The sequence below is a fragment of the Agelaius tricolor genome, unplaced genomic scaffold (genome assembly GCF_023055355.1).
Source record: "Agelaius tricolor isolate 1412-34295 unplaced genomic scaffold, bAgeTri1.0.p SCAF_2, whole genome shotgun sequence".
Classification (NCBI taxonomy): Eukaryota; Metazoa; Chordata; class Aves; order Passeriformes; family Icteridae; genus Agelaius; species Agelaius tricolor.
Window position 1 is genome coordinate 47,602,086 of NW_027269262.1, and position 128,581 is coordinate 47,730,666.

Sequence of the window (128,581 nt, forward strand, 5' to 3'; positions counted from 1 at the left end):
TTAAGTTTCAAGGAGCTTCTAAATATAAATGAGTATATTATAGGCTCCACACTAAGGAGATGGCATCCTGGGAAAAATATTAATGGGACCCACAGAAAAGAACTTTAATGTATTATGAGTAGACAATTTGAATTTTGAAAGGAAATACAAAAAACTAATGAGTAACATTAAAAAGCAAGCCTCTGTCATCAAGCATTATAATGGCCACAGGGTTATCAGAAGTTTCAGAAGTTACAACTTTATCACAAAACTCTATCCCAGTTCCAAGTGTTCCAAATTACAATCTTTTCCATCCTTTCTAAAAATTTTGACCTCATATCTCTCTCTTTCCAGCTGCTCACCAATGCTCCATATCTTGGAGTACTGTGTTGATAGTACACCTAATTCCTTTTGCCATAAATCATCTTTGCATTTCCATTTGATTTGCTGGCCAGCTTTGAAGATTTATCTCTCTGACTTGACAAATTACTATTAAACATGTCTCCTCAGTTTACCTTGTTCCTATGTCCAGATCACAAGCACAGATACCCCTTTCTTCTGCTCTTCAATGTCTCCTGCTCTCTCTTTCTCTCTCCTCTCTTATCACATGCTCATGAAGTACTCCAGACCTTGTGTATCCACACTCACACTTATTTTTTCCCACCTTCCCACTGCAAGGTATGTCCCCCTCCTGTTTCCTCCCTTCCTTCTCTCCCCAGCCTGGCAAACACCCCCCACTCTGAATTCTCTTCCCCTCTTCTCTTTCCCCTCTTCTCCCTTTCTCCTTCAGTTCTTTAGTTCTGCTGCATTCCTACTAAAAAAACCCTCTATGCTTCTATACTTAACTGAATCCCATATTTTTGAGGTGACATCTTAACCACGACCCTGTATTAGTCCTTTGGTCATCTTTTCCTTTTCCTTTTCCTTTTCCTTTTCCTTTTCCTTTTCCTTTTCCTTTTCCTTTTCCTTTTCCTTTTCCTTTTCCTTTTCCTTTTCCCCGCTTCCCAACCATACATTTCTCCTTGTCAAGAGAATTGTCAGGTTTTTCAAAACTCTTTCCCTTCTGCAGAGCATGCAGGACACGTATACTGCAATATTCATTCTAGGCAGACAAGCATCTATCTTATCTTCTTTCAAGCTTGTCTTTTAATCTCACTGGCATTCTTCCACTCCCTCTTTAGTATCTCTATTTCTCAATTTGCTCAAGATGCTCCACCTCACAATATAAATATCCTTTTAAAAATAAACCATGTTTGACTCCACTCTCCTCTCTACCAACCATCCCACTCACCTTTTTTGTCTGCAAATGCATTCTGGAGTTCTTCCAATTAAGCTCAGTCTTAAGCTTTCTTTTTTTTTTTTTTTTTCATTTTTCCCTTTGCCCTCCAGTGAAGAAGACACATTTTCAAAGTGCCTCACAAATCATTCTTCCCAAAACCCAGAACTGACACCCCTTGTCACCCCCTTCAATCTGCCTGCAAGACTCTTGTTCTTCTAAAGCTGTTCTCCATGGACTTTGACTCATCTGTTTCTTGATTCTCCCCTTTTCCCTCTAACCACACTCAAATGTACATTTCAAAAGATTTTTCTCATTCTTCCCTCCAGTTTTCCACAGAAGCCTTCTACACCTGGACTCTGTCTCTGTTTCTTTTCATGTTGTCTCCAGATAATTCATTTACAGATAATTATGCAAATAATCAAATTCCGGATAATCTCATCTTCAAAATAAATAAATAATGTACCTGCTCCATGTTTCAGCCATCTGCTTAAGAGTGGCACAGTCAGAGCAGGTCTCTTTATCTTTCCCTCTGTCATGTTCCCTTTTTTTTTGTCACTATGGAAATTCCATTATCTTGCCTCTTCTGCAGCTCCTCAGGTCCATGGCCTTGGCACAGCCTTTAGCTGAATTCCCAATTGGTTCCTACTCCATCTTTTTACTTTACAGTTACACGTTATACACTTTTAATCTCATTCATAACGTAAAACCCTCCTCCAGGCTCTCACCATCTTCCATCTCAACGAACATCCTCTTCTACAAATTTGTCAAATATAACATAGCTACCTATTTCCATTCATAACATTACAGGGAAGAAAAGTTTCCTAGCCTTTTGCTCTGAGCATGTGATTTCACTTTTCACAGCCTTCCCCCTCTTCATTCACACCAAACATCAGCTTCTTGTCTTCATTCTTCACAGCTTGTCTCCACAGTATTTATCATCTTTCATATACTAAAAGTGACAGTAACATTTAACACAGGTTCCCACAGCACACTTGGCAGGAACAGGCATTCAGGGCCAAAAGTAGAGGAGAGGTGAATTAACATCCTTTGCATGAAGCCAGGGGGATGTGCCCAAGTACCAACAGAGCCACTTATCCTATCTTTTCTGGTAACGAAGGGAATTTACTCATCTGTAGCCTGGGGAGCAAAAGAAAGTTTAATCCATGCAGGATAAAGCAGGAAGAGGCAACCCTCCTGAATCAGCCTCTCATAAGGGAGTAGTGAATGGTGAAGACTGAGTTCAGGAGCAGAGGTAAAGAGCCCCTAGGCTGACTTTGGCAGCCTTGTTCTGTGCCCAGTCATAAAATATCCATTAGACCAGTACCTAAAAAGCTAAAGGTGGATATGACAGCAGCTCAAAGATGTGCTGGTAGCAGACAGCTCAGATGCAGAGCTCTATGGCGATCTATGCCAAACAATCTCCAAATATTTGAACACATCACCTCTGTACAGCTAGCAGGCAATTTTTGTCCAGAGTCAGAGCTGAGTCAATGTCTACAACAGAAAAAGTTTTGCAAAAAATATTCTCCAAAGCAGCTAGTATATGAACCTCCTAGTCTTTCTTTCAAACTGTCCTCTTAAAAGTATTCACAACAGGCAGCCACCATGCATGAGGCAGCTGAAAGGAAAAGGCTCTTTACATCCCAACCCATTAGAGCCAAACTGGGCTGTATGCACAGCCTATCCATTCACTCATCCCTCCTTTTCAGATCAATGCTGTTCACTTGCCTGGGCTTCAATCTCTGCTGCACAACTGGGGAAGCGTCAGGGTCCAGTTTTGAGAGCACCTTTACCTCATCCGAACATGAACCTTTTATACCAACAAATGACAGCATTTGGGACTTAAGCTACTTAATCTGTAGATGCATGCAGATACAAAAAATTGTGAAAGCTAAATACTCTCATTTGACCTTGAAAATTTTCTAGCATCAATTCTGAATTGGTTTCCCATTCATTTGCCCATTAATAGCAAATTGTCTAGGCATTTGGCTTAAAAAACCTCACACTCAGAAACAGGCATTTTGTCCAAATAGGGACTGAGCACACCTCAGAGGTTTGCCCTGCTTCAGTTGTGATGGAAATGGTTTTCATTGAATTTATTTCTTTCTGCTATGTATAATTTTTCCATATGAGAGAATAGACAAGGACTAGGATTGTCCTTATGATATCCAAAAGACCATGCTTTTCAAACCACTCTGCTCCTGTAAGCCCTACATCAAATCAGACAGTCAGATCAAGATGCTTATAAATTCATACTTGTTGATAAGAAGAGAATAAATACCCCTGCCTATGCCTTCACAGAAAGCTTGGTCCCCTTTCCAGCTTCCAAAGGTGCACCCTCTTGGCAGCTCCCAAAGCCTGGGGTGCAGCCTGTGGCTCTGGCTGGCTGTGCCCATGAACAAAGCCAGGCTCCAGGCACCACGGCTCCCACAGCGGGGACCAGACCACAGCCAGACTCCTCGCTCCTGCCGGGTGATGAGTGAGGCTGCCTGCAAACAGCAGGGCTTCCCACCAGCTGAATCCCCTTCTGCAACAATATCACACACACTCCTGCTTTCCAAAGTCTTGCTGGCTGGAAACACTGCAGGTTTTAGTTCTCTCTTCTAATCTACAGGATGACCAGGAAGATTTATCAGCAGTTTAAAACAGAGAGGGAAAAGGGCAGGGGCAGTGGACTGTCAATGTTAGACAAGAGCACATCCCCCCCACCAGCACAGTGCCTTCAGAAACAAAAGGGAGAGCCTCCCTGCAAAGATCCCTACAGCAATTTAGTCTGAAGGAATATGTCTCCATCAGGACTCTCCTCATGGCTGCCAGAGTTATGAGAGCCACGTGCTACCTCATCATTAATATGGCGTGCTTAATTAGCACGTACATGTTTGTGCTCCTTCTTTTGAAATAAACCAAAACTACACGCATCGCACAAGCTCCCTTCATTAAAATGACATAGTAAATCATGTCTTCTTTCAGGCAGAAATTTGTGAGAGTAACATGTTGCAGAAAAAAAGGTCAAGACCAAGAAAGAGAGAAAAATAAATAGGAAACTAAAATAAAAAGATACTGGATGAGGGAAGGAGTTAATGGAAGTCTTTATAGGGCACAAAAGATTAAAGGAAGATTTCAAGGCGTTTACAGGGCTAGCATTTCTGGAATGTAAAATAACATTTGAATTACACACCTGAATACCATGCCAGGAATCAATATGCTCTGAAGTGTAGTAGGATTTAAGAAGGTCATTGTTTTGTGTAATCATGGTCCTTTCGGTGGTGTCCCCACTGAGATTCACAGGGTGATAATTTCTTATGGAGTGTTGACAACTTTTTTTCTTAACAAACAAGAAGGTTTCCTCAGGTCAGTGGCAGGATAATGGGAAAGGAATATTTCCAGGTCCCAGGTTCATTAAAGCCCGAATTCTGTACCGAAGAGTTTTGAGTCGCTTTCCTTATGTGAGGAGATCGTGCTCAGATGGATCAGCAGAGATGTTCCCACTAGCCATCCACACAGTAAATGTGGAGATGCTGCAGCATGAGGTCTTTAGTTGGCCCTCCCTTCCTGGCTTGATAGAGCCTGAATTTATTTCCTTAAGGGCATGGTTCAGGGTCTGCTGATAATGCCAGCATTTCTCTGAGGAGTTTTAGCAGACAGGCAAGTTATCACTGAGGGTCTGATTGTGGTTTTATTTATCCTTTATATTGAAACTTGCTTTACATCTTTTGTCTGCAGCTGCATATGTGACCTCAGAGACCTTTTAAAATTAAGAACACCTTATTAATGCAAGTGTGAGCTTCTCATCTGTTTTTCCTGTTTGTGCAGCTCCTAGCAAAGTGGGGGGTTTGACTGTGGCTGAGCTCCTAGTTGCTATGGCAATACAAGTAATAAATAAATAGTAAAAATAATACATTGGAATAAAATATTCTGATTTTGTAAGCAGGATCTCCAGAATTATAATTACTTCCCTTACTTGCAATTTAGCATTTCTGAGCAACATTTCTGAGTGACTAGGGTGCCCCAAAACACTTATTAGTTATCATGCCTTGTACACACCAGAAAATGGTAATGTGGCTCTATCATGTAATGCTGCAGCAATTTGGCAGTGCTGGTCATGACTGCATGTTGCCAGAGGCATGCCTGGGAGGAGATGCGTGTGTGTGGACATGCAAGTCACATGCCAAAGCCAGGCATGTCCAAACCCATGAGTTTGCACATATGAAGGACACCAGTAACTTCATGGGCTTCTCTTTCCCTACAATACCATGACATGTCCACTCTCATTCAGATGATAACTTTTTACACTTCTGCAGCTGTGAAAAAAAAGCCACAAATACCTGTAATTTATATTTATACTCCCATTAAAGAATATTTTTATTTATTATATAACAACTATTAAGCTCATGTGGCCAAGATGCAACATGAAGCTGTAGATCATGGGTTATATTTGAAAGAACTGCAGAATTTATTTTCCTGAATAATCTCAAATTATAAGATTCTTCAATGTCTTTTTTTTTTTGAATGTTTAATAACATGCATTTCCATTGTAGATGGACACCAGTTTTAAAAATCAAAGATGTGCAGAAAATTAGCTGCTTTTCCTCCTCTTTTGCAGGGGAAAATATTAAATATTGGTAAAATCTGAAGCGCCTACAGATTTTTTTTATTGAAACAAAATTATATTTAATCCTATAAGAATGATACATGAAGTTCATACAGAGATGAATAGCTATGTTCATATGCATGTGTATTGATTACATACAAACTGCAGCTAGGTGTATTTAGAAAATAAGGAAGTATAAACCTTCATTATTGCAGTGACAGGTATATCTTATAATATCCAGTAGCTCCAGTGGTCATTGAAATGTTTAAGTACATTTCTGCCTGTTGACATGTTTCTAAAATAGATGAAAAATTAAATGTTAAAAATAGAAAGAGTAAACCTTGCTGGCTAGCAAAGAGACCAGAAAGTTAAATCTACAGTGCTCAGAGATAGTATAAGGACCTGATGAGGTTGTGCAGATATAAAAGAAGCTCATGTTTCTAAAGACAAACCTTGAAAAATTAGGTTGATAATTAATTGCATCTTCCTTGCAACATATTGCACTACAAAGACTAAGGACTAGCAGTAACACAGACATATGGGAATTGCAGCTGCTTACTACTGCAAGTTTTTTAAAAAGTGACTTACTCTGAAGTAGTCAATAGTTAAAGAAAACATTCCTGAAGCATTAAAGTACAACAGTAACAAATTCTTTGATTTTTTTCATAGCAGGCCTCAGCAGGGAAGAATGGCAAATTTAAAAAAAATCCTACCTTTTCCCAAATCCTCTGGTTACAGAAGACACTCCTCCAACTCACAGCTTCTCAACAGCAGCACAGCAGAGAGTAATATGACTTTATATCATAACAAGGATTATTTGAAAGAGCACATCACTTGTGAGAAAAGTTAACTTGCAGTTCAACCACAGCCGAAGAGACACTCTGCTCTTTTGAAGACAGCAGGTTATGAAAGATCACTCTGACTTTGCCATGGGAAAGCAAGTGGCCAAAGATGCAACAGGGGAGAGCAGTGGGATGTGACCCCCATTTCTCCAGCTCACAGCTTAATCACTGGCTTCTGCCTGATTCTGTACCCCACGGGGGTGACATCCCTCACAAGCACACCTAGCAGGCAACACCCTGAACAGCAGGCAGCTCAGGTAACATCTGGTTTATGGATCCTGCCAAACAGCCCAGCATTTGTTCATGTCAGGACATTAGGCAGCCAAGTGGAAATGTCTGCCCACAGAAAATGCCTGCCCACAGAAAACTGATGTGTGTTGCCAGGACAAGGAGATACACCAGGGAACTTCAAACATCTGTACAGCTGGAGGGGAGGTACATGAACACAGGGCTCTCTCAGGCACCAGGCCATCTCTTCCTCCTGATGTCTCCAGCCCTCAATGTCAAACCCTAGGGTGCACCTACCACCAAGGAACAAAGTAAATTTATCATGACAAGCACAATGATCCGGGAGCATCCAGTCCTTGCTTTACCTCAGATCAAAGAACAAGCTGCTTGTTAGCAGCAGTAACCCAATGCACACTTTTACTGAAAACTTTTGCCCAAAATAGTTTTTCTGTGTATTGAAAATCCAAAACCAAGGGGGAAAATGAAGGCATACAGTGTGGCAAAAGAGAAGCCTGATACATCTTTTCCATATTTTTATCCTCCTAAAGCTGCAAAAACACTCAGTGCTAGTTAGGGAGTCAAATTTTGAGAAGGTAAGTAGTGGCAAATTTAATGTTCAAACCTGTGTCATTTAAACATTTAAGCCTAAAAAATCAAGATTTGAAATAGGATTTGCACTGTCTGTTCAGAGTTAGAATAACCAATACAAGTGGGTTCCTGCATCAGTTTTACATAGAGAATAACCCAAATTGTCAGGCTAAGCTGGGTTACTCTTAATCTTTCTGGTTGAGCAGAGCATTGCTTACCAAAGGGCTCTCCACCCTCCCTCTACACTTTTGGCAAAGGCATTGGGACCACCCCTGCAGAACTGGTCCACCAGGAACATTTGTAGGTTTCCCTGTTGAGACTTTATTAAAGGGAACAGCATTTGAGTTCAATATCATTCTACATCAATGTCCACATTAAAGCACTGTCTGCAAGTGCTTATCTGCTGCATTTGCAAGTGGCTGCCAGACCCCTCCAGGCAGCAGCATAAGAGGGAAGCTTCACTGAGCTTCCCCTCTCTTCTACTGACCACCAAGATGAACTTTAAGCTGTGCAAAAATGAGGGTTTGTGAAAAAAATCTTTTGCAACTTTACCACAACTAGAAAGACAGATTTCCTTCACAGATTCTTCCATGTGCAGACTGAGGAAAGCAGAGGGCCTGGCTGCTCCAAGGCTGATGGAGGCATACGAGCAGCTGTGGGCACTGTGGAAAGGTCTCTGACTTGGAGCTCACAGTCATTACCACAATTACTTGTAGCAGAACTGGAACTCATAAGTCTCTTCACTAAAACTCTTGAGAAAATGCTTCTTAAAAAACAATCTGATGACTTTCTGCTGACTTGGAAACATAACAAAACCCCAGAACCCAACCTAACCTCGGTGTATCTGTCACTTTTGAATCATCTGATATTAATTGCACCCTCTTTTCCACCAAGATGAAACACTCACTATAGAATGACAGCCACTCTCTGATCAGCTTGGCTTTTCCCATGTGGTTGGCATAAGTTACTCAACAAAGTGATAGATCTGTCAGCACAAGACAATTTGATATGTGTGCATCCCTATCAGAATGGACCCCAGTGCTGAAGCTCAGCTCCTTGCCAATACAAAGCATTACCTGAAGTTTTCCCTGACCACATGTTGACTCTGTGCTGGCACCAACCAACTTTGCTGGTTGAGTTGAGTCCTCTTTCCTGTAGATATCTTCTTATTCTGCAGCACTATTCCCCTTTTTGAGCTACATGCAGACCTCCTGCTGAATCCATGGACTTGCACTTGCCTTTGCTCATGGCCATGAGAGGCTCTTTGCTGTGCAAGCTGCCCTGGTGGCAGCAGAGGTGGTAGGTTGTGGAAGCATCACCAACATGGAATTATTTCTTGTCATGGGGGTAAAGAACACAGTCTGTTATTTTTTTCTTTATAAACCCATCTGGACATCTTCAGCTCACCAGATTTTATTTTTATTTTCTGATTAAGGCAACCAGACTCTAACAAAGTCCTGCTGGCTTATGTCTTTCACTGTGATGAGAGTATCTTAATTCCAAGTGGTCAGAGAAAGGCAGCCACATTTCCTGCCTCTTTTGTATTCCTACAGAATGAGGCTGGGCAGGTTTCTCTGCATGCAGAAAGTCATTGAAAGCCAGAGGGAATCTGTACTTGAAAGAGTTTCAGCCATGAAATGCAGCAAGCTCCAGCAGCAAGTCTCCTTTGAGACTCAAGGGAATATGTCATTCTGTGGGTATTGTGAATCTTAACAGGTGTTTTAGGGATATCTCTTTTTGCCCACATGGCTACACTATAGTCTCTGTGGTGTGTATATACATATAAAAAAGATAAAATTTCAAAAGAAAAGCAATTCCAGTTTTTGACCAAGCTGGTGAAAGTCTCAGACTGGGTGAAAAATATGTGATTTTGTCAATGTTTCACAATAATCACTACAAGTTGTTGGGCAAGATGTGGAAACACCTGAAGCTGGTGTTCAAATATGTGGCTTTGTATTACAAAAGCATACTGAAGCACTGGTGGGTTTACTTGTGGTTTAGTTGCTAAAATTCACTCCTAGGTTTCAAACTTGGGCTTTGGAGCTGTATGGAAAGCACAACAAAGCTATCATACAGTGCTTTCTCATGGTGCTCATTCTTAAAGGCATTGTTGGAGAAAGAGAAGTCAGAATGGTCCTGAGACACAAAAAGCTGTACCACGTATAAACACAAAGTTTATAAACAGCTTGAAAGTCATAGCAAGAAATTTTAAAGATCCCTAAATTGTAGAGTAGGAAGAATAGATAGGACAGGGTAGGAAGAATGGACAGAAAATAATAATTCAGATAAGATTTGTATTTTAATGAGCTGTGATTTTTTCCATCATCTCCAATAGCCAACGTGTATCCTGTCTTGGAATATACAAGTAATGATACTTTGACTATAGATACTCAGAGGTGTCTTCAGAGGGTGGCTAGACATGTAACAATCTAATTTATCAAAGCACAAGAATTTGTAGTGCCTAATTAGAATGGGATATTCATTGATGAAATAAAGTAAAAATAAAAATGGACTTTAAAATGTAACCACTAAATGAATGGATGTCCCCCTGGTGTGTCAGACACCCGTATAAAGGCAGCTTATGAGTAGTTAGTACTTAATTTACTGATGGCCAGATGCTCATCTTGGCAAAGATGGCCCTTTTGCATGCCCAGATTCGGAGACATTTCTGAAACTGTTGATGACCATCAGACACAGGCTGCTGGGCTAGCCTTTGGCCTGGTCCATATGGGAGCTCTTATGGTCCTGCTAGTAGAGCAGAGCAGGAAAGCAATCCGTTCTTTTTTCTCACAATTCGAAGGTGGTGGAACAAAGCTCTTCTTGTTTGGGCCTCTGCACACAGATGCAGCAGAGCCTTTGGGCACCCCCTCCTCCTGCCTCATACTTGCAGCTCATGCCTGCCTCTCCCGAGCCCAGGCATGGTATTCATTGCCATTTAAAAACCATTTTTCCACCTGTAGTCTACCTATATAGCAGGGGAATCTAACCAACTCCTGCTGACTTCTGTCTTCACTGTGTGTGCATCCTAATTCCAGGCAGAAGCATTTTGCTGAGGAGTCAGAGGATGCATTATCCCTTTTCAACAGTACACAACCCCAGTCATAATGTATGCCCACAGGAAGAAATGTTTCCCATGCAGGGAATGACTCAGACTAGGTCAAAGCAGCGATATAAGGAGTGTGGAGAAAACTGAACAGTAACTGCAGCTTATAAAAGGTAGCATTTATCTTAACAGGGTGACAGCTGCTCACTGTGAAGTTACAAGGGAGTTTTGTGATTTTCTGACTCTGAAGCCCACCCTTTAGGAACCACTGATCTAGAATACAAAAAGGCTGTACATGTTGGAAAAGTCCTTTTTAATGAGACAGGGTCAGACTGTGATGAAACTCACTCAGGTCGAGTGGGCAGGCATTTTCCTTCTTATTTTGGCCCCACTGACATTAATACTATCATTATTACTAAAATAAAGCTGAATACAATGCAAATGCAATTGTGGTCCTGTTGCATACTAATAATTGTTTCAATAGATCCAATAGATTCCAATGTTTTTGTTTTTTCTGACCAGCTCTACTGAGAAGTAACAACAGCATGAGGTTGCCCTGGTAGTACTCTTATAATAAAGTGAGGTGCAACAACTATCAGTCATGAAGTTGACTCTCTGTTTATAAGATTAAACAATGACTAAGCTTTAAAAAAACACATAAACAGTGGTGTAATAAGGCTGTCATTGAAGTATAAGGAATAAAATGAAACTGGTAAAAAACATAACTACATTTTATTATAGCAAGTGGAACACAATCAGAAAACTGCTTCCTTTCAGTCTAATTGTTCCACCTGCCTGCATACAGCATGCTACACAAAGTCCTGGGCGTAATCACCTCTTAGCTGTGCCATGGCTCTTTCCTGATGCAAAACACAGCAATGCACCAAATCAACTAGAGGCACCAGAAATTATTAAACATGCATAACCTTTGAGAGTCAGGCCAGCCTTTCTTAGTTTTTGTGTATTTATCATCCCAAGAAGAAAAAAAAGATAAAATCTACAGAAGTTGTACAAAAGCAGATTAGCCATTCAATTTATATCAGAGATGAGTTGTGCCTTGTAAAATCTATCTGTTGGGCTGTGCTAGGGACAGATGACAAAAGTCTGGAGGGGAACCCATGAAGCCCTAACCCAGGTGGCACAAGAAGTGCATCCTGGGTCTGACACAGAGCAAAAAGACTCATAACCTGGGAACAGCCTGGCTGCAGCTCATTTATGGAGAGAATGCACTGTTCTTCCCTTGTTCTGGCCATGAGTCTGGTTTCAGAGGTGTCTCTCAGAGGAGGAATGAGCTGGATTCCTCAGGCTATGGTGTTCCATAACCTGCATGAAACCCTTGGGCTGGCAGGAAACTCATTGGCCCACAGAAAATCTTGTGAGGAAGGAAGGCTGAAGAGAGTGACTGTGTGTAGTTTTATATCGGGCAGATATGAACAGAGGTTGTGCTGAGTAGGTTGGGTTGGACTGACTTTGCTCAGCATCATCTGTTTGGGTTTTTTTTTGCTTGAGACTGGGGAATGTTGCTTTGCTCAGGTATCGCTTGAACAGACCTCACGTTTTTCATTTATGCTTTTTAATCTCAGCACTCCTGAAACAGAGATGTCTCAAGGTACTATTTGCAAGGTCATCAGCTAACCTGACTATAAAAACTCAGATAGTTCATTAAATTAAACTGTCTGATTTACTATTAAAAAATAGAGAACCAAGTATACATTAAAAAATCAAGTAAGAAAAGAACAGAAATTGGGAAGAAAGTTTCTTTTTTTTTAAGCACTGAGAAGGAGAAAAGCAGAGATGTAAAGGGAAAAACTTAGAGCCAGAAGATCCAAACTTCCCCTTGATTCTAAACTTAGCTCAGCCACTGGCCCACCGTGCAGATGACTCAGTGCACTTCCTTGAACTTAAATCATTCGTCTTACAAAACTTGTTAAAGAAAGACGTCAGTGTAAATTAGATGTTGTGTCTAAGTTTAGCTATGGCCGATACATAAATATCAGAAATTTAATGTGTTCTCATTCTTGTCTGCTTAAGAAAGATGTGTATATACATGCACATATGCATATATGCATATATATATATATATATATATATATATATATACTCATAGCAAGGGAGAGAAAGGCTTCTTTGCACTATTTTTACAGTTTCATTTGCATATATTGTTATTTTGCTGGTGACATAAGAGCTCACAGCTGATTAGAAGTTTAACTGTTTTCAGAGCAGCCTGACTGCCACAACGCCCAAGCACTCTTCATTCTCTCAAACTGTCAGGAAAGTTTCAATCCCATCCAAGCAGTGGGAGCTGAGAGAGTACACATTCAGCATATAACATACATGATGGCTGATTTCTTGTGACACTAATCTTCACTCCTGGGGGAAAGGCAGTCATTTATTCATAACTCTACCACTCAAAAGTAACCATTCTTCTCACCATGGAGATAAATGTCAAAACAGAGACCATCCATAGGCTGAGTCTAATCTAATCTGTCCAAAATGAATATATATTTAGATCTGTTGTCAAATCTTGAATAGCAAACCCTTTAGCCTGGACAACTATTTCTTCAGTCTGCCCTCTCCATCTATAAATATGCATATCAGAATGGATATATGCTATCAGAGAAGCATATTAATCCTGCTAACGTGGACAGGATATGATGTTGACCAATCTATCTGATACGAGCAGAGTCAGAAGACAAAGCACAAGACTTCCAGAAATGTGTACCAGAGAGGGAAAAATATATTAATTTTTGTTAAAATATCTCTATCATTCAACATGCACCTGAAATCAGCAGGCCCTCCACTCCCAAGTAGCTGGTCCAACAAATGAGAAAAACAAGGTGCTATTTGGATGTCTGTGGAAGATGGCAATGGAAATTTCCTTTCTCATAAAACTGTTAATTCTCATTGTCCCTCTCCTTTCTCCAGTTCAAATTTCCATTTTTTGGGATGTCAGCAGGAAGGTGTTTATTTATGCTACATCCTTTCCCATCAAATTGTACCTATGGAGTTCCTCATATCCTCTTGAATAGGGTTGTCACCATTTTTCAGAATGAGAAGGATGACCCCAGAAACTACTACTACTGAGACCTGTCAGTCTCACTTTGGTGCCCAGTAAAATCACGAAAAATGTTATCCTGGAATACCTGGAAGGTATGGAAAAATACCTCAAGGACAACACCGTCATCAGTCACAGCCAGCACAGCTTCACGAGGGAAAAGTCCTGCTTGTCAAATCTGATTTCCCTCTATGACAGGGTAACCCACCGAGATGATCTAGAAAAGCCAGTAGATGGACCTCAGCAAAGATTTTTATATTGTCTGACACAGAATCCTTCTGGATAAAATGTCCAGCACACAGTTGGATAACCATGTTACATGATGGGTGAGTAACTGGCTTACAGGTTGGGCAAAAAGGATTAGAGTGACTGGGGTGATATCAGACTGCCAACCTGTCACTAGTGGAGTTCTGCAGGGCTCCATCCTCGGCCCTTCAACATCTTCATAAATTACTTGGAAGCAGGACTGGAAGGAATACTAAGTTTGCCAGTGATACTGAATTAGGAGGAACTGACTCCATCGAAGGCAGGGAGGCCCTGCAGAGAGAGGTCAACAAATTAGAGACGTGGGCAGTCACCAGCCATGTGGAGTTCAACAAGGGAAAGTGATGGATATTCTGCACCTGGGATGGGCTACCCTGGTGGTGTGTATAGATGGTGAATGAGAGGTTGGGAAGCAGTGCTGCAGAAAGGGACCTGGGGGTCCTGGTCAATGGCAAATTGAATCTGAGTCAGCAGTGCCCTGGCAGCCAGGAAGGCCAAGCGTGTCCTGGGGGCATCAGGGACAGCATCACCAACCAGGCAAGGGAGGGAATTGTCCTGCTCTGCTCTGCACTGGGGCAGCCTCACCTTGCGTGCTGAGGGCAATTTCAGGCACTACAAGATAGAAATAACATTACACTTTTAGAGAGTGTCCAAAGGAGGGCCACAAGGATGGTGATGGATTTGGAGGAAAAGCCATGCAGGGAGTAGCTTAGGTCACTTTGCTTGTCCAGCCTGGAGAGGAGGAGACTGAGGGGAGACCTCATTGCAGTCTTCAACATCCTCATGATGGGAAGCAGAGGGGCAGATACTGATCTCTTCACTCTGGTGACCAGTTTCAGGACACAAGGAAATGTCATGAAGCTGAGTCAAGAGAGATTTAGGTTGGATATCAAGAAAAGGTTCTTTACCTAACGTGGTCAGGCACTGGAACAAGTTTGGCAGGGGAGTGGTCACAGCACCAACCCTGACAGAGTTCAAGAAGTGTATGGAAAATGCTCTCAGGGACATGGTGTGATTTTTGAAGTGTCCTGCACAAGGCCAGGAGTTGGACTCAATGATTCTGATGGGTCCCTTCCAACACAGTTGGACCTATGGGGGACAAGGGACCTACGATTCTATGACTCTATGATACTCTATGATATCCTGATACTGAAACACTGGACAACCATAGAAGAGCCAGAAGTTACTCTCATTTTTCTGTCCCACTCCTCTAATTATACTACCATGAACCTCCATGAAGTTCTTTTTGAAGGAATGTCCGAAACTCTTCTCAGAGCCTGAAGAGAAAGAGGTCTTTTTGCTGTGGTCCTCACAAAGGAATTATGCTGTTTCAGAGAATCATACCTCTATGTCTTGTAGATATTTCATTATTGAAGTTGCACAACAAACACTATTGCATAAATGGTAAACATAAGTAGCAGTGCTTGTAAACTGTCCTATTTCTGGTGCTCAAATATCCTTGCTCAAAACTAAATTCCATTTTTACATTTGGATGAATCTTATCAGTAGCCAATTAACTAATTACTTCAAAAGATGAATTAGGTTTTACACTTATTCTACCTCAGCAGTTCAACCACATTACCATTAATACATCATGGACTACTTTTCTTGTCTGTGTATTCCAGGTGAGTAACTGAGCCATGGTTCTATCAAAAAGTACTTTCAGGTGTCCCACATAGGTTTACAGTGGATGGGACCTCAGCTATGCCAGTATGGGACTGCCTCTAGGAACCCAAGTGCAAAAGGAGATCTGGCCAGCAACCTGCTATGAGTCACTCTGACTTGCTCTGTCACAGGATTTGCACTTACAAGTGGGTCAAATCCCTATCTGGAATAGTTAGACAGATCTGCACTGCAGCAGGATTGAGCCCTTGTATCACAATGCATGAATACACAAGCAGCATTGCTAGAAAGGGTCTGCTTTCCAAAGGTGGCAGAAAGGGGTGCCAGGTGACAGCTGAGATGGCACATTATCGTCTTGGTGCAGGAAAAAAATGAATGTTTTGAGAAGTAATAGCTCAGTAAGGTAAAATAACTGGGGAAAAATGCTTTAACACAACATAAAACAATAGTACAAATTAGGAATCAAGAACCATGGCGTCTCTTCCAGGCCATGGCTTCTGTGCATGTGAAGTAATCATCTGGAAAAGAAGCTAGCTGTGGGAGAGGATTATGAACAGGTCATGATCTCACAGCATGACAAAATGGCCAAGAGAGCAAAAGCAACCCTTGTTAGCAATGAGCAGTGCCTGCAGAAGGAGGGGTTAAAGAAGTTGCTACTTTTTGTCCCATCCTCAAGGTGATCATTGCTAGGTATTGTAACCATTTCAAGTCTCAACACTTTGGCAAGGATGTTAATAAATACAAATGGTTCAGAGATAGTGCCACCTGAGGAAAATCTCCCTCATGGTGATCACTTAAAGATCAAGCTCACTACCTCAAAGAAAGGGCACAGAGAAGAGCAAAACACTGCCTAAGACTACCTGTGTGGAGAGGGAAATCCACAGGCATTAGAGATTCTTCAGCAGGCTACAAATCTCTTGGACTCAAAAATGAGACAAAGAACAGAGTGCTAAACTGCCACATTTGGAACAACTTCTCCAGTAAATTTGCCATCCCTGCTAGCCTTGAAATCAATACTGCTGTCATACAGAATAGCTCATTCAGAAATGAAATGCTGAATGAAATCCTATGCCCTGTATTATCTAAAACAGAGTAGATGATCATAAGAGTCCACTTGGGTCTTAAAAATCCATGAGTGTAGTTCAGAGGACATGTAGTTCTAGAGGCTAAGTGTGAGGCCTTTACATTTTCCAGGTTGAGCTTTCCCTGAAGGTTTTTCCTGAAGACTGAATTATTTATCCTATAACTGAAAACTAAGCTGCAAAGGTATGAAGTAGCAAGCCCCCAAAAGATAAAATTTCTTCCTGTTTTCCTATTTTCCCTAATTCTAGGTGAGAACATGTACAGACAATAGACAAACTTTATGTTTTGAAGAAGACTGAAAGGTTCTGTAGGCACATGGAGAGATCAGCACCCTCACAAGCAAATCTTGTGAAATGCAGATACTGTCTGCATCTGAGTTCACAACACAGCTCTAAAAAAATTGGCTTTTCTGGTTTTGATGACCTATGTAGCTCTGTGACAGATGTGGTGTTGTACCATTTCTGAGGGATGGAATCTACAGCAGCCTTCTTTACTACCTAACTGGATTTTATCACTTTGACTAAATACCAGTCAAAGTTTTTACAATATGAGGCTCCAAAACCATGTCTTGCCTGGCCATTCTTGTTTCCTCAGCCAGTTTTATCCATTTCTGCTCCTATCTCTATAGCAGTATACAGAACACCAGTAATCCCCACAAAACCCATACTATAAGACTCAGTACCATACATTTTCCAAGGCTAACATTTAAGATGGCACTTTCATTCACTGGGAACTGAGCTGAGATTTCCATGACATTGTATTTGATTTGGTAAAGAGGAACTTCAGTGAAGTGAGGCTAGGACTATGTTTATGTGATTTACAGCAGAATTTCCATCTTTTGCCCATCTTCAACAAATACCAGCACTTGATGAAGACCTTACTTTTCAGGTGGACCGATCCTAAGTTTCATCCTTTGGGTACCAATATGAAGAAGGTATCCAGCTTGGTTGTCTTAATGACATTTTCAGTTTTGATGGGCAGGAAATGTAGTGTAGTTATATGTGTGATCCCTAAATGAGGTTAAGAGCAGGTGTTTGCTGCATGCTGGTTTTGGGAAACAGTGGCTGGATTTTGTTATTCTCTAAGCCTGGGGAACCACTCACATCTCCCCCTCCCCTCGACAGGTATGTTCTGGGGGGCATAGGGGGTTGGCATTCTTCTCTGACCTGGTCTGCATTTAATCAATGCTTTTATCTCACTTTGCAGTAACTCCTGACATGTACCACTGGCATCATCAGCTAAGTTCTCTCAGTGTTTTCCAGTTTGTCAGTAAAATACTGTTTAGCAGGTGAATTCATGGCAAAGAGGATATGACCAGCCTGTCTCAAATCCTCGACTTGAAAAATAAATTGCTAAGAAATTGTCATTTAAATTCCTGTGCTTTGTTTTTGAATTGTACAGTCTTAGAAAGAAATAGAGTTTGGTTTAAACCAAATTGCTCTTACTTTTCAACATATTTGAGTGAAGTCCCGGAGATACAATAAAAATAATTAACAGAAGCAGCTCTTGCTAAGCTAAAGTGAAGGTTTGGGTTCTGACCTCCACTTTGTGCCAACAAACTACCCTGTGCTTTTTCACTGTAGCCACGTACTACCCTGAAAAACTCAAGGAATTCTTTGTCGTGTTGCAGTGTAATTTTTTTAGGACACCTAGTACATCTTTAATCCGAAGAAAGATGCTGCCGTTGCCCAAGCCGGGTGGCACTTGGAAGCACATTATCGCATACAGAATGTTCATTAAAAGCGGATTAGGAGAAGATCTCATCAAACATACCAATTCCGCTTGAAATAAACGGCTTCTAAGCACAGGAATTGTTAGAGGAATGGACCATAGGCACCGACTAGTTTGGTTTGCACATTTTAGAGAGCATTTTGAGCTGATGTGTGTGGGACTAGGCTCTTTACTCCAGCAGTTCTGTTTAGTGTACTCGAACAGAGTAGAGGTGATAAAATGTGGAAACTTAATGAGAAAGATATCCCAGGCATGAAACATTGTGGAAGAATTCTGCTTAATAATGAACTAATTAAAAAACAAATTAAATGAAATGCAGCTTTCACTGTTAGGTTCTAGATTTCTCTCCCCCAAACATTAGACGAAATTGCATTGTTTACAAAAATTTATTAATACAAACTTTACACACTTTATATAACAGTTATCAAAGTCCTAGTTATAGATATCATGTGTGTAATAATACTTTGTTTAAGTTTTTTTTATATTCATTTGCACACAAAATAAGTTCTCCAAGACTAACATCTACCTACTATGACTGTATCTCGAATCTGCTCAAATTTTGGTAAGGCTGTTGGCGTTTCTGGAAAAAAAAAAAAGAAATCGTACAAAGGATAATAATCTAAGTGATCACTTCATAATGCTTGCGACTAGCCACTGAACTCTAACTGATAAGGTCATAAACAAAACGTCAAGAGAGCCCTATGTCATTATACCACAGCCGACACAAACACAGCGCACTCTGCCCATAGCCAAAGAACAGAAGGACAACTAAAACGCAAGCCGATGTGTTGCAGCATCGTAGGGCCACTAAATGCCATCCGTGAACTCGTGGCGATTTACAAGGTGAAAAGAAGGCACGAAAGCTGCACACTGCGCCCCGCGTCCCCGCGCCCCGGGAGCGCGCCCTGGCGGGCCGGGAGCGCGGCCGGAGCCCGCGGGGCAGCGCGGGCGGGCGGTGCCGGCAGCGAGCGCGGCCCGGACGGGGCGGGCGGTGCCGGCAGCGCCTGCCCGCCCCCACGGGCTCTGCCCGGCCCGCTCCGCTCCTCCTGGCCGGGGAAGGAAGGTTGTACCCGCGAGGGTTTGCTGGGGGGTTGGGGGGTTGCTTTCCGGCGTCTTGGATGCAGGGCTCGTTTTGTCTTTGGAAAGACTCCTGTAAGGTTTGTGTGGTGAGCTGGAAGGAAGCGGGTACCTACGTGTCCTCCTTCGCTCCCGGCCCGGGCGGGGGACGAGACCAGCCCCCGGGCAGACGGTAAGATAGGAGTCCGTACATAGAGAGATGAGGTGAAAATGGTTTATCTCGTTAGAAACCGGACCACAGGTGAACACTACACATTCTTTTATGACAAAAGTTTGTTTTATGAAATAAATTTTACTAAGCAATAAGCCAGAATGTAGAAAAATACATTTTACCTCCAAACTCAATAAACAAGGAACAAAACTTTCGTAGTAGTGCATAATTATTTAGTGGTAGCTACAACAGGGGTTCCTAAACTTGTACAATAAGAGCTTGCATAAAACAGAACAAAGGAGTGAGAGAGCGTTCACAATCTTTTTTTTTTTTTTCCCAAAAAGAACATAACCCAAAAAGGTGACTCAGGTGGGTTAAACAGAGCTCGGAAAAGTTCGAAGAGAGGATGAGAGGCGGGAGGTCCTACAAGAAAAAGCAATCAAAGAAAAGAGCAACTCCGACCGAAAAATGCAAAGGCGAGAACCCTGCTCATTATTACACATGATGAGAAGCATGGACAGCACTGGAGAGTAACACACTGTACTTTGCATCCAGGTCCAGTACCGAGCTGCCCGGGGCAGTTGGGTAGCGGATCGGAGGTGGGATCGCCTCGTCTTACCTCGACCCTTGCGGCACCGGCTCCGGTACAGGCTCCGGCCCCGGGGCGCCCGGGGGTCGCCCCCGCTCACTTCCCCACTCTTTCCAAACGGGTCCTGTCTCTGCTTTGGCTTTGTTCTGCAACTCTGCCCAGACAGCCAGAAGAGCAGTGCACGGGGCTTAGTACTTACTGCCCTTGCTGCTGGTTCGGGATTTGGGGGTTGGGGTTTTGAGTTTGGCTATTTTTGGTTTTGTTTTGAATTTTTTTTTGTTATTATTATTTTAGTTTTGGGTTTTTTAACTATTTCTCCCTCCAATAGGCAACAGAGATGCACAATTTGGATCGAGCTGTTGTTTTCACAAGATAATTATCCTCTAAGCTCATTGTTTGAGGATTCACTAATAGAGATATAACTGGAATCAAAGAAAGCAGGAGAGAAAAAAATAATAATCGAAATCTAGAAGAAAGGGGACGCTGCCCCTTCAGAGAGGCTAGTGGCAAAGGAGCCTGCCTTGAGACTCACCAGGGGAAGAATCTGCTTCACCAATTCTCCCAAATCAATTTCCTCATAATTCCCCTGGGAGCAGGTCATCCTCCTCTATATACAGTAGCAAATGGTGAAAATTAATGTCTTCGACCCTGTCTCGGATAAAAATACTATCCTTTTAATTTCTGTTACAAAAATAGGAGTAATATTCAAAACAATGATTGTCTCTTTTTTTCTATTTATTTTATATAAAAACATAAACAGCTCAGGCGAATTCTTGTTCTTGTGCAGGCTTTTCATGAAGAATTGTTCTTTACTATTCTTAGTAGTATTTATATATATATATTTATATATTATATATAACTTAATGATTGGTCCACAAAGTAGATCTGTGCGTTTCTCTAGTGCTTTTTGTACAAAAGAAAAACAATATTATTATCAAAATATTCATTTAATGGCTTTACTTCATACATAAATACATGTTTAGATAACACAGGAGCGGTGATTGTTCAGTCAGTTTGGAAATGACTTTTGTTTTTGTTTAGATTTTGTTGTTGTTGTTGTTGGGTTTATCTCTCTCTCTCTCTCTCTCTCTCTCTCTCTCTCTCTCTCTCTTAGGACTTTGTATACACAGGAGTGGCTGGTTACTCACATCGCTACAAATACGCTACTCGGCGTCCTTTGTTTTTAACTCTTTGTTTATACCTTTTCCCCAGGACGGCTGCTAAGTACTTCTTGACAGCCATTTGTTTCCGGTAGCGGCTGTAGCTGTCCGTGAAGATGCCGTCTATGTGCCGCTTGGTCAGCGGTTCCGCGTCGTCCCCCAGGCCGCCGCTGGCACCGCTGCAAGCACCGAGAAGCACAGCTGCATCAGGCGGGGCCGCTCCGCCCCCCTCCGCGCCCCTCCGCACCGCCCCCTGCCCCGCGCAGCCCCGCGCCGGCCGCTGGCCCCGGCGCAACACGTTGCGCGCAAGATGCGCGGGGAGACAAAGGCCGCGCCGAAACCCGCTCCCGACGCCGTGCGCGCAAGTGGCGGCGGTGGCGGCGGGAGAGACAATATCTCCCCGCCATGAATTATTCATTGCGGCCGCCAAAGCTGCTCGCTCTCCCTGGGGCTTCATTAACGTGTTACCTTCTGCCGAGGGGCAGCGGGTGGCACCGGGCTCGCCCGTGCCCCGCCGGCGGCGGAGAGCCCCAGGGAGCCCCGCCCGGCAGCTGGGGGCGCGCAGGGCTTCAACCGAGCCTCGGCTGCTGCAGCTGAGCCCTCGATCATCGCTGTCGATAATAAGCTGCTCCCCCCAGCAAACCGTAAGGGCTGCCCAATTTACTAATTTTAAATCGGCTGACTATAAAAATTTATAGAAACATATAGGTAGATAGACTGATAGGGATAGACATAGATATAGATGTAGATATAGATATAGATACAGATATAGATATAGATGTAGATATAGATATAGATATAGATATAGATATAGATATATAGATAGATAGACATGCATGTGTGTATATATCTATATCTAAACATATATATACACACATATACATCCGTATGCCCGAGCGTAGTAACCCAAACAAGCCTCCGCGAACACCCGCGCTGACAGCCAGGCTCACGCTGCGCCGGGAGCGGCCAGGGGCAGCCGGTGCTCGGGGAGCCGGACTCCACCAGCCTCATCGCGGGCGCAGCGCGATCCCGACCCCGGCCGGGGCAGCTTTGTTCCCCCCCAGCCGCGGCCCTTCCAGCAGCACCAACGCCCATCGCGGAAAAGAACAAGCAGAGAGCCTTACCCGACCCGCTTGGCCATCAGTGAGTGCAGATATTTCCTGGCGGATAACTGGCCCAGGAGTTTCCTGTAGGCTTTGTTGAAGATCCCATCGGCGTGCCTGGGCAGAGGGAAGAGCCCGCGGGTGAGCGGCGAGGCCCGGGAGCGGGCTGCGGCGGGTTGCGGGAGCCCGGGCGGGAGCAGTGACCATCCCTCTCCGCCAGCGAGCGGAGGGCGGCATCTCCCCGCGTCCCCCGGGACCCCTCGTCCCCACCCAGATCCCTCCCCGCCGCGCTCGCTCGGTTCCGCGCCGGCCGGGCATTCCTGCTCCGTTTGCGGGAGCAGCGCTAGCCCTCCGCGGCGCGGGCGGCTCCCCCGCTCCCTCCCCCGCGCTCCTGGAGGTAAGGCGGCTTTTCCACTTCTTCTGAGCTTTACACTGGGCAGTATTGTCGTTCGTTTGGGTTCGGGATTTTTATTTTGATGTTGTTGCTGTTTTCTTGTTAGGTATCATTACTATTTTTTCCCCCAATCGGTTCTGCCAGACCCGTTTTTCTCCCTACTCCAAATTCACGCCTGACACCCCGCGAGTTGCAGTCACCTCTTTTCCGGTGGGTAATACAAGGTGTACATCTCGCCGATCACGGAGGACGGATTCGCTATACCGAGGGGCTCTTGGTCGTAGGCGAAGTCCTGCAGGGTGTTCCCGTCCTCGTCGTAGACTTCATCCTCCAGCCTGGCAACGAGAGCAGCAAGGAAAAGGAGTCAGCCGGGCTCCGCGGGGCGCTCCGCTCGGCTCCCCGCTGCCGGCTTCCGGCTGCCTCGGTGGCCACCCCTCGGCGGAGCCGACCCGGGAGCCCCGTCCGACTGCCCCATCCCCTCCCTGCACCCGCCCGCTCCCCATCCCCGCCCTCTCCTCTGCGGGGCAGGACCGCGGAGGAGGGAACACACCCGCCGTCAGACGCGCTCCAAGAAAGCCCCCAAGCATCCCCCCCTCCCCCCGCCCTCCGCGGCCCACGCCCGGCCCGGGATGCATCCCCTCTCCGCCACCGCCGTGGCTGCTGCTTCCCCAGCGGAGCGCACGCCCAGGCGCGCAGGCTGCCGCGCACACACGCGTTTGTGTGCCAGGGGCTGGGCTGGAGCCGAGCAGCCTCCGCGGCCGAGACGGGGCGGTGAGCGGCAGCCCCACCGGTGGGGACCGCGCCCCGCTCCTCCCCGCAGCGCCCGCCGGGACCGGGGGGGCTTCGCCTGCTGTTTTTCGTTGAATGGTGCCTCTGCCCTTTGAGATCTCGCCAGTTTTGTGCGTGTCCCAGCCCCCCCAGCCCCCGCTCTCTGCCTCCCTCTCTGCAGTACGATGTAGGTCATTGCACGTTACAGGCAGCTATTTTTGTCTGTGAGCTTTAGCGGAGGTATTAATAATAGATGCCGCTAAAGTGTTTCACTCCTGCTAATTCAGGCGCTTGAATGAAGAAAGCCGGCTTGCTGCCGGCTAATGGCCCCTCAGGCCACCGAGCCCGCTGCCCCCTAGCCGCACTGCCCAGGAAGATGACGGGGGCTGCTCCGACGAGCTCCCAGTTACTGCAAGGACAGCTCGGAGCCCCAAAAAGGACACCCACCTCGGACAACCTTGCGCTCCCGGCATCCCCCCCATCCCCCTTCATTTCCGCACACCGCACGGCAGTGACCCCCGCAGGGCACCCCGGAACAGAGCCAAGCGCCGGTGGAGCAGGACGACAGCACCGAGCCCAAAACTCCCCCAAGCCAAGCAGCACCGGTCGCCCGAGCTGGCGACAAGCAGGGTGAGAACAGGCTGCCAGCGGCCGTCCCGGAATAGGCGCCCTGAGCCCCCAGCCGCAGACCAGCGCAGGAAACTCCCTTGTGCTGGTGCCTCTGGGTGTCCTCCACTCCTGCCCCAAACACAGAGGAATTCAAACGCCCAGAGGAATTCAAAGCTCCCAGCTGGAAAGGGACAGCACAGGCATCAGCCTGCGCTGGAGCCCAGCAAGACAACTCCGAGCATAGAAAACCAAACAACCTTGTGCCAGCCCCTTTCCCTCTTAGGAAAGGGAAATACACAGCCAGGTAAACAGGGGAAGACACAGAATCCCCACCAGCTCCAATCCCGCTACACGAACCGTGACAGCTCCCGCACGCTTGCAGACACCGGCGCACCCGACCCCGCGCCCCGCTCCCCCTGAGCCGGACAGGCGACGCTCACCCCGGGCGAGCTGCGGGCAACCAGAGGCTGCCAAAGGCCCCGCAGGACAGGGGGCAGACGGGAGAGGAGCTTTTGGGCCCCGTCGACACGCAGCCGGGACCTCGGCCCGCTCCCGCCGACACGCAGAAGAGCAGGTGCCCCCGCTCTCGGGGACGCCAGCGGGGACAAGAGGCCGTGGGTTACAGTGCCGGGGTCCCGAGGAGCGGACCTGGGGGATGCCAGTGCTGCAGCCGGTGGAGGGGGTGGGCGCACAGCCCAAGTGGAGGGGATGTCCTTTGGTAACTCTACTCTATATCCCCTCTCATTTTCCTCCCCGGTAAGATTCCGCTGCCCTTAGCTAAGCTGGGGCTGAGGGGGGCTGAAATGATCCCGACGGAGCTCCCGGACAGCTGACGGACCTACCTGAGCGCCGGGTACTGAAGTCCGGCCGCAGGTGAGCAGTAGACGCTGCAGTGCATTATTATGCCATAGACCAGAAGTGCTAAGATCGCTTTGCTACACATTGCCACTCTGTGCGGGAGGGAAAAGAAACTGCTGTGAAAAAAAAAAAAAAAAAAAGAAAAAAAGAAAAAAAGAAAAAACCCGAAAACAAACAAACAAACAAAAAAAAAAAACCAAAAAACCCTACCACTAACAAAAACCCAAAGAAACCACCCCACGGCTAACCAACACCCTGGCCTCGCCTGCCGGAAAATGAGGCAGAGCGGCCCCGGGGGACAAGAAGCGCCCTGGGCAGCCGGGTGCCGGCGCGGAGCGGCACGGAGAGGAGCGGAGCGGTGCCCGGCGCAGAGAGCTGCGGCCGCCGCCCGCCCCGTCGGTGCCCGCCCGCCCGCCCGCCCGCCCCGGGACCGCTGCGGGAAGGCCCGGCGAGCCACCTCGTGTCCTTACCATTAAACTCTAGACACCCGGCACTGAGAGCGTTTGGCTGCGAAACTACAACGGCAGGTCTTGGGGGGGAAAAAAAAATAAAGACCCAAAATGGGGAGGGAGAGAGAAATCGAGCTCTCTCCCAAGTTGCGTCCAAAAGGAGTTAAAACCCTCGTGACATCGCCTCTCCTATGGGCGAAGGACCGGCGGGATTCAGAAGATGCAGAAGCGGCAGCAGTTAGTTGTTTGCTGGTTTTAGGGCTATCCACTCCAAAAAGAAAAAGAGAGACAGGAAGGGGGAAAAAAAAGATAAAGGAAAAAAGTTTGCGGGCAGCAGCACAGATCTGGAGTGGAGTCTACAAGGGAATTGAGAAAGAGGGATGGAGCGAGATGTCGCCGGAGAACGGAGCGCTGGGGGAGAGGGAAGAGAGCGAGCGAGTCCGGGAGGGAGCGGAGGCGGGAGCCGCGGGCTGGCTGCGTGCGATGTTGTCTTCCCCAGATCTCTCCCCTCACTGAGCGCCTTCAGCCTTCTCTTCTTCTCCTGCTCGGTGGCTCCAAACTTGACCAGCCTTCCGCAGCCTTCCGTCTGATACGCAATTAGCAAGAAAATCTTTGCAAACACCCCGCTTCGGCAAGAGCCCTCTTCGTAAACATTTGCCTGCTTGTTACCTTAGAGGACGGGCAATATTGTTTGTTGCCCCCGTAGTGGTGTCCGGATTTTTATTCATGAATCAAATGCCTTTTTTTTTTTTTCTCAGTCACGTAATAATCGGGTATCAGAAAAGACGTCACCACCCCAATTCCTCAAGGAACACAGTTCTGTGTCGTCCTCAAAGATGAGCTTATCAGGAGTCATAAAGCTTCTCATAAACACCAACTCACACTTCCTCCCCCCCCCCCCAAAAAAAATAGAAAAAGAAAACCTAACAATCAAACAAACACGCAGAAAAGCCCCACCGCACAAACCTAAAAGGATGTTCGCCACAATAAAGTTTTACCTGACGTGGGAAGGGAAGCGGAGGAGAGCAGCGAGGGGTGGGGTGGGGGTCCCCCGGCGTGTTGGGCGCCCCCACGGCTTTCTCCGGGTCTTTCCGCGGGGCCAGCTCACCCCACACGCAGCCCGGGGCCGCCGCTGGGCGCAGGCCCCCGCGGAGCCGCCCGGGCTGAGCGCGCAGGCGGAGCAGCCCCGGCTCGGAAACCCCCACTTCCGCGGAGATTTAAGAATTTAAGTGCCTAATTTTTTTTCCAGGCGCCCCATTTATTTTTTCCTTTTTTTCTTTTCTCTTTTTCCTTTGTCTTTTGTTTTTTGTTTGGGTTTTTTTTGTGGGTTTTTTTTTAAGGATTATTAATATTGTTCCCATTACACAAGGCATCCCTCCCCGGGAAACCAGCAGCGGGGTGACCGCTCTGCGTGCATTGAAGCCGCGGGGCGTAAAGGACAAGCCCCACGGCCCCGCCGCAGGGAGGGTCCCACGCTCGGCCGGCGCTGCCGGGGGAGGAGGGGGGCGGCTTTTCCCCTCACTCCCGTGGCCCGACCCTTTCGTCTCTCCGCCTTGTGCAGAGACAGATGTGCGGCTCGCAGCACTTGGCAGAGAGGGAGGGAAGAGCATCGCCATGAGGGAAAGAAAAAAAAAAAAAAAAAAAAAAAAAGAGTTGATTTGCCGGAGGGACTGGGAAGGAAATCCCTTCTCTGGGGACTTCCCCGCCACCGGAATAATTTTCCCCCGAAGTGATGCGCCGGGCGCGGGCCACCGGCGGGCTCCCAGCCGCTGCAATTGCTGCTTGTCTCCGCACTCCCCTCCATCTGCGACCGAAAATGTGCCCTTCATTTCCGAGAATTACCCAAAGAAATACAGGCTTCAGGAGCCATTACTAGACATTTTAATTATTGGGATCATAACCAGAGCGTTCAGGAAGCAGCAATAATATAGTTCTCCTGTTTCCTATTTGAATGGGTTTGGTGTAACATGCTTGGATAGGTTATTTGAGCCCAAATCGATTTCTCAAAAACAACAACAACAAAGAACACACCATACAATTACATTCCTATTACGGTCATTTAAGGTTTCAATATTTTCCGGAGATAAAGGAAATTTGACGTGAATGAATGATTCCCGTAGAAATGCCCAACGACGCGATCCCGGGCGGGGATGCGGGACTAGGGACGGAGCGGGACGCTGTCGCCGCTGTCATTCTGTGCCGGGCCTTTCGGGCCGCGAAGGACCGCTGGCAGGAGAGGGAACGGGGCAGGGCAGGGCGCCCGGCCGGGCTGCCGGGGAAGCGGTCACCCCGCCGCTCCCGCTGGGGAAAGGGTCACCGCTCCCGGTAGGAAAAGGGGCATCCCGCCGCTCCCGCTGGAGCAGAGAGCGAGAGGTGACCCGCCGGAGCAGGGGCACCCCACCGCTCCCGCTAGGAAAAGGGTCGCCCCGCGGCTCCCGCAGGTCCCGCACCGCGCCGGGGCTTCCCCGCCGCGCCCGCGGCGCGCACGGTCCGTGAGCGGAGGGCGCCACCGCGCGGGCAGCTGCGCGCCTGCGGCCGACGCCGCCGAGCCGCCGTCGGGCGCGCCGGGGCTGCCCCGTGCCCCGGCCGGGCTGGGCTGGGGAGAACGCCCCGCGCCCGGCCGTGAGAGCAGCCAGCAGGAAAGGCGGCCCGCTGCTCATCTGCACCGGGCCTTGGGGCTGGTGGGGTTTGTGGCGGGGTGGTTTTGGTTTCTTTTGTCACGGCTCGGCGGTAGCACGGGTAAACACGGGCTTTTCTAGAAACCTGTGTGGCCAGGACTGTGTGAATCACGTCAGGATGAAGGCTTGAACGCACACTCCGCCTAAACGACAGGAAAAAACATTCCTTCTCTCCAAAGAGACGAGACACACACAGGTAATACATTTTAAAGCTGTGGCTGTTTTCACTTTAGAAAAGCTACTTTCAGCTACTCTTGATAGATACAGCCGCATTTCCTGTCCTCCATCCCCACTCCCCTAGATCCTTACAGAAAGTATGAGGATGCCTGGAATAGCAGGCATTAGCAGCACAGAGGTAGAGATACCCATAAAACAAACCTGAAGCTACAGACCCCACACAGAGACCCTATGCCACCCTGGCGCCGTGCATGCAGCAGCAATGTCAGGATGGTTTGCAAAAAATGCATCTCCTAAGTTGTCACTTATGGTGAGTAACTCACACACAGTTTGTACCAATAAAAGTTTCATAGCAGCTCAGTCTACGTCACAGGGGTGTGTGTGCAAAGTGAATGTGATTATGACATGACTGCGGTTTAGGCTGAGGAAGTAAAGGTTCTAATCTGGTCTCTGCGTACAAGTAAATTTCTCAATAACTGTCATTTCAAGGCTGAGAGGGATTTAAGGTATATAATTCTTGCCTCTAGGGCAAATTCCTAAGGCAGCATCTAAAGAAAAGCAGGGGGTTTTTTATTGGCAGAATTTCTTTCATCTTCCCTGTACTAGCTTAAATTAGACCTTTTAATTTATCTAAGTATTCTATTTTAAATACCTATTTTATTTAACTAGAGCATTATAAATCTATAGAAGTTTCTAGGGGAGCTTACATTCTGTAAGCCTTGTCAAGCCCAACTGCAGCTGACTGCAACTGACTGCTGGAAACCTTGCTGCTATCATTCTAATTCAAAGGAATATATTTCATCATGTACCATAATGGGCATCTTTTCGACTCCTCAGCAACCCCCTTTTTATATTTATACATATTTTATAAAATATACTATGGGTAATTTATCAAATTGTCAGGAAACTCTATTGGTCCATAAAGCCAGATATCTCATACACAGTGGTTGGATGTCCAGCCGCTATATTCATGTTTTTTCAGTATATCCCAACTTAGCTGCATATTTTTAAAAGAACCTGGAAGAATTTATGTACACGGAATACATAATTTTATCATGAAAGGACACATGTACTTCTGCCAATATAGAAAAGGATGCTTCTCAAAAGCAAGCAATCCTGCCCAACCAGCTGTCTCTCTCTCTCTGACGCACACACATATTATGGGTTTATCATCCATCTTGTACCTATCTCTGCCAGGCCTCCTTTCTTACAGGAGTGGCTTGGGAAACCTATTGCTCACCAGTATGGCAATGAATACTTCTCTGCACCAGTTTCACAAATGTAATGCCAGCCTTCACTTTTTCTTGGCTTTCCCGAATCCTCTTCCTCCCCAAGGGCCAGCTCCTGGGAAGGATGAACTTGTCAGAGGGGAGATTAACCCATCCATTAAATCCTCCAGCTGTAGCTGTGGTCATCTGAAAAAGACTGATTAGAGATAGCCTGGCAGCAGAACAGAGGATATTATAGCTCAAGCACGGCTTGGAGGACACTTCGGCACTTCAAGGCATTGAACTTGCAGCAGAGGTGGGAAAGCCCTACTTTCCTCCTGTAGGCTAGATGTCAGTCCACTCAGGGACAGAAAGAGCTGAAGTATTTCATTCACAGAGTTGTTTTTCTTTTATTAAACCATTCCCTCTCATGCTTTCTTTAGGTAAAAGCAGCAAAATGCTCAGGCACACTGGAGAAAGCACAAACATCCATGTGCTTTCTCATGCCCAAAGGGGCAAAGCTGCAATTCAGACAAGCTTGGTCACCCAGGGATGTTCTGGGCAGAATGTACAAACTACAAAAAAAAATCTGAGAGAACAACAACCAGGGACAGTATTGGGACTACAAATCTCTCAAGAGATGATAGGAGCAAGCCTCACTTGGTGGCCAGGACCCTTGCCAACCTCTTTGCATGAGACCACCAAGCATTAGCAAAGTCTCTGTGATGGGAATCTTTAAGGTAATTCCTTGCTACCTTTTATAACCTTACTTCCAGGCAAACAGTCAAAAAAAAAAAGGCTGGGTTGTTTTTTTTTTCTCCTTCTCTGAAGTGAGGAGGCAGAACAGTACTTGCCAGGGCAGCAGTGTAGGAGCACCAGCAGTGCAGTCACTGTGCTCTTGCTGCTGCTTAGAACTCACGGCGAGACAAGGCCAGTGGGTTGCCTGTGTCTTGCATAATTGCCCACACAGAAGCTCAGTGTTCAGTCTTACCCCGTGGGTGTCCTCCTCCCCCTATCCAGTAAATGAAGGCAGATGACTACAACAATAAAAAAAGAGGCAGAGTCATTCCCATCCAAACACAAAGGCAGGAAAATCACTTTTTAAATAAATGAATGACCAAACAGTGGGCTCAGTTTCATGAGGAGGTACCACCACGCTATGCCTGTGCAGAAAATTTCCTTGGATGACCAATAGATTTATTTATAATCTTTCATCTTTCACCCAAATAAAGTCGTATGCTGCAAGAGAAGAAAAGAATTATGCTTGATGCTTTCTGACAGTGGTTCTTTGATCAATCATTTATGTATGAAAACTAGAAAAAAATTATGAAAGGCAAAAAGAACAACAAATAAAGGACTTATTTTAAGACTTAATATTCCAAAGGCCTATTCTGCTAAAGCCAACAACCTATAAAATGCCACTAAAGACCTCACTAGTCCACAGGGCAGAATAAAAGGCTTTAGCACTGGCAGCAGATCTATCCCCTCTCTCATTTCTATTTGGCCCACTGTTCAGGGGTAGGGTAAACCCTTAAGCAGATCGCACAAAGTTTCACAAGTGCTGCCAAGATACAATAATTTATACTGGACATATAACAGTCTCAATATTTTTTGTGTTCCAGGTTGCTTTAGATGCAGCTGTAGCCCAAGGTGAATGACAAGTTCTGATTTTGTTCCCAAATGTGACAGAATTTTGGGTACACCTTTAGAAACAGTGCGACTGCCATGTGCCTGTGTCCAGAACCAAAAATCCATCCATAGTTCTGAGGTATTGCTAATGGCATAGCTAAAGTTATTCATAGTTTACATTTACCAGAAATAGTTGGAACAAATTAATAATGAATTAGAACATTTCTTATCATCGCAGGGAGTGAGAGGGAATAAATAGAACCATCCATATTTTCTTATTACAAAACAGTGTGCAGCCTATTACCAAACACTAATTTAGTGTTGCTTGTGCTGGAAAACTGTTGAAGGGTCTCTGGCTCCTGACAGTGCAGCTTAATTCAGTCTGACGGGAGCAAGGCTGCACAGAAGCCGTGCGGGGCGGGCAGGTGAGGAGCATCCCAACAGGGGTGAATCCCAGGCTGCCAGAGCCGGGCGCCGCTCAATAATTCCAATTAACCACGCTAAAGATGATAGAGATGGGTCACACAGAGCCCAGTAAATATCAATCAGAACGCCTATTTTGATGAGAGAATGACAAAGCCTTTCTCATTAAGGAAAAAATATATTTGGTTGGGTGTAGAAGCCTGTCCTTGGTGGCTTGTGCACCCTGCAGTGCAGCTTCTGCCTTGTGGGGCTGCAGGCCATGCTGGCCACAGCCAAAATTGCCCTGAGCATGGGAGCCCTTCACATGGCTTAGCTCCCTGTCTTGTGTGTGGTGAGCTCTCAGAATCTCTGCTGGTCAGTGTGACTCTGAGATAGGTACAAGCTTCTTTTTCCCAGCCCGGCAGTCAAAGGAGTCAGGATTCTTCTGTTGTCATTCTCAAGGTTGTTTATTATTTCTTATCTATGGCATTCTTTTTCTCACCTGCTGAGGTCTGTCTGGCAGGTCAGGTTGAGGCACACCTCCTGCCCCCAGGGCGGTGTTACCTTTTTGTACTAAAAACTACATGTACAATATTTACAATAACTTTCCAATACCTATCACATATGTTAGACAGTGAGCTTCTACTCTAAACCAATCTAAAAGTGCCAACATCACCCAGAAGATTGAGGCTAGGAAGAAGAAGAAAAAAGGACAAGGCACGCCCAAATTCCTCCATCTTGGTACCCCAAGCCCCCATTCTAAAAACCTCAAAAATCTATTTTTCACCCTGTGATAAATTCGCTATCATTCTACTTAAACTTTTGTGGCTTGTAAATCCTCATATAAGGTTGGTAATTTTTTCCATGGGTAAAGATCAAAGGCACAGGGGCCTTGGGCTCTGTGCCAAGATCTCTGAACCCCCCCCAGGCAGGGGCTAAAGTCCTCCAGGGCAGCCAGAGGAATTTCCTGGGTTCCGACAGTGAGCAATAGGGAGAGCTCCCACATCCCTTAGCAGCACAGGAGGGCCTGTGCTCCACCAGATGCACAGCTCCAGAAGTGAGGGGTAGGGTGTGGGGTGAGATGGGAGCTCAGTTTTCTGGCCTCTGTGCCACAAGCTGGCTGGACAGCAGACTCTGGGGCCATCAGCCAGACATAGGGGCCTGGAAACAGCACATAATCTTTGTCTTCTGTCATAACTTAAATAAAGTACTCAAGTCTACTTAGCCTAGGGGGAAATGTGTGGTTCTTAGTTTTTATATTTAAAGAGAGCACAAAGAATTTCTTGTGTGTGGCCTTATGGTCCGATCCATCTCTATCTTCTAATAAAATGCATTTCTGTAACAGCCAAGGCAATTAATCACTTAAACAGAATTGGATTACAATCTCCATTACTAGAAAATCTTTAAAGTCAGGCTTGCTATCTTTCTAAAAGATCTCAAGCTATCGAGCCATTCTTTGCCCTGCTTTATGCAAAGGTCAGACTGGATGTTCGTAATGGCCTCTTCTAATGTCAAAAATCAGTCTCTGACCCTTGTAATGCCACTCACTGATTTCAGACAGAACTGCACTGGATTTATTGACCCTTCTCAGTAGGAATGAAGATTGTCTGCAGAAACTCCTATGTGATTTCATTACTCCAGGTACATGTCTATTGAGCTCATTATGTAAATACTGATATCTTTAGTCAGTTTGGAATTTCGTAGGAGTTTGCAGAGTACAGCACAAACCAGAAATTTTTAGGACATTGGAAGACTGAACTCTCTCTTTTGACCCCCAAATGTGAGTTCAGTCTCCAGAGGTAACTGCACGTGTCAATAGCAACAACATAATGATAAACTGTGATACTCTGTAGATATGTTTAAATCCTGAAACTTAAATATGGTACCTTTCACTGTAGTGGAAATCCATTTCCTGGGGATTTCTTGCTTTCAAGTGCAAGTATATTATTGACTTTGATATGTATTTTCAAGGAAAAAAAAATAGAAGTAATTTGGGGTGATGTTCAGACCTATTCTATTCTACAGCAAATGCAATATTTTCTCTAGGTCTCAGTAACACTTGAGATTGCTCTAAAATGTATATTGGTTATAACTGTCTCTAAAGAATGTTTCACCATTGCATAAATAACTTCACTTAGTTTTTCTGATGAAATAACTGTGTGACATTAATTTGCTCTGAAACACAATAGACAACAAGTTTGAGCAAGGAAATGCAGAAATAACATCTTATCCTCTAATGCTAACACTTAAAGGTGTTTTGGCTTTTGGATTTGGTTCTGGTTTGATTTTTTTGGTAAGGACTCTACAAGGAGATACCTTTATATGTTTCACATACCTTTCTGGAATAAAAAAAAATATCCCATTCAAAAGACAGCCATTGTCAAGAACATTATTTATTCAAACATCTCCTCTATGGAAAGTAAAGAAGTCTGGTTTTAATACAACTCCTGACCCTTGTCTCCTCAGACCAGTTCTACAAGTTCTGTTCTAAAACGGAGATTGCTTCTGATGTACTGTTCATTTCCACATAGCCTCTCTTTTTTTTCTCCCATTCCTAATGTAGAATACTTTTATATAATTATCACAGAGGTACAACAAGGTAAACCTTGTTTACTGCAAGATAAATAGTGGAATAGGAGAATAAAATTCTGTTTATGAAAAGGAAAAATATTTGTTCAGTATTGAGAAAATTATGCTAACACCCCCCCCCCCCCCCCCCCCAGAATCACAGATTTAGAAAAAAATATCTTTTATTTTAGATGAAAACGAGCTGCATATGATCTGGGTATAAGCCCATACTTAATGTGAGTTCTTTATACTTATAAAATATGCTACAATTATGCAATAAGTTTCATCTGAATTCATATACCACTGCTCTCACAATATTATTATGTCAGGTTATTATTGTAAGAATTATAAGTCCTAATTCTTATAAGTCATAAACAAATTAGATCTGTTTTATCTAGTAAAGTATGAAATATAGCAAACTCAGTGACTTTCTTGGGAGCATATAGCTAAAAAACATTAATAGTTCTAAAACAAATACCTGACCCCACTGATGTCAAAGGCAAAGGTCATGATTGCTTTAGTGGGGTCAGATTTATTACTTCTCTAATCTGAATCCCAAGTTTTTGCCAGTGTTGGAGGTTTTCAACTTGGGAATAATACCTCTTGTGCCTCCAAACACTCATATGCCACTAATCTGCCAGTGAGTTCTGTCATGGATTCAAGGGAGATTAGTATTTAGTCCCTAGGAAGAGGGATCTTAGTTGAAGAAATTCCTTTCCCATCCCCCAGACTTGTAGTCATCACATGATGGTCTCCACCAGTGCATGTAGAAATCAGCCACTCTTAGATGGCAAAGAAAATGTCTCCAAGAAAAAGAAAATGTGCAGTCAGTGACATGAAACACTAGTGAATTCATGTATTGGTTACTAGTTTCAAGATGATTAATAACCTTGAACTAAACTAAAAAGAATTAAAACAACATTACTCATCCTCTGAGAGCAGGGTAATCAAAGGAGACTTTGCAACTGATTAAAAGCTGTCCTTCAAAAGAAATCTTTCCCCATCTTCTAGTGTTGATTAGTGAATAAGACTGCTAGTCATTACACTCAATATAGTTGGTGTTCTTCCTTGATTTTCGTGGGGGAAGAAGACACAGTAAGGAGAGCTGAATCACAAGTTTTCCTCATGTTTTTTCTTGATGAACAATGGTGCACACAGCTGCTCTAGAAAACAGCGACAGGTAAAGTCAGCACAGTCACTGAAATGCACTAGAAAGATGGCAAAAGTTACCAAGCATTGACTCACACACAAAAAGTATAAACTTGGTATTAGGATGTGAAGAAAAGCGTAATGTCCAATGATTCCTCTTGTTTTCAACATCTGCCTTTAGTTCAAGTAGCTAAACCTATAGTAAAGACTCTTTCAGGATTGCTCCTCACCATTTGTGTAGATTCCACGGGATGGGAGACAAACCACCCCAGAATGCATGATCCATAGTTATAAAATTCAGGGAGGTTAAGTGGGAAAAGTGTTGCAAAACACTACATCCTGGAGGTATCTTGTGGTGTGCTACATTAGTCCTAAATGAGCCTGCAACAAAAGGGAAGCTGCACTTAAGGAAGAAAACATATTCTCTGTGCCAGTTAGGTAATATAAAACTGAAAGGTCACAGAGATATTAAAATCCAAATTTTTAACTACTAAGAAATGGAGAAAAGATGATGGGGTGGTGGGGGTCTCCATTGAGATGGTTTTTTTGGAAGAAGCAAGGTGGATTAAAGTCAGGCACAGCTTTTTAGTTCCCCAGAGGTCTGTGTGCTGAGCACTTACAGTTCCTTTAGTTCACAGTTGCTGCCTTACTTTTGCTGAGCACTGCATACCTGTGACTCCCAGTGAACTATTACATGTCACTATTCTCCTTACATGGCCTGGAGTCCTATTTATAAAAGCAGCAAGTTTTAAATACATTAATATAACAAATAGGAGCTCTGAATGTTTGCCTTCCTCGGGACTGAACTGTTAATGGCACCTGCATAATACTGGTTGTAGGAACTGTTTATTTCACAATTTCAGAGCAAATTAATGCCACACTCAGTTAAACCTTTAGATTATCTTCCAGGTGAAATGTTAAGGCAGGGTAAAAGGAAAAATTTTAGGGGTGACACCTTCACACTATTTTCCCAACCAGCAGAAGCTGTACCTCTGATAGAAATTCCTTAAACATTTTTTGCACAAAGCATCTGAAAGTAAGTTATAAGGAAAACCCTGTCTGTGAATGAAGCAGTACTGCAGAGAAATCACTGAAGTTCACACAGATATATATTGCAAAGAAAATCTGTAGTGCACTTTTTAATAACCCAGCACCAGATTCTCTTTCTAGCACATCTTCATCACTCATTTTTGCTTGAGCAAAAGCCACAGCAGCCTAAGATCCACCCATCCATCCTGTCCTTTCCTGTCTACCCCCAGAAAGACATAAGTGTCACAGATGCATCATATACAGCAAAGGTATCACAAATATACCAAGGAGGGATTCATCTGTGAGAGAAAACCCAATTTTATCCCCACCAGAGCATCACCAAGGTGTCAGTGCAGAAGATTGTGGCAGAATCCTATGTAAGTGATTTTCTCATTTTCCTGGCTGTCATATCTGTTACAGACCAGGCTGAGAGCAGCAGGACTAGAAGAGTCAAATTGGGAATATTTGCTGTTTGTCTGACCTCTCACGACCCTGTTACATATGACCTGTTGTAGCCATATGAGTGCTGTGAGCATGGGGTGCACTTGGGGCTCAGGCCATCTTAGCCAAGGGCTTGACATTAATGTGTTTGAGAGTCATCTTCTGACCATATAAGACAATGTTGGTACTGTTGAGAAGGAATTGTGTGCTGCAGTTGCTTTTTGTGCTGAGAGAAACAAGTATTACAGTAAGGAAATGTTGCCTGTTTTGGAATAGTACCAAACAGCAACTTACTTTTAATTTTAAAGGGTTTTTATTTGTTCATTCAATAGGAAGTATCAGAGATGCTAACAGCTAAAATTAATCACGGCACCAAAATATCCTGCTTCCAGAAATAATCATGCAAGTGATAAAACTACTGGTCATTTGTTGCTTTGCAAAGCTTTTTCAATTTCTAAGAAGATGGCAATCCACAGCTTACATCACTACCTTGGCCAGCAGAAATTAGCCAACCTGGCTGGACAAGAAGCGATGGCTGTCCTGAGCGACAGCAGGGAGGGAGGATTTGTGCAGGAGCAGGTGCACGCTCGGGCTGGATTTCCTTTAGCCAGACAGAGAAGCAGCAGCCTCAAGGACACAGCAATGCTATGTGGCTTTTGCACACAGCAGTCCTCACTCGAGGCTGTCCCACCAGCAGCTCCGCGGGCCGGGGAGCTCAGCAAACCCTTCGTGCCACCTTGCGGCTGCGGGATGGCAGCTGGCACCGGGGGACACCAGCCCTGCCTCTCCCAGCCGCGCTCTACAATGAAAGCACTTTCGCCTCCCGCAGGCTGCGGGGACGTCCATCTCTCGCTTTGGGGCGGGTGCGGGCCCCCTCGCCGAGCATCTCCGACAGGAGCATTAAGGAGCCTGAGTCATGCTGGGGTGCGCTGGGAAGCAGCAAAGAGTCCCCAGGGCCAGCAGGGGCAGTGCCGTGAGTGCCGCTGCCACCGGCTGCGCCTGCGAGCGCGATGGAAAATCGCCTCCCGGGCCGGGTACGCGATGTTCTAAGTGCGCTCTGTGACCGGCCACGGTGAGAAAAACATTTTCTTGTTCTCTCCCAGTGCATTATGAAAACCCACTAAAAGGTGCTTTTCGCACCACAAAACCTTTTAAAAGGATTCTGTCAACACAAAAGCAACATTGACAGCAGTTGCCTTTAAAAGTACTTGAGTCTTCAAACACTGAAATATGCTTCTTAATTTATTTTTTTTAAACTTTCCAGACTCGGTCTACTACCAGGCTTCAGAGAAATGTTTTCTGTAATTGCATTACAGTAAGAAAATGCATTGTGAGATTAATGCACATAACTGTTATTAAAACAATTTGTAAACGTATTCTTCACAAAATGGATATTAAAAGATATGGATCTTTGCCTCAGTAATAAAACAAAATTGTTGTAGGGAAAATTCATCAGACATATTGAGAGGACTACGAGACCCATTTGCATGTGGTGCACGTGGCCCAGATCATGTCGCCAAGGGGTCACAGTTTTCTGCTCCATTTTTCTTCTCTTCTCCTTTCGTGTCCATGACCATCCTGGCACTCCTTCATTCATGGGTATCACCACCCTGGCACTGGATAATAGGATGCACAAGTCTGGTTTTGCTAACAGAGATTTTCCTCTGCTTCTGATGATATTAAGAGACAAATTGCCACACAGAAAGCAACAGGCCCATCTCACATACTTCAAGTATGCTGCTGCCATTGCTGTCTCTGGGAAAAGGTATGGATAGGCCACCATTTTCACCCTTTCCTTTCTCAGCAATTAGAGAAGGAATTTTTGATCAAATAGGATGGGCACTCAGAGTTCTGTCTTCTGCAACTTTGGATTTCATTCTGATCATCTCATTACTGTAAAACTTGTGTAAATGCTTCCTATAGAGCAATTTCAGCACAGAAATTTGCAAGCGAAATCAGTCAATTAATTTATAAATTTTGAGTCTTCCTTATTTTTGGAAACAAAGTACAGCTTTGGCCACTGCAGCTTGCAATTAAGGAAGAAAAAAACCTAGAAAATCTAGAAAAAAAATAGAAAATAGTGTTGGTACTGTTGAGAAGGAATTGTGTGCTGCAGTTGCTTTTTGTGCTGAGAGAAACAAGTACTACAGTAAGGAAGTGCTGCCTGTTTTGGAATAGTACCAAACAGCAACTTACTTTTAATTTTAAAGGATTTTTATTTGTTCATTCAATAGGAAGCATCAAAGATGCTAACAGCTAAAATTAATCACGGCACCAAAATATCCTGCTTCCAGAAATAATCATGCAAGTGATAAAACTACTGGTCATTTGTTGCTTTGCAAAACTTTTTCAATTTCTAAGAAGATGGCAATCCACAGCTTGCATCAATACCTTGGCCAGCAGAAATTAGCCAACCCAGCTGGACAGGTAGTAAAAATGAAATTTCAGCTATTCATAACCAATTCCCTGAAGACAGGGAGCTCAGATTCACTGCCAACCCTGACACCTGCCAGTAAGAGTTACATTGCAGTGCTATGCAAAGTAACAGATCCCAAAAGAGCTTCAATATTTTGACCTTATATCAGGAACTCAGAGGCAGTCACTGAAGAATATCCTTCGGTAAGGACAATTTATGGTTATAAAAAATGCAAAGTGCATAATACAAAATTCAACTGTAGTGATTTCTTGTTTGTTTTTTTTTCTTTTTTTTTTTTTTAGGATTAAAACAACATGTCCAAAGAATAAACAAAACTGACCTCATCTATGTCAATAATTAAGATCTATACAAAGACTGCAATATACTAAACTTTGAAGACTACAAAAGATCCACATGAAACATTCTGCATCTGCATCCATAATTCTGGATCCTGCAGAAAGGTCTAATAGATGGAGGTGACTAATCTGGCCTCTTTAATGAGTAGAAAAAGAAAAAAATTGGAAAATAACCACTTTCCAGGCCTCACTTTGTGCAGTGACCTGGAAAAGAAACCCTATTGGCACCAGCAATCAAGCTTTCCTGTATTATCTTCCCAGGGGGTTGATTACAGTGTCCTAAATATTGTGTGAGTGCCTGAGGTCCAGAATTCTTTACACTGAAGTTATTCCTCAAGAATCCAAACACAATCAGAAAAGCAGAAACATACAGTGGTAGTCTGTATCCAGGATGGCACTACAGTAACAACAGTTCAGAATTGTCATGCAGGAGGGTAGCAAAAAAAGGATATAAAATGCCAGCTGCTGACTTTAGGATTTTCAAGGCACCTTTTCCAACAGGAGCCAAAAAAGTAGTTCAAAAAATTGGAAAGTTTGGCAGTATCATATCTGTTTTTCCCAAACTCACAATTTTTGTAGTTAAATGGAAACAAAATCATAGACTCATAAACTCATTGAAGTTGGAAAAGACCTCTGAGATCATTGAGTCTAGCTTTGAACCCAGCACCGTCAATTCCACCACTAAACCACATCCCAAGTGCAGCATCCACAGCCCTTTTGAACACTTCAAGCATGATGGTTCCACCACTTCCCTGGGCAGCCTTTTCCAATGCCTAATTGTCTTTTCAGTGAAGAATTTTTTTTCTGATATCTGTTCTAAACCTCCCTTGGAACAACTTGAGGCCATTTCCTCTCATCCTGGTGCCTCTCAGGACCCGGCACATTGCCTTGTTGAATCTCACACAATTGGCTTCAGGTACCATTCTCCAGAACCCATTCTCTTCTCATCTACTTTTAAGAAAAAGTTCTAGTTTTATCTGGCACATATGATTTAATTAAAAGATGCTTGAAAAGAAAACTACTGAAGCCAGCAAAAGCCTTTAAGCATTCTAAATAAGTGATGGGTTCGTTTCACTCACATTTCTAACTTACATAAAACCAAACATTAAACCAGAAATTTTTTTCAATATTATCTCATTATACTGACAGAGAGCTCCTCAATGTTCCCCTCACATTTTTGTTCCTACTATGGTCAAATCACAATGTGCTGGCTAGTACAGGCAGTGCACTATGTCAGGCACTGTATGCACTTGTTGGAAAAGATTCTTACCCAGAGGCTTCACAATCTGAAAAGAGAGAACAAGCATGAATAAGAAACTGTAAGCACAAGAGACTCTGCTTCTGTGTGGTTACTCAGGAAAAGTGGTCTTAAAGTGGGAAATAAACTCCACATCTGTTGTTCTCTTTCAGCACATTACAAAGAAGTATACAACTAGGTTTTTTTCTCTTACTTTTTTTCATGGTTTGGGCATTAATAAGCCTTGGTCTCACTGGCAAATTCCAGCTAAAGATCACAGGGAATGTGTTCTGTTAAATGCAAGTCTGCAGCCAAATTTGTGCCTGCTACTGAATCCTCAATATTACTGTGCTGATAATTTCTTCTCTTGTGGTGTTCACACTTGAAAGAGAGGTCAAATTGTATGGGGAATTTTTTGTCTTCAATGTGATAAGCAAGCATGCTTGCTGCTTGGACTCCTGCAGGGAATTCACATCCAGCACTATAATTTTCAATTCCTTAGCCCAAGGACTGTTGATGTTTCATTCCATAACAGGCAGAAGAGCATGAAGTGGTTTTTTTTGCTCTCAGGGGCCTTAAGGAGGAAAATAGTTTAAGAAATGTAAGGGGAAAAAACAGTAAAATTCACTTGACAATTGCATACATCCTTATTGCATCACCCATACACTGCAATGGAAATCAGTTGGTATTACAGATGACATATTCTTATTTGCTTTATATGATTTATATGCTAATTGCACACACTTTCTTATTGTAATGTCTGGAAAAAATAAAAATACCTTTCTGTAACAAATTTGTCCAAATCACATAACTTTAGTTGGAAATTTTTCTCAAGAAACTTTGCTTAAAGTGCATGGAAGAAGTGCATACTTACACATTTTATTGGATTCATGTTATTATGAGGGTAAACCTGAAGTGAACAGTGCTTCTGTTGAACTGAAATCTGAACTGAGGAGCTTTTTAGAAGAAGAGGTTTTACTTCACTTCTACTGAAAGCTTCAGTCCTGAGGTGATGAAATCACCCTGGATGCCACATGGAGAGAATGCCATTCAGTAAGCAGCCATCTAGTTGAAAAGATCAAGAAAGTAATTTGTGGCCTTTTACATCTTTAATGCATCACAGAGTTTAGTCATTTTGGACAGAGATAGATTAGATGTGTCTGGGTGAGTAACCTGAGGGCAATTCATTAATTAGGGAGAACATGCAGCTGCATATGGGCAAAAGGGAACACATTTGCAGATGCATGAATGGCAGCATTAACAATTCCTTCTCAGTTTTCTTGTTTAAACTGTCATAAAATCTTGATTTTATTCTGCAAATTGATAATTTCTTTTTGGAGATTCTAGAAGTGCCTGGGTAAGTCCATGTAGATGAAGTCCACACAACTGAAATCCTGTAAATCCTGTTTCAAATTGCTTTAATCCAGCCCCTTATGGTTCATTTCAGATCTGCAGTGTCTGGTGATTTGGGCAAGTCAAATACTGTGTTTAACTGACACATGAAACTAGATTTGGGAGCTGAATTGCTAAATGGTGATAAGCAAAATAAAAGATCAGACCCAGCAGTGAAAAAGAGGTCATGAAATGAAACAACTTTTATGAAACTGCAAATATCTGGTGCAGTCTTTCAAATTGCAAATTTCTGATGAATAGGAATGCATCCTAAAGTCCTATTTAACCAATACTGCCAAAATAATGAACATCATTATTCTTGCCACCATTTCCCTGTTCTCCTAGGAAAATTATTGTTTAGAGACTACAGATTAAGGCAATTTGAAATCAGCTGTCCTTAAACATGATGGAAGAAGAGGAAGAATTGACAGTGCAGTATTTTCTAATTTAAAAGAAAATTTTCCTCTATACATTATACTTCAAAGATCAGACATATCACTTTCATTTGCACTTAATTCCATTACTGACAGAAGATATTGAGAGAGGAGAAAAACAGCTAAGCAAGCAGAATTGCAAAATTCTCTGTTTAACAAAAGAAATGAGGATTCAACATTTTCCTCCAAACTTTGTAAATGCAGAGGTCCCAGTTCCCACATTTAGACCACCTGAAATCTGTTTTGAGGTTCTAAAGTAATAAAGATAAAATATTTCAATATGCTGAATTTTCTGTTTCTATTTTATTACTTGAAACTTTAGCCAAAGTGTATGAATTGAAAAGAAAAGAGAAAAGTCCTCAGACATCAAGTGCAACAAGTAAAGCAGGCAAAGCAAGGAACAGAGCTTGGTGTTATTGTACTGTTATTATTCCCTAAAGTGATCATGAGTACCTCTAGTTGAGACACTTCAATGCCCCACCAGCTCTATTCAATTCCCATTCCTCCCCAGCCAAAAACGCTTGCAAAGGTGGATGATGAAATTTAGAAATTCAGCAAGTAGTGGGATTGGTGAGGAAAGGAGCCACAGCTGAAGGCTGGGTGTTTTGAAGGTCAGGCTCAGATGTGTTGGCAGGGTAGGAATTTATGCAATAGACTCATCTGCCCTGCCTGGTGACAGGTTAGTGCTACTAACTCCTGTCTCAAAAGTCAGTCAGATGTAATACAGGTTTAGACTGTGTGAGCTTTAGGAGATTTCCATGCATGGCAACAGATTTTTTAAATGGAATTCAGGACTTATTTTGACTATGTTTAAAAACATTGCAAAGTAACTTCCTTTCAGGACTATACATCATATTTTAGGAGCCTGATGTCAAAGAAAAGGTGCATGTGAATAGACTCTCAGAAATATCCATCTCTCACTTGGGCATCAGAAGAGTTTCCAGATGTTCACAAACTTGGGAGTGGCTTCTGGGTTTATCTGAATATCTGAATAAAAGTACTGCAAAGGTGAGTGTTTAAGGGCTTGACAATCATTATCCTTTTTCAAGTGGGTGCAGGGTCTCTTTGATAATCTGTCTCTCAGGAAGTAGTTGAAAATGAATATGTTCAAAACAGTATGTCAGGAAAGATAAATAATAGCACATGATTAGAGAAATAATTTTACATGGCCATGCACCAAAAGTATCTGTGACTCTCTTAAGCTTCTAAACTGTCAGGGGTTAGCATTCTTTTTTTTTTTTTTACTGTTTTATCTTAATTGCATTATAAAAACCTAAAAGACTTTCATAAGCAGTGTCAGTTAATATTGAAATGGAAGCCACATATTAAACAAATATATAAAGAATAACAAAACAGGAATGCCTAAGATAAAATTAGACACTATTAACAAATGACTTCTGTATATGTCTGATGAGAAAGGGCACAAGAGAATGAATTATGTAAGTTGTGCACATACTTACAGGAAAACAGGTGCTTACAAACTTTAAGACAGAAAACCAAGTATAAAATCCTTCAGCTACCATAGTTACTTTGGTACAGTTTGGATGGGCTTCAAGTTAGTAGTTTTGAATGTTTCAGAGTGATAAATAAAATCTTTGGCAGAATGTGATACTGTGATAGCTTAAAAGAGGAATTCCTTGAGGAAAAATGCGAGAGGCAGAACAGATGTTCCACTTTTCAGATAAGATGTCTTCAGCAAATCCATGTATCCACTGTAGTTTAATTGAAGAGTTGTCTATCCTACATTTTCACAAGGTGAAGGAGACACTTGTTTACTGATGGAAGGGAGTTACTTCTTTTTCAATAAATATTTCATTATATAACTACAAAGAGAGACAAATGAAACCTCCAAACACCAGCTAATAGGTCCAAAGCTTAATGGTTTTTTACAAGGCAAAGGACACATGACAGTTCTTTCCCACATTTTCGTAAAATGATTAAGCACCATCATTCCGAGAAAAAAAAAAAATCTTCTGGTAAATTACTTTTGTGACATCAGAAAAAAATAGACTTCTTTGCAGACATATAATAGTCTCTAATGGCCAGATCTTTATTTACAAGTAAATAAAAACAGTCAGCTTGGGGTTTAGTCAATTCATACTTCATTTCAACTAAAAATGCCAGAGAGGAGAGAAGAAAATTGTCATTGTCAGATGACAGCATATCATGTCTAACCTTGATTTGTGACTTCAGAAATGTAAGAACCAGACTTTGAGAGGGGCTCTGCTTTCACCCAGGGGCTGCATCTCTGTAGTCCCAAGTGAATTTCTTCAGCCCACATTTTATTTGGGAATGAAGGACTGTGACTCACACCCACAGCAGTGAGCAGGAGGAACTATGGCTCTGCTTTCCGCAGTTCTGATCCACGTTTTTTAACTTTTTTGTTTCACACCAGAGGGGAAAACTCATTTGTTTAGTTTCATATACTCAATATAATTTAGCTAAATATTGAACCAAATAACTTTCGAGTTGACTAAACTTCATTTTGGCCAAAGAAACAGATATAGTTCTGAGTTTGGTTTGAAGATATTCAGGAACATAAACTTGTCTCTTTCTCACAGCTTGTCCCAAAGATCCTGGCAAAACCTTGAAGGAAATCTGACACAACCTAAAACCAGGCAATAGAGAGAAACATAATGGAATTCACTCCTTACTATCTGAGGAACTCCTCATTTGACATTAGTTTCAGCGGTTCTTCATGCAGAGATATGGAGAGGTGACAACATCTGAGTAGCACACAGACAACTTAGAGAAGAAGGCAAGTGTCAAGTCTTCAGGTGTGCACAGAATTTATGCCGCCCAGCCCTTGCATCTGCTGCTCTGGCACTTTGCATGCTACTGGAACATGACCCATTTCAGACAAAATGTGCTTATAAAGAGGCTTATTTTTTCAGCATGACACTTTTCAGCTCTTCATATCTTGTGACACTTAGGAAGAGCTTTTGAACCAGTCACCCTTGTGCTTTTCAAAGTTGTATTGATTAATTGATAGCTGTGCACTGAGAAGGACCAAGTTTCTGCTCTATGGAAGTCAACTCTGCCTTGCAAAACTCAGATAAAAAGAATGCGCTAGTCATGGAGTTTGTGCCAAAGGATTGTATCAAACTGGTGAGTTTCAAAAGACTTATCAGCACCTCATATCCACCATATTTTTGTGCTTTAGGTGCAGCTGGTTGAGAAGGATGGAGAGGAGAACAAGCTTGAAAATTCAGGTAGTGTCATAGCCCTGGAGCTCTACCAGCCCTGCCTGTCCCTTTCCATCCCTCCAGGGCTCCCCATACCCTGCCCACAGCCCAGAACTTCACGTCAGCTTGCCATGGCCATCAGCCCCCTGTCCCAAAACCACAGCAGGGCCATCTCCAGCTCCCAACTGCCCTGCTTCAACCCACAGGTCCGCATCTTGGCCTGTCCCCAGCCCCAGGGAGGTGCCCAGTGCTCCTGGCTGTGGTGTGGGATGAGCCCCAGCTGCCAGAACCTGCCCTGACAGACCCAGCAGGGAGCTCTCATGGTCCCTAGGGAGCCCCCAGGGAGCCCCTGGCCCTGGCAGGGCCCTGATGGGATGGGATGTAAATTTTACAGCTCCAGTCAGATGAGCTGGATTTTCCAACATGCAAAAATCCCACTGGATTTTCCAACAGTTTTCCCTGAAGGAAGCTGCAATACAACTCTAGATACATGCTTTTGAGGCATCCCTGTGCTGCCCCTTTAACAGCATGCCCCAGTGGCAGCACAACATCTGCTGGAGCCCATCCAAGCCCAGTCCTGCTCCTTCCACCCTTTCAGATCCTCCTGAATAGGTTCATTTTGAGCTTTTCCTGGACTTTTTTTTTGCAAGTCTTTTTCAACCATCTGTTTGATTAAAGCACACAGGGATCTTGAGGCTGCATCAGTGAGAAGCAGCCATGGAGTTCAGGGAGTTTCTCTTGTCCCACAGGTGCTTCTGCAAGGGCTGAAGTGTGTCCTAGCTGGAAAACCCTTCATGGTGATGGTGGCACCAGGACATGTCAGTGTGTTGATGTGAGGTGACTGCAGAACCTTATTTCTGGCTTTATTGAAAAGGATGGAACACCTCTCCTATGAGGAAGGTCTGAGAGAATTGGAATTGTCCCTCTGGGAGAAGAGAAGGCTCTGGAGAGACCTCATTGTGGCCTTTCAGTAGGGACTACCAGAGAGCTGGAGAGACTTTTTACGTGGCCATGTAGTGATAGAACAAGGAGGAATGGCTTTAAACTTAAAGGGGATATGTTTAGATTTAGATATTAGGAAGACATTCTTTACTGTGAAGGTGGTGGGGCACTGGAAAGAGTTGTGGGGATGCCTCATCCCTGAAAGTGTTCAAGGCCCAGGTTGGATGGGGCTCTGAGCAGCCTGGTACACTGGAAGACAACCCTGGCCATGGCAGGGGGTCAGAACTAGATGACTTTTAAAGTCCCTTCCAAACCAAACCATTCTATGATTTGCAAAAGAAGTGTGGGGCAAGATGTGAGCTGCTGCTTAGTGAAACAAGAGCACTGTTGACCAGCTGGAAGAAGGCAAAAAAAAAAATTTTGTTTTTTGGCAAAGATTAATTATGTTAGATATGTGGTGGATTTTCTCATTGTAAAGTCAATGAGTCTCAGGACCAAGGGGTAGAGAAATTCTGAGTAACCTCCTTCGTTCAAGGCATTCATGAATTATTTGACAAATATCTTTGCCAGTGGCCTAGATACACTTGATGCCTTCCAACAAAAAATTAGATTAGAATATTTATTGAAATCCTTAACACATTCAATTTCTATGATTCCTATTTTTACTACTGCTAGGAGTAAGGGATTTTTGTACTTTAGAATTAAGAACAGTATCTTATCCATATTTTTATATAGCATCTAATCTCATGTGTCTTTTGCAGCATGAGCCTCTGGTAGTCCAAAAAACAGAAAGAAAAGGAACAAAACCATGTTTTGCTCCTGCCACTCCTAAAAAAAGATTGTCTTCAATACCTTTGCATTAAAACAAAATTGTGGAAAGTAGGAGGTTTTGCCAGTAGTTACCCACAGGAAAATATAAACAAAATAAAATCCAGAATGAGAATTTTACTTACTCTTCCATTTAAAAAGAAAAGGAAAGAAGGAATCATCTCTTCTAAAAGTGCTAATCCCAGAAGCATTGTAATAGCTGAAAAATATCTTCTTCACATTTTCTATGCAAATAATCTTTATCCACTTTTAGATAATGACATTTGGGTAGAGAAGAATAGCTTTCCTTTGGGAACACTTTTATGTCACGTGACATTCAGTTCCTGAAAACAGCAATTGATCTGTGGGGGTCAAATACACTTAAGATATGATTAATATTACCAGAAATTAGTCCCTCAATAGTCTCTTTTTCAGACACAATACCAATAATCATCTGGCTTCTTTTCCATGCACACATAACACATACCATATTGCTGTTACTTTGCGGAACTTGTATTTAGTATTTATCCCATATTTGGATTCACTCTTTTGTTGGTGCTATTAGACGTAAGCCCATAAAACTAATTTTCACCAGCATTAGTACAATTTACATGGCCCAGGGCCCACAGTTTTAGCAGTATTTTTGCTACATTAGCAATAGGTCTCTTGTGAGAAAACTGCTGTGCAGAAATTTTACTGTGCTTATGTGACAGCTGTTCACCATGTGTTTGAAAGGCACTATCAGGTGTGTTTCTAATTAAAGTGTTTAAGGAATCATCAACAGAAAATGGCAGCTGACAAAATCTAGGTTTTCCCCTACTCTAAGCCAAAGTTTTGGTGAGAGGAATTTATTGCAGAAACAATAGCAGACATTAACAGCAGTTTGCTGAGATGTAAGTTTGATACCCTGCTCTGATTTTCTAGGAGCACTCTGGCATTTGCTTGTACAGACACAGGAGGAAGTACACAAGACCTTACAGATGCTATAACTTTCTGTGGGTTTTTGGTTTTTTTCTTTTATGGAAACAGTTCTGCTCAGAAAGTTGTATGAAAAAGCACACAGCCCCACATTTGATGTGTCTTTTTGCAATGCAGGACACTCAAATGGAAGTCTCTGGGACTGCAGGATCTAAGAGTTGTAGATGTAAAAGCATAAAAATTGTTGTATTGTCCCTGACCAGTGGTCCATCAAAACTGCTTGCCTACCTCCAACAGCAGCTGCCAACAGATGCTTAGGAAAGACCACAAGAACAGCACCTGCCTGCATTGACACTCTTCCCCCAAGCACTTACAGCTTCTGGCTGTTTGTGGCTTCAGGAATTACTGAGGTATTAAGTGAATCCTCATTCTGATGTTCTGTCCTTGTTTGACTTTTCCCTGTGAATGTGTCTAATTGCATTTTGAAGAGTTTTTTACCTTTGACTTGCATCAGCTACACGAAACGAGTTTCAGAGCTTAATTAGGAGTTGTGCCAAACCAAGTGTCTATTCTGGGCTGGACTTTAAGGTTTCTGCCCCCTCCCTGCCCCTGCTGCCCTGCTGAAATCTTACTTCAAACGTAACTAGAATTTCAAAGTTCAACACTTAATAAATGAGAACTTCTGCCCATTTCATCCCTTTGCTGTGACACTCTGGCATACTGGACAATTCAAAAATGCACTCTGGATGACAGCTATGTGCTTCATCTACATATTAACATTACTGACTTGTCCCTCAAGCATAACCAGAGGCCTCAGTGAAGTTTGGAGACTGCAAAAGGATACCAGCAAGAGCCTGAAGGCAAACATGCTCAGAACTTATCATCAAGCAGGTTTAACTTAAACTACAGCTTTGCAAGTGAGGCAGATGTGAAATATCAGAGCACAGTATGTCCAAGCATTCCACACTGATCGTAGCTACACTCACCTTATCAGGCAAAAGGCAGGGATAAGCTAATTGTTTGATCAGGCTTAGCATTCTCAGATAATACTGTATCAGCAATGCCTGTTTATAAGCAAAATTCATTCAATATTGTAGATGATAATGTTAGTTCTGGACTAGCCAGCTATGGAAATGGCAAAGAACTTAATCTTAGTTTTTACATCAGAGCAATACCTGGTGTCAGCTCTATGCTGACAACTCTAACACCCTGGAGCACATCCAGGCATCTCTGAGACACAGGAATTCCCCACCTACAATTTATAAAGAGTCCTTGGAAAGCCCAGAGTTGATGTGAATCTACCCACTGTTGTACAGGTAAGGATGAGGGTTGAATAACATTTTTCAGATGTATTAGATCCTCCATTTCAATGCCAGTGCTGGCTAGAAAGAAAATCATGGCCAAGAGGCACAAGGAATGAAACTAATGAAAAGCCCTCATGCCATATCTCATCCTCTGCTGGGGACTCAAGCACAAGGAACACTTCAGAAGACACAGATTTTGGTTTGCACAGGTTTTTCTCTTAAGCCAACCATTTCCAGATATTTCAGCAGGCAAGAAAGGCAAATGCAGCAGAGATTTAAAAGAGCCCAGCTCAGGGTAGGATCTGAGTGGCTGGGGAGCAGCCCTGCTGGAGGGTCCTGGTACACAGCAAAGGCTGAACATGAGTCAGCAGAGCACAGCTGCAGCAACAAAGTCAAACTGGATCCTGGGCTGAGCCACAGGGGCATTACTGGCAGCAATGGAGATGATGAGATCATTCTACTCAGGGTTGGTCAGGTTGCATCTGTGTCCAGTTCTGGTTACCACACTTCAAGAAAAGCAGAACAAGACTGGAGAGGGTTCAAATAAAGGCTGCAAAGATGATCAAAGGGCTGGAGAATGTGCTCCATGAGGAAAGGCTGAAGGACTTAGATTTTTCATCCATGGAGAAGAGAAGCCTTATGGGCATCTCATCATGGTATTCCAGTACTTAGAGGGCAGATACAAGGAGGACAGAGGCTCTTTCTTCACAAGGGGATACATGGAGAAGACAATGGGTACAAGTTGTGCTAGGAGATGTTTCATCTTGATTTAAGAAAGAAATTTTTTATGGTCAGAATAATAACTCAGTGGAACAACCTTACCAGGAAAAGGGTCACCATCACCAAAGGTTTTCAATTTGAGACTAGTCAGGTTGCTAGACAATCTCAGTGAGGCTCCCTTTCCAGGAGAGAAAACTTGGAATCTTGGGCCAGATCAGCTTTTGAAGTCCCTTCCAACCTGGGCTGTTCCGTGGTTCTGTGATTTTATGATTTAAATTAGGGCAGGTGTACACTGCACAAAGGGCCACTACAAGTTCCAAGGAGATCAGAAGGACCAGACTGTGTTTGTGCCATTTCCCCAGTCTTGCTCCAAGAGGACACATTGCCCAAGATGCACTGGCCCCCACATTTGTAGCTGGCATTTGCCTGCCAAAGTGCTGCTCTATTTTGAGGCAGTGTGTGCAGAGCTGGGCCAAGCATTAATTGTACTAAATTTCCAAGGAAGGGGACAAAATTTACCTTTCAAAGACAAGCGAACTGGTTAATTGAGATTGTTGAGAAAACAGTGTCAGAACAGAGAATTCACTTTCCTTATCATTGACACATTTGCAAAATAACATCATTTTCTCAGTAATTTCATTCAACAAAGGGGAAAGGGAAGGGAAGGGAAGGGAAGGGAAGGGAAGGGAAGGGAAGGGAAGGGAAGGGAAGGGAAGGGAAGGGAAGGGAAGGGAAGGGAAGGGAAGGGAAGGGAAGGGAAGGGAAGGGAAGGGAAGGGAAGGGAAGGGAAGGGAGATGAGTGAAAATTTTGCACCATGTTCTTTTGTCACTTATAGAAACATTCCGAAGTGTTTTTTTCTCTTTCTTTTATTTTCTGCCTCAAAAGGACTGTTCATTTAATTTTATATTTTATCAAAAAATATTAAATTTCCACATCTCAAAACAAAGTATCCAGGTCAACCTGACATTAATCCTTTATGAAATTTCCTTCTGCATAGAACTTGTGGAGTTACTGGTGCCATAGCTAATGAGGATGAGTGGGCAGTCTTTTGCCAAATAGAATTTCCATCTTCTGCAAGTCTCTGCTAATAAACTGTGACTCCATGGGGTCTGGAAGATCATGTTCTTTTTCATTGCACACTTGCAAGAATCATTTCCTCACCATGGATAACAGCATCTTGGGGACAAATGATTGCTATGCAGTCTCAGTACCAGATTCCTTGGCCTGACACAACTTCCACTGAATGATTTCTGAGTTGGTTTCTAGCAGTTACCTTTTGCTGCTACTGTTGTCCCCAGCTCACATAGCATAGGTACTCATTATTTCTCTGCTCTCTCACAAGGTTTTTAATAGCACAGGATGGTATGGTGGTAAGTTTGGAACTGCACCCATCCTTTTATTACTGGTAGCTATCATGTCTTCTTTCACCCTTTCACAACCCACTTAGTTTTTTCCTTCGTCTGCTCTAGTTTGTGTCATAGTTGATGCTCCCTTTGAGGCAGGTATTGTCCTTTGCCAAACGTATGGGCATGGCACCAGCCACAGTAAAAGTCCAGGCCAGCTGAGAAATGTTGTTTCATAATTGCCCAATAATTGTAATTATAATGAGAGACAGATGCCTGTTACTAATCATAAAAACATCTAGCCTTCTCTTTCTGCTTCCCTGTTGTGTTCTTCTTTTCTTTATGGATTTTCTTCGTACTTTTTTTAATCCACTTTTTTTTTTTTTTTTTTTTCTGAGCAGACATCTTCAAATAAAAGGCCCCCTCAATGGAACTCTCCCTCTGCATTGATCTAGTGAGAATGCTGACAGCATCCTAATTCCACAGACTCTCATAAGTGAGGTTCAGGTGACTGGCCGAATGATGTCCATTTCCACTGTGTCACAGAAATATTACTGTGCTGAAGTTAAATACGAATGTGCTCTCATTTGTTGTGCTTTTCCTCATTCTCCATGCTCTGCAGCAAAGTGCATTAGCATTCCTTCCAGGAGAGAGGTGGCTGTGAGCAAGGAGACACACAGCTAGCAAGGGCTCGGCTAAGAAACATCTGCTGGAGCCAGCTGCAGCAGATTTCGTAGGTCACTCACATACAAAGCTGACAATGTCCCACATTTGGGGGACATTGTCACCTCCACAGCCTCAAATCTTCGTTCTGTCCGAGTTCAGCCAGGCTACCCTAGTTCAAAAGGCCCCTTCAGACAGATGGATGACTCCTCCTTTCCTTATTCCCTGTAGGTAAAAGGAAAACTAAACTAAACAGTGGAAGTCTATCACTGCTCAGCCCTCGCAGACTTCACTCTGCATGCTCCGTGATTCTGCTTCATGACCACAAGATGTCTCCTGTAATCCATGGAAATAGCAAAAGGCTGGCAGAAAGGCTAAAGAGGTGTATGAAAAAAAGGGAGCAGCCTCCAGGAAACGCCTGAGAGGAGCTTCCCAATGCATGTCCCATCTCCTACCCAAGAGAAGAGCATCTCAAAGAAAAATGATCAGCTTTGAAAAGAGAAGGAAATCCGATTAAACTTCTCCTTGAAGCAACAGACTAACTGGAACAACCTGCAAACATTCACAGTTTATAAGTACTCTATGTGCAAGCAGAGGCCAAAATACTGACTAAGTGCTGAGAAATGTCTGTGAAATACAATGTGCGCAGAAACAAGAGCTTCCTTCAACTGCATTGTTTCCAGTATAGAAGCTTCAAGAACCATCATGAATTTGTTTGGGCAAACATAGCAAGTCTCAGGCTTTACTTTTCACAGACTTTTTTTCAGGCTTGTCCAATATTGGTTATTGTCTCAGTCCACAGTGGAGCAGCAGTGTGTGCAGCCTGCAGTCATTGGATCCCTTCATTTCCAGGCAGGCCCGCACATGTGGCAGGGTTTGGTTAATGCATTCCTCCATCCATACTCTAAGTCACACTAAAGAGCAGACTTGCCCTTGCAGTGCTCTGCTTCTAGTTTTGGTTCTCCTTTTAGGAATGAACATGAAATGTAACTGGATTTTCCGCTTGGAAGTTAGAGCTAGTCAGGATACTTGAGAATATATATTTCTAAAACTGTTCGTTGAAAAGGAAGGGAAAAAAAAGTCATGTATTTAGAAATTCAGCACACTGTTTAAAAAAAAAAAAAAAACAAAAACCCAAACCACCTGACATTTTCTCTATCAATATTTTTTCAGCTTGAAGTTTGGGAAATTTAGAAAAAAAAACTAGACAAGTCTTTAGAAATCTCCTGACAAATATTTTTGCCCTCATCAATTATCATTTGCTGGAAGAAACTCATAATGAAATGAGTGCTTATAATTGAAAGTATCTGTCATACTAAATGATACACTCTTGTAAGTATGTCATTTAATTTATAATTTCTAATTGCAACTTGTAAGGCACAAAGGCATGCAAACCAAAATTAAGTAATATTAATTGCTTTATTCAGATTGACAGGAGAACTCCCAAGACTTAAGCAAATCACAGAAATGGAGGAAACCCTGCTCTCAGGATTACCAGCAGTGTAGTAGACTAACAGATCTGCACAGATTTCTGAGTCAGATTTCCCACCTGAAATCAGTGTCAGGGTGGTTGTCACGGTACTTCCTCAAGCAGCAAGCTCTGCAGGAATGGAGCCTTAAAGAATAAGCAGGTGTTGGGAATGGCAGCTTGCAGTCTAACTCCCAAAGGCTGTATTTAAAAACAGAGCCACTACAGACAGACAGACAGTAGGCTAACTTTTTACCCCTCTTTGAAGGTCCTGGAACTCAGTATTAGAGCACCCATCCTAGCAATTGGCTTTTTTTTAACTTCACATTTAAAGATGCCAAAGGCCCCCTCTCTTTCATGCACTTGTCTGCTATTTAGTTCTTTCAGAAGAAGCACATGGGATACATGTAATGGTGTATTTGAAGATAAAAAAGTGTCAGTTGCAATGAGAAGGGTGGAACTCAACCTCAGTACTTTCTCCATGTTCATTTTTATTAAAGGGTATTCTCTTTCCAGCAGCATTTTCTCTCATGAGCAGCTCCACTGGGGTCAGTGAGACTGCTTTTCAGGCTGTAGGATTTATGTCTTGATGAATATAACCCAAAAGAGACAAGTGGAAAATAGTCCTGTCTTTTGAATAAGGATTTATAAGATATCTAAATGATACCAGAGCCTGTTCTGAGGTATAATACATAAACTGACTTGTGGTTTTCATGTGAAATTGAATAAATACCTCCAAAGTATATTATTAAATATTCTAGTATGAAAGATCACTCTGAGCGCTTTTGTAAATTTCTATTCTTGAAATATTGATTCAACAATTTTGAAGAACCACTATGGTTTTCTATAAATACTGAACCATGCTACCCACAAAATTTGTTGTATGAGTGCATAGGCTACTGCATTCCTCTGTGCAATGTGCATTATGGAATTTATTATTTATGTACGTTACTCCTTATCCATCATGAATAATCTGAGATGAGCTCAGTTGATTAGAGCATGGTGCTGATAACAACAAGGTCACATATTTGATCCCCATATGGGCCCTTCACTCATTGGACCAGGTGATCCTTGTGGGTCCCTTCCAACTCAGAATAGTCTGTGATTCTATGATTGTTTAAAAAAGATGTAACCAAAAAAACTTAGAAAAATGGGTGAATGGTTTACTTTCAAATTAACTGTGGAAAAGTTATAAATAAATTGGAATTACTACTGTGTTCTATGAGTTCTATGATGGTAACTACTGGACTTAATGAGAATTTGAGTGATAGGCCACCATCTTTGGTAAAATTGATAACTAGACCTTGAGCTGAAGTATTCTGTTTTTCTGAAACCTTCTCACAGTGATACCTCAATTCCTCAGTTTTCTTAGAGCCCATACACTTAACCACATGTGTGTGTGTGTGTGCATGTGTGTGCATTTCCTGCATGGGACACTGGGAACACCAGTTAATGTTTGATTTGTACATACACTTTTTATATAGGCTTTATATAGTTTATTTTCATGCTGGTCTTAGCCAGCACACCTGGCACCTGAGTAATACCTTTGAACTCTCAAGTGTCATTTATTGGTGGAGTCAAACAATGTTTACTCAGCACTAGCTCTAACTTTAGGCTTATCAAAATTGGCTTTGTCCAACATAATCTATCCTATTCTTCCCCAAAAATACCATAGCTGAACTTTTATTAGGACGCCCCTGTCTCCTTTGACAGAGTCAATATAGCCAGAAGCAAGTACAAAACAAAACAATCTTGAACTAGTCTAATATTTCTCCTCATTTTAGCATCTACACTTACCAGGTCCTTCAAGAAACTAAACCTCATCATAATCCTACAGGTCTTAGAAGTTTCTGCATTTTCCTGAAATCTTCACATTCTTGTGAACCAAACTCTAGCATTAACCCAACCACAGAGTTGACATATATCCCTGCATCAACAGCCCAAACAGTGAATTAATTTCCCCTTCCAGGGTTATCTGCAGCCTGACTCAACACATCTCTTCAATCCAGCAGTCATTTTATCCTTCAGCCCTCTTAAACCCTGGGTTAGGGTCAAACTCTAACCCTAGTTTTAATTAGAACTCAGAGTTTAATCTGCAGTTTTGACTAGCATATTTATCCCCTGATACCTCTCTGGATCAGCCCTTCCCATCTGAACCTCCAGCTGCAGCTCCAGCCTTCACTGAAAGGACCCACATCCTGTCCTGCCTGGTTACCCTGAACTGCCCCCAGCCAGCCCTAGCCCCCATCCTAGCTTTAATGTTCTGGTACACAACAAACTGCTTTTTCAAGCTTTCTTTTGTAAAACACAAATCTTTACCCCAATCCTAACACTAGGCTCAGAACTGAACCTTCTCAGTTCATCCCTGCCATCTCCAGCCATGTCCAATTTCTGTGACAGCGATGAATGAAGAAATTCAACAATATCCTGCAGAATCCATGTGGAGAAGGGCTGAGGTTACTGTAAAGGAGATTGTTTAGGTGTAAGGTGCTGGTGATTTTGCACCCATGAGGCAAGGCACGATTACAATTAGAGCTGAAATTCACCAACAATGCTGAGACTAATGAAGAACATACAGTCTAGTCCCTGCAAAATGCATGGTGTTAGGTAAGAGCTTCTGCTGTGAGGAATGAGTTGTGTCTGCAAGATTTGGTAAACTGCATCTAGCAGAGAATGTTTAACATTCAAGTCAGTGTTTCAGAAGAAATGAGCTGAGGGAGGGTTTTGCTGATTGTTGCGATTTGCAAAGCTTAATACTAGGAGTACCCAGTTATCTTAACTGGACGTGGTGGTTGAACACCAGCTGGCAACTAAGATCACACAGCTGCTCTCTCACTTCCCCCCAGTGGACTGAGGGAGAGAACTGGAAGAGTAAAAGTAAGAAAACTCATAGGTTGAGAAAAAAGACAGTTTTATAGAATATTAATCCCAGTATTTCCGGGTGTGGTGCCTGGCTTCGTCTGGCCCTCGCTGCTGGACCAAAGGTGGCAGCTGTGGCGTTTTCACCTCAGAGATGCCTTTGGCCGGCTGGATGCTGCAGCTGGGCACTCAGAACAAATCCAGGCATAGTAGAAACTCAGTTTACCTCTGGTGGAAAAGGTTCAGGCGACAGTGAAGACAAAAGAGCGGGCTCTATCGTAGAGTCTTAATCCAGAGTTTTATTTCAGCGTGGTAGAGCTCTGAATGTGGTAACAGCTCGCAATAGAATTCCCGCCCGCATGGTCCCGTCTCCTTTTAAGCCCCGGGGACAGGGGGAGGGAAGGGACAGGTGAGGCAGCAACCAGGTGTGAGGAGGGGAAGGCTCAAGGGATACAGACACTTGGACAGGCCAATGAGCCCAGACCTGAGGGGCATCTTTTGAACTTCTGCCAACCACACCACAACCCTGCTGGAATGTTAAGATTGATGGACAGCTCTTAGCAGGAGGGCAAAAGGGGGATGGGAAAGGTTGGCACACCTGGGGGGGGGTTGGGATAGGTGAAACAGGAAATCACACTGCAACAAGTTTCATAGGTAAAGCAAAAGTCTCGCACACAAGCAAAGCAAATCATTCGCTATTTCCCATGGGTAGGGAGGTGTCCAGCCAACTCCAAGAAAGCCAAGCTCTATCACACTTAACAGTAACTTGGGAACACAAACTCCATCACTGAATGCTCCCCTGCTTCCTTCTTGTTCCTCCAGCTCTGTATGTTGCCAAAGGAGATGGAATATTCCACTGGATACGTGGGGTCACCTGTACCAGCCATGTCCCCTCCCAGCTCCTTGTGCACCCCCAGCCTGCTCACTGGTGGGCTGTGAGGAGCAGAAAACACCTTGACTCTGATTTAAGCACTGCTCAGCAACAGCTAAGACATCTCTGTGTTATCAACACTGTTTTCAGTACACTTGAAGTGTGGGACAAGGGGCCAGTGCCAGGGGTGTGGAGTTGTATCTGTTACAGATGCTCAAGATTATAAAGTGTGGGATCAATACCAGGAGTTGGAAATGGCTTTATATTATTTACTAGCCCTGCAGGAACTGTTTAAGGTAGTACTTTGTAATGTAGTTTGTAGATCCTTGGTTTTCAGCAATGGGTTTCTTTTTAAATGAGTCTGAATATACTCCTTTCCCCAAGGGAGACTGGGAAATCATCTGAAGTCATGTAGAGACATGACGCATGGCTATAGTGGTGAATTCTGGGTACATGAGCTTGAAAGAAACTTGGGTTATGGAGCACTAGGTGATGTGCCAGGATTTCAGCAGGGAAGCAACCTCCGTGGCAGGCACCCAGGGAAACAGGCAGGCTGGTTCAAGAGCAAGGCACTGCAGTGTGGGATCATAGCTGAAGTGCTCAGAGTGATATAATTAACTTGAAAGGGAGATGCAGCTGCATAAACTTCACATCCATACTTGCCCTAGAGAAGGAGCAAGCTCCTGTGGTTGAATTGTGCTAAGAGGATTCCTTCTGAGTTTGTTGGCACCAAGTGTGCACAGAGAGGTCCAAAAAGCAGCTTTTTCATATGTGAGGATGCTTTTTAATTCTTTTTCCCACCAATCTTTCCATGCTCTGTGGAAAGATACAACAAAATCATAATGTCAACAATTATGAGGGTACTTGGCCAGTGTCTTTTACTTTGTTATAGCCCACAGAGACCAAAGTCAGCAAGGCTGTGTGAGCCACTCCCTCTGGAGACCTGCAACCACAGCTGCTCCTCCTGGGTGAGCTGGCACAGTGTCAGGCTCACCATTGTTCTGCCAGAAATACACAAAGTGCAGCAGATACCCAACAGAGAGTAAAATGAGGCTTTACCCTCATCTGGGGTAAAGTACTGTATTACTGACTGCAGAAACATGTAATGGCAAAGGGTCCTTTAAAGCACAGAGCAAAAGTACAGCAGGGAAACAAGCTGAAATACAAATTTTAAACACTGTGGAACTTCAAAAAGTGGAGAACTTCTGCCACAGGTGAGACAATGTTAGCATCAGACCAGTACTTATGAAACTCAGCTTCAGACCATCATCTTGAAATTGGGTTACCCTGCCCAGAGGTGTCTATAGGTTGTATTCCACCCCTCAGTAAGACATGCTGCCAGTGCAAGAACGTGCTCAGACATAAAAATGCAAATCAACTCACCTCATTAAATTCTGCATAAGGGATACATACATACATACATGCTGCATGACAGTTACTTTCTTTTTTGTTTTATTTTTTAGCTAGCCATTTGCAGAGAGCAAGACAAATGCTTCCATCTTTCTAACTGACACCAAAGCAGATTATAGCTAAATTCTTTGCTCTGAGAAAGAGTAGCTGTACTGTGGCCCCTAAAAATCAGTGCTGCTTACATCAGATTTTAATGCATTTGAATACCTTGTGTATTAGAAACTATATAAAAAATCAGTGTAATTTCTTTTAAAATTACTAATGGAAAGTGATAATTTCACAAATACCTTTTTACTTTTGGAGCATTTTTACTCTTTTGTCAGTGAGTGTCTCTGCTTACGAAGGATTTTTTTAACCATTTTTCCTTAATTTTATTTTAGTCAGAAAGTCCTTGTGTCCACACTAACAGTGAAAAACAAACAAAAAAAAGTTTGAGCCTTTTTGTTCAGGAAAATTTATTTCCTGTAAACAATTTTTCTTTTTTAAAACTAAGGTAAATATTGTATGATACTCTGTTCAAGCCCATATAATGCAGAGTAGGAGGTGGATATTCCAATATACTTGCTTCAGCAGTTAAAGGAGTTCTGGCTTTCCCTGCCCCTATTCCTCACAGAGCAGGGTACAAATGTATTCATGAGTTTAAAGGCACTTCTTTTATCCAAAGTGTCTGCAGCTGTTGCATGAAAAAAATGCCTGTTGAGATTTACAAGAGTTCAAACTTAAACCTTCTTTGTGCAACCTAACCTGCTCCCTTCACAAGTGTATTTGTCTTCAAAACCACGCACTATTTCCATTAGCACATACAGACAGATTGACATCTGTATTCATGGATTTGTACAGAGAAAGAATATAAGCTATTTTTCAGGTCCATGCTGGATACTTATATTTAATTATTGTCCTTAGCCTTGTAAATGTACCATTTCTATGCATATAGCCATACCAACTGTTTCTCTTGAAAAATATATTATGACAGAGATTCCCACAAAAGCCACGGGCAGGAAGGTCTCCCAGGGTGCCTTTGAAGGTCTTCCCCACAGAAGTTTGTCTTCAAAGGTTTTCTGAGTTCAGGCATTCCAAAATTTCAGCTTATTCTTTTGAAGTTCTCCAGGAAGCTTTGTTGCTGTGTGGCCTTAGGACACTTCTGCTATTTGTTTTCTTTTGACTAGTTCAGAAAAAAAATTTAACCAGGTGGTTGGTACCAGGAAACCAAAATAATCTACTCAGCAGCTTCCACAAGAGGGTGCAGTTGCATTTTGTTAAATCCAGAGCCAACCACAGTTAATAAACGGATTGCAGCAACAGCTGCCAGGCTGCCTACAGAAATGACTAATGAAACAATTATAGAAAAAAACCCATCAAATGTGGTGAAAGATGAGAAAAATTATATTGAAACACATTGAATTTATTAATAAACAGCACTGTCAGGTGATGTTGAATAAAAAACTTGGCCCTTCACAACTCTGTGGGATCCATTTGTAATTTGTTTTCTTTGAGCTAGTGCCACAAGATTCCAAGGGGAAGCCCCCAGCTATAAAATCCACTCTTCCATTTTAATTTGACTTCTCAAACATTCCCATCATGAAGCAAATAGAGCATTTACTGATTTTACCAGGACCCTGGGCCCTTCAATAGCTCACCCTGAATTCCACACCACTAAGCTGTGCTGAAGCTCAGAGTTGTCAGTGGCCATTTTGCATATTGGACTAGCAAAGGTTGTTTATTTTACTATATCTTTCATTATGAAGACCCCTAACAGACCTGCTGTAAGGACCAGCATCTGACTGTGAAAACTGCACACACAAAGAACGTCAAAAAAACTACACACTCCTGCAAGAACCAGGTGAAAGTTCACATAATTTCATTGACCAAATGATGCATGTGCCAACAGGCATGATGCCAACAATCATTTTCAAATGCCCATCAGGCTTTGTTTGTTGCTCTGCTCTCCTTGCTTGTTGGTCCCTTAAGCCTGTTCTACCCAAAACTCTGCAATCCCCATCTCTAAAAGTCTTCTATCCCTATGAGACACTTCAGCCTGACACAAGAAATAGGATCCAAGTGTGGGTGAAATTTGAGAAGTGGTGATAGATACTTGGAGTTCTGAATTCTGTGAATTCTGTGGATATTCAGAGTGCTTGACACTAGCTGGTCTGTTGGTCACTTCTGTTCTTAAACTCAGTGAATCACCTGTTTATACTCAGAAAAGCATGTGATTAACTTGGGTAATAGGGAATAACAGGCTCTGTCTCCCACCCACTCTTGACAAGATGGAGCTTGCCCTGACATAGAAGCCAGCACACAGTTTGTCACATTTAAAGCACAGGTTCTTTGACAAATAAGCATTGAGATAGTCATCAGTTCTAGCAAGTCAGCGACTCATGGCCACTATTACAAAGATATAAAATGTCCTGGCAGGTTATCCTAACTACCTGTATCCTAAAAATTCAGTAAAAGTATGGCAACCCTTATATTTCCTGAAAATACTTCTCTGTCGTTAAAAAGAGGTTTGTGCCCATTTTTTAAAAACAAATTTAAGAGTATGTCTCTGAACATTAAAAATTTGTGAATTTACCTACATGTTTTTAAAGCTAAAACTATGTGTTTAAACATACAAATTTTTGCTTGGTAGACTGAGACATTTTTTTAAAAAAGCAGTGTTCAGTTTTTAAAAAATGCCCAGTCCTAGGAAAACAGTTGTGAAATCTCAGATGTGATTTTTCATGTCAAAGGCCCAAGCCTTCCACCAGAGCTCTTTCACATTTTTACAGTTCTCAAGCAACTCTGAGAAACATCATATTTCAAATGTGTTGAACACACTGAGTTATGCTACATGGATTTCATGAGGTTATGTTTGTTGTCTAGGAAATAAACTTACCTTCAAATAAAATCCTTATTGCTAGGTTGGAGCAGTCATAAGATTCTCCTGAGAGGACATTTTCAAATGCACTTGGTTTTGGCTTGACTATTTCCCTCTATTGCTGCTCCAGAATTTTCTATTCATGGTTTTTAATAGGAAAGTGTTTTCTGTAATATTTTTTTCCACAGGAAAAAGTTGGTTGTGTCAAAACAATGTCATGTCCCTTTGGGAAAATAAAAAAAGAATCCAAAATGTTTTGAACTGTCCAAGCAAATCTAAATGTTTGGCTTCAGGATTGTTTGTCACTACTCATCATGACTTTGTCATGGTTTAGTTCCTCATTTCCCCCCATCATCTGGGGTTCCTGCATGGATTGCATTTTCCATCAAGAAAAATAATGTCCCTTCTAGCTATTATGATGATGCATCAAAGATGTCCAGGCCCACATTTTAAAACCAAAATACTTTGGAACATTCTGTGTTTTGTTTTTCATCCCAATTAGAAAACAAAAGCAAAAATGTGGGACAATTTTGAACACACTGTCTGATTTTCAATAGGCTCCATTTTGATGGAAAGAGGAGTAGGAAATTCTTGTGCTTTGGAAAATCCCACTTTAACCAAAAGTGAAAGGAAAAATAGGCAGAAGGAAGTAGCATGTGACCCATACTAATGTAATCCTTAATGTCATATATCTTTGTTTAGCTGGTATTTTTTCTTCTTTCATTTAGCTACATTTTTCTGCATACTATTAACTAGCATTGTCCATTATGAGAATTATAAATGCAACTTTTAATCCCATCATTTACAACTTATTCCATGAGAAATGAAATACCAACACACAAGGGTATCTGGCTACAACAAACTGCTTAATGAAATGTATGAAACAAAATTAAATAGTTGAAAATGACGTTACTTTGAAAAGAAAAACCCAAATATTTTCACATTCCCTCCAAAGTTTTACAGTTATCTCAAACAATAGGATCAATTACTTGCATATTCAAAGAAGCAGAGGGGAGGAAAGGACTATTTGCCAGCTGCCTTTCTTAGAATAACTCAAAATTTGTATAAATATATGTTGGTAAAACCTCTCCTTTCTAAATAAATTTGTCATTTTTGTAGCTTGCAGTTCCGAATTCATGGCATATACTTAGTTCTTCCGAACCTTTATAGCAGTCTTTTCTTTTTTTCTTTTGAAGAATATGAACAAAAAGGTTCTGGGTGGCTGTGACATACCATCACCAGCTTCAGCACTCATGCAGGCAGGCTCAGGTTTGGTTCTGTTCTGCTCCTTTTTTTCTCCTGAAAGCCAGATGCCCAAAAAGCACAGTGATAAAACATCAGGACAAATCAGGAGCCTGCAGAAAAAAGAGAAGAGTAACTCAAAAGTAGTTTTCCTTCTTTATTAATTCCTGTATATTTATATCTTTTTGAGCTAGGGGTAGAGAAGGTTAGAGCTGCTAACATTTTCCACAATAGTTGTTGCATGGTGGGAGGTCTGTTCCAGCTCTGTGCTCCTACCTAATCATAAAGAAATGCTGAGTTAGCCTTGGAAGCCTTTGAGCAGAGCATCTCCAACCCCCTTGGCTTGTGAGAGGAAATGCAGATAGAGTTTTTGGAGAACTCACCTTAGATCTACCAAGCCTCTACATGAGAAGTGAGACTGTGCAGAGGCTTACTTGCCTTTAGGCCAGGTATGGATGTCCTATTAACACCTACTGCAAAATGCACATCCCTGCCATCTGCATGGGAGACTCGAAACATTTCAAAGGGCTGTGTCCAGTTTGGAAGCAGAGGTGTTGCTCTACAACTTAGCTGGCCAAGTTGCTTCCTTCTAACATGAGAAAGCAGCAGACTCACTTTGCCAGTGCCAGAGCAGTGAGACAGGCAATTGCCAAGAACAATCTTTGCCTAGAAAAAGTGGAAGCTGGGTGGTTATAGGCAACTGAAAACTCTCAATAATAACAATTCACAACAAGGAAATTATACAAACTCTTGTTTTAATAAACCCAGTCTTCTTCCATCTCTTCATGTCTTCTTCAGATGTTAAGAATCAAGCTTTCTACAGGTGCAGCCTCTTGAGTAGCTGTTACCTCAGCTGGCTCCATGACTCCCTCATTCAGCCTCAACAGAGATTCTCAGGGAAGAATGGAAGAGACTGTGGCTGCTTCAAGGGAACACAGCAGATAGTGATAAGCAAACCAAAGGACATTTACCAGAAGTGAGATGGGAACTGAAAAACATCCATGCAGAACCATGGAACAGTTAAATATCAGGAAAACAGAGCCCTATAGTCTTCCCTATTCCCTACCACCACTGCTCTCTCTTCATCTATTAATGCAATCACACTGGATTTTCCTAAACTCTGAAATTTCAGAAAATTCAGACCATTCTGGTTGTAGGTGGGATAAGACAGTCACTGGTGTCCCTATGTTATTACCTCGTTCCTCATGCCAGTGAGCACAATGTATATATCCCTAGCAAAATTGCCTCAACATGTTCTTGGCTTGTAGAAAACTATTAGGAGATGTAAACTAAGATCATGTTGGCAGAGCTGAAAAACTATAAAACTATAGGAAAACCTCTACACCAGCAGACCTGAGGGAACTGTAACCTCCACCTGAAGGAATGGTGATGAGAAAATTAAAGTCATGAGGAAAACCATAGAGATAGAGGGCATGCTGAGAAAACAAGCCCACATATCTGACAGATGTCCAGTTTTCTCAGATCTCTAAATGGTGCACAGCAGTTATGTCCACCTCTAATGGTGAACAGCCCCATCCTGATACAAGCTCCATTCTAAGGATTTGTTTGACATCACAGATTGAGGGGATGATTTTGCTCCTGGAACTATTCCCAAAGTGATAAATTTCATCACATTCATCTCTAAATTAAGGAGGAACGGTTTCTCATCCTCAAGGTTGTGACCAACAATTATCCTCAAACAAGAGGGCAGGAAAAACAACCTGTCACAGAAAATTCTAAAGACCTATTAAGCATCAAAGTATAATGAAGGGCACTCACACAGCCTGAGGAATTTGTTCATCTTTAAGAGAGATGGTAGCTGAGAGGAAAAGACCATACAGAGTTCCAAGCAAGGTTTAACTACTGATGACAGGAGAGTAAGATTTCTTTTTTTTTTTCATTCTATTTCACCTGGCTTTGTTGTATAAAGTCATATATATAAAAGCACCACAACAGCATGTGTGTTCAACAGTAAAAATTCAGGGTGCCTTGAAAAAGAGGAAGTTTGGATGCAGAATCCCCTTCCAGTGCTCCCTAAACGCCATTTTAACTTGGATTCTGCAGCTACTAACATTATTAAACACTACTCACACAATAATGTTTTAGGTAGTCACTTCAAGAAAAACAAAATACATATAATCAGTATGTACATGTGCAAGTCTCCCAAAGTCAGCAGAAATTGCTTCTTTTTACTGGCTATCAAATGAGGTCAGAAGTCTCTTACAGGCTATGAATGACTCTGGCAGTGATGTCAAAACCAACCCCACTTCAGGTCAGCTTTACTGCACAAACTTCTTTTCCTCCTACTCTTTGTCCTTTTCCACTCTCCCTAAGAGTACACGACCTGCTTTGTGAAGAGGAAGGCATACATTCCAAATCTCTCAGAAGAGCACAGTGGCACAGGTAAATATATTATTTTTTTCTGAACATGTATGATTGCACAGGTTTCAGATTTTTCAACTTTGAAATTTAAATGAAAAATAAAAAAAGAATGTGTGCAAGCTTCCCAATTAAATCATGCAAGAACCAAAGACACAGGATGTGAAGTCGCTGCCAAAGCAGCATTGAGTGTTAAGTGTTCATCGTCTATAGCACTGCCCTTGAAACAAAAGCAGTAGTTATTTTAAGTAACCATAAGCAATACTCATGTGCAATTCAAAGGAGATCGGATATAAAGAGATAAAGATTAGAGTACAGCAATACGGCTTTCATTATACAATGTAATCCAGCGTGTCTGATGTAACTGGATGTGACACAAATGTAAATAGCAACAGGTTTGGGAATACAGGGTTTTCAAAGTCTAACAAGCTTTTAAGCATAACTTTTAGTAAGTTCAAAAACAATCTTTGAAACAATGTTTTTCAAAAAGAACCCTCCGCATCCTTGCTAGAAGTATAATATGCATAAATAATTAGAGATGTTATGCAAGATCAAACAGAAGTGCTATTTGAGAAAGAACAGAATATTTAATCTCACAAATAGATGCAGACACCAAACACAAAGATCCTGACCATTTGGAGATGCAGATGCCTTTTAAGGCAAAATGGGACAAGTTTAACACGAGGTTTAAATAGGATACTTGCTTCAGAATAGGAAATAATTACAGATCAACCACACAGTGACTTAGCACTCCATTTCCTTGAACTACTGAACTACTATACTGGTATGTAATTTGCATTATATCTAAGGAAGATCTTTCACTTTTAAACATCAATGATTTTATTAATAGCTTCTGGAATATTAAATAGAAATTACCATGACAAAAACTACCCACTTATTCAACTAATGCTTAGAATATTCAGATTCAAAAGAAATGTATTAGGGATTAAAAAGAAAAAACTATGTTTTGCTAAACACCATGTTCTTAAAATAGTGATCCAAGAGCTTCAAAGTAAGCAAGTGACTAATACTATTTCCAAGATTAACTACTTTTTTTAATATGATAACAGAGTACAACGAGCAATGGGAACTTTGGACATGAATTTTAGGAGGTGCTGCTATAAAATACCATTGTTTTCTACACTTTCAAAGTGCAATAGCTAGGATGAGGCCTTGACTACCTCAGTTATTTCTCAAAAAGAGGGAATTCATTTAGGTCCAGAAATATTTTTTTACTTTCAAAACAAAAAAAAAAATTTTGTCCATGAACCACTGTAATGTTTTTTTTATTTACTCTGAATTGCAGAATCCCACCAAGTGTTTTCAATAATGTGTTGATGTTTTCAGGTAACTACCAGGTGTACCATAGATTAACTTTTGGAATGTACTGGCAAAGCTCTTCAGGGAATCAATCTATCCATCTCCTTCAATATCTCAGGATGCAAGTCCTGTATGCCCCAATTACAAACCACTGAACCCACATCAGTGTTTGCAATATTTTAGTCAGCCTGTCTCCATCTCTATTCCTCTGTTCCTCCTTCTTCTTGCTCTTACACCTGTATTCCCCCATATCACCCTAAAAATACTTTATTTGGCATAATATGTCTTTGATCCTATCATATATTTTTGGGTTTTTCAAATTACTCAAACACATTAAGGATTGTATAAATGATCACTTTAGAAAGTAATTCAAATATATGAGAATATTCAAGGATGGTACATGGAGAATGCCTGCCTAAACATAGGCTATTTGCATAAATCTTCAAGATTAAATTAATGACACACAGATGAGGAGTTAGTGAATGCTGAGCCTGTCTGAAGGGCTGTTTGGGAAACTGTGTTCAGCAAATGGCAGCAATGAACCCCTGCATCAGTAGCTTCTTACACTATATTCCAGCCATGCTAAACCATTCAAGGGCAGCGCCTCCCTTCTCCTTCCCTCACAAGGTCAAAAATATTAATTTAAAACAAAAGAATGAAAAAAGGGGAAATTCCTAAAAGCTGGCACTTGCCTTGCCTGACTAGTAGGTGAGAGTGGTAGTTTTGGCTGATCCATTCAGCCTCCTGAGCGAATACCAAGCAGTGTCAGTCCACCTGCTCTGCAACACATTTGAGATCCCACTCAGGAACAGCCCTGGGAAGTGGCTTTACCCAGGTATCATGTGGCAGACATTTTTCAGGCTGCCTGACTGGCAGGCAAAAGGTGGCAATGACACTCCAAGTCCCATCCTGTGCAGGATTAATCAATCAGGCTGAACTACCAACAGTTTGATCATTTTAAGTCACCTGTTCAACATTTCCTTATAAAAGGAATGCTGTGAGGAACACTCAGACTATCAGTGACAAGTGCAAGACAATTTAAGAAGCAGCCAATTTTTCCACTGCAATGAAAGCATGTCTAGCCTCCAAGACTCCAGACCCTCATCTCTTCTTTCACACCCATATGGTGTGAGTCTGAGCCTGCTCTCAGCGATGGGACTGGTCAGCTCGTCTTCTCCCCAACTGCTCTGCTATTTTAATCACACTGTGCTTGAAATTAAGCGTGACAGTCTCTCCACTACCGACCAAGTCAATCACTGGTGCAGCCCCAGTACTGTCTGTGGCAGCCAATAGCACACATACACGTAAGACAGACAGCAGAGGACAGTTAGTAGCTCAGCCTTTCAGAAACTCAGAAACCAAATCATTCCTTACACTGGTCTTTAGGAGAGAAAGCAACAGGAGAGGTGTGATGAACTGAGAATCCCAACAAACCTTTTGGTACCACACGGGCATCGCCAGGTGCCGTGAGAAAGGACTACTATATAATCCCGCCCAGCAACACCGAACCTGAAACCCAGACATCAAATTACAGCGACAGCTGGCAAGAGCCAGGATGTCTCTAACTATGAAGCTTTAGCCCAATGCCACAAAATTTCTTAGGTGAGTCATTTTGAAACGTCACGAAGATGGTAACACAACTAGGTCTCGTGTTTTTCAGGTATGCAAATTTTACCATTGTGCTGTAAAACTAACCAATCAGCAACACTTGCCTGTGTATACAAAACACCACAAATGATACTGGAATTCAAACTTCGCTCTCACTCAAGACCCAGTTGGAGTTGTGAAGCCATGGCTGACCCAGAGCTTCAACCAGTCAGCAAACTGTTAAGTAATTCATTGCCAAGGTCAATTTGTAAAACTTACAATTGCTGTTTAAATTAAAAATCAATTCTGTATAATGCGAGTTAGATTTCTGACTGAACAGGATATGATGAATTCCATCACTCTAAGAAGGTCACATGAGAAGAATTCATGGTATTGAGTCTCCAAATCGAGAACACTTTTTTTTTTTGTATTTTGTTAACTGTTTAAGTGTATCTATGGTCCTCTAAGAGCAAATACATGTGTATTTGCTTTATCCGAAATTAAAAAACAAAAAATGGTTTTATTCTGCAGCATTGCCTGCAAAATAAACTGGACATCCTGACTCAATTATTTTTCTTAAGAACAAACTATATTAAGTTATCATTAGTGATCAACACAACTACTGTTATCTGATCAGCCTTTAAAGAAAATAAAACGAGGGGAGGTGTAAATTTGATTATTAGAGAGCTGAGAAAAATAAAAAATAATGCTGAATGAGAACTGCCGATTTGCCCATATAGACTTCGAGTCTTTAGCTTCATTTTCTTAATGTTCTTCCACTCCTTCCTGCAGTCTGCAGCTCTGAAGGCTAGATGCATTTGAACCACCTTTTCCCACGAAGCCCACCTTGACAGAAACCCAATTTTTTTATTTCTTAAAATACGAAACACTGACTAATGGAACCGCGATGAGCGGGAAACCCGTAACGTAGAATTCCCCGGAGTTCCTGATGCGTAATGTACAGGCTCGTTCATTGCTCGCTGTTCGGCGGCAGGTCTGTTCCGCGGTGCCGCCCTGGGCACTCCCGAGCTGCCAGCGCTGCACCCGCACTGCCGGAGGCCCATCTTGCTCCTGTTTGACCCACAGGAAATTAAATACACCGAGCCTAAGCCGTGGCCCACCTGAAGACGCCCAGGCGAGGAGTTTTAAAAGTTATTTTTGTTCGCTTTTCATGCACAACGCCGAAGGGCTCTGCTGCCGGAATTTTTCACGTTCAGCTTCTCTGGCAAGAGAGCCTCACCGAACTCACCAGCCCGGCACGGCACGGCAGGAGGATCGACCCCGACCGGGGTCCCCGCGACCCAAGGCCGGGAGTAGGCGGCCGCCCTCGGGCGAGCCGCGGGGCAGGGCAAGCCCCGGCTCCCTCCCCGCCACCCCCGCGCCGCTCCGCACGCCTCCACCATGTTGTCTCGGTGCGCAGCGGCGCGGAGGAGGGACCGCCGCCGCCAGCCCGGCTCCGCGGGGGCCGCCCGGCTCCTCCCCGCGGCCTCCGGTTCGGGCGCGGAGGCGCTACCCCGGCCGGCAGGCGCGGCGATCCCGACCCGGAGCGCATGGAGGGAAACGCGGTGCGGAGGAGGGGCCGCGGTACCCACCGGAGATCCCGGCCATAGGGGCGGGGAGTCTCCTCCTCCTCCTCCTCCTCCTCCTCCCGCAGCGAGGCTCCAGCTCCCCGCACGCACCGGAGCGCTCGGCTCCCTCCTCCTCGTCCCTCCTCCCTTCCCCTCCTCCCCGCTTCCCTCCCCGGGTCGCCGCGGCTCCGGGAGGAGCGGGGGGGCCCCCGCTTCCTTCCCTCCCCCCCTCCTTCTCCCACCCGCCACGCCGAGGAGAGGCAGGTGAGGCCCCGGCCGTGTCCCCGCTCCGCCGCCCCACGGGAGCGGCGGCCGCGATGGCGGCGGCGATGGAGGCGCTAGGCCCCGGCCTCCCGCCCCCGGCCTCGCCCCGCCGCCGCGCCCCGGGGGCGGGGGGCGTCCCGCACCCCCGGCCCCTTCTCGTCCGCAGAAACTTTCTCGGCAACTTTCTCCCGGGCCCGAGCTCCTGCCCGCGGGGCCGAGGGGTCGGGCGGGCGGGAGCCGCGCTGGGCTGGGCGGGCTGCGTGGGGCGGGCTGCGGGCAGTAAGTTTGTGGGGGAGGGCCCCGTGACCCCTGCTCGGCCCGGGCCCCTCCCGGCCCCTGCCCGCCGCGCTGCTGCGGGCCGGCTGCTCGTCCCCCGGCGGAGGTGGCGTTCACCGCCCGGGCTGGTGCTCGGCGTGAGCCGCTCCCGGCTCCGCTCCCGGCGCGGGGACGGAGGATGTAAAAGGGCAAAATTCAGGAGTCGCCTGTAGCTTGGCCTGCGTGGTTTTATATTCTATTAGGTTTTTTTCCCTCCGCCCCACTGTTCTGGTTTATATCCTATTATCGAGCCTGAAACATGACCGCTGTACGTTTCTGAGTCATTAATTTAAATGTTCAATCATCACACTTCATCAAGGCTCCTTGTCTTCCTTACAATTTAAAAAAAAATGTGTTGGACACACACAGGCCCCTGTTCCTGTGGAGGCTGCACATAACTTTCTGCTCTCTGTGGACCCGCAGGCTTGATGTGCTTAAAGTTGTGTCCTCAGACCAAGGGCTAGTGTGACTTCTCCAATACTCAGTATTACAAATATGTAAGTTTATGACATGGTTATTTATTATATGAATATATGGGCTACTACGTGTCGTGTATGCATGTGATTATGATTGTCTTAGCACTGGGAAAACTAGGACAGAAATATTTCTGAAGCTCATGTTGTAAAGGTATATTCAGATGTACCTGCTGGATTTAACCCTAGGCAGAGGCCAGTCATTAATTAAAAATTAGGTGTTTGGATTTACTTTAAGTGGCAGAATGTTCCAAAACCAGTTTTGAAGGTTAGAGTGTGTTTACAAGGAAAGTGTATTGGTTTTCACTTAATATAACTCATAGATAGCTGAATGATTTTTCAGGCAGATTTTGCAAATGAAATTGATCTTAAGTCGGGAGCCAGATATGAAAATTTACTTCAGAGTCTTTTTCTTTCCTTTTTGGAAAGTAAGCATTGAAGAGGGATAGAATTGCCTTGTCAGTTACCTTTGCAGTTCCTCTGCTTGTAGGTATTCCTTGTTTGTAGCCATGTTTTTGTTGGCTTCATGGAAGTAAGAACATTTCCTTTCCAAACAACAAAACCTCGCACTTCCACTCTTATTTCTGATGTGTATCTGTAAATTTAGTTATAGAAGGTTCCTACTGAGGATAAGCATGGAGTGGAGACTCTGTGTGTGTTCTGCACAGCCAGGGTGTTGTGGTTAATTTTGGGACAAGGTAGCATCTGTGATGGCAACAGGGACAGCCGCATGGGCACTGTGTTACCGCTGAATTTTGAAGAAAAAATCCTGTGGTACCAGGTGTGACAGTAGTTAGTAACAGCAATTGCCAGTAATTAATTATTCCACGTGCTTTATTAGCTTTATTTCTTTAACAGGTGCAGCTCAAATAGAGCTATAATCTCTGTGTGCCTTCAGTCTCCCTAATAACTCTTTTGGCTGTTAGAAGATTTCAAATAAATTTGGCAGCAGAGGTCTCCCAGGTGAGCAGTTTCTGCAAAATTTCTGGAAGTAAGGAAGCCAGGTAGAACGGTGCATTTAACCTGCACTCCAGAGAGTTCACAGCAACACTTACCTCAAGCTGGAAATTGCTACAGGAAATGGGGCCTCCCTGGTTTTGCTGCTTGCAGAGCTACTGGTCCAGTTTTCAATAGTTATTTAATAACTGAACCACCATACTATCTGGAACGAGACTGGTGAGCTCAAGGTAGCTTTAATCTGTATTTTGTATTACCATGAGAGATTTTCAAGGAAATTCTTGTTATTCAACGACAGTTCTTTGGGTACAAAAATGGAACTAAAAGTATACTTAAATTGCTGTATTATTTTGAAATAGCTGGAAAAATACTTAATACGTTTTTGGTGTGCTGCATACTGTAATAATTCTACTGTAATAGAATTATTGAAAAACTTCACATTATAGGGGTTTTTATCAATATTCACGCGGCAGAGCAGAGAACTATTCTTGTGCACCAAAGAAATGTTCTTTATTTTGTGCTTTGTGCACTTCTGCAGCTCCTGAAGAATGAAATTATCACTCTGTTCAGTCTGATAAATCATGGCTGTCACGTGACAGTGATGCAAAAGTCTGCAGTGTGGCACATATCAGATTATGTGGTCAAAGTTTACTTTATGAACAAGATAGCTGCATGGTTTTACTTTTCCATATGCGCTACCTGTGGACAAAAGCTGTACATTTTCAATAGATAATTCCTTGTGTTCAAAACATTAGTTAAAAGAAATACGCTCTTTCATTCATGTTCCCTACTTGCATCCAACTGTTTTGCTGCGTAGTTTGATCACAGTTTGAGTAAGGTACCCTGATGTTAATTTAAAAATTGGTGTCAGTACTAACACAAAAATTACTTTAGGAACGCGTCCTTATTCTGCTGTGTCGCATCAAGCAGCCTTTTTCAGGTAGGACACGTTCTGTGCATATGTACACAGCCTGTGGTTTCTGTGAAGTCCTCCTGAAAGGTTTCAGGCTTCTGATGCTGCAAGTCCTGTGCCTGTGGATGGAACAGATTGATCCATGAGGGAGAACTGCAGTTTCTCTAACTACTGTAGCAGAATGGGTTAGTTTTTGTCTTGGAGGAGCCACCTCCAAATACAAGTAGGTAACTCTAGTCTCAGGATTTATTTCATTTCTGTTCTCCTTGAGAGTGCCAGTAGGAGGCTGTTTTATAGTGATGGATTTTATGATGTGATAATCACTATTTTTTATATTTTTTTAAATACTAGCTGCTTTACAATTGCCATATGGGAACTTCTTTCAATCACTACAGTCCCTGGCTGCATTCACACCAATGATTAGAGCTGTAGGGTTCCAGATTGTATCACCAATTGCCAGGTTTTGAAGGTAAACCTGGATAACTTCCCATGTATATGCTTAGTTTAGTAGAGAAAATATAATACTGAAAAGATGCTGTCAACTAACTGTAGGACAAGTTTAATTTTAGCTTATAAGAGGTCGTTCTTACTGCCTTTTGCATTTATGGGGGTTTATCCTTGATGGTGCCAGTACATCAAAACAGAAACTGGCACCAAAGTAATTGAAAAGAGTGGGACTGCACCCTTAGGTAAAGTTAACACACATGGCTGATTGCAGGATCAGAGATCAAGATGATAGTAACTTTAATGCTAGAAATTGAGTAAGTAAACACTATTACTTATGCATGAGTTTTGTTCCTTTTAAACACATACTCTTTGAAAATGTAAAGGGTAGCTGGAAAAAGGATAGAAAACGCTCTCTATTGTCATTTTAGATAGGCGCCGTGTAGAGCACTGGGTTTCATGCTGTGTCCCCTAAGTCAGTGCACCAAAGCCTTGCACAGCTGAAATCAAGCCCTCAAGCTGGACTTCTAGCTAGCCCTGGCTTGTATCCCAGCCCCAGAGCTCAGTGGGCTACTGCTGTAGAGATCATCACTAACTGCATTTAAGGCTGTGTTGACTGTTGTGGCCAAGACTGGGGTTTTGTTTCGATTTTTCCTGACTGTAGTATTAGGTAATGTTATAGGGCATGGTTGGAGAATGCTGAGGAAGTAAAACCTCAGACTGGAATAATTTGTATTTTAGCTTCTTGAACACTGTTAGTTGTTGAGTAGGAAATTGGATAACTTTTTTTGTTAACCTGGCTGTGTTTTATCTTTGTATTTTTGGAAGGCAAATGCTTTTATAGTAATGTTACGCGAGACTTCAATAAGTAACAATATTGACTGCACCTATGTCTTAAATGTTTATATAAATTTTGAATTCTGATGGTGATACTGAACATCAAATAATTTGTCTTTCAACTTTTCACTTCAGGTAGATGAAAAACTTCTATGGCTTAAAATGTTTCTGTGGTTTTCTTCACACCAGAGGTCTAGAGAAGTCTGGGAAAAATAAATGATTCTTCAGAAGTGATGAACCCTTTTAGTTGAAATTTTAGAGTTATCTACATCAGGCTTACAAGAATGAATAACTTTGTTTAATTCCATTGACACTGAAGTTGAGTAAACACACCCACATAAGTAAATCTTTGTAGATCAGGGCCTTTAACTTTGTTTCAGAGAAACTTTCAGGAGAATTTTGTGGCATTAATCATACATTTAAACTCAGTCTTCATATTGGAGGGGTTTGATTTAGTAGGGTTAAGTTCCTTTGCACATGACCAAAGTACTCTGTAGTGTTGCAAAACTGAGACAGTAGTAGTGTTTTATTCATGATGTGAATTATGGAGTATAAATGCAGTCAGGCCTCAGGTATGCTTCCCAGGACTGACAGACCCTGTAGAAAAGAAGGGTTGGAGTGGAGGATGGTGTTCATGTTCCAAATGTTTGCCCATTGTTCAGGCAAACATTTTGATATTGCATGCAAAGTTCAGAAATAAAATAAAGTATCTGAGCTAAAGATTTTGAGATTTCAACCCTACCTAATGGCCTCACAGTTGTAAGAAAGGCAGTGCTTGTGCGAGGTATTTAAAGAGTAATTAGAGGGTGCTATGGATCTCTTGTGTATTGCAATTGTATGGCATTATAACTGTTTTGGCAGTCAGCCAGGAAAGGGAGACTTAAAACAAATTAATAGTGAACAATCCAGTTTTAATAAGTTATTTTAAGTATGGTTAGATAACAACATTAATATTTATGCTTGAAGTGTGACAGAGAAAAAACAGGTCTCAGTTGTTTTGTGTATCTTCTTGCTTTTCAAGAACATTTGATTGGAAACTAATATCATGACTGACACTTGTAACCACAGAAGAGTAAAAGAAAAACCCTCCAAAGTCCTTCTCTTTCTTTACATACTCTTCCATACTGTTTCTGGTTGATTTTTACCAGCTCAGTCTGTTCAACATAAATTCTTTATTTTGCCAGTAGTAGTACCCCAAAGTCCAGAAGCTAAAAGACTGCACCAAGGACAGCATGACCACAGGCTTTCCTAATTCTTAGGCTCCCTTCCTGAGCATCCAGTATTGCCCAACGTTTCAGATGGTGGGGGCCCATGGTGAACTTCTGGTCTGACTCAGAGGTCTTTGGGCTTGGTGGGCTTCTGGTCTAATTTATAAAAACTGGCCTTTCAATAGGCTTAACTTAACATGTGCCTCACAGATGAACAAGGCTTTTAAGGTTTTTAAAGTATGCTTCACTGAAAAATTAATCTAGAATTAACGTCTAGAAAATATTCTTGTTTTCAAAGTGCACATTTATATGAAACTAGCATTTGTTTGCCAAACTTAGGAAAGAAAACATTATCAAAACTGAGGTTGAGGGAGGAAATGTAAAAATATATACAAAAGTTCTGTATTTCATTGTAAAGTGTTAAAAAACAAATCACCACAATTAGTCATACATCTTTTGAGTGCTCTTGTACCTCCTTTCTTTGCCTTGATTTTGATCTGTTTTTCTGGAGGTCTGCAGTTTGAGATAAAAACCTTGCATTACTGATTCCCAAACTGAGGTCTTCAGAAGAATATTAACAGAAAAAATATGTAGTGCTTCAGTTAGAAGTTGATCAGACTTAGTCTGTGCAAAACACAGAGTTAAACGTGACATTTATGTCTGAAATTTGTATAAAACATGGGACTCCAAAAATCTTAAAAAATTACAGATCTGCACCAAACCTAGTAGCAAAGTTCACATTTTAAAAATCTGTAGAGTCACGGCATTTATATTGATATGAGGACTAAGCAAGGGTGAGATGAAATGGGAGGAAAGCTTATGGTGATAAAAGCAAGTGGTTTGTGTCCTTCTTCCTGTACCTTGAGCTGAAAACAGACCATGCCAGTGGAACATTTTGCGACTTGTGGTGTTTTGTTGATCCCTGGTATTTAATGTTTGTGACCAGCTCCAATTGCAGTAGTTCAGTTGAAACACTCCACGTTTCCTTAGAGGTGTGAACTTGTAGTGATGCTCTGATGAGGCTGTGAACATACTTACTGATGCATCTTATGGGTTCATAGGTAATCTCTCCTAATAGAAAATCCTGCAATACTTCACTGACAGGTGAATGTGAAAATACAGATTTTGTCTTCTTTTCTCCTAATGCAAATTTATGCAAGGCTTAAATAAGTTTTGCAAGGCAAAGACCGTTCCCTGCTCTATGTGAAGGCTAGCCCAGGTGAGTTGTGTATTATTCTAAAAAGAAGACTCTCCCTTACTGAGTGGGGATGGAAGACTTTTAGTTTTCTTGATTGTTTGAGGATTTTTATCCTTAATCTAAACAAAGCTTCTCTTTGATGCACATGTTCTTTAGCTGAAGCCTACTGAAAGAGGAGTTGTTGTAAATCAGACCAGAAGTCTATCTAGGCAAATATCTGTTGTCTTGATTTTTTTTTTTTTTTTCAATCCACTTCATTCAGGATAAATTCTTAATGTTTCAAGTAGAAGTTCTTGGAAGTTCAGTTAGAGGCTAATTTTCAGAATGGGTTCTTTGAGCAACAGATGGTACTTCTTGTTCTGCCTGTTCGAAATAAAAAGTATTCAGGTTTTTTCCAACAGCAGTGTTTTAAAATATGACTGTGCTCTCTGGCTTCTGAGACATGTGATATGTGGGATTTTTGCCAAAGTATTTTCTTTGGTTTTGTTTTTTTGGGATTCTCCCTGTCATATATTTTAGAGTATAAGTTGCATTATAGAATGACAAAGCCCTTAAAGCAAAGAGAGGATGGGCTTGTTTAGCTGATACTGGTGTTAAATATTTGTTTAATGGATGATTAAACGTTATAATAGCATTGGCCACATCAGCTTGTCCATACCTCACTGAAAAACATTCACTGGTAAGAGAAAAAGGGTATATTAGTCTCACTGTAGACAGCCATGTTGAATTCTTTTTTCATAGTAAAGTTATTGTGTTCAGGAACACTTAGAGCATAGAGCAAAATACTATTACTTTTGAAAACAATTATTCATGAAGAAAAGAGAAGGGAAAACAAGGATAATTCCTGAGATGTTACTACTAGTCGATTGGGGAAATTTTCTTGAGTAATATTTGTTTTCTCAAGCCTGAGAAGTAGGCATTGTATTAACATTCTGTAGTTGGTGGGAAAAAAGAGTTATATGTATTTATTTGGTGGTGTTTAAGGGGTGTTTTTTGGCTTTTTTTTGCTGTGTTTCTGTGGTTCTCGGTGAGAGAGCAAAATGCAAGTACAAAATTTTCAGCTTCAGATCACACAAAAATTAAATGCTAACTGTATATGGCTAGGAAGCAATAGTAATATGGGACCTTTTTTTTTACTTTCAAGTACAATTCTGTACTGTATTTTAAGCACAGCTACACACTTAAAACACAATTCATAAATCATAGTGATTGAGGCTATTTAAAGTGATAAGCTTTCAAAATATCTTGCTGAATAATTGCACATTATGTAATTTGCTAAAGATATCAATCTTTTTCATTTTAGGAATTATTTCTTATCTTGTACGCTGTAGAAATCGTAGAACTGATTGATTCAGGCTATCATGATGTACGTAAAATGAGACAAGTGTTAGTTTATAGATGAAAAATTATTTCCCTGGAAACGTTTGACTTGTTCATGCATAGTAGGTGTATTTAAATATTCTGGAATTCATTTGCATTGGTTATGAAATCTAGGGCTCTTTGATTACCTCCCCTTCCCTTTTGCTTAGGTCTGACATATCATCAGAATACTATTTAAATCTGGTGCATACATGGTGAAGTCATAGCCAAGTTAATATGTGACTTATATTAACAAGCATGACACTTTTGTTTTATATGGTTATTTTACATTACTATTTTACCTCAGATTTACACTTGGGCTTCTTCGTTCTTTTCCCAAAGAAAGAGGTTGAGCCTTACTAGTCAGTAAACTGTATTGACTCTCCATATTAGGTTTACACTAATCCTGTTAGCTTTTTGCCAGGGGCATGGATTCTCTGTGTGTATATTTAATGTAATAGTAAAGTGTCTTAATAATTCTCTTAAGCTATATACATAATTATTTAAGCAATGACACTGCAATTTCTATGCAAGACATTTTTATTTCTTCCTAGTGTGTGTTCAGTGGCATTTGAATGGAAGTTCTGATTGAAACTCATATAAATAACCAGTGTTACGTTTTAAAGTACAGATTAATGTGTTGCTTCCTAGATAAGGATATAGAAGGCAATAATTCTAGTGCAAACCACATTTTTCTTTAAATCTGCTAGATTTATTTACAAAAGAGAATATTAGCTTTAGTTTGTGAACAATTTTTGGTCACTACAACCTCTAAGGCATTAGAATAGATAGATCCCATACTTCCAAGTTTTTATTTTCTTTGAAAATAGAAACAAATCTCTCCTCTGTCATTTAAACTTGTCTTTCCTAAATGTCTTAAGATTCTAGTGGACCAGTATCTAGATAACATTGAGGGGTGGAATATTCTTTACACTTGCAACAGCTTATGTTACTTTATATATTTGGGTATTCAAATTCTGATTTCAGGTGGTTATGAATTAGCTCTGCCAGTTTGGTGATTTAAATTTGTTTAAAGTTTTGGTGGCTAGCATCATAGTTTGAGTATATTTTAAAACTCAGTATAGGTTTTCCTGAAAGTAAAAATTTTCTTTCTAAATTTCATTTAAATTTTTTTTTCTCCACATTAAATATCAAAAAAAAGCCATCAGAAGGGTAACTTACTATTATAATTATATATGACGTGTGGTCAGTCAGTGTATGACTTAATTTGGCTCCATATGTCTGTTGTACTCTATTTTTGCTGTTATACAAATAGAAGTAAACATTGTTTGCTGCATTATGTGCAGTACAGTGTAGCCAGGTAACCAGGTAATTTATGTAATGGAATCCAGTCATATTTAGGCCAACAGAGAGTAACCTGCAAAAACTTCTGAGCCTGTTGATTTATCACAGCATAAGAAGTTCTTGAGGAATCCCTGATTGCTCTGATGGAAAATTGAAAAGTTTGTTAGTGTTACTGCTGCAGGATTTCTACAGCTTGGAAACCATGCCATTAAACTGTTGCTTCTCTTAAAATTCCTAGATTTGATGGATTTTTACTTTTCCCTCGAGTTCCCCTGAAACTGAAAGCCAAAGCAGATGCAGAATAGTACAGTTTTACAGTCAGAATATCTGAATGGAATCATTCTCTTTAAAAACATTGCTATGTAAAATAACTTCTCACATGCTTTAAACTGAAATGGAAATTAGATTTTTTTTTTATTTTTTAAGGTTTGTTTTAGGATAGTTTGTTTGTTTGTCTGGGGCATTTTTTGGCTAATTAGGAACTGGAAAATCTGAACCTGTTTTTATTCACAGATGTTTTAGCGTTGCTATTCTAGGATGTGATCCTTTTTCACACTGAAGTCAAGTGCAAAATTCCCCTTGACTTCAGGGAGAGCTGGATTAGTTGTACACAAAAGAACTAAATCATCCTCTGGGATAAGTGGAGGCAACTCTATTGAAGTAGACTTCATTAGAGTATAAAATGAAGACAAAAACATGTTGCCTGCCTTAACAGGCAGTGAAATTGGATCTGTTAGCTCAAACAGCTAGGTTAATTTAGCAATTGAATCAAAGATTTTAGCCCTTTTTCAATTAGATTGTAGTTATATTACTTCACTGCATTGAGCAGTGAATAACATGTGTCACTTAATCTTGACTACAAATATTTTACAGAAACTAGAATCTCTTTATGAACCTTTTTTTGTGGTGTAAGAATTATCACTTGGTAAATGTTAAGCAAACTTTTGAGGAGTTTATCCTTAAGTAGATGAAAGGAATCTGTTTGAATTGCTGTTTAAATCTAGGCTTTATATGACAATTTGTGTGAGGTTTGGGGAGCCTTGTTTGTATTCCTTCAGCCTCAGGCTGGCGTCTTGAGTGTCTTTATGTAGTCTTGCTGAGGTGAGAAGTGGGTAATTCATTTACACCGAAAATTGAACTGGATGTTATCGCACGTGTTTGCTGGTGGTGTCTGGAGTAATCCCACTGAGTTCCATAGAAGACAGTAGTGCCTTTGGCATCTTCCACTAATGCTTTACACAACGGTATCTGTTTTGTGTACACAAATGGTGAAGAAGTAATATTTGACAAATGAACTCAAATGTAGTGTAACTTACGTAATAACTTTTATACTTCTCATAAAATGTATGCTTTGCACTCTTGCATATCAAGTTTTTCTTCTGATGCTTCTGGTATCTGTTGGAATCAGGAATTAATTCAACTGTCTGTGGTGATTATGACCTGAGCAATTTCTGTATGGGTTTCTTGTACTTTGAAATTTCACAAGGGGAAGGGGGATGGGAGTATTGTACTCTCCTTAGAATAATTTGAGAATGAGCCCTTAAATGCTGCCCCGCATTTCTCTATTAACATTTCAGAGGTTAATAAAATCTGCTCCCTAGGAGGCTTCACAGGGCTCTTTGCTGTTTAGCATACATAGCTCTGAAAAAAAATCCTCCTCAAATAACTGTTGCTGCAATATTTGGCTGGTGTTAAGGGGTTAAGTAGGAAACTTAAACTCTCTGAAACACTTGAAATGCTAAATTTACAAAACAAGACACGAGAACTGTTTTAAGATTAGTCATAGTTAGGAAGCTTATTGAAGCACCGGCATCTTCCTGGATACATCCTGTACTTTTGTGTCTTCAGCATGCTTCATCTATTCATGGTCCTGACTGCTTTTTGGGTTTTAGAAATTCTTGCTGCAACTTCTTTGTGACTAAGATGCATTGTCAATCAGTCCAGTCCTCCCCATGCCAGCCAACTGCCCCCTTAATGCAGCAATTCACTTGGATGAATAGGGCTCATACTTTAAGGAGACAATTGTCTACCAGAGAGAGAGTGCCAAGTTGATTTAACTTGGTATGGGTGTGAAAGAGTTTTTAAATGGGTGCTGTCAACTAGCAGTGGCCCAGAGCATCAGCTGCTTGAAAATTGTGATAATTGTTATAATCTGATTTCACATGAAAATTTGTTCAGAATATTTTAGTCAATCACTAGGCTGCAGAGAGCATTAGTACCCCAGAAGTGGTTGTCAGACAGTCGCCCGTGGCCTGTCAGAACTGTAGCAGACGTGTCCTGGCTGAATGTACAATACAGCTTTTAAAATGGACTCCTTTTTGGCAGCACATCACTAAATTGGTGAAAGAATACAGGATTTATGTTGTAATCTGCTCTTCCAGTTCCATTTAATGCCACAGCGTGTGTTTGAAACACTTAGTTGGGTGTATAATACAGTGTAAAACCACAACTGTAGCCTGTCATTACTGTAGTGCCTACAGAGAGCTGAGCTACCGTTTAGCCAAGCCAGCTACTTGGATTATCCATTACCTGGAATTGTGTAAAAGTGGACAGAATTTATGAAAATTGCATCGCTGCTTTGCTGACTAAAATTTTTGATGCATTTTTAGTTTTAGGTATGCAGGTTGAAAGGATGCATACCTTCTAGTTACACCATCACTTGAGTGCAGAGGGTTTAGTGCTGTGCTTGATAGTGTAAGGATTGACTTTTCCTAAGCATAATTTGGGCCCTGATATTTCTTCACTGCACTTTGGAGGGGAAGAGAGAGGGTGAAAAAATTAAGAAAAAAACGTGTGGAGAAGATGCTTCCTGAAATTCTTCATGTTTCTTTTTCAGGGAAGCCAGGAAATCTGAGAAAATAAGTTATTTCGGTCAAGAGCCTGACAAAATGTGGTTATTATCCTAAACGTGTAGAAAGGATGCTGTTAACAAAATACTCAGTTTAAAGGAGAGAAAATTTCTTACGGGCATAGCAGCGAGTAGTGAGTATATTTGGGGGCAGGGAGGAGGGTGTTTTCCTTGCTTCTCTGAGGTCATTAGGCCATTACAGCTGCAACAACATTGCTACTAGCTTACATATATTTGTGGAGAAAAAAGAAGCATTGTTGTTTCAGTGCCTGGCTGGAATAATAGTTTGTTAAGCAGTGCTGTTAGTTGTTTTAGGGACAGTCTGTTAGGCAGAGATTGTTGGTTGTTTTAGGGACATCTCCATTAGTAGATGTGCAACTGTTAGTAAGTGTATTGTAGACATCAAAAGAAAAAAAACCAAAACAAAAGCTTAGATTGGAGAAGATGAAGAACAGGAGCTAGAATAATTTTCAAATATGAAAGACAAGATGTTGATTTGGATCTGTCAGCATAGCATGGAGAAGAAATCATGTTTAACCACCTTGTGTGATGAGATTGGCTGGGTAGGTGAGAGCAGAGCAGTGAACATTGTTTATCTTGTCTTCAGTGAGGTTTTCATCATTGTCTCCCATAGCATCCTTTTAAACAAACCGATAAAGTTCATGCCAGGTGGGTGAACAGTGAAAGCAACTGGAAACTGTCTGATCTGATGGGCTCAAAGGGTTGGCATCAGTGGCACAATGTCACAAGTGGCTCAAAAGCTGGTGGCCAGTCACTAGCATTGTACCCTGGGCTCAGTACCAGGGACAATTCTGTTTAACACCTTTGCTGCTGACCTGGGGGTCCCACAGAGGTGCAACCTCACCAAGCTTGCAGGAGGAACTGATAGACCAAAGAGGGTTGTGCTGATATCCAGAGGGACATTGACAGAGGAATTGTCTGATGGGAACCTCCAGAAATTCAGTAAGGGGAAATTCAGTGATCCTGGCGAGGAACAACTCCAGGCTCCAGTATGTGGTAGGGTCTAATCAGCTGAGAAGAAAGTGCAGAAAAGGACCCAGGGGTCCTGGTGGGAAAGATTTGTGTGAGCCATCTATGTGCACTTGCAACAAAGAAGGCCAGCAGTGTTCTGGATACATTAGAAGTTACCAGCAGATTAAGGTGGTGAGCCTTTTCCCCTACTCACCACTGGTAAGGCCACGCTTTAAGTGCTGTGTGCTTCTGGGCTTCCCTGTACAAGAGAAACATGGATATACTGGAGAGACTCCAGCAAAGGGCCGCTAAGATGACTAAGGGTCTGGAGAATTTCTCTTATGAGGAGAAGCTGAGAAAGCTAGGATTACTCAGCCTGGAGAAAAGAATGCTCAGGGGCACCCTATGTGTGTAAATAACCTAATGGGGTGGAATAAAGAGGATAGAGTCAGGCTGCTCTCCCTAGTTTCCACTGATAGTGGATGAAGTAATGGGCACAAATTGTAATACAGGAAATTCCATTTAAACATCAGAAAAAAGAGGGGTTTTTTATGTTAAGGGTGATAGATTGCTGGAACAGGTGGTCCAAAAAATGTTTTGGATTCTCCATCCTTGGCAATAACTCAAAACCCAGCTGGACACAGCCCTGAGCAAGTTGCTGTCATTGACATGCTTTGAGCAGGGGGGTTGGGGTAGGCATCCTCCAGATGTCCCTTCCAGTTTCAGCTGTTCTGTGATTTTCATTAGATTATTTAAGAGGGCCAAACCAATAAGTGTGGCAGTTGAAATGAAACTAAATACAGGTGTTGAAAGGCAGAATATTTTTGTTTGTATTCACAGACAAGTTTGTTTGTTTGTTTGTTTGTTCCTCCCAGCTTTATTTTGACAGCTTGGGAAGAGGGGAGAGAACTCTTTGCAACTGCGTTGTTCTCTTGGGTATCTTAGCTTTCTGCTATTAATACCAAGGCTGTGTATGGCTTTATTGACAGCTGTGTCCTCTCACTCCTGCAGCAGCAGTGAGGCTACTGTTAGCTTTCCTGCTGCCCAGACCACTGAGCACCACCAGAGGCTTTAAGACAAGGAAAAGTTTTCATCTCATATCTGGAAAGATGTTTTCTCAACATCTGTAATTAGGGTAATTTTTTTTCTTCTTCATAATGTAAAAACATATTCTTCATAATGTAAAACTATGCTTGCTCCAATGGTCTTTTTACCAATCTTTATGGTGTTTTTTAATTTTATTTTCTCCTTACATTTGATTTAAACATACTGAATGGATTCACCCATGCTGCTTTTCTGTTGGTATTAGAGCTACAAGCTTCTATTAGACTGATGCAAAATACAGAGGTGAAGAATGAAATTAAACAGTTGTATATGGATTTAAATACTCTGTTATGTGTAACTGTAACATCCTGCCAGTAGAAATACGGTCACAATGAACCTAGCATTTGATCTTGCACCACAGAAAGCACTTCATCCGTTTGTAAGACTAATTTTCAACTCTGTCTTTGGATATGTGGGTTAAAAGAGATGAAAGTTGGCACTATGTTGAAGAAAATTTGTGTGAATGAAAACCTGAAACATATATGGCACTTAAAAACTTTGTGTTGTAAAACTTCAACTTCACACAAAATCGGTGAACCTAAAAACACCTGTGTACGTTTTTTTAGTCCTTATCTCGAGTTGCCTGCTTGTTGGTTGTAATTTCCACAGAAGTTCTTAGATCCAGAAAGATGTTAAATGCTGTCTCATTTGCAAATGAATAAGTGTGTCTTCACAAGCTCATTTGTATTTTCTGGTAATTAGGACAGCTATTACATAGTTGAATGGCCACTGCTACACAGGAGCATGTATTTATGGAACTATTGTTTACAGACTGTAAAGATGAGAGTGACGTTTTGATGCAATTAAATATTTGTAGTATTACTGTTACAGTAAATGTTTATCATGTACTACTCTTCCTAAAGATAATGCTTAAACCTTCTATTGAAAAAATGAAAGCCACTTTCATGTATTTAGGAACAGTGCCTGCTTTGCACTTTAGAAGTACAGCTTTCCAAACAGCAAGCAAGCAAGGATCATTGTACTGTAGACAGTAAGCAACAAATATAACACCTAGCTGAGATATAAATCCGTGTGTGTGTGATCTATAGTGTCCTAATCTGTATGTGACACTATTTTTAAAAAAGGCTTCAGGACAGATCTGGGCAAGTACAGATTACTAAGCCTGACATCTGCTCAAGTATATCAGTGAAAATAATAATAATGAAATATTTGAATAATGAAACATGGATAAACATGATGTATTGAGGAAGAGTTAGAAGCCTGCTGTGAAGGGATGTCATGTTTTGCAAACTCGCTGGAGGTTTTTTGAAGGCAAGTACATGAATAAGCAAGATCTGACAGAAGTGGTTCCCTTGGATGTCCAACAAGCATTTGACAAGGGCCACCACCAAAGAATTTTGAAGAAACCAAGCAGGCAGAGGATAGGGGGAAAGGATTTTATGTGGTTAAATTAATGACTAAAATATAAGAGAAGGGTTGGAGTAAATAGAGTAGAGAGAGGCCCCAGGTAATAATTCTCCAGGGTTATGTTAGTGGAGCGTGTTCAAGTTAATAAGGTGTATAGAAGAAAAGTGAGCTCACAGACTTCACTGATGGGTAGCAGATGCAAAGGCAGACCCCAGCATTACACAGGGACCTGACATTGCTCAGCAACCAGACATTAAAATGGGAGATGAAATTTCTCATAAATTGCTTCATGTGTTCTATTTGGAGGTAAGGAAGAACAAGCTTGCCTTCTCATCTAAAAAGATGACTTCAAAGCTCACTATTGCCACTAGAAATGGTTAGGAAGGAAAGGGAGAATAATGATTATAACTTCTAAGAAATTTAATCATCTTATGCAGTTTTCCCCTGCTATCCCTGTCATTGCTGTAAAAAGAACATAGTTGAAGTTTCAAGGAAGAGAAAATCTGAAATATGGGACAATGTCTGTAAGAGGAGCCGCATGAATTTGTTAAGGTGTAAAAGGTGACCAAAACTGGTGTGACAGCATCCTGTTAAGTGTTCAGCAACTAATGGGACAAAAATAGGGGGTGTTTATTCACGGTCTTTTTTTAGTGCACGCACGCTAAGAGGTATCTAATGAAAATAGCAGCTAGGAATTGAAAACAGACAAAAGGAGGTAGTTCCCAACAGAACGTGTAATTAAGCTATAGAATTTCTTGCCTCAGGAATTTAAGGAGTCTAAACATTACATCACAAAACTGCTGTTTCGTGGAAGAATCATCAATTACCTACCTATTCTTGTTCAGGAAATCCTGCTTCTGCAAACCATTGGGGGATCAAAGAATATTCTTGGGAAACACTGCTATGTATTCTTGCATGCTCCACTCTTGGCTACCATTAGTGAGAGGCTATTTGAATGGACATGGACCTCTGGATCTTACTTAGTATAGCCATTACTTTGAAACAAAGCCTGCTCCTTTTTTATTTTTATTTCTGTTATTAGTTTTTCAGAATCCTTTCTAACAGTAGTACTCAAACTTTAGCCCACGGTGGGGTGCTGAGATACTAAAGGAGGGTTTTAAAGCCACTGGTTACATATTCTTTTCTTTGTGAGACCTTGTGCGTGCAACCAAAATATAAAATCTCCAAAATATAAAATCTGATCATGTTCAGACCAGGGGTAGGACTGCAGGTACGTGTCAGTCAATGGCTTAATTTCATAAGACTTTATCCTCTTACTGGTGCATAGAACATTTTGGTCATGTAATGGATGTTCTAAGGAAGAGGTGGTTTTGAGTGTGTACAGGTCGAACAAATGCATGGCCTGGGCTAACTGTAGGCAGCTTATTTCTGCTCTCCCTTCTGACTCTGTTGCGGTGATTTTGTATTGCACTTCCTCCTCCAGACATGCTTATTGGTAAAAATATACTTCTCTGTGTCTCTCATGACTATTGAAATAATCAAGAGATGTTTCTACTTGTGAATGAAGAAGTAATACTGTGTTGGATGGCAATATTCCATTTGGGAATCTTCACACTATTTGAAACAAGAGACTGCTATTTAGTGCAGCTGCCCTGTTCCTTTTGTGAAGGTGGCAGCTCTGCAAATAACTGGTTTTAACTGTTTGGTTCAATCATAATGGATTATTTTGATTTAGTAGTATACTTTACTATGTAGCTGACTATTATTTAGTTTCTGCTTTCTGTAGAAACATTTTTGAATTTTAGGCTGAGGTTAAGGAATTAGTAGACTTCATGAAATATTTTCATCCAGTTACACATCATTATCTGAAGATATGGATTTCCTGATAGGTTTCCTTATATAGTTTCCTTATTTTAAAATAATTATTTTATATTCAGCAGATATCAAGATTTGTACGAAGATGTCATAAGCATGTGTAGTTTTATTTGAAAGGTGTGATTATTTTTCCATGAACAAACTCCTGTCTGTTGTGCAGGGGGAAAATAATGGATGCTAACATTTACACATGACTTTAGCTACTGGAATTAGCTTATTTGTGGCAGTGCTGCTTCTCACCCTGTTGAAGGACAACTTTTCTAGCCTAATTTTTTGAGACTGTGGAAGGAGATGGCTATTAGGCATGCCATGCCACTTAAACTTGTGCATTAGCTGTCAGGAGACAGGTTGGTTAACACCAGCTTTGGCTGCCTATACATGAGCTGGTTCTGTAGGCTCCCGTTATAGTCAGTGGAGAGAAATAAGCACTTTCACTGCATGATTCATCTCACCCCCAGATGGATGTCTAAATTTGGAAGATGAATTCCACCTGAAGTCCATTACCGAATATAAATGTCATTAGTTTAAACTAGGGAATTATTTTTAAAGGACACTAGCTTGACTGGCACAACAATTGAGTAGAAGTCTTTTTTTTTCTTACATGAATTGTGTTTCAGAGGTTTAAAATCAGCACTCTGAAGCCTGTTTCATATTTTGTGTTGTTTGAAGATGCTCTGCCTTTACAGCCAATTTGAAAGTTACAGGTCAGATATATTCAGGTTCCTTAATTTCTAAGTATCTAACTCTCCCAGGCTGTCTGACTCTTCCTGACAGCTGATATGATTGCTGGTGTAAGGAGATGACAACAGGGTTATGTGCCCTGCTCTTCTCATTATGCTAGTCCCTGTTGTCAGAAAGATGTCTTTCTGCTTGTAACTTTCTGCTAAATGTTAGGAATTTAAGAAAAAAAAAAATCCTGTGTCCTTAAAATCATTGCTCCTCTACAGGAGCCTGTGTCTCTACAATGGTTATACATGAAGTTTGAATGAGGTATGAGGTGATCCAGCCTTCAAATTATCAGGAAGAAAAGGTAGGCAGTGCAAATACCTTTTTTGTTTCTGTTTGTCTGGAACAGACACTTGGTATGACTGGTATTCTTTTAAAATACTTTTCATGCTGTGCCATGCTTACACACACAGAAATCATCCCCCCCCTCCCCCCCCATTCATTTTTCCTGTTTATACATCTTGATTCCTTTCCTGTCATGGGCAATCTCCTAGTCCTCTTTTTTTTTTTTTTCCTTTTGGAAACACTGCTTTTTATGTCATGATTTGTGGCAACTTTTTCCTCGTGATCACACTGATCAAGTCCTGCCATCAGATTCTATCCTAATACTTGAATCAAATATAAAGAATTATTACAATCCCATTGCTACTGTACCACTTTTATTTTCCTATACCATTTACTATTCTTATGTCCAGTTATATATCAAGGATGGTAGAATTCTGTCAGGTCTGTTGGGTTTGGGGATTTTTTTTTTGCATTGAAATGAATTTTTTTTGCTTTGAAATTTTTTAGTTCCTACATTAACCTGAAGGTTCTAGAAAAGTAGATTGGGGTTAAAAAAATCACAAGAACATTTGAGGTTATGAGTATAATAGAAAAATGTATCCTTTGAACATCTTACTCCACCAGATACAATCATGGTGGGGAGAGGAGTTCCTCACTCAGAGCTTAGAGGAAATCAGAGGCTGGAAACTTGGACCCAAAAGGTTATTGATGTTCCTAACTGGGAGAACTGGATGTTGTACAGATATGGTTTGAGCTCCTTACTTGTACTGACAAGTATGTAAAGCAGTTCTCAACTCTCTGAACAAAAATAGCAAAAGTCAGAAGTAGTAGCTATGTCAAGCTATGGAAAGATATGAGGGCAGGTAAAACAAATCACCAGCCCTTAGCACTAGCAGAGAATTTATCAAATAGAAATTGCCAGGCACTTTTAGAAAACAATATCCCCTCTAAGCTGGGACATAAAAAAGCTCATTAGTCTCTACCAGGTGGGAGTGGCTGGGTAATTCTTCCTTTTCCTAGCCTGGCAGTTTAATGCTGGGTGTTGTATGAGCAGAAAGTGCAAACCTGTCAGTTTGTCTGATAAGGAGCGATTGCTGAGCTCTCCATTGGATGTTGAATAGGACTTTGCTTGGGGACAATATCCCTTCTTCCTGTTGAATGCTTCTACCAGTGCTTGGTAGAAATATGAAGTACTACCTACTGCTCCCCTGTAGACAGCTGCGAAGGGGTTACTTCCTTCCGTGTATTTCTCCTTTCTTATTACTTTGTATTTGGGGTTTAGTGTTGTATTGTGTATATCTTACCTTAGACCAGTCACCAATGAACTGTGTCACTCCTTTGGTGGCTGCAGGTCCAGGTATTTACCTCTAATTCTGCTCAGGCTCAGAGTCACCCCTCTTAGTACTACTCTTTGTGAATAGCAGTAGATTCTGGCCAGCAGTCCACAGATTGTTCCAAACAGCTGGACCCGTTTTTCAGCAGATCCATTTTGTGTTTAGTCCAAAAGACAGTGTTCAAAAATATGCAGAATTAATTCTTAAGGCTAACCTGTGGCATGATAGTATTGCATTGCTTCCTGCTGGAAAGATGACATTTAGAAGTATTAAGTTTATAAAGCTGGTAAGGACTTAAGGAATTTTGGAAGTTTAGGAGCTTAGCAAGGAAATCCCATTTCTGCTGGATAGGGATGACACATAACTTTCTCTCAGATACATCTTGAGAAGTGACAAACGCAAGTTTTTACACATCTGTAAACCATCAGTATAATAGGAATTAAAACACTGAAATAAGTAAGAAAGCTACATAACATATGTCTCCCCCACCTTCCAGAAGAGACATAGAACAATGGGAAGACTTTTTCCTTTTTCTTGTTTTATGGTGACATGATAAAATTATTATATAAGCTATTTTAAATGCTTATATTTTTATTTTGTTTTCAATAAATCCTTGGGTTTATTGAAATTTTCAGTCAGACATTCAAATCTGCAGCAAAGTGGTTTTCATTTAACCTATTTTAATCATGCTGCTTATTTTTGAAGATCAGCAGTTCTGTCATTGAAATATCTCTATCAGGCAACATTAGTTCTTTTTGAATAGTGTAAATTTGTTGTTTCCTTGTTACTCATGACTGAAATCATTCTGACCTGTGACCAAAATTTTAAAATCTCATGCAGGTTACTGAGGACTAAGTTGTTTGGCGTGCATGCTTCTGCTAAATCCCTAACAACTTCCTTCCACCCTTCAGTTTAACATTTAATTGAAATGGAAATTGTCCTTCCTTCTGGCAGTACTTCTAGAGTCAAAAAAATATTGCTAAAAGCCCTGCTTACTGGTTATGAACAAGAAAATGTGTTACTAAACAGCAGTTAATTAGCCTAAAGAGAATTCTTAAACACACTTTGTTTACTTCTGAAAACAAGGTACCAGAGTGATTGAGAATACAAAATGGCAGAGGCTTTACTTACCTATTTAGAAAAACTTTGCCTGAAGTGGTCAATAAAAACTGAAGGGTATCTTTGTGCTGTGGTGTACCCTTTTGGAAGTTAACAGTATTTACTTACATGAAATATGTCAAAACTATTTCCTATTGCTCTTTGATTATTAGTGGTTTGTTTCTCTTTTAAATATAACTTTCAGCCCTCTAGTAATTGCTCCAGCATCTCTTCTCTCCTTCACTCACCCTTCTCTTCTCTATTACTGTTTTATTTGGTATCCTGTACCATGGCTAAAACTTACCAAAGTTATCTGTTGTGCTCACTTTGCTAATGTTCAGGGAGTAGTGACTGATGATGTGTGTTATGTGTTGTTGGCCAGTTCATGCTTGGAACATATATTAGAGGGAACTATGTCAGAGGGAAGGTCCATTGACTAATATGGAAAACCTTTTTAAAAGGGAAACAAAACTGATGTCATCTCTAAAATATCATTAGAAGACTTCAACATTGTTTTTGAGCTGTATGTTGATAAAGTCCGTCACAGGAAATACTAAGATAGTTTCCCTCTGTTTCACTCCATCAAGTAAGAACACCCTCAGGAAAAGCTAGTCTTTGACATCTTCTGCAGAAATGCTTTTATGAACGGTGCTTAAAGCCCTTTCAGTGGTTTTAAGTGGTAGAGTGAAAATCAGCCGAAGGTGAGTTGAAACAAAAGCAAACAGGAAGCAAACACTATGTGGTTCCATGTCACATGCCGTCATTGCAGGCTTGGTATGCTTGGTACAAGTCTCTCTGATTGCTAGACTGGGGCTGGAAAGGGTTGAATATTTTGATCCCTTAAGCAAATAAAATGACATGAATGTAAGGGAAGGTAATATCCTAGTTTTAGAAAGCAAAGATTGATTTTTTTTTTTTTCAAGCAAGTTAATGAAATCACTAGTTTAAGTGCCTGCATTTGGAACAAAACTTTTCTGCTGGAGACACAGGATACACCTACTTTGCAGGAACCAGCCCTTGTTCAGGACAAGTGACTGTAACCTACAAATAAGCCAGTCTTGCTTACAAAGACAGGAAGAATGTGAGTGCTTTCCTGTGGTGTGCTTGCTGAGGTGCAGCAGCTATGTCTTTGTCCTGCAGAAGCAGATGAACTTGGAAGGTAGAACTGCTGCATAGCTGAGCTCCATGCACATTGCACAACACAGTGCCAGGTGCTTGCAGGGCAGATGATGAACAGGGCAATGCAGCATTCAAGATAAGCATAAGAAACTCACAGAGTAGTGGTGAGACTCCTACTGTGTCCTTTTGTCTCTGCTTTCAGATGAGTGATAGAATTCTGAATTTTTTTTTTTCCAAATTTGTCCTGCAGCTCCAGGATTAGAGTTATCTGGATTAACTGAGAGTCATGTCTGTTTAATACAGAAAAATTATTATTTACTTTCAGCAAGAAGGATGTGCATCATGCTTTCAGGATATGGAAAATTCTGTGCAAGAGCAATGCTGAAAAGGACCTAAGAATCATAATGCTGCTGTCAAAATAAATAGTAAAGATCTCAAAAGGGCCCAGGGAGCATCATGATTTTCCACAAAGTCAAGTGCAAAGTCCTGCTCCTGGATCAGGAAAATCCCAGCAGCAATACAGACTGGAGGAGGAAAAAATTGAAAGCAGCCTTGCAAAGAAAAAGATAGATGTTGGTGGATAAAAAATTGGGCATGAGGTGACCATGTCCTGGGCAGCATCAGAAGTGTGGCCAGTAGGTCAAGGGAGGTGATTCTGCCCCTCTGCTCTGCTCTGGTGGGACCCCACTTGGGGTGCTGTGTCCTGCTCTGGGGCCCTGACCATAACAACAATGTAGAAGTGTTAGAGCAGGTCCAGAGGAAACCACAAAGATGAGCAGAGGGCTGGGGCATGAGGACAGGCTGACAGAGTTTGGATTGTTCAGTCTGGAGAGGAAGTGGCTCCAGGAAGAGTTGTTGTGGACTTTGAGTATATAAATGGAGCGTGTTAGAAGCACAGAGAGAGACTTTTACCAGGGCTTGTAGTGACAGATCAGTTTTAAACTGAAAGACCATAGCTGGGTATCACATAATAGTGGGAAATATTTCAGGATGAGGGTGATGAGACACTGAAGCAAATCACTCAGAGTTGTTGTGGATGCCCCATTCCCAGCCAGGTTGCATGGGGTCCTGCTCAATGTGAAAGATATCCCTGCTCAGGCTCATGTGGGGCTGGAACTAGATGATCTTAGAAGATCCTTCCCAATCCAAAACATTCTGTGATTATATGAAAGAAGGATTAAGGAATATCCCCTACTTTGAATGCCATGTGTGTTCCTAATGATCACTGTTAATGAGAGTTTCTGAAAACACTGAGGGATCTTGGAGGTGATTTGATGAGGTGATTGAGTGACTGAAGAGGCACTTGATGGACTGGAGCCTAGTGGGACTGCATGAGTCTTGTCAAAGGGAAGGTTTAAGCAAGTTGTGATCTTTATTACACTGGAAACAGGAACAAGGTAGCTGTAGGGCTCCAAGGCAAAGGTGTTTTCTGGATGTTGCCATTAAATTCAGATGGGATGTGAGGCATGTACTTGCTGTGGTTACTGTGCTCAAAATGTAGGACTTGCCCAGACAGTGGGTAATAGTCATTTCAAATGAGTTCGGGCATGTGTGTGCATTCAGGACCATAAAAGGAAAAATTAATTTAGGGCAGCCCTATGGCCTCTATTGTGCAAGATGCCTGACTAGCTAATTAAGATAATTTCTCCTGGTCTTCTTGCCTATGAACACTATTATAGCTGTCAGTAGAGAAACAATAGAACAGCACTAATGATAGCTATTAGGGTTATAATTCTTGTTTAAAAATCACCCAGCTCTTTTCATAAGGGTGTTATTTAGCAGATGTCATCTTTTTTGTTTGTTTCATTTTGAATTTCTTTACAATTTAATTGTACTTTTCCCTTTTTTTTAATGTACAAAGGAAAAACACTATTGATTAAAGCTATTGATTAATGAAGAACAATGTACATATGTATTTGTAATTGTTTATACATACTTTAACTTTTTGTTTTAGTTCAAAGGTTGATATTTTCCAGCTGTCTTCTTGGAATCATTGCTGTTGTTCAGCAGAGAGCTAATTGAAGGAGGTCTGGGTGTATGGTCCTTGAATAAATGATACTGCAACATTTTGTCAGTAATTTGACTTAATAATTGGACTTAAACACTTTATTTACTGATTTTTCTTAACATAGTAATCATGTCAAGCATATTAGGATAAAACAGCATTGAGAATAAAGGAGAATCTGCATTCAGCTTAGGGTGATGTTTGGCAAAGAGTAGATGGGAAATTCATGTCTGCAAAGCAGGAATGTGCAAGTGTAAAGTACAGTGTATCAAACACACAGCAAATAAATCATGTCTTAAGTTCCATGAGGTTTCTTATCAGTGACCATGTGCTATAATTTAGATGAATATAACATTATAGGGTCTTTCATTGATTTATTGCTTTAAGTTGCTGCAACTGTTCCTTTCTGTTATATTTCTAAGTTGACTAATGAGGTTGCAAGAGGATTCTTGCTGATATTGAATTCTTCTGTCATCTTCAAGTATGCCCATCTGACAAGATGAAAATTATTCATAAGAATTTAAGTGTCTCTGAGTTTCTGGGAGCTTGCAAATGTTGTCATCCCTTTTTCATATGTAGTTCATAGTTGAACTTTGAAAGAAATTGCTTCTTAAATTATCTTTTCAGAACAAAAGTGCAATTTGTTCTTCTACCATGTAAGTTTTATGTTGGTTTTTCTGTAAGGCAGATGTCCCTTGGGAACATGTTTTGCATGCTTCATGCTGTGAGACCCAGAAAGCCAATGCTAGTTTAATTTAGTAAACAAAATTTAAAAGTGGCTTTTTTTAATAACTTTTGGATACTTTCTTTTTAATATCCTTAAATAGAATGTCTGAAAACTGCTTGAAAATGGTCTATGATACGAGGCATAGGTATCATAGGTTTGTTGTTTTCCAAATAAAATTTAATGAAAGCAAAATATTTCTATTTATAAATTGATTCCAGCATCCTGTCTAAAATATCCTGGATATCTTTGACAAGGTATGATGTGCTTTAAAATCTGAAACGATCTTTTGACCAGGCTTTTTAAACATATCCAACTTTTAGCTTTTAAGATACTTGTAATTATTTGAATGTTAATAAAAATAGCCATTGCACTATTAAAAAAAAAAAACAAACAGCAGAATTGTTCTTTTCTGCATGTATTTATTGACTATCTACTTAAATGTTCATGACAATACAGCAGCAGTAATATTGTCTAGACAATATATTGGTTGTTTTGTCTCTAGTATCATCTGTTGTCAGAGAAAATGTCTTTGTGTGGTAAGGGCTTGAAATTGTATGGCTAGACATTGTAACTCTAAATTTTAAAAACGGTCTTATGTATATGTATTATGTATTTCATCACATAAAACTGCTTTTGCAATTCTGATACTTTAGTTAGTCTCTCCCTTGTGATCTTGATTGTTGGAATAAAGAAAATTAATCCACCAGTGTTACGTATTTTGCATCGTCTGCCTTTTCACCCTTTCTGAAAGTGAAGAATATGTTGACTTCACTCAAAATTCAGTATACATCCCAAAAACAAACTTTCTTTATGTAGAAGCTCTAATTGGCAGTTGATAGGGGTTTAAAAAATTAACTATTTAACTTTGCTGTATTTTCTCTGCTCTGCTTTGGAAGTTAGGAACAGGTCCCTTGTGGTGTCAGTCAGGTACCCCAGCTAGGCTCTGTGCCTGCTGCAGCTGGCTTTGGGGTGTTTGGTACTTTTCCATTTGCTTGGGGTTCTTTACCATCCAGTAACTTCTTTCTTTTTGCTTTCCATTGTCTTGCACACAAGGTAGGCAGCTTCCAGCTGAAGTGGGGATTGTTTCTGTGGGCAGATGGAATACCAAGAGGTTGATGGTGGGAATGTGCTTTTTCAGATGTTGAGCAGTTTGGATGAGGCAACCTTGCACTGGTGTATCAGACTGAGAGGCTGCTACAGTTGCTCTTGCAAGATCCTAGTCCTGGCCCTGGCTGTGACATTCACCCCCCTGTGGGCTTTCCTAAGCCTTGTCTAGATCAGAATGTTTCTGATGTTTAAGTCAGTGTCAGTATAGTAATAACTACTTCTATTTTCTTGGATAAGATTATTTTGACTTAAACCAGTAAGCATAAAATAATTCAAGTGAAGACATACTAGAGTGCAAATCCTGTGCAGATGTTGCATCAACAAATTCATAAGCTGGGACATACCTGTTGGAGTATTCTTCAGGTAGCGGAGTCCTTAGTCTTGGGGTAGAATTTCTGAGCTACAGGTTGGTGGAAGTCAGAGCAGTCTGCCCTCATCCTGCTTGTCTCGTGTTCCAAGGCATCCCCTGCTGATGCCTCTTTATAAAAAGAGACAAGCCTTATTTTATGTCAGAGTCCAGACCCACAGTGAGGGGTAGAACTCCTGCTTAGAGGCAAAGGCCACTATTGGAGGCAGAATAATATATATATAATATATAAGCTATATATAATATATAAGCTAGGTCTTCTTTGATGAGAAGTGTGTTAAGAATTACAGTAGGCTTGCTTTCTTCTACCTCTAGTCTGTCATTCTTGGCCACTTCCTAGTCTAATTGGAAGCACCACCTTTTCTTACATAAAAAATCTGATCAAAGAAAACCTACTACCCTAGATAGTGTAGGTGAAACTTTGACTATAAATAAGCACAAATTTATGAGTATGTCTGTTTTGCAGAGCCAGCTGGGTATCATCCATGACATGGTCATTGTCTTTGAAGCTCTTGAAGCCTTTGCCTGTCTCTAAATTGAAAGACACTTTAGAGGTACACAAATCTGTCCCTCTACAGATTCAGCTGTCCAGGTTCACAGTGAGTGGGTGAAGATCCTACATGTGTTTGACCCAGATAAAAGGAAGAATGTAACAGATAAAAAATAAGAGAGTGTTCGCATCTCTCCTAACTTTGCCTCACTGATAACCCTTAATTCCACTTTTGTTTTTAGAACTTTTCTTTGCCATAGTCAATTTTTCCTTCAACTTTGCAACCTAGCATCCAGTGGGACCTTAGAGTTGGATTGCTAGGGCCTGTTGAGGACTGGTGTGAGGATTGTATTGCCTGCTGGGGCAGTTCCATCTCCTACCTCTTAGTTCCAACAAGGACAGTAAGTGTTTCCTCAGTAGAGAAGCCGTTGTTTGGGATGATCCAAATTGGAGAACTGTAAATCCTTAGACTCCTGCATAGGTACAATGTTCAAAATCTGATACATCTGGGCAAATGTCCCATATCTAAGCCATTCAAACCTCAGAGGAAACAAACTTCCATTGAACTTATTCCATTGAGGGAAGAAAAAAGTTAGGAAATCATGGAAAGACACGAAGGATTGAAGGACCTTCTTCTTTTAGCAATTTCTGCTTATCCTTGTTTTTTAGGTAGCATTTTGGAATCTCATATTCCTTCAGTGAATTACTTCAGTATTCCTTTGTGATCTTGTAAGCCAGCTAACTGGTTCCTCCACTAGAAGGATCAGTATCAATCATTAATTTAAAGCAAATTAAAAATTCTGAATCCTGTAAAAAACACAAACCAGAATAGCAATATGTAATATTTCCAATATCTCTTGACTCTAAAATGAAAAATGTCCACCTAAAAAGCATTTTATTCTCAGTTTTTTTCTCTGTACAGAATCCTCTGTTTGCTACACTGGGTTTGCTAGCTGTAGCTTTATTAGAAAACAATCCAGAGTCTGTTTTGTTGCTGTGAAATCAAAATCATTATCACGGTAGCCCCTCATTTTTTTTGTTCAATATGTTTGTATAGTCATGATCAGAGAAGCACTAGGTCTGTACAGTCATTAGGATTCAAAAGTTCAGCTTGCCTTAGTAATAAAGAGGATGGTTTTAAATGTCTATTTTAGTGTATGGGCAAGATGAGATCTAATAGTACTGAGTTGTAGTTATTTTTTGGTGTAGAACTCCACAAAGATGTGTGGTAAACATTGAAATTCAAGTAATATAAATGCTTGCTTCAGTGGGGGTTTTATGAATGCTTCTTCCTTTATCTTCACTTTTTGTTCCTTATTAGATCATTAATTGCAAGGTCATGTCAGTTGCACTTTAAATGCATAATGATGCAGACTCTCTAAGGCCTCATTGCACTAATGTTGCTGCTAATTATAAAACTGAATACAGTAGAACATCATTCTTTGAAATGTCATGGATTGTTCATGGTAAAATAAGCAAACCCTGCAATTTATGACAGCTCATAAAAGATAAATTATATCCCATGATAAAAACGGCATAATTTTTTAAAACTGTATGTACTTTGCAAAGAACACAGGGCAATTCTTTAGTACACTGTCCTTTATAAACAAGGCAGGTTGTTTTGTAGACAAGAGAGCCCACTCTTGTTTTCATACCAAAGCAGTGACCTGTTAAAGATGGACTGAATTAGCTGGATATTATCATAGGGGCTAAGACTTGTTACCTCTTTACTAGTGGTTTTCAGTTTTTTCAGTCTGTGTCATGTCTAATAAATGATTTTTCAATACCACCAGCTGAAGCCAGCTGTTTGGCAGATGCTCTATGCTGTTTGTCCAGTGTACAAAAAGCCAGTATGGGTTCTGTGTCTCTGTTGACATGTGGAATCAGCTCTACACTTGTTTGAGCAAATAGACAGCTGCCAGCTAATGGATCCATTAGCAAACTTCCCACAGAATATCCTGTCTTTATCACTGCATGAAATTTTAATAACTTTTAATCATTACTTTAGTTGAAAGTTAAGAAGACCTTTTTGTAACGCATTTGTTTCACAGAAGTGAAGGCATGTCTTTTCTTGACAGAAACAATTTCTTTTTTATGCTAGCACTGAGAAGTGAAGCTGCAGTAGCAGTGGAAATCTTCAATGTTTTTTTCATCTTTTTATTAGCCATTTGTGAACCTCACATTATTTTTCTGTATTAAGTAGCATGGAGAGTTACTTTTTAGTTAGAGGATTTTTTGTATGTTTTAGGTGGGAAAATATTTGCAGTCTTGCCTTATCCTTCTGGGAAGAGACTTGATTTGCTTGTTTTAACTTGACTTACTCTTTGTAGTGAAAAATCACTTTTTAACTGTATGGACAATTTCAGTAATCAAATGTAATGAAATCAAAATGTTGAAAACTGCCCTTCCTTTAGTGATTGTCTTTTTCTGTACCTCTTTGTTATGGTACAGTACCTGGTTTATATGAGAGGTTGAAAAGAGAGGAAGTCCCTAGAGCATCTTGCCCTTTGTAGTGCCTTGAAACGGCTACATGTGACCGTCACTCCTGGCCTTCCTCAAGATGTAATCTCCAGAAGGCAACTGGGACATGCTGCATTGTAACACAAGAGCATAATCATAGAGGTATTCAGTTGGCCCCAAAAGGAAACACCAGTTTTCTTGGATGTCTTTTGTTTGGTTGTTTTGGTTTTTTGCGTTTTTTTTTAATAGTGTTAGGTTTTGTTATCAAATGCATTACAGCAAGTGAAACAAACATAAGCCTCTTCCAGCCTTTGGTTCAGGGTTTCAGATGGTAACACCCAGCCCTCAAAATCTCTGTGCTGATGGGTAGGGTATGGGGGAAAGGCAGCGCAGTGTTTAGAGGCATTTGCAGGCTGCTTTGCTCTAAGGCATGTGGCTGGAACACAGTCAGTTTATCCACCCAAATTGAAATCCCCTCTTTCAATGAAAACTTTTTCTAATCTTCCTTGATGCCAGTAGTAGACCTTCATTGAAGCACTCCTGACAATCCTGCATCCCAATGAACCAAGGAGTAACTTATGTAACTATCAACTGGAAGGAGCAAAGACACGTTAGATAAACAAGTAGGTTCTTTGTGACACCCACCTCTCTGGGCTGGATGGACAAGGCTGCAGACACCCTGAGGGAATTTGTCAGTATGCTAAGATAAAATTGCTTTAGAAGAAAAACTTGTTTTTCTTGGTCTGGTAGCTCATCCTTAAAGGAAAGCAGCAAAATGCCAACACGAAGACTTTACTGGCCACACTTTTCAATTGTTGTTGAACAAACCTTTCCTCTCATCTGGGACTCTGCTATAAAAAAGAGTTGGGATGATAAGAGAGCAGCATTGACTTTCCTGGAGTTCTCATCTTGTCAGAGTGTTTATTAAGGGTCTTCTTCATTGTGTGAGGTATTTGTAGGGTATTGAATTACAATTATCTGTTGCTCTTTATATGACTTCCCCAAAAAGCACAAATCCAGTGAGATGCTACTAAAATTTCATTTGATTCCGACTTCCTGGGGTACTCTCATTCTTCTTTTGATTTCTGTGGGCACCCTGTTAACCTTCAACTATCCTTAACAGTAATCATTTTAGTTTCTGTTTCTACTTGAGAACATTCTAACATAGGTTTGTTTTCATCTAGAAGGCAGAACAAGACGGCTGGATTTATAATCCATGCCTTTGTGAACATGGTTTCCTGATAGACCTCCAGCAAGCTGACTGCCACCCTCTCCCACCCAAAATGTGTGGCACAGTGATCAGAATCAATAGGTGAATGTTTGTTTCAAAGAAAGAACAAGGTGCTGAAGTTACTCAAATAAATTGCCTCAGACACCAGTCTGGCGTGAAACAATGATCTAATTAGTGGGAAGTTAGAGGCTTGTGAATAAGATACCTTGGGTCAGCATTGCTTTAAATAGATTGACTTCTGCAGTGAAAATAGGAATTTCCCATTTGAGTCTATTTTAAAGAGTTCAGTGCAACAGAAAGAGAGCTGTTAGCTTTTTATGACAAAAATGTATTCCTTAATATGTTTTTGCTGGCCAGGCAAAGGTTGGTAAAAATAGGTGTAAAGTTATTTCAGTTACATACATTTTTGATAACAAATGTAATACCAGAATAATCAAATCCAGCATTGCACACCAGCTGCTTAGGGATTTTTTGTTCTTTATCCAGCAATTTATTATAAGACTAAACAGTACTAAGTCGTTGGGGGTTTTCCCCCACAGGATGGGCAGTCAGGGATTTTTTACTGCTTGCTCTTGGTTTATATCATCTTTTCTCCCCTCATGCTTCTAACTTGTCTTCACAAATGCATATACAGAATTTTACTGCAGTTCGCACCTATATTTTTTGCTTTTGAAAGCTAGGGAGTTTGCTCAATTTTCTTTTGTGGCTATGCAGTTATAAAAGTGTTTACATTTTTGTCTGCTTATTTCTGAATGTCTTTCTCTCTGAAGTGCTGATTGAATCTCTGCTGTTAATCTCTTTAACCTCTGAAAGAAGATTACCTTAACAGTGAAGTGGCTGGGGAGGGGAGAAGCAAGGGAGAGGTTGATTCTGTTTTTCTCAAATGAATTCAGGTCTTCAGTAAGGGCTTTTCTTTGTGACACTCAAGCATCCCAATAGTGAGTTCTTGCTGTTAACACAGCCTTAGCGGGTGAGCACATACGGGTGGTAGTAGTTACCAGCCATTTGATCAAATCAGCAATTCCTTGGGCAGGATCCAGCAGTTTTACTGGACTTGGTAAATGGTTTGCTATCTATTTTTTTATTACTTTTTTTTTTTTTTTAATCTTGAGGTCTTATCAGCCTGCTAGAAGTTAGGCAAATGGCACAAGGATGGAAATACATTTGTGATGGACATTTGGACAGATGTCTGTGTGCTTCCCTTTTAATCTACTTGATTAACATTAGTAGTGTACTGGACTTTTGAATTGTGTGCTCAACTTCCAGCCAAAGGCAAGTAATCAGTGCTATTAGAAAAGACATTTTTGTAAAGGTGATTGGATTTTTATTCAATGCTAGCAGAAAACAGAATTAAAGTTTTTTTAAAAATAGTCAAGTAGGCCTCAGAGGAAGACAAGAATTCACAATAGGCAGCCACATGGCCAAAAGAAAGTATTTGGGATTATAGTGTCTGTTTGCAGCAGTAGAGAAATTAAAAGGATGTGATTCTGGATGTTTGACTTCTATTGTGAATTAATAACTGGCTTTTCTACTGTATATAGTAATGTGGTTTTTGTAAAGTATTTAGGCACATTGCATTCTTATTCACATATTTGAGCCTTGCTCTGTTAACATTTGTTCATAGTTAATAAGTTGGCAATAATAGTATAAGAAGTAAGAATAATTGAAAAGGTGTGCTTTGTGATGATTCATTATTCTGTGGAAAACCTTAAATGTGATTTGTAAAAGGGCAGTTATTTGACTTTGTTGCTGCTTGTTTCTGCATCAGTAATTGTATTACATTGCAGTATTAGGGGCTGAAATGACAGGGTGAATATTATGTTTTTGAGCATTAAATTTTATAGGGTGTTTCGCTGTCTGTGGACCTTGTTCCTTCCAGGAACTCTGATTCATGGTTCTTGAGGAAATTACAGTATCTTTATTATTGTAACGGTTAGTTATACGGAGGGTGTTATTTTCTCTCAGTGTGACTGTATTACAGCAGTATTTGTTTAGTAAAATTTACTTTGTTCCATATTTCTGTGTCTAATAGTTAACAAGGTAAGAAGGAATTGAGAAGGAAAAAAAGATTTAGACACACATTGGGAAATACTGTATTTTCCTAATTGTTAGTTAGAGTCCATGAAATTGTTGTTGTACTTATAAAAATACGTGGTTTTCATGCTTTCAGGCTCCTGCTGTTTATTTTTTTAATTGATTCATTAGAGAATGTTGAGCAGTTGATTTCCTGTGTCTGTAGAGGTTTTACTTTTGTAGTTAAAGTAGATTTTTAAACCCCCTCCTGCAAATAACACAGGGATTTTAATGCCAGACTTGTGCTGCATCTAATAGGCACTGCTGTTTTCTTCCTGATTTGTTTCCTAACTGGGGTAAGCCAGAAAATGCCTGCTACCAGTTGTCACACCACCTGATAAAAGACAGGTGGTGACTTCTTAAGGCTCAGTCGGTGTTAATTGCTGGTGACAGGTCTCCTCTGATTCCCTTCAGCAGCAGGTAATAGGTGCCCCCACGGTAAAGAACTCTGGCACTGTCTGCCTGTAGTGGGAGATGCTGGCACTCCTGGGCCATCAATTGTCACCTGGCCAGGCACAGTTCTGTTTCTAAATCCCTTAGGAATTGTAATTACTTTTGGGTTTTTTGCAGTTTTAGTTACTCTAGAGCTTAACCCTATCCTCTGACTGTTGAAGATCTGAGGTTTGTTTGTGAGATGTATTTGGGGGACTGGCAATGGATGAAAACTTCTTTATGTCTTTTAAAGATGTCAGCAGTTGGTCAAGACTTCATTGGCAGATGCTTAAAAAAGAAAGCAGGAATGCCCCATTCATTTTCTTTGTAGAATTGCTTTGGATTTGCTTCCTATAATTGAGTCTGGATTTGTCACATCTGTTTCCCTCTCCACCCTGGTACAGAAGATTCCAGTGTCTTTTCCTCATCTGTTGCCTGATTCCCCCTTATTTTCTTTGTTACCATTTACAGTCTGTCAAGTAACCAGGATGAAGAATAATTCAAATGTGCTGTTATTATGTGAAGTTGTAGAGGAAAATAATTAAGGCTTCCCTGGTCTGTGGTAATAGTTTAGGTTTTATTCCAGAATATTTTTTCATCAGAGTTTACACTCTGCATGGGGTTTAACAGTGTAAATTCGCATTTGGATTAACTTTTTGGGAATATCCTGTGTTAGCCATCTTAAGACCACATGAAGGTGAACTCTTTTTCTTTTTTTCCCTTTCATCCTCACAGAAACAACGATGGGGTGCATTAAAAGCAAAGAAGGTAAAGGCCCAGCCATGAAATACAGAACTGAAAATGCTCCAGAACCTGTTATTTCCCATGTCAGTCATTATGGATCAGATTCCAGCCAAGCAACACAGTCACCTTCAATAAAGGGATCAGCAGTTAATTTTAATAGTCATTCCATGACTCCTTTTGGAGGGCCTTCAGGAATGACACCCTTTGGAGGAGCATCATCTTCATTTTCAGCTGTGCCAAGTACATATCCTAGTACTTTAACAGGTGAGTGTTACATAAAATGATGCTATTATTATTTAGTATTATACCCACAAAAGATACTATGACACCTTGCCACACAGAAATAAATTGCAAATTCCTGATTTTCAGTATCTTTACTGCTCATGTAATAATTCAACCTGTATTCACCAGTGACTGGGGCATGAAGGTTGGGTGTTTTGGCTTTTATTTTTGTGGAGACAGTTAAGATCACAGAACAGAGAAATTTAAGAGTTACTAAAGACAGTAATGGGAATAGTTGATAAACTTACATTAGAAGTTGTAAGCTGTTGAAAGGATGTGTATGGGATAATGGCTTTAAACTTGGAGAGATGTACAAAATGAAAAACACTTCAGATTCAGGAAATTGGTTTTTTTAACGGGTTTTAAGTCTGACTGCTTTTAAGTTACATTACTACAACATTGAATGAATTTATAAAACTAACCTGGATTTGCATTATATTCTATGTACTTTGCTGTGGGAACAATATGTGTGAAATGAAAGAGTGGAATTCCCATTTTTGGTGGTCATATGAAAACCAGAATGGAAAATGTAAAGATAGAATTTGCAGCACACAGAGACCTTTTTGGCTGAGGTGTAGAAGATACAGCATTTTAAAGCAACATGCATATTTGATGTTATAAACCCACCTTAATATTAAAATCTTAAAACTTACAAAAATACTGATTTTGTCCATGTTACTGATTTAATTGTTTTGATGGATATTTTTGAGAGGAAGCTGTGATTTTTTTTTTTAAGAGACACTAAAAAGACAGACTAATTTATTCTAGAAGCTCTTTACAGAACTTTCAGAAAACAGAGTAAATAATTCCTTAATAGTCTATTTCTAGTTTCCCCCAAACCTCTAATGTTAGCACAATTACAGTGCTGAAGTGTTTGCATTGTTCCAGTGGCATTTAAAGTCTTTTAAAAACACAAGAAATCTGAGATCCATGAAAATACATTCTGACCTTGGCATTAAGCAATTCCGGAAACCAAGTATGAATTGTCAGGTAATGATCACCTCATGGTCCTTTTCTTGGGAGTACATTAAAAACCAAATAATTAAAATGAACATCTAGCCTGTATCATTTATGAGTCAACTGTGAATCCCTCTTTTGGATGAACATATGCAGAAATTAAATAAGGGCAGTATTTGTTTATTTTCATTAGCTCTGCTGAGGAAAGTTTATTGTATTTCATTTCCCCCAAGAACCTTGGAATATTTCTTCTTACTAGATCTGGTTCTTTGGTCATGTAGGAATTTCCAGCAGTGCATGCAAGCACTCCTGGGCATAACCAGACATCAGGGATGTAGCCCCCCAATGGATACCACAAATCCTTTGCTGCAGAGACCAGAAGGGATGTTCTCTTGCCTGCTCCTGTTCCTGCTGGTTGTTAAGCATGTTATATCTTGAACCAGAGTCAACAAGAGAGATTTCTCATGAAAAGAGAGTCTGATATCTCATCAGTGTGAAATCAGTTATCAGCAGGCAGGCTGATTTGTGTGAACGCTTCCATTGTTTTGCAATTAGGCAAAATGATACTGCATATGAAATTATTCCTCCTTGTTCTGTAAAACCAGCCCATCCACAGAAAACATGCATACATAAATACATACATACATAAACAGAATTGCAGTAACAATTATTTGGTACATTCAGTACTGCCTTTCAGATCAATCAAAATTGGGTGGTTTTGTGAGCAAATGAGATAGCCTTCATCTGCTGTAAGCTTTTTGTATTTGTGACCAATAAAACACTGGATCACATTCTGTCACCCTTTGTTTCACAAGAGAGGAGAATAGATGGGCTTGTCAAACAGGATGTAAATGTCAGTAGTACTTATCCAGTTGATCAGTGATGAGTGACAAGAGGATGATATGGTTGTCATCATGGCCTGTAGTGAGGCTGAAAAGTTGAGCCATCTTTTATTCCTCTAGAGCAGAAAAGAAGAAGAAATCTGAGTTAGTCACACTGCTCCTGTATTACACACTGTCTGTCTTCAGATACTCTGAATTCATAGAATATTGCTGAAAATCAAAACAGAAAAATGGATTACTGTTCCTGTCTTCCATGAAGCTGTGCTAGTACTCTGTAATCCCCTTGCTGAACAAGAAGGTAAAGTCTTCTCTCCAAAACCAGTCATAGACTGAGGATGGCATACTGACCTAATAAAAGGAAAATCTTGTGGCTGCATATAGTTTGAGCAACTAAACTAGATCACCTCACAGTGGTTCACAAAGAAAACAGCTGCAAAAGATTTGAAATATCATTTGTCAGTATCTTTGTTTAAATCAGTCCGTGCTGATGCTGTTCTCTTCAAGTATTTTTTTATTCTTTGCTATGAAAAAATAGCACTTGTGACTGAGAATAAAAAGAGGTTTTATGGTAGCTGAAGTTTTTCAAGTTTCTTTATATGCAGTTAAAAACTTTTGTGATATTGTGACTTGAGTGTATTGATTATTTTCATCTGCTGAAGAACTTTCTGGGGGTGGTTTATTTCCATAACTCTTGCTTTCTGTTTGCGTGAATACTGTTTGTATCCTCACTATTTTCTTGCTCCACCTATCAGTTTGTGTCATCAAAATAATGTAGTAATATAATGAAAAATTGGTAGAACTGTTTTGATTTTTAACTTAAATTAGGAACTGCTAACTTCTAAGGAATATTTTAATTCATTTTGAGTTCATAAATCACACTTAAAAAAAACCCCCTCAATTACTCTAACCTCCTGTGGGGATTTTGTTCTGTTTTTCCTAGCGGAACTATAAATTCATTTCCAGCTGAGGCCTGCTGAGAGACTGTAACCACAGGAAGACTCCTAATCAAACTATTTTAGGTGATTAGGAGCTCTTATGTCAGAAAGTACACATTGCAAAAGAATATTGCATATAGACTGTCCCCATTGCATTATGTATTCTTCCTTTCTGATCATGATCATACTAATTTTAAGACCTAAATTAGATGCAACATGTTTCTCTTGGTAGGCTTTCATGCATATCCTGATATGTACATGTGCACATTAGAGATGTAGTATTATATGTTTAAAAATATGTTATTGGTTGGACAATCATTAGGCTTCCTAAATGTTAATTAGACTAAGAAATAGCATTTCTAGGGCTTAAAAAGTCTTTCTGAATTGTCTATTTGCAATTTTCTATTTTAACTTTCTCATGGTTATGGTACATGGTTCTTTATTTTTGCTAGTAGCTTGTACATCTCATACAGCCTTTCTTCCTTTCCCTCTTCCTCTTCTCTGTCTTCCCAGTTTTATAGATTAAGTCTTTGAAGTATAGAAAAATGTTTTCTGCTGCTAAGTGTAGAAGCCTTCCTACCATCCACCTCTCTTACATCTGTCTCATTTAGGGAACATGTTCAACAGCATGCACTATACCAGCAGTGGGATGAGACAGCAGATTCCTTAGGGTTGGTGGAGTGCAGCTGTTCCTCATGTGACCTGCCTTGGTCCTTGTTCTTTGGAGTCATGCACTGATGGATCATCCTCAGCAAGGGTCTGCTTCACGGGTGGGGAGACTTGGTGGCATCAAAAAAATCATCAGTGCTAAAGCAGAGGAATGTCTTTGTCCCCAAGAGAATACTTTAATTTCTGGTTCAGTTCCTTGGGTAGGTCTTGATGTGTAACCTCCAAAAGTTGGTAATGCATCAGTTATTTATAGCTAAGTGCAGCAGGAACTTTCACTTCTGTGAAAATTAATGGCTGATGGTTTGCTATTGTGGTGGTGTAGGTTCTTCCAGAATTGCATTTCTTAACAAGAAGCAAGCTTAATAAAGAAGCTAAGGGTTTGGGTTTTTTCCTGATGATGCGTCATTGCAGGTTTCTGTATAAAAGTGCTGTAATTATTAATGTGGTTCCAGTGATGTGTCTAGTGGCCTTTCATGGTGCAGAGGCATATTTTCAGAATGTCTGTTTATGGGCATAGCTCTCTCCTAAGAAGTTAGCAGGTTATTGATCTGTCTTCCAAAATGAGATGCAACCCAGAGTGTTTAGTTGCTTCCAAATCAAAACTGATTTATTGTTTCATGGACAAGTCCTTAAATCAAGTGTTGCAACATTACTGCTATATCATACAGGATTTTTTTTCTTTTTCCTAAGGTGGTGTTACTGTATTTGTGGCCTTATATGATTATGAAGCTAGAACTACAGATGACCTTTCATTTAAGAAAGGTGAACGGTTCCAGATAATAAATAATACGTAAGTGTTCTCATTCACAGACCTCACTAGGTTGTTTGAAATAATTAGATCCTTAGTTCCTTTGGAAATCTGTGTATCCTATTTCAGTGAAGGGTAATTGATTTCTTTTTTGTTTAAATACATTCAATGTTCAACAAGCATGGGGTTAAAATACATAGTACTGCTAATACAATAACTTTTCTGGTTGAGATCAGTGTTTGGGTGCAGATGTAGAACTGTAGCAACTGTGGTAGCCCCAAGCCTTTTCTCGGTTGGGTGACCTCCTTCCCCTCCCTGCCCCAGCAAGGCACAGCTACACCCTTTGGGGCAGCAAAAGTGGGGACAGGTGCTGCTCCATCCCAGGCTCTGCACCTGGAGTTGCTCTCTGATCTGGAGAGGCAAATGAAGACTAGATAACTCAGAAATTTACTTACACATCTCTGCCATAAAGCATTCTGGGTTTACATTAAAAAAAAAGCCCCAAATCTTTAAAATATTAAATTCCACTAAGAGGCATTTGTCTTGCTCACAACACAAGATATATGTAGGTGCAGCACAAACTATTTGAGATGCCCACATAATTAAAATAACGTGTTACCTAAATTTACCTGCCTTTCATATGCAAGTACATTACAGGTGGTATGGGATTATGTGTTGTGTTTATATGTGGAAGAGGTAATGATGTTTCATTGCAGGGAAGGAGACTGGTGGGAAGCAAGATCCATTGCTACGGGAAAGACAGGCTACATCCCAAGCAATTATGTAGCTCCTGCAGACTCCATTCAAGCAGAAGAGTAAGATACTGTATTCTGTCAATTTTATACACTTCCTACCCTGTGGTGATACTGGTTTTTAAATTCATTATATGTAACATTTAAGGGTAAAATAGGAGAATACTATTAATGAAAGGATAGCAGTGCTACTTGGATTATGTCAAAGGTACAATTATTAGTAAGCATGGGGTGGACACTCATGCAGATGTTTTCTGCCTGCTTGCTACATGCAGGGCATGGAGAAAGGAGAAAGGTTGGGAGAATTCAGTAATGATAAAAATTGGAGGGCAAGCCTTGTGTATCATATAAAGCAAAAATGTATGGGTTTTAACTAAAGAGTTCACACACCATCAACTCTAGGTTTTTACCCCTATTTTTACTTGCCAGACCCTGAGTCAAGGTCAGCTATATACTTACATTCTAAAAAAGCATTTGAGTGCACAATTATTGTTAATTTATTAATCTGTAAGAACTTTTTGGTGACAAAATTGTTTGATATGCTAAGGACTGCTATGAGTTTGGAAAATTATACTGCTTTGTGTACCAGTGCTTCATACATTCATTTACTAAAATCCTGGAGTGGTTAGACAATCACATAAAATGACTGTGGATCCCGTAGGTTGGAGTAGAATTTTAGGTTATCCTTGTTCCAAGGGATTGTATTTGTTGTACTAGAAATATAAAGTTGCACAGCCCTTGTTTCAGTGATACTGCCAATCAGCAGTTCACTGATATGTGCACTTCTCTGTTTGCTACTGCATGTCTGGGAAAAGTGCCTTGTTTTCAAGATGTTTGCTGAATCTCAAGCTGAGACTTCAACGTGTTGCTGCTGCTGCTCTCACTTGGCTCTGTGCTATTAAGAAATGATTGCATCAAAGATACTCTGTTATTTTACACCCTTGAGTTTCATCTGGTTTTAAAATTATTAACCTTTTTTTTATTTTGGGGGGGAAAAAAGTCAAAGATTTCTTTTTTTTAAACTATGCAATAAAAGCTTAGGCTATTACAACTGCAATGGTGGTAAAATGGAAATGATAGCCCTTTACAAAGAAAGCATAGCTCTTGAAACACTGGCCAGAACAAAGTGGTGGGATTTGTCTTAAGTTTATCTGATAACTGGAGGTGAGAGTAAAGAGTGATGAATGAGGAACCTTCTAAAAAGGTTTATTTAAAAAAAAAACAGTGCTAATTTTATGAAATATCCCCACAGCATTTGGAATACAGTTCATTTGCTTTAGAGTTTGTTAGCCCTGTGCTTTGATAAAGTTTGTAGATTTTGTGTAGTGATTGCAATTAGAGATAAAAGTGCAAATGTCATACAGAGCCCCAAGTTGCTAAGAGTTTGTCTGTGGCCTTTTCTAAGCCTGAAACTGCTTTTGACAGGATCCATATTATTTGTGTGCTTCTTTTAATGGCACCATAATATAAATGTTTAATTGTCTCTAAAAAAGAAGCAATTAAACTCAACTATTATTTTATAGGTAGTGAAATAAAACAGCACTTTACAATATAGTTTGTAAATTGTTGTAGTCTGAGGAAGAGGCATTTTTATGTGAAGTTATGAACTAGGTTCAAGTTTGCTTCTGTAAGATTTTATGTTACATTCAAATTGTCTCCAGTGTGTATACGCTCATATCCATTTCTAACTTTGCACATCTCCTTCAACACTCAAACTGCAAATACAACAAAATGTAAGAAAAAGTTTCAAATTCCCATGTGATTGCACAGGCCATTCTGTTCATGCCAACAAAGTGATCCCTCTTTATCTACATTTTTTCCCCAGAAAATATTTCACCCACAAAGCCATTGTTTTGCAGCAGTTTGCAGTACTATTTTTCCCATCACTCATGAAGCCAAATTAGCTTGACGATAAGATAGTGACAGACAAAAATGTTTGAAATTTACACTTTACATCACTGGTAACTTCTGAGGCATTTAATAAAAACAGATGTAGTTAGAAATACATCTAAATACATCCAAAGTCTGGAGATTCATAGGAAGATGGACCTTAAAATTATCACTGGCTCAGAACAGCACTGTGTGGAGGATGTTCATCAGGATGGGCATGCTGTGGGAGTATAGAAGAAAAAACTCCTTATGTGAAAGAGCTGAAGGCAAGAAAAAATGCAAGTCTTCTAAAACATCTGTGTTCTTTTTGGTATCAGAATAATTCAGCAATTTGTAAATTGTAAACTTCACAAAGAAGTAAATGACATCTATCATAGGGTTGTTCCTAAATGATCAATATAAAAAAGAGCTCTCTCTGCTGAGATAGAGAAAGATGTGAGGCAACAGAAATTGAAACAGGAGAGTTTCCAGCTGAGTATAAGAAACATTTTTGTCATGAGGACAGCCGGGAAGGGGTACAGGTTGCCCAGGTTGGTGATCTGTCCTTCAGGGTTTTCAAGCCTGAAGCAGACTACATCCTGAGCAACTAGGTGTGATGTCACTACCTACCCTGCCTGCAGCAGGAGGCTGGACCAAAGAACTCCAAGGGTCCTTCTAACCTGAATGAACCTGTCCTCCAATGATATTTATGCACACTCACTTTGCATTAAATATTGTTTTCTAACATAAAGCCAAAACTTTTTAAAGAAGGTATTTCAGCTGCAGTTTTGATTGTGCTACCAAAGTGTGTCATCTGATTCATCTTGCCCTGAAAACTTAGCCTGAGGAGGGTGTTTCTTTCAACATTAAGAACAGCTGATGTCTGTTGTTAAACCAGCAGGAAACCGTAGTGTTTGCAGATACAGGCCTCTTTGCATGTATTTTGTAAATAACAGAAATGAGAGTCATACAGAAATAGGTCATTTTAATCTTTTGTCTATATGGATGTCGTTGCTTTTGTTGATCAGTATCTGCTTTGGGATTTTTGTAGCCCAGCAACTGTTTTGGAATATTAGTAGTCCAGCCAGTGCTTGAGATTTCTAAATCCTTTGCTTATATGTGTACCAAAGCATAGGAAACTTTTATTTACACATTTCCTTTTACATTTTCTAGGTGGTATTTTGGTAAGATGGGCAGGAAGGATGCAGAAAGGCTACTTTTAAATCCTGGGAACCAGCGTGGTATTTTCTTAGTAAGAGAGAGTGAAACCACTAAAGGTATGTATGTGTCTGTGTATCTCTTCTCTCTCCCCAACACCAAGGTGAACATTCTTCTGCCTGTCCCATGATACACATGAATGTGCACACCATGTGTGTGTGCCATGACACTTGGGGAGATAGGTTAAATACCTTTTTCTATTTTGGTGAAGAACCAGATGTGATTTTTTTTTTCCTAGGTGCTTATTCCCTTTCTATACGTGACTGGGATGAGGTCAGAGGTGATAATGTAAAACACTACAAAATCAGGAAACTTGACAATGGTGGATACTATATCACAACCAGAGCACAATTTGAATCTTTACAGAAGTTGGTGAAACACTACAGAGGTAAGTCCAAGTTCCAGAGTCCCAATGTTACCCTGTGCCTACTGTGAGGAGGAAGGACTGCATCCATAGCTTATTCTTAAAATTCACAACTATAAAATTTCTTTCTGATTTCAACAAAAAGTAAATGGATTAATTGTTTTTTATCAACATTAAGATGCTGCTTTTCTTACAGTTTTACCGTTGCTTAACTGTGAAGCTGTTGACATTTTTTTCTGTTTTCCAGAACATGCTGATGGGCTGTGTCATAAGCTAACAACTGTGTGTCCCACTGTGAAACCACAGACACAGGGACTAGCAAAAGATGCTTGGGAAATTCCTAGAGAATCATTGAGGCTGGAAGTTAAGTTGGGCCAAGGATGTTTTGGTGAAGTGTGGATGGGTAAGAGCTTAATGTGACACATTTCAGTTGTTCCTGTGAATGTTTCAATAGTATTTTAAGTAAATCGGTATCGGGATCTGAAAATATAATATCGTAGAGAAATGAAGGGAAAAAATACCAGTTATGATCATGTAATCATGCATGTAGTGGTAAAATTAATATTCAGTATAGTTCTAGTTTATGATTATATCTAGTTTATTATTATTTCTTAGCTAAGAAAACAGAAGCAAAAAAAAAGTTTCAGCAGAAAATCTCTTCAGTATTACAGTGGGGAATAAAACCTGATCTGTTTCTCTAGGAACATGGAATGGAACCACAAAAGTAGCAATCAAGACACTAAAACCTGGCACAATGATGCCAGAAGCTTTCCTGCAGGAGGCTCAGATCATGAAGAAGCTACGACACGACAAGCTTGTTCCGCTGTACGCGGTCGTTTCTGAGGAACCAATCTACATCGTCACCGAATTCATGACAAAAGGTGTGGGACAGAATAGTTAGAAATGCTACATTTGAAAGGTTATTTAAGACCTCAGCAACAAATCAAATGTTTAATTAATGTTAGGTATAAGCTAACTGGAGTATAAGTGTTAATTTTGATTAAATTAAAATGAGCAACGCTTGACCTACTTGGAGCAGTCCTGATTTAGATTATGGGCAGAGACATGATTCTTTCGCACATCTGTGTCACCCTTTCTAATCTTCCAAGTACAAGACTGGGGGGTTTTCTCCTCATTTTTAGTGTGTACTGTCCATCACATTTAAATGGAACAGCATAGCTGGGAGTATTATTGTGAGATTATGCCTGCCTGTAGACAGGTCATGCTAACAACAAAACATGTTGTGCTTTGGGTTTTTTAGTGTTTCTTTCCCAGCAGTGTAATAGTAAATTTTAAAAAGGTTGAGTGTTTTTTTTTCCCAGACTCCCTCCTTTATCCCCTTGTTTTCAGTCTTTGATCCTTCTTCCTTTGCTCTGTGTCATTTCCCCCTCCCCCTGCTGCTGAAACAGAGATTTAGAGATTTAGGGAGAATGTAGAAATAAACATCATAAGCATATGACTGTTAAGAAGCAGCAGATTTCCAAGTCAATTATTCCATTTTTTATAAAATGCAGACTTCTGTTCAACTCAGAGAAAAATTTTGCTATCCTCATAAGCTACAGAAGCAAGGGAATGGCTAGTTGTGTTCAGTACTGCACTACAAATGTATGGGTTTATGCATCCACTTTTTTCCTGTTTGGATGGGGTTTTTAAAGGGTTGTGTAAGATCAAAAAGGTAAAAATGAATAGAAAATGTAAAAGCTTCCTTCTGCATTTTTGTTCCTAAATAACACTAGACAGCCATGCAAAGTCAGTTTTCATTGTTCAGAAATCAAGATTTCAGCAAGGCAGTAAGGAAAAAAATATTTATAATTGCCTAAAGAAAAGCAAAGTTCACTACCAGAACTGGTTACCTTGCAAAAGCAAAAGAATTGTAATTTGTCAAACTTACGGATTTAAAATGCTGTTGGAAGCTTCTCTTTATAGCTTTCCTTTGACAAAATTCACATATTTTACAAAACCCACAGAATTTCCTTGTTCTAAGCTACTAGAACAATTTATTTTTATTTCCCCTTTCACAAGGAAGAGAAGCAGGTACAAACTGCAAAGTATCCAACTGTTTTTTGCAGTGTGGACAGGTTACTAGAGATCAGTGTGAAATCTTTGCTCCTCTTCAGTCCTTTGATCTCATGAACCAAGGTCAGAAAAAGTCTGTGCAAATACACACAGCAAACAGTAGCAGCAGTGTGGGTCTGACCTGACACATTTTTACTTTCACTGTGCAAAAATACAGCAAGTCACTAAATTTATGTTGGAGAAATCTAATTCAGAATTACTGCTATGAACTGCTGTGAATCCACTTCAGGATATGCAGTCAAGTAGTTTCTTTCCCCACCTTGGCCACACTTGTAATTTTGTTACTGTAATTTGGACAGTGACAAGAGTGATTAGTTACCAATTTTCACCAGTTTCTTAGGAAAGAGATCCTATTCTTACCATGTGTGACATAATGCCACCTGTAAAAACTGTTATGTAGAGACAAAGCTTTACTGCTCAAGTAGAGGTTGGAGTCTTAACAGAAGCACAGGTCCTTGGAACTGGTTTCAGATACTGCTCATGTAATGTTCTGGGTACAATTGCATTATATAAATGGGAGAAAATAAGGTATTGTAAAGAATGGAAGATAGTTTTCACTGTAAGAAATAAAAAGCCACAAAATAAAAGCAACAATTTCAGAATAATTTCTCTAATATATGATTGGGGCTGGCAGAAAAATGTAAGTAAGGGATAGAGGTTTTTTGTTCTGCAATTATAAATCTCAGAGAAGAAAGCCCAGCTAGGAGGAGCACTGATACCAACAACACTGGAAAAATTCCAGTGGCTTGCCAGAAACAGCAATCTGTTTTGTTATTGTTTAGTTATTTGCATTATTGAAGTGGATTCCAAACCACTTGGATAGAATTGCACTAACTAGTTACCACTGCAGAGGTAACTATGGGCATGATCATTGGGTCACATATTCTAGTAAATGATGGATTTTCAAATACAGATTTCATGAGATAAATGTGTCAATCATAATGTCTAAGAAGAAAATCTCATTTGTGTTTTCAGGTCAAGTTAATGTTTTTGTTTTTTCCTCTTTTTTTTTTTTTTTTTCTGAAAATGTGTTAATGTTTTGCAGGCAGCTTGCTAGACTTCCTTAAAGAAGGGGAAGGGAAATACTTAAAACTCCCACAGCTGGTCGACATGGCTGCTCAGGTACCAAAAAAAACTTACAAAACGCGTGTTTTGTGCCTAGAGAAGAGGTTTCACATAGCAACTAAACGTAAATATCAAATGTTCTGGCTGATGTGTGCTGCTCTCTTATACCTTCTATTGTGGGTTTGTAATTTGTCAGAAAGGAAACAGTCTGGTTTGCAATTAGCAGATACTGCACAGCCAGACACACTAATCAGTGCCGAGCTCCTGGTTGCTATAATGTCATTCCTATACTTATACAATGGGAATTGAGCTAAAATAAGGGGGTGCAGCTTAATGCTTGGGAGAAATGTATCTAGCCATGAAAAATAACCTTTTATAACACTTTTCTTTTTAAGATTGCAGATGGCATGGCTTACATTGAAAGAATGAACTACATCCACAGGGACCTCCGGGCAGCTAACATTCTTGTAGGAGACAATCTTGTGTGTAAAATAGCAGATTTTGGTTTAGCAAGGTTAATAGAGGACAATGAGTACACTGCAAGACAAGGTAAGGCCAGTTAATTTATTTAATAAGACTGGTTGCCTTTCAATTGCTTAGAACTATTACATTTAGTAGAACATGCCTTTGTGTTCTGTGTTCATGGATAAAGATCGTGCATAAAAGTGTGCTTTCACAGCTCTGTTTAGGTGAGCCCCTTGCCTAAGTGTCATCCTAGTAAACTTCCTTTGTTCAAAGTTATGTGCAGTTTGTTTGTGATTTCAAAAAGCACTTTTAATTATTTTTGGGGGATCAAACATGCTACAGTTTGAAGAGAGATGAGATTCCAGAGAAGTTGTTCATCAGTTTCACTTTTTGAAACATATTTAAGTAAGACTCTCAAATGTCTTTAGTGCTTCCAGATATGTAGCAAATAATTGCTGTCCTAGTTTGAGAAATATTAAAATACTATTCCACCTTGAATTTTGTCATAAAGTATAAAAATATTTTTAGTGCATTATTCTTTTCAAAATATTTTGAAGTGTAAGCAAATTGTGGATTAGCAAGGGAAAACTGAGCATCTGTCTTTCCAATGTTTGTAGGAGCTAAATTTCCAATTAAATGGACTGCTCCAGAAGCAGCGTTGTATGGTCGGTTTACAATCAAGTCGGATGTATGGTCATTTGGAATTTTACTGACAGAGCTGGTAACTAAGGGGAGAGTGCCATATCCAGGTAACAGGAAGATTTAATCAATTTTTCTTTTCTTTGTTGTATTCTCTGCCTCTGAAGTTACCTTTTGTACTTTCTCCATTCAGAGCCCACAGTTGACAAGTAGAGACAAAAACTTAGTCACACCTTACTGGTTCCTTTGTTCACAAAGATACTTTGGTTTATGTTCAGATTAAATCTTGCATATTTTCAAATGTTTCAAGGTAATAGCACTTCTAAATGTGACTGACAGTTTATTTCAGATTAGTGGATATCCTTCTGTTTTCTCTCAGTCTGTTCCTGATATTTCTACTTTTGACATTTTCCCAGACTACAGAGAGCATCACTACACTGAACCTGCTAAACCAGTTTTTGAAACTAAACATTTTTCAGCAGATATTTTGCTGGATCTGGAATGTGTAAGGCAGTTCTGTTAGGGATATTTAAAGCCTTTTTCTTGGCCTGATTTCAAATTAAGTTGTCCTTGAATGGAACCCAAGGCAGGGAAAAGCTATTTGGACTTGAGTCTCCTCTATGAAAGAACAGGTCCAAGGCAATGGGAAAGGGAGAAAGGGAAAAGGACTATGTTTTGAGGAATTACCAGTGTACTGAAGTAATTTTCAGAAAATGTATTTAATACAAAATGTAAAAATTTCATTCCCTATAAAGTGTGTTCATTAAAGGTTCTGTTCTGGTAGAACCACATGCATTGCAGCTGCAGAGGTTCTTGAAAAACTTTGGGAAACTGTTCTTTGCATAATGTCATTCAGAGCTAATATGCTTTCCTTTTAGGAATGGTGAATCGAGAAGTTCTGGAACAAGTGGAACGTGGGTATAGGATGCCTTGTCCGCAAGGCTGCCCAGAGTCTCTCCATGAGTTAATGAAACAGTGTTGGAAGAAGGACCCTGATGAGAGACCAACATTTGAGTATATACAGTCTTTCTTGGAGGACTACTTTACTGCTACAGAACCACAGTACCAGCCTGGAGACAATTTATAAGCCAACAGTCTATATAACATGCACAAATCTGCCAAATGTAAAAGACTTGCAAAGAATTCCTGAAGTCTCTAAGGAATCACAGGAAAGAAAATCTTCGCTACTTTGCATGCTCTTAATGGCAAACTGGAATTTCATAATGCAGTTGCACAAAACCACTTTTAAAGTGTTATACTCTGATTTACCAATGACATATTTTTTATTTTTTCCTCTTTCCCAACTTATTTTCAGGGTCCAAAGGAAGCTTACTGAAAATATGGGGCAGAAAAAATGAGTGTTGGTGTGAACAATAGCTGAAAAACCAATGTTTCAAATCCTTTATTCTCCGAATATTTGCTAATCATTGTACTATTGAGGGAACTGTGTGGAATTTGTGATCTTGGGGTAAGGCCTTTTTAAAGCAGAAGAACTTTGTGGGACCAAGCAATTCTATTCCAGTTCAGTAAAACTCCCTGCGTTTAAAACTACAGATGTGTGCCCCCACCCCCGCAAAACAAAAGATGGTACAACTGTATTTGATTTATAGTCTCAATCTTTAAGCTTCCACTTTCATGGACTTAATTAGAGTAGGCAGGTAAAAAGAGAAATTGGAACAGTGAATGAGAAACTTGATCTAAATGGTAGACCTCAATAGTGAGATTAGAGAGCATAATGCACTGTGTTAATACTTGTGTTAATATAACTGGAAAGTAGCATGAGAGATTTTTCCTTTTTTCTTTCTGCATAGCTAATTAAGAATAATGAAGGTAACTAGAAAATGAGGTAATATTTTATAAAATTGTGTTGATAAAGTATGATGATATTTGAACTTGAAGCTATGTAACACAATCACGGGGGGAAAGCCTTTAATCTTTTAAGCTCCAGTGGAACAGCGAGCTTTTGTATGGGAAGACTACCTGAACAAAGTTACAAAGTTCACCAGGAAAACAAGACTGAAGCTGGTAAATGGCCACCTTTTAGTCCTTTTTCAAAGACAGGTTTGGTACTGTTGTATGTGGCTTGTAAGTGTTAACGAGGATGGGTGCCACAAGTGCTATCTGTCACTAGTTCAGGGATTTGATTGCACTTTTGCTTTTCTTGGCTATTAAGACACACACACCATTGCTCTTCCCACTTCTGCCCTTCCTACAGAATTATTTAACTAAAAATAAGCGAAAGAAAATGTGAAAGTTTAAAAAATAAAGGGATAAAATATATTTAATATTGTCCAAGTAATGAAATTTGCTGGTATTCAGCCCAGCTGACACTACATCTAGATTTATTTTCTTTGGCTACTGACATATCAAGCAATAACGTCATGTCTTTTACTCAACAATTTGCATGAGGTTCTTGAATTTCTGATCAAGCTTATATACTTTAATTTTGAAACACTCTTGCTTAGTTACTGGCTTGGAATTCATATTATCATTGTAAAACTATCCAACAAATGAATTCAGAAGAGCTGGTAATATAGTTCTGGTACTAAACTTAACATTCATGGGTTTACACTACATTGAATCCAACTACCAAACAGATCTGTGTCAGAACAGTGCCATCATTTTTCATTTTCCCTCATCATTGCTCATCAACTGTACATCTGTGGCTATCAAATTTTAAAAGGGCTTTCTGTAAGAAAAACAAAAACAAAACAAAAAAACACATACACAAAATACTTTAAAAACCCAAAAAAGATGATGAAATTTTAATTTTTCTAAATATTTTAAAATAATAACACAATCATATGAGTTTATGTATTAATACAGTCATAACAAAAAATGCCAACAATGACACTGGCATTGTATGGATTTTTAATTACTGAATGGAACAGTTCATTGTAATAACACTTGTATAGTAAAGGAATAAAACACTAACTTAATGAACGTGTTCATTGTAAATGGTTGTGTATTATAAAACTTCTCCAAAAGAGTTTGTATGTTTATGAAAATTTATTTGTTTCACCTGAAGACCTTGATGTGGTTCTTACCCTAACAGAGTTTAAAATTCACATTCACACTTTTTATATAAATAGTAATAAGTTTAATTATGTAACTAAGTATTTTTATAAAGTATGGCATTGTTGAACTGTTTTGCAGAATTGGTTCAAAATAAATTTCACCTTGATTGCATCTGCTTATTTGAGGTGGGGGGGGAGAAGGTGGGAGGGGGACAAAAGCAGAGTAGCCTTCAAATTGAGGGGAGGAGGACTGGAATAAAACATCCATGAGGTTCTTTTTATCCTCTGTAAATTGTACTTCCATGCAGGATTGTGAGTTCATTGTGCATTATTGCTGTTAAAACAGACATTTTCTAGACCAGTTCACAGGTCCTTGGCAGGAATGGGTTAGAACAATTCTGCCTGGGCATAAAACAAACTCCTCTGGTGGACAGACAGACAGACTTGGGATTCTTGTGAGAGCAACTCCAACTTAAACTCTCAGCTGGCAATCACTGTCATGCTGTAAGGCAAGCACATATTCTCCCTCTTGCTTTCTCTGGGATTAACAGCCACTGTTCACTTCTGTCTAATTTTTCAGGGAATTTTATACGTTTGTTCTTGTGACAGCCAATGTTTTATCTCAACCTCATTGAATGTTACCTGTCTCAGCGACCAGTATGACTCAAAGTGCAGATCCTGGCATGTATCTACAGTGCCACTGTAGGTCAAGGAGCTAGTACTGTTTGAGTTTCAATAATAGCTAACACAGCACTAAAACCATTCTTCTTACAGAACCTACAAACTGCAAAGTTTGCTGTATTTTTAGTATTTCCTGTAATGTAATTAATGTTTTACTATTTTTAATGAGAACAATCATGTAATTTATGGTAATCTGTGCTCCTCCCTGTTGTCCATCCAAACTTTGTGATTCCCATTCTGCATGCTAGGCCTGCAGACTGTTTCTGTCATGCATTGTTTCAGGCTGTAGTATTTTAAGAATATTTTCGTAGTATTTTTGAGTAAACTTCCAAACATAAACGTGTGCAAGCCTACTATTTAGATAAAGTACATTCCTACTTCAGCATAAAGCACTATGAAAAGAACCTTATGTGTTCTTATCCTTGCAACCACTGAATTGCCATTTCATTAGGCTTGTGAGTAGCCCTTACAACTGAAAAGTAGCCTTGGAAAGGATTGGAGGGGTTTTTGTTGGGTTTGGTGGGTTATTTTGGTTGGTTGGGTTGTTTTTTTGTTTTGTTTAAAGAAAGACTTCTAGAGTTTGCTGATGGGCAGAAACAAGGCTGAACACTGTCTTACCCACACTCATCTACAATACTAATGTTTGTTCTAAAACACATTTTCTGCAGCTGGAGTGAGTATAAATGAGTATAAAGAAGTAAACTTAATGAGCCCCACTTTTGTTATTTATTTTCAACTGTTCAATAAACTTCTCAGTTTTTAAGTTTTCCGTGGAGATGCTGTAGATGTTTGTATTTGTGGCAACATTCCCCCGACACGCCTTCGCTTAGAGCTACACAATCAAGTTGGGTTTAAACCACAGGAGCACTCAACATAAGCTAAGCAGTACATTGCAAGCAGGAGACTCAAATTCTCACACCTGGCTTTAGGAATTTAGGGCTAGATTGGAACAGCTGATCTGGGCACCAGAAGCAGGTCTGGGTGGATAAGTGTCTCAGTCCAGAACTGTGATTCACCCAATAACTATTGCCTTGTGCAAATGTCTGAAAGTGCAGGTTCCTTCATAGACACACATCTTGTTCCCACTTCAGCCTCATTGTAGTACAGGAACAAAACTGCCTTTGACCTTCCAGGCACTGCAGGAGAGTGACTGTCAGTGTGGGGCTGGGAGCATCCTCCCAAATACGCATCTCTGACAGACACCTTTCCAAGATAGGGTGGGAAGAGTCAGGAGAGGGAAGTGAGGTGGTTGTATCTATTTTTGATGTAACAGCCTGGAGTGTAAAACCTGGGTTCTGATCAAGAATCCTGGCTAGCTGGGTGTCAGCTGTGAGAGACTTATGAGGGTGTTGAGAGTTGGAAGCAGAACCCACAGAGGAACTTCGCCCTCAGCTGCAGACTTTAGCATTTCCTCAAGGACCAGATTATTTTCTCAGCACCTTTTTCTAGTGACACAGAGCGAGTGTTAGTTACAGAAACAGCAACAGCTTCCCTGCTTCTTTCTCCCTTAGCATAGGGGAGGAAAAGGGGGTGAGTGGGATAGAAGGATGGAGGCAAGCAGCTGAAGTACCACACTTCATCACTGGGCAGAGGGAAGCAGGCTGAGGGGTGTGGCATGGCAGATGTCATATGTTCTTGTCTCTGTCATATTTTGAAAAGGAGGTAGAAATGCAGGGGAACTGAAGAGCATCTGCTCCCTTGTGCACAGTGGAAATGGAGCAAGGCTAATGCCAAGTGCTGCTTCTGTTCTCTCTGGTAACTCTGGGCACCTCACCCTGGCTGGTTTCTAGCAGATCGACTTCATATTAGTTGAGGAGTCCCAAGCATTGTTTTGCTCTCAGAAATTTCTAAGAACGAACCTTGATCAGCTCTTAGCAAATTAAAAAAAAAAAAAAATCCACAAAAAAACCAGCAAAAAGATACTGAGAGCCTGTCAAGAGAGTTACTGGTCCCTGGATCCCAAATAGACAGCATATCAGACTCTGGGAGGTAGTTTAGCATTCCTTTCCTAGTGAATGTATGTGGATGTAGGATTTTCTGTCAGGCTTCCCTCCTCTCCATGTCTCCTCTCCATATGGTGTGCCTAAGAACTTTACAGAGTTCAGACATTACCCATGGGACCCATGTTCTTCTCTGGTCCTGCTCTTTGAGCTTATTTTCTTTGTTAGTTCTGCATGCAAACATGCTTTCTGTAGGTAGTACATTGATAATATTTTTTTAACATTCTCTTTAAAGGCATAGGTTTTGTCAAATTGTAACAACCACTGTTGTTAGGGTATAAAGTATTTCTTTTTTGTGTATTTTTACAGAACACTGTCCATCTTCTCTTTGAATTTAATTTACTGTAGGCAAGGAGAAACGTGTTGGCCATTGTGTTGTTTTTGTTTTTTTCTTAAAGACAGGACAGATACCCAGTTAAACTCAGCAGGGTCTAGAAACAGACTGGAAATCTAAAAGGGAAACCTGAATACAAGCAGTCTTGATGAATTAGTCATGTACCAACTGGAAAGCTGACTGCTGTGAAAGCATTCCTTTCTTTAATCAAAAAGTTACTGCCAGTAGGAGCACTTCCTTTGTGCCCTGCTGCTAGGTTATTGAGTCTCTAGCTGAGGCTGCTGGTAAGTACATACTGGGAAATGGATAAATCTGGGCATTTTACCTTTGCTCCTGAAAATCCATCCCAGGCATGTAACGATGCACCTTTTTTCCTGCACCTCCACAGGTGCCAGCTGCTGGATTCACCACTCATTCAATACCTCTTCCCACACATTTATTAAACACATTTATTCACATTTGGGGCAGTCTTCCAGGGGCTAAAGGATTGTTGATCCTTCTCTTGGCTTCAGTGTTTGGCAGTGCCAGGGGTGTATTTGCTGAAGTAAGGATGGGTAAGGAAGCATTTCTGCTCTTTCAAAAACAATATATGATAAATCTCAGTTCAGTATGACTGCTATGATAAAAGTACCACATGTGAAGAAAACGTCTAATCATTTGACTGCTTCTTCATGAGAACAGTGAGGACTTTTCCCTGCTTCTCCAGCAAGGGTAGAAAATGCCACTCAGGGGCAGCTCATGGTGTGCTGTGGAAAAGGGAGTGACCATGCTAAATTGCAGCCCCTGTTTAGTCCTGCCAAGGGGCCAAGTCAGGGATTTTGTCCTTCCAGAGAGTTCCCAGTAAAAGGCAAGAGTGTTGGTTCACATTCCTAAGAGTGAAAGCTGGTGACTAGATGACTTGGGTTCCTTGGGTGGCCCCTATCCACCTTCCTCTCCTCTCAGTTCTAGCCAGGGTGTTTACAACCAATCAGCTTTTATTTCTCCATTGTGGCTGTGCAGTAAAAGCATGGACATATGAGAATTCACAGGTTGGTGTTTTCTCTTTTTAAGTAAAGGGTGCCTGGAAAATTAAGCAGCTTTATAAGAGCAAGGTTAGATCTGTACCCCTTCACTGGAGTTTTGATTTTGTTTTGTATTATCCTCTTCATTTCTGGAATGACTCTGTCTTTCAAAATGGCTTCTGACTACCACATATGTATATTATTTCCATTGTGCTAAAAGATTAGAAGTGCAATAGAAACAATTTCCAAATTTACATTTTAGTCTAGTGTCACTTGTTAAAGTGACTGCATCAAAATCTGTCCATTGAATTTTCTTGACATCTTTATCAAAGAACTGCCATTTGCAAGGAGAGGATTTTTTTTTCCACATGGAAGTGAAGTTCAATCAATTGCCTCAATGAGTTAAGGGTTATAATGAGCAGATTACAAGTAGGCTAAATATGAGCTCTGGCGCCACTGTCATTAGAATGGCCCCAGCCTGTTCAGACTGCTACTAAGTGTTCCGGAGAGCAAGTGTGTATATACTTAGCAATAGATATGCCCCTGATTTCAATTGATCAGTAAAGTAGGAAGGAATGACCCCTTTTTCAACCTGGAGATGACAAAGAGCAGTCAGGAGGATAGTGGGATGGATATCCACTATGAAAGGTCAGCCTGTCTTGTGGAAATGCTCTTGATCTATTGATGAAATAGCTTGGGTTTCATTTGTTCTTTGTTCCAAGACAGACACTGTTATTATGCCAGGCAATAAACAGAAATCTACTGAGGGGCAGCACCTCTCCCAGGGGTTTCTAAGGCAGTTACCATCTTGCCCAACAACCCTTATTGCCTAATACATAGCATTTCTCACACGCTCTCAAACAAATGAGATCAGTGTCATTATCTCTGTCATTATACTTTATCAAGAGGAAAAGGGGTGTTTTGACTCCTCCAGGGTCAAATTGAAGACCATGATAAAGCAGCAGCCAGAATCTAGCATCTGGTCAATTGAACATTTCCTTTCAGATGGGCAACTTTTAGCATCATCTACCGACTTTGGCCCCTGGTCCTGAGCTTGGAGAAGAAAAGCTGTAGTAATTTCCCATTATTGTTCACAATGGACACCTGAGCTACTAAAAAAAAAAAAAGCCACCAAGAGAGAGAGAAACTCGTATAAAACCTGTGGGCCCAGTCCTGCACAGCAGTTTGGCTGCCACAAAGCCAGTGTACCAATTACATTATGAAGACAGCATGGAGTGTGGATCTCTAGCTTGAGGTTTGCCCAGTGGTCCTGGATGCAGCTAGGCACGTTTCAGACAGCCCACATGTGGGTCAGTGCTGGACCTTGGCCTCTGAGAAAGGCAGTGACAATGTGTCAATGAGATCTGCCTTCCCAGGTCACTGAGCTGCCACATCTCAGACACACGACCAGGGGGCAGGAGGTTTTTGTTAGGCAGTTTGGACAGGACACAGCTTCTGTGACTGTTCCACAAGCACTGTCCAGTGAGCACATTCACGAGTTTCCCTACAGTTCTTGTGGCTCCCTTCTTGTATCTCAGTGTGGGTTCCAGACATCACTGGTTTGCAGCCATCCCCTTTCAGCCCTAGACCATAGAATGAGCACTTCCTTCTTTGCTATTCCAGTCTGTTTCATTGACACTTCAAATATGTCAAAACCCTCTAAGCACTCAGCTGAACACCCACAAAACCTCTGGCTTGATGATATCATGCCTTTTCCTCCTTCAATCTACCTCTGCAATTATTTCTCACAGAAATAATTTCTCACAGGAATGTCTCATTTGTTGTTTGGTTTTTTAATTTGCTTAGGATCTAGCAAGTACGTACTCAGTTATTTTAAGCTTCTTTAGGAACAAACCATTATCTTTAGTCATCCTAAGACTTGAGCCTGTGTATCACCTGGTTTGTTATAAGATGCTGAAATCCCTCCCCGTTGTCATGGGTGAAATGTGCATAGTACAACCTGCCTAGATACATAAATGACCTCAGGCACTGGAGTACATGATTCATCACATCCAAGAGAAGTGGGATGAGATGTTGTTCCCAAAATGCAGGTGGGAACAGCAGAGGAACTGAGACACAGGCAAGGAAAATGTCTTAGCCAGAATCACGCAAAGTTCTCACAAAACTATTTCAGGCATCAGTTACTCGTACCTCAAGCAAATCTCTTAAGCAGGGGAGAACTCACAGAGCTGGAATCACTGTCTCTTAGCTCTCAAGACTGAATATTCCATGCTGCTGAAGAAAATGATGACTGGCTCAAGGCTTATGCTCTGTCTGTTCTTTCTCTGACACTCTGCAGTTTGCTGAAGAAGATTGGCATGCGGTTTACCCTGGCAAACCCTTTGCTCAGAATAAATGTTGACATTGAGTAGTGGTATGTGGGACTGGAAAGAAACAATTCTGGTATAGCCCTGAGTCTTGGGGACTTAAAACAGCTGGAGCACAATTGCCATTACCTCACTGCCAGAAACAGAATGCCTTATGAGGAAATGAGAACTTGAACATGACTGCAAGTACCAAAACAACTCAGGGAGATGCAGCAGTGGCTGGAAAGACATGGTATGTAAAGGCTGCATAATTTGAAGAAAAGCTGTTTTCATCACAGCCTCTGTCCCCTTAACAGTGTTTTGGACTGCCAGTCCATGGTGGCTGTTTTCTTCCTCTGTGGAGTGGGAGGTGATACAAAATAACTTTCGTCTTGAAAGCTCTTTTTGACTATTATTATTTTTTGAGGAAAGGGTAAGCATCTGGAAACAGGAAGTATAAGATGAAACATGGCCACTCAACTAAACTGACAGTGGCCACCCAGGTCTGGGCACAAAATGAATGGCTCCATGCTGATACTTCAACTTCAGAGACTGTCTGAAAAGGCTAATTCTCAAAGTACCAGCTGAGGAAAGGGCCCACAGTCCTTCTGTTATAGGCATTTGGATGTAATGAAGCAGTAAATTCAGCTATGTTTGGCAGTCATATGTGCTGTCAAGGCTTTCTTTATTCATGTGGTCAATAGAGACATGGGAGAAATTGTCAACAACTTTGAAAGCTTCTCCAGAGAGCTTACCAGCAACAGGCAACTCTGCTGTAAGACACGTTTTAGGGTGCTGTTGTGAAAAGGATTGTAACAAACATGTAAGTTGTGAATTTTCACAAAATAATTCCATTTGCATTCTTAGAAATTGGGAACACGTGGTTCTCAGACAAGCCAGTGTGAAAGTGACCGGGCAGAATTCTAGGGAGGTATTTTATACAAGTTGCACATTTCTGCACCTTCTCTTTTTTTTGTAATTTTTAACCAATATGAGTTGGTTTGGGTTTTTTTTTTCCAGTATCAGTGACTTTTCCCCTTGCTGTGTTATCAACAGTGCAGTCTTTTAAACCATGGGGAACAAAATATCATTTAACAGAAGCTGTGAGTATCAAGCCACTGAGGATGACTCAACATCTTTTTGTTCAGTAGATTGGACCAGAGAAGGGCGCTGTCCACCTGGCTATAGCTTCTGTTCTGAAAGCTCTCTGGGCCAAACAAGAGGGAAAGGTGATGCCCCTGGGACCTCAATGTAAGAATGCTCATTAACTGAGAGAAATCCTGGTTGCCCTCATTTGCATGTGGTCTTGATCTTGAAATAATCTATACACATGATTGGCTTTAAAATATCAAATAAAATACAGTCATTGCTGAGTTCTTGGAGACTCTGCCCATGCTTAATTTTTGCAGGATGGAAAATTGAGGCCACGGCACAGTGCTTAGTGGTGGAATTGGTCGGAACATTACAGAGTAATTTTGTAGAGCTCTGGCATTTCTGAAAGAAAATATTTTTGCTGAGTCCTGTTTCTTTGTACATCCTTCTCTTGATTTCATCTTTTTTACTCACATATTTTAATCTGAGATTTTCACCTTTTAGCCAGTTCCCTACTGAATATGCTGTTGATCTGGGAGCCAAATCTTGCATACTTAACATGTTACTATTTATTAAAAACAGCCTTTTAGGGGAGTGATGTGCCATAAAGACAGCATTGTTCGAAAGAAAAATTAGTGAACGAAAGATATGTCTGCTCAAAAAAAGACTGACATAGAAAGAGCTCCCTGGAATTGCGAGCCTGGGGTCCAGCCCTGTGAACTAGTGAAAAACATCCTTGAAAAGTGCAGCTGGCCTCTTTGAAGTGCAGCTGAAGTACCTAGAAACCAGAAACATCCACAGATACCACTGATAAGCACCAAACAAGGAGACTGTAACAACAATTTGTCACGTGAAGGTGGAAAACAGTCTGAAAAAAATAATAGCTCTGAAGGAACAGATAACAGGATCCACAATTGTCTGTGAAAAATAGAAATTAAACAGAATCTATTGGCTGCCCAATGTCCCACTCCCTTTTATGACTATGTGCTATTAAAACACCTTACATTTATCCAAAATTGAGCCTGAGAACTTCTTGGTTGAATCCCACACAACCTTTCTATAAGCATTTGGGCTCTCCCCAGGGACAGCTGGCTAAAAAAAGAGTCTGTGATATGGATCATTTTGGAAATGGGACTCTATCAGTTCTCTAACTCTCTGTCTCCTCCTGTCTTTCAGGAAGGGTTGGTCCCCCAGGTTGTTCCCACATTTTCTCCTCCAGAGATGGTTTTGCTGCTTTTGAAATCTGGCTCATTCACTTCATATCAATAGCATAAATATTAATATAAGTAATCATAAAAATTTCTGCTGTTGTGTCATTGATAAATTTGCTTCATTCATGATAAACAGTAATCTAAAATAGTATATAACTGCTTGGCTGCTGCTGTCATTGGTTGTACCACAGTACTGATTCATGTCATTGTTAATTGATATCATGCTCTTGTTTGATAATATATATTATTGATGGCAGATATTAATTTGTAATAACTTGATATATGATATTAATTTGTAATAACTTGATATATATTCATTCATATTCATTTTATTAACCATAGATATGTTTTCCAGTGGCAACTTTTGTCATATTTGTGGTAATCTGTAATAAAGGAAAGAAATTTAGTGGGCAAAGCTTTCATGTCCTCATGAAT

At 40.9% G+C, this 128,581-nt stretch overlaps 2 protein-coding genes and 1 long non-coding RNA gene across 7 annotated transcripts; 1 reads left to right on the forward strand and 2 right to left on the reverse strand.

The window, feature by feature from the left end:
* Positions 1-18,673: 18,673 nt before the first annotated feature.
* On the reverse strand, positions 18,674-26,612 carry ADCYAP1 (adenylate cyclase activating polypeptide 1). Of its 3 annotated transcripts, none has more exons than XM_071417936.1 (5): positions 26,463-26,612; positions 25,000-25,107; positions 22,981-23,115; positions 22,408-22,503; positions 18,674-21,462 (listed from the first exon to the last, which is right to left on the reverse strand). In XM_071417936.1, exons 2-5 carry the CDS (start codon positions 25,098-25,100, stop codon positions 21,276-21,278), a joined length of 519 nt encoding a protein of 172 aa, XP_071274037.1. In that variant the 5' UTR covers positions 25,101-25,107; positions 26,463-26,612; the 3' UTR covers positions 18,674-21,275. The 3 variants fall into 3 exon arrangements, with proteins under 3 accessions (XP_071274037.1, XP_071274028.1, XP_071274019.1); XM_071417927.1 differs by lacking the exon at positions 26,463-26,612 and adding an exon at positions 25,486-26,340; XM_071417918.1 differs by lacking the exons at positions 25,000-25,107; positions 26,463-26,612 and adding an exon at positions 23,614-23,759.
* Positions 26,613-58,703: 32,091 nt separating this feature from the next.
* On the reverse strand, positions 58,704-69,844 carry LOC139585310 (uncharacterized). The gene is made up of 3 exons (XR_011677030.1): positions 69,578-69,844; positions 61,947-63,283; positions 58,704-60,233 (listed from the first exon to the last, which is right to left on the reverse strand). It is a non-coding gene; the product is annotated as an uncharacterized lncRNA (long non-coding RNA).
* Positions 69,845-70,113: 269 nt separating this feature from the next.
* On the forward strand, positions 70,114-120,977 carry YES1 (YES proto-oncogene 1, Src family tyrosine kinase). 3 transcript variants are annotated; one of them, XM_071417954.1, is made up of 14 exons: positions 70,114-70,288; positions 71,027-71,100; positions 71,935-72,039; positions 103,615-103,887; positions 107,999-108,098; positions 108,773-108,871; positions 111,851-111,954; positions 112,134-112,283; positions 112,507-112,662; positions 112,961-113,140; positions 115,381-115,457; positions 115,796-115,949; positions 116,483-116,614; positions 117,383-120,977. In XM_071417954.1, the coding sequence occupies exons 4-14, from the start codon at positions 103,623-103,625 to the stop codon at positions 117,589-117,591; spliced, it is 1,626 nt and encodes a 541-aa protein (XP_071274055.1). In that variant the 5' UTR covers positions 70,114-70,288; positions 71,027-71,100; positions 71,935-72,039; positions 103,615-103,622; the 3' UTR covers positions 117,592-120,977. The 3 variants fall into 3 exon arrangements, with proteins under 3 accessions (XP_071274055.1, XP_071274052.1, XP_071274044.1); XM_071417951.1 differs by lacking the exon at positions 71,935-72,039; XM_071417943.1 differs by lacking the exons at positions 71,027-71,100; positions 71,935-72,039 and having other exon boundaries at positions 70,115-70,288.
* Positions 120,978-128,581: the final 7,604 nt, after the last annotated feature.

Excerpts from the sequence above, each read along its gene's own strand:
- ADCYAP1 (XM_071417918.1), bottom strand. The coding sequence starts at position 23,744 with ATGACCTACATCGTACTGCAGAGAGGGAGGCAGAGAGCGGGGGCTGGG. Across the intron at positions 22,504-22,980 it reads TATTACCCACCGGAAAAGAG|GCACGCCGATGGGATCTTCA; the intron begins GTGACTGCAACT and ends CCCTCTGCCCAG. Across the intron at positions 21,463-22,407 it reads CTGATGGCCAAGCGGGTCGG|CGGTGCCAGCGGCGGCCTGG; the intron begins GTAAGGCTCTCT and ends CGGTGCTTGCAG.
- YES1 (XM_071417954.1), top strand. The coding sequence starts at position 103,623 with ATGGGGTGCATTAAAAGCAAAGAAGGTAAAGGCCCAGCCATGAAATAC. Across the intron at positions 103,888-107,998 it reads ATATCCTAGTACTTTAACAG|GTGGTGTTACTGTATTTGTG; the intron begins GTGAGTGTTACA and ends CTTTTTCCTAAG. Across the intron at positions 108,099-108,772 it reads TTCCAGATAATAAATAATAC|GGAAGGAGACTGGTGGGAAG; the intron begins GTAAGTGTTCTC and ends GTTTCATTGCAG.